Source organism: Bos mutus, chromosome 4 (genome assembly GCF_027580195.1).
Source record: "Bos mutus isolate GX-2022 chromosome 4, NWIPB_WYAK_1.1, whole genome shotgun sequence".
In the NCBI taxonomy this organism is placed as follows: Eukaryota; Metazoa; Chordata; class Mammalia; order Artiodactyla; family Bovidae; genus Bos; species Bos mutus.
In genome coordinates this window covers 104,568,045-104,712,223 of record NC_091620.1, presented here as the reverse complement: position 1 = coordinate 104,712,223, position 144,179 = coordinate 104,568,045, and the positions used below count along the sequence as shown (strand labels likewise).

Sequence of the window (144,179 nt, the reverse complement as noted above, 5' to 3'; positions counted from 1 at the left end):
AGTCTCTGCTTTCACTCTCACATGGCCTTCTGTCCTGTGTTTGTGTGTATATGTGTCTCTGCGTCCTCTCCTCTTCCTGTACAGAAACCAGCGATTGCCTTTAAGGCCCACCCTAATCCAATGTGACCTCATCTTAAATTGCATCTTAATTATATCTGCAAAGAGTTTGTTTCAAGTAAGGGCACTTTCTGAAGTTCCAAGTGGACATGAATTTTGGGCTGGGGGACATTTCAACTCAATACTGGCCCCTCACCTAATTAGAATATCCCTGAAGGCAAGATCCATATATTATGGAACTCCCATAAAGATTCTAGCATAGAATATGATGCCAGAAAAGAAAAATTCTTCAATGGATGAGTCTGTGTGTTCTCTTCTTCTAATTCACAGTCATCACAGCACAACAGATACAACACACTCTTAATTTATCTTAAAAGCTTGTTAAAATGAACTGCAGGTTCCAAGGACTTTAAAGTGTTTATCTGTATGACTAATTCAGCTCTAAATTAAAGACCTTTTTCCTTAAGCAATGGAAGATATTGAAGGTATTCCTTTGTAGAAAAACGCATGCTATTCCTCCCTACATTTTATAGGGAACATACCTATAAAGAGCCCAGATTACACACTTCTGAAAGCTTTTAATTGTAAGAAACAATGTTTTTGAACTTCCCATTATGAACTAGAAATGATATTCTCACATGAAGCAAAAATGCTAAATTATCAAACTGCATCCCTCAGGTTTTGAATTTTGTACAGTGGAAATTATTGTTTTTCATGAATTAAGACCACAGGGGTGTCTCCTCAGAATGCCTGTGATGCAAAGCAGGAGACAAGTTACTTGTTGCCTGAAGTCAGCATTGGGGGCTGTATTCACTGGGTTGGCGTGGGGACTGATGAACAACCAGGCCATAAGGCCAAGCAAAATGTGGTCACATGTTGGGAAAAGAGGAGTGTATTCTAAGAGTAACTGGAAGTCAGGGAGTGGGTAAGGTTTGCATTGGATGAAATGGCATCCGAGGATCACAGAGTTGTCCTGTGGCTCTGCGTTTACACTGGCTCTGTTACGCTGATATCAGGTATGGACGCTTATGCTGTGCTGTGCTTAGTCACTCAGTCACGTCCGACTCTTTACAACCCCACATGGTAGCCCGCCAGGCTCCTCTGTCCATGGGGATTCTCCTGGCAAGAATACTGGAGTGTGTTGCCATGCTCTTCTCCAGGGGATCTTCCCAACCCAGGAATCAAACCGGGATCTCCTGCATTGCAGGAGAAGAGGGGCAGAATGAGGAGGGAGATGGGAGGAGTGTTTCAGGAGGAAGGGGACATATGGACCTGTGACTGATTCATGTCAATATATGGCAGAAACCAACACAATATTGTAAAGCAATTATCCTCCACTTAAAAAAAATCAAATTAAAAAAAGAGAACGAGGAGGTCATTCACTTATTTTTGGAACTATTTTTTCATTAGTGTGTAACTGGTTTTAACACCCTTTGGGGCTTCCCAGTTGGCGTGAGTGGTAAAGAACCTGCCTGCCAATGCAGGAGATGAAAGAGACACAGGTTCGATCCCTGGGTCAGGAAGATTCCCTGGAGGAGGAAACGGCAACCCACTCCAATATTCTTGCCTGGGAAATCCCATGGACAGAGGAGCCTGGTGGGCTCTTTATGATAGAAAATTACTTCCTACATAAACTAGGAACATGATATGGTTCAGAAATTTTGAGAATATCCAAGTGTTTTTGTAACATTTATGGTGTTTTAAAAAATACTTAATCACACACTCAATAGTCATAATAATTTTTCACTTTCTTTTTTTAACCAGTGGTAGTGACAGCTCTCCAATAACACCCTATCTTACATCTCCCTTGAACCGTTTTCTCTGTTCTTGAACTCCACTGAGAGGGATTGAATCATTTGCCCATTCCTGAGCAGACTCTCAGTTTTCTGAAAACTTGAGAGTTCTACCTTAGTTCTCACATCTTAATACTCTGATTAGTTATAAAGATTTTTCAAGATAAAAATCAAACACCATCAAGTTTATGTGACAGATGTTCCTGGGATTTGGGCAGGAGACTTATACTGCAGGGATAGTGGTCAGTCAGAGCTGGCCTCGTGTTAACTGGTGCATTTTGTGTATTTTTAGTCTTTGCATAAGCCTAGCCCTTCTTTCGGAGAAGGCAATGGCACCCCACTCCAGTACTCTTGCCTAGAAAATCCCATGGACAGAGGAGCCTGGTGGGCTGCAGTCCATGGGGTAGCAAAGAGTCGGACACGACTGAGCAACTTCACTTTCGCTCTTCACTTTCATGCATTGGAGAAGGAAATGGCAACCCACTCCAGTGTTCTTGCCTGGAGAATCCCAAGGACAGTGGAGCCTAATGGGCTGCCGTCTCTGGGGTCACACAGAGTTGGACACGACTGAAGCGACTTAGCAGCAGCCCTTCTTTGCTTGCTGACAGCCACCCTATGTCATCTTTGAAGTTATTCTTTGTTTGATAAGAAAGATGTATAGTAATACACCCAAAGTCTAATTCTGCTGAGGGGAAAAAATTTCAAATTGTACAGTGGTTTTTTAACTGAAAAGGAAAATAATACTTATGGAACACCTACTAAGTGCTGAAGAGCTTTCTATACATTATTTCTTTTACTCTTCATTAATGTTCCCATTTTACAGCTAGTTCAGTGGCAGAGTCTAAATTTGAACCCAGGCATATAGTCTACTTAAATCTTTGAACACTTCTTTCATTAACATAATACTTCTTCCATACAGACTTCTCAGCATTTATATATTCTTTCCCTGCTGCTACTGCTGCTAAGTCGCTTCAGTCATGTCCGACTCTGTGTGACCCCATAGACGGCAGCCCACCAGGCTCCCCTGTCCCTGGGATTCTCCAGGCAAGAACACTGGAGTGGGTTGCCATTTCCTTCTCCAATGCATGAAAGTGAAAAGGGAAAGTGAAGTCATGCAGTCATGTCTGACTCTGCGACCCCATGGACTGCAGCCTACCAGGCTGCTCCGTCCATGGGATTTTCCGGGCAAGAGTACTGGAGTGGGGTGCCATTGCCTTCTCCATTCTTTCCCTAAGATACTGATTTTTAAAAATTCTGGTAACCTATGCATAACATGGGCTTCCTAGGGTGCGCTAGTGGTAAAGAACCCATCTGCAAATTTAGGAGACATAAGAGATGCGGGTTGGATCCCTGAGTCGGGAAGATTCCCGGGAGGAGGCATGCCAACTCACTCCAGTATTCTTGCTTGGAGAATCCCATGGACTGAGGAGCTTGGTGGGCTACAGTCCATAGCATCGCAAAGAGTTGGACATGACTGAAGCGACTGAGCATGCATACATAACATAACTTTGACCTTTTAACAATTTTCAATGTACAGTTCACTGGCGTTGCTGCTAAGTTGCGTCAGTCGTGTCCGCCTCTGTGCGACCCCATAGACGGCAGCCCACCAGGCTCCCCGTCCCTGGGATTCTCCAGGCAAGAACACTGGAGTGGGTTGCCATTTCCTTCTCACTGGCATTACATGCATTCAAATCATTGTGCAGCCATCACACTCTCCATCACCAACATCTTCATCCTCCCAAATTGAAACTCTGTACCCATTAAATAAAAACTCTCCATTCCTGTCTCCACCCAGCCCTCGATTATCACTATTTCACTTTATTAATCTATGAGTTTAACTATTCTAGGTACCTAATCTAAGTGAAATCATGCAATATTTCTCCTTTTGTATCTGTCATTTCATGTAGCATAAGGTCTTCAAGCGTCATTCATGTTGTACTGTGCATCAGAATGCCCTTCCTTTTTTCAGACTGAATAATATTCCATTGTACACATGTCATTTGGTCTCTTTGCCATTTATGTCCTCATATATTTAGTCTGTTATTAGCATTGTTCATTTCTTCAAAGTGTCCACAGATTGGGTTCCTCTCGTTAACTCTGCCATGACTGTCACTAGGGTCTGATCACTGTGGATTGCCTCAACAGCTGCCTGACAGAGCTTTGTGCTTTCAGACCATGCCCCCCACCAACCTCCAATATTATCACTGTCAGAGGGATGTTCCTAAAAGAAACAATTCCATTATGTCACTACTGAAGATCATACAGAGGCCTTAAATTCAGGCTGCTTGGTCGGTTTAAAGGCAGTAAATTACCTGACTTCCTCTTATCTGCTGCTGCTGCTGCTAAGTCGCTTCAGTCGTGTCCGACTCTGTGCGACCCCATAGACGGCAGCCCACCAGGCTCTCCCGTCCCTGGGATTCTCCAGGCAAGAACACTGGAGTGGGTTGCCATTTCCTTCTCCAATGCATGAAAGTGAAAAGTGGAAGTGAAGTCACGCAGTCGTGTACGACTCTTTGCGACCCCATGGACTGTAGCCTACCAGGCTCCTCCGTCCATGGGATTTTCCAAGCAAGAATACTGGAGTGGGGTGCCATTGCCTTCTCTGTCCTCTTATCTATGTAACACTATTTTATGCTTCTTCCCTGCTCCAAGGACTCTCATCAGTGCTCACAGTAAGGCCTCTTTTTCTTGTATAATTGCTCAGTTGTGTCCAACTCTTTGAGACCCCATGGACTGTAGCCCACCAGGCTCTTCTGCCCATGGGATTCTCCAGGCAAGAATACTGGAGTGACATTATCAGAGAAATGCAAATCAAAACCACAATGAGGTACCATCTCACACCAGTCAGAAGGGCTGCGATCCAAAAGTCTATAAATAATAAATGCTGGAGAGGGTGTGGAGAAAAGGGAACCCTCTTACACTGTTGGTGGGAATGCAAACTAGTACAGCCACTATGGAGAACAGTATGGAGATTCCTTAAAAAACTGGAAATAGAACTGCCTTATGATCCAGCAATCCCACTACTGGGTATACACACTGAGGAAAACCAGAAGGGAAAGAGACACGTGTACCCCCAATGTTCATCACAGCACTGTTTATAATAGCCAGGACATGGAAGCAACCTAGATGTCCATTAGCAGATGAATGGATAAGAAAGCTGTGGTACATATACACAATGGAGTATTACTCAGCCATTAAAAAGAATACATTTGAATCAGTTCTAATGAGGTGGATGAAACTGGAGCCTATTATACAGAGTGAAGTAAGCCAGAAAGAAAAACACCAATACGGTATACTAACGCATATATATGGAATTTAGAAAGATGGAAACAATAACCCTGTGTACGAGACAGCAAAAGAGACACTGATGTATAGAACAGTCTTATGGACTCTGTGGGAGAGAGAGAGGGTGGGAAGATTTGGGAGAATGGCATTGAAACATGTAAAATATCATGTATGAAACGAGTTGCCAGTCCAGGTTCAATGCATGATACTGGATGCTTGGGGCTGGTGAACTGGGATGACCCAGAGGGATGGTATGGGGAGGGAGGAGGGAGGAGGGTTCAGGATGGGGAACACATGTATACCTGTGGTGGATTCATTTTGATATTTGGCAAAACTAATACAATTATGTAAAGTTTAAAAATAAAATAAAATTAAAAAACAAAAAAACAAAAAAGAAAAAAAAAAGAAGAATACTGGAGTGAGTTGCCATTTCCTCTTCCAGGGGATTTTCCTGATCCAAGGATAGAACCTGAGTCTCCTACATTGGCAGATGAATTCTTTACCAATGAGCCACCAAAGGCTACTTTTTGAAAATAAAATCTTCTTTTTGTTTTATATTTTATCTCAGCTGGTAATAGTCACACATGATCAATGATCATACATTTGCTTTCTATGTTATGTGAATGGGCCAATATGCCCATTTAAAAGGGCCAATATGCCATTTGAGTCACTTTTCAGGTAAGATTTTTTTTTAGTGTTGTCAGGAAGTAGAGCTTCTATTTTAGTGGTGGTTGGAGTCAGTGAAGAAAAGGTGGCGCTACCTCACAGGAAATAGGAAAGTGTCTACCCGGGACCCTGTGAACACTTGTAAATATGTATTGATGGCTCTGCTAGAATCTGGAACTTCATCTGTGTTATTACGCATGCATCTATTTGTTTACAATTCATTTGTTCATTTATGATTCAGCTTTTACAAGGGCAAGAAAAATTATGAATAAATTAATTTGTCAATGATTAAAAACCATGTTAGCCTTACAAAGCACACTTTTTCTCCAATCTATGCCATTGCTTTTCGTTGATTTAATCCCTTACAAAGCCATTTCCTACTGCACTTCAAAGCATATATGGTCTCCATTTATTTCCAGTGTTTATTAGTTTTTGCTTCCCCCAACCACATGCTAACATTCTTGAATACAGGATCTTTGTCCTGTAATTCTGTGACAATCCCATGATTTAGGGCTGATAAATACTTGCTGGTTTATGAAATAAAGAGAAAGTAACAGGAACACACAAATTTCAAAATGTGGAGATAGACTTTTATCAGAACCCTTAGGAAGAAAATGCTTTGCACCCAGGAAGAAATCTCTTATAGAAGTTGTTAAATATCAGAATAGCAAGAACGGAGGTGTTTAAATAGTTCCTTATGTATTTTTTACACTGTGGTATGCAAACTCAGGCCAGTGAATTTCAGGGCAAATGCTATCCAGGTGAATCTGTTTCTCATTTTAAATAATTCTCAAAATATGTGAAATACTCACTAAGTGGTCCCTCTTCTCCTAAGGGTCCAGATGATGTCCAAACCCTAGATACACACTGGTCTAGGACATGTGAAATGTTCTTACTATTCCTAAGTTTAGGAGTTATTTTCAAAATGGGCTTTTAAATTTAGTTAATAAACAGAAAACTTTCCCTTTAGGAGGGCTTAAGAGGGACACTTTTCACCTTATAACAGTTCCAAAAATGGATAATTTGACACTGTGTTGGGAATGCAGATCATACTTCTGTAAGCAGGTATGACACCCAGAAGGTTGACCCAGCATCTAGTACGCCCTCCTATTGCATCAGGACATGAGTGTTAGAACCACTGCTAACAGTAACCAACGAAGGCTTCAGAACAGAATATGTCAAGGGCAGTAAACCAGAGAAAATGAGAGAGAGAGAGACAGAGAGAGGTAGAGAGATGGCGAGAGAGAGAACACAACATTGGAAGAAAATTGCCGTAATATCTCAGGCCACAGGAATGCTGAGACATTTTATAGATAGTACAAATATTAAAGGCAGCCAGGATTTTTTCATCATGAATAATGAATAAACAAAATCATACAGTCAAATTAGCTCATTTCCCTCTCTTATTTCCCTCCCCTATCTATAAATAAATAATTTATAGAATAAATTAAATTTTTTTAAATTTTAAATAAATTCTAAAAATAAATAAATTTATTTATTTATCTATAAATAAATAGTATTTTCTCACAAATAAATACTGAATTTGGAGTTAACATGGCCAAGTGCATCCCTACTTTCTATTCTTTTCATTTTCACCAACTTTAGGTGGTTAAATAGACATGCAGGACTTTTACTTTAAAATGATATTCCTCTAATTCCTGCTAAAGCAATTTGGAAGAGAGTTGTATTAAAGTATTTACAGAAATCCTGATAGTAATGTGCTATTGTACTTGCTGTTGCAGTAACGAAAGTTAAACTTAAAAATATTCACAACTGCACCAACATGTAATTAGCAATGCCACACCACTATTGGCACCAGAAAGCCCGGAATAAGCTGCTGTTGTGGGTTTGCTGATAGACAGCTTGTCAGGAAATGATCAGTATTGGCAATGATTTGGGGCTAATTTCATGGATGTTTTCCAGTTCCCGCGATCTTCCTTTCCCCTTTTCCAAACAAAAGTGCTTCTGAAAATTTCTGTTTAACATCTTTCACTTTGAATAAAGAAAACACAAAACATTCCCCTTTGCAGCTGGTATTGGTGAAATTACTTCTCTGGAGGGACCAGCAGATGAGGGGTCTTGTTTGAGAAGCACCAGGCAGAAGGTTGCGTTCTGTATCAGAGCCCACACTCAGACTTGCAACTTGAGATCTGTCCCTCACCCCCTTTCTACCTACACACACGCACACACACACAGCCCTAAATGAACACAGATGGCTGGCACCCAGAGTAAGCATCTAGAAAAACAGCCTCAGGTCTCTCTGCTTGCTGTCAGTTCATTCTACAAACAGAGAGCCTTCAAGACGCCTGTGTTGTTTCTTAATCTGAGATCACTCCCGTTTGCGTGTTTACCCACTTCCTTTTGGGAAATGTACTAGAAGTATCAGAAAGATACCCAGAGATTGATTTGACTAAAACAAAACATTCCTTTAAACTCACTGGTTGTATAGTATTATATTTAATGAAAGCCATATTATGATAAAAATATGCATCAGTTTCTAACAGACAATTTTTTTTCCTCCAGAGCTGTATAACATTACCTGATCTATTTGTTTCTCTGTTTGAAATAAATTAATTTTTCAAATGTAATACAAAAGAGGATAAAGTCAAACTTCATAAATGCTGAAAAACATCTAAAGCTTTATACCCACCCCCCAAATCAAATGGAACATATGTTTTTCTCCATTTTTTTCTGTATAAAGTATGTAAACAATTACCTGGATTTGGAGGGCATAATTATGAAGGGGTTGATATCTAAAAGGTTATTATTGATTTATAGAGTTCTCTAGTTTAATCGAAGACAGATTTACGAATAAGGGAAAAAAAATACTGCTTTCCCCAGGAACAATAAATGTCTCAAAGGGGAAATGTAAGATTTAAGGGTAATTTTTATAAGACACATATACTGCAGTTTGTGGATCTGGGAGGTGTTTCTCATTTGAACAACTTCTATATAATGAACATTTTGTAGAGCCATCTCACTCATTGTAGCATGTGTTATAAGCCTCAAAATGCAGTGGTTAAATTCCTAGGGTAAGTTTTGTTAAGTCTAAATTCCTCATTTTCCATTATGGATTTATAATCCTCAGTCTGCAGATTAAATACATACAACAAGTATAAAATATTTATTTAAACAATAAATTTAGCTTAATTCACTCCCCATCATGTATGAATGCTTTTTCTCTGTCTCCAGTGCATGTGTTCACACACACACCACAAATTCATTCATCTAACATTAGACAATGTGATACTACTTAATATTAGCACGTGGTTGTGTAATAAAAATTAAACCTTGCATGGGGAGGATTCCTATACTTTAGTTTTCTATGTATGTTTAGTTATCGTTGTAATCTATTTATGTAAGAGCAGTCTAATCATTGTGTGGTATCAATATTCAGAGTAAAATCAAAATTTTAAAAAAGACAAATTTATTCTTTCAGGGAAAAATTTAATTTATAGAGTCACTCACAGAAGCCTTAATCAGGACTTCCCTGATGGTACAGTGGATAAGAATCCGCCTGTCAATGCAGGGGACACAGGTTCAGTCCCTGGTCTGGGAAGATTCCACATGCTATGGAGCAACGAAAGCCATTGCAACCAACTACTGAGCCCATGTGCTGCCACGGCCAAAGCCTGGGCACCTGGAGCTGGTGCCAGCAACAAGAGAGGCCACGGCAATGAGAAGCCTGTGCATCACCACCAAGAGCAGAACCTGCTCGCCAGAACTAGAGGAGGTCCTCGCACAGCAATGAAGATCCAGTGCAAAAAAAAAAAAAAAAATACAAAGGCTTAATCATGCCTTAAACTGGATTTTCACTTATACAAAAGCTTCCTATTTTGTAGCTTTTACATAAAGACGGGGCCTTTGCCAATCATCCAAAAGCAAAATGTTAATAAGGAGTGAAAAAGAGAAACAAGATGTTGCAGACCTATATTTGTGCTGGGTGTTTAATAACATCCTGTAACCACATATATAAAGTTCTACATGTGCTACTCGTTGTAATCTGACTTGTACCTGAGGACTTTTTTATTCCTAAAACCAGCATTGGCAGAGATAACAGTAGTCAAGGACTTCTGGCCAAGATGGAGTAAGTTAGACTGGACTTAACCTCACACCTCAAGCAAGTTGAAAACTGGACAAAATATGTGAAACAATTTTCAGATACTGGACGACAGGCAGCACAGGACAGTTATTCCTGAGAGAAGAGAAACAAATAAGGTGAGTCCTATGACGGCTGCAACTTAATGGCTAAAGTCAGCTGCAGCACGGAAACCCAGCATCTGGTGATGTGGCTGCGTTGAAAGAGATGCAATGGACGTTCAGAGAGGTGAAAACATTTAAGAGTCTGTGGGACAGGGTATTGGAGAAAGAGAGCTACACAGGAGAAAAGGAGAGAGGAAGAGAGGAGAGAAGGCGAGGGGACAGGACAGGACAGCGAGAGGAGAGGGGAGGAAGGGAGGGCGCTCTGGAGATCTGCAGAGGGCTCCCCTTGAGTCTTTGGTTGAGAATTGATTTGTGCATGTGTAGGGTAAGCTGCCTGGCACCAAGGAAAGAACCACTAAAAAGGAATAAGGAATCCAATAGGAATGGGATTAGTTGTGTTCCCACCAGCCAAGTAGAAGGAACTCATAACACAGGAGATAGAATCCTTACAAAGGTATTGACTCAGTAGGAGACTAAATTAGCTGTAGACCAAAGTCTCAATGAACCACCCTAACAAAGTTTAAAAGCTAGCTTTGAAAAGACCGAACCTGTTCCAAGTAACCTAGCTGCATGCCAGCTTGAAACCTAACACTAATTAAGAAATACAACAGCCAGCAATCAAAAGCAAAATTTACAATGCCCAGCATGTAATAAAAACTTACCAGGTGTGCAATAAAGCAGGAAAATATGAACCATGACTAGGGAAAAAAAATCAATGGCTAGAAACAGACTTGGAAATGATAAAGAGGATGGAACTAGCAGACAAGGGCTTTAAGCAACTACTACGTTCTCTATATGCTGAAGAATTTGGAGGAAAACATAAGCATGATGAGAACAGAAATAGAGGTATAGAAAAAGACCAAATAGAACTTGTAGATATGAAAATACATGTCTATAATGAAAAGTAACAATAGCTAAACATAGTGAGCATTTCCTAGGTGCTAAACACTGGCTGACAGCTTCACATGCATTAACTCATTTAACTTCAGCTTCACCTCTACAGATGGAGAAGGCAATGGCACCCTACTCCAGTCCTCTTGCCTGGAAAATCCCATGGACGGAGGAGCCTGGTAGGCTTCAGTCCATGGGTCGCCAAGAGTCAGACACGACTGAGCAACTTCCCTTTCACTTTTCACTTTCATGCATTGGAGAAGGAAATGGCAACCCACTCCAGTGTTCTTGCCTGGAGAATCCCAGGGACGGGGGAGCCTGGTGGGCTGTCGTCTATGGGGTCGCACAGAGTTGGACATGACTGAAGTGACTTAGCAGCAGCACCTCTACAGAGCAGGTGTTAAAGATGAGGAAACTGAGGATTAGAAAAGGTAAATAATTGTACATGATCACAGAGCTGAAATTTGAAGCCACGCAGTCTACTCCAAGGTTCATGCTTTTAAGCAGCATTCCATATTGTTTATAGCATTATTTGCAATAAAATACAATTCGGTTTAAAGAACGAACCTTATCTGAGGAAGTTTAGTGAAATTAAAGGATCTCATTAAACATGACATTCTGTTTTGTGTGTGTGTGTGCACTTAGGGACACATATGCCTGCATGATTTAGGTGTAGATTTGTTGGAGATCAGACAGATTTTTTCCGAAAGTGCTATAAGATTTGAGATGGAGAATGACTGTATTTCCACCCTGTCATTTTCTCAAAAAGATAAGATAGAGAGGAGTTGAATGGAACTTGCAATTTAATAGAACTTATGTTAATGAGTGTTAAAATTGTTAAATAATGTTAAAATTGTTCATAGCTCTAAAGCATTTTACAATTGGTATTTCAATTAAAGTATGGCAATAATAAGGAAATGAATATAATCATATTACGTAGTTTATTGAAAGACTATCATGTGTCATGCTCTAGGCTAAAGTACATGTATTAACACATTTAATCCTTACAGCAATCCTTTGAGGTAGATTCTACTCTTTTTTATAGAGTTGAGGAGCAGAGAGAGGTTATCTGACTTGCCTAAGGTTATACGGACAAAGGTCATGCAAAGTATTTCTTGTATAGAATCATCTGTGTAAGGGAGTTAAATAATGGTTTCTCTTCCAGTACAACTTTGTGCATGACATTCACTTTAATTTTTTCCTTATAATATGATTTTATATAAAAGCTATCTAATAAGCTAGCCCTGACTGTAGACAATACACTATCCAACTGATAAAGAATGAAAGCATGTAGATTTTTTAAAATGTTCTAATATGCTGGTATGAATGCCATCAATTCAGTAATCATATTTATTCTCAAAAGTACATTAACGTAAATACATGGGTCAATCTACCATTAGATAAAAATGGTTGGGCTCCTCAATTCCTAGGGTCCATAATTATGTCAAGGAATTATTTTTTCCTGAATAATGCCCACATACTTAATTAACTCTAATGTCCTCATACCAAGACTATTAGGCAACAGAGACAATCTGACACTTTTTCACTCCTTGCAAGTAGAACAGAAAGTCCGCTTGGATGTCAAGGGATGTCAGGTCACAGAATAAGTAAGCCTGTAATAAAACCAGAACTGAGATTCTCATAAATGGGTCTCACTCAAATACCTTGCTGCTGCTGCTGCTGCTAAGTCGCTTCAGTTGTGTCCAACTCTGTGCAACCCCAGAGATGGCAGCCCACCAAGCTTCCCCGTCCCTGGGATTCTCCAGGCAAGAACACTGGAGTGGGTTGCCATTTCCTTCTCCAATGCATGAAAGTGAAAAGTGAAAGGGAAATCACTCGAATACCTTAGCCCCTCATATAAGCTACATTCTCCTCACAGGAGGTGAGTAGCCCTCTACTGGTTCGGCATGATTCACCATGCTCAGGAAGGAGCTGAGTGAGGACTTCTAAACCTTGGGCAGTTCAATCTAATTCCATTTTCACAATCGTTCACTGAGCACGCACAAAGTTCCAGATGCTATTCTAGTTTTCTAATCCAGATACCTACTCAACAAATAAACAAACCAGGCTGTAATGCCTACTTGAGTTGTAACTCTATTCTGGAAAACCAGTCAAATGAGTAGTCATGAGACACAGAGTAGAAAAAACAACCATCTGATCTGACGATAGTATTGACTTGCAGGCTAGATGCATTCCTGTTGAGTTGATCAGGAATTTGATTTCACTGGCTAGAAAATGTTAGGATTGTAACATAGATCAAGCAAAATAAAAATCAAGGAACAAACCAGCATCAACTATCACCATCAACAAACACACAAAATATAGGATCTGGCATCAAATAAGTAATAAGGACATAATCTTTTGTCCATATAAGAATAAAGGGTGGTCATTTAAATTGAATAAATTTAGCTCTGTGAAAGAAAATTCACTACATTTTTCCTGTTCTCATTCCAAGGTGGGCCAGTGAAAACCTTGTCAGACTGGTAGGTACCTCTTTAAAAATAAGTTTAAGAACCATTTCTGTGGGTATGTTTGGTATCACTGGTATGAACAACATTTCATTAGAAAAGAAAGGTTCAGCAACAACAGGGGGCAGTTTTGAAGGACACATAGCATTGCTCCTGTTACAGCATCACTGAATTCACCAGTGGCTCTCACTACCAGATGGGTCCTCTTTGGAAATGAAAATCAGCAGCATATAGAAGGGCTATGACTTCATTAGGCACCCAGTTCAGTTCAGTTCAGTCACTCAGTCGTGTCCGACTTTTTGCGACGCCATGGACTGCAGCATACCAGGCTTCCCTGTCCATCACCAACTCCCAGAGCTTGCTCAAACTCATGTCCACCGAGTCAGTGATGCCATCCAGCCATCTCATCCTCTGTCATCCCCTTCTCCTCCTTCCTCAATCTTTCCCAGCATCAGAGTCTTTTCAAATGAGCCAGCTCTTCGCATCAGGTGACCAAAGTATTGGAGCTTCAGCTTCAGCATCAGTCCTTCCGATGAATATTCAGAGTTGATTTCCTTTAGGGTTGACTGGTTTGATCTCCTTGCTGTCCAAGGGACTCTCAAGAGTAGTTCAAAAGTGTCAATTCTTTGGTGCTCAGCTTTTTTTTATAGGCCAACTCTCATCCATACATGACTACTAGAAAAACCATAGCTTTGACTAGATGGACCATTGTTGGCAAAGTAATGACTCTGCTTTTTTTTTTTTTTTAGTGGAGTGCAGTTTATTACACCGGCGGGCCCAAGGCAGAGTCTCCTCTTAGCCAAGGTACCTGACCAGTTTTTTGTGAAAACCTTGTATACCCTAAGTGAAGCAAAGTTGCTCAGTCATGTCCGACTCTTTGTGACCCCATGGACTGTAGCCTACCAGGCTTCTCAGTCCATGGAATGTTCCAGGCAAGAGTACTGGAGTGGGTTGCCTGACTCTGCTTTTTAATATGCTGTCTAGGTTGGTCATAACCTTTCTTCCAAGGAACAGGTGTCTTTTAATTTCATGGCTGCAGTCACCATCTGCAGTGATTTTAGAGCCCAAAAAACATAGTCTGTCACTGTTTCTACTGTTTTCCCATCTATTTGCCATGAAGTGATGGGACCAGATGCCGTGATCTTAGTTTTCTGAATGTTGAGCATTAAGCCACCTTTTAACTCTCCTCTTTCACTTTCATCAAAAGGCTCTTTAGTTCTTTGCTTTCTGCCATAAGGGTGGTGTCATCTGCATATCTGAGGTTATTGATATTTCTCCTGGTAATCTTGATTCTAGCCTGTGCTTCATCCAACCTGGCATTTCACATGATGTACTCTGCATATAAGTTAAATAAGCAGGGTGACAATATACAGCCTTGACGTACTCCTTTCCTGGTGTGGAACCAGTCTGTTGTTCCATGTCTAGTTCTAACTGTTGCTTCTTGACCATACAGATTTCTCGGCAGGCAGGTAAGGTAGTCTGGTATTTACATCTCTTTAAGAAGGCAATGGTACCCCACTCCAGTACTCTTGCCTGGAAAATCCCATGGATGGAGGAGCCTGGTGGGCTACAGTCCATGGGGTCGCTAAGAGTTGGACACGGCTGAGCAACTTCCCTTTCACTTTTCACTTTCATGCATTGGAGAAGGAAATGGCAACCCTCTCCAGTGTTCTTGCCTGGAGAATGCCAGGGACAAGGGAGCCTGGTGGGCTGCCGTCTATGAGGTCACACAGAGTCGGACACGACTGAAGCAACTTAGCAGCAGCAGCGGCAAGAATTTTCCAGTTTGTTGTGATCCACACAGTCAAAGGCTTTGGTGTGTCAATAAAGCAGAAGTAGATGCTTTTCTGGAATGTTCTTGCTTTTTTGATGATCCAATAGATGTAGGCAATTTGATCTGTGGTTCCTTTGCCTTTTCTAAATCCAGCTTGAACATCTGGAAGTTCATGGTTCACATACTGTTGAATCCTGGCTTGGAGAATTTTAAGCATTACTTTGCTAGCCTGTGAAATGAGTGCCATTGTGCGATAGTTTGGGCATTCTTTGGCATTGCCTTTCTGGGCTCCAAAATCACTGCAGATGGTGACTGCAGCCATGAAATTAAAAGACGCTTACTCTTTGGAAGGAAAGTTATGACCAACCTAGATAGCATATTCAAAAGCAGAGACGTTACTTTGCCAACAAAGGTCCGTCTAGTCAAGGCTATGGTTTTTCCTGTGGTCATGTGTGGATGTGAGAGTTGGACCGTGAAGAAGGCTGAGCGCCGAAGAATTGATGCTTTTGAACTGTGGTGTTGGAGAAGACTCTTGAGAGTCCCTTGGACTGCAAGGAGATCCAACCAGTCCATTCTGAAGGAGATCAGCCCTGGGATTTCTTTGGAAGGAATGATGCTGAAGCTGAAACTCCAGTACTTTGGCCACCTCATGCGAAGAGTTGATTCATTGGAAAAGACTCTGTTGCTGGGAGGGATTGGCGGCAGGAAGAGAAGGGGACGACAGAGGATGAGATGGCTGGATGACATCACTGACTCAATGGATGTGAGTCTGGGTGTACTCCGGGAGTTGGTGATGGACAGGGAGGCCTGGTGTGCTACAATTCATGGGTCGCAAAGAGTCGGACATAACTGAGCGACTGATCTGATCTGATCTGATTCTTTGGGGTTGGAATGAAAACTGACGTTTTTCCAGCCCCGTGGGCACTGCTGAGTTTTCCAAATTTGCTGGCATATTGAGTGCAGCACTTTCACAGCATCATCTTTTAGGATTTGAAATAGCTCAACTGGAATTCCATCACCTCCACTAGCTTTGTTTTTAGTGATGCTTCCTGAGGCCCACTTGACTTCACCTTCCAGGATGTCTGGCTCTAGGTGAGTGATCACACCATCATGGTTATCTGGGTCATGAAGATCCTTTTCGTATAGTTCTTCTGTATATTCTTGCCATCTCGTCTTAATATCTTCTGTTTCTGTTAGGTCCATACCATTTCTGTCTTTTATTGTGCCCATCTTTGCATGAAATATTCCCTTGGTATCTCTAATTTTCTTTACGAGATCTCTAGTCTTTCCCATTCTGTTGTTTTTCTCTATTTCTTTGCATTGATCACTGAGGAAGGCTTTCTTATCTCTCCTTGATATTCTTTGGAACTCTGCATTCATATGGGTGTATCTTTCCTTTTCTCCTTTGCCTTTAGCTTCTCTTCTTTTCTCAGCTATTTGTAAGGCCTCCTCAGACAACCATTTTCCCTTTTTGCATTTCTTTTTCTTGGGGATGGTCTTGATCACTGCAATGTCATGAACCTCTGTCATTAGTCACTACCCGTGTTATTTTTATTTGTGAGGTTAAAAAGAGGTAAATATGGGTAATTTTCCACCTTGTTACTGCAACTACCAAATTAGAATATCCATATGGACTTTACTCAAAGAAGTGGTTGTAAATGGTTTCTTGCTGCAGTCTTCCCTCATATCTCCCCAAACATGTTCCTGGACTGGAGATTTGATTTTTATCTTGGTTCCCAGTTTGCATGCCTTCCAGTTCCCTGCCCAGGCCTGGATGGTGTTTGGCTGGGGCCCTGACAACCTGTCTAGCTCCTTTTATCTTTTCCTCAATTTCTGCATCTTGCTCCTGTTCCCCTAACCATGGTTTATAGCCAACTGCAACAGGATGGTGTGAAAGAACAGTCTGCTTCTTACTATGAAACTCAAAAGTCCAAGATACTATCAACCGAGCTTTACACATTACTGCTGTCCAAGACTATTGCCATGGTGCTCCTACTCTGAGATCAGATTTCTTGCCTATCACTGCAAGCTGGAATTATACCTGAGGTCACCATTACTCCTGAGCATGTTCTAAGTTTAAGAACTGGCCAAGACTGTCAGGTGCTTGGTAGATACGGGCTTCCCAGGTGGCACTAATCGTAAAGAAGTCACCTACCCATGCAGGAGACGTAAGAGATATGGATTTGGTCCCTGGGTCTAAATGATCCCTTGGAGGAGGGCATGGGAACCCACTCTAGTATTCTTACCTGGAGAATCCCATGGTCAGAGGAGCCTGGAGGGCTATGGTCCATAGGGTCACAATGAGTCGGACACAACTGAAGCAACTTAGCATGTAGCCCTGACTTAAACCTTTTGATACCCTGCCTTGCCATAGAAGTACCGCATACCTGAGAGCTATGATATCATCAGAGTTGACATGTGGCCACATCTCTATGTGGAAAGAAATAGTCAATGAAGATCTTGAGATGTTTCCTCACTGGTCATTTAGCAATATTAACTCCTAGTCAATAGGCAGTGGGTTTGAGCAAAGTTTAATGGGCTAGCTTTCTTCAACTCTCTGATTAGGGTACCCTAGTAGCTTATAGACCTTTCACAGAAAGAATCATCATTTTAGATTAACCATTAGTTTGAGGTTACTGAGGATCATTCCATAAATTTGAATTCAATGATGATAAATGTACCCCAATTGTTAGAAAAGACTAAAAACCATCCAAACATGGTAGACATTGAGCTGTCATTGAGCACACTGAGCTATTTTAACTAAAATTTACTGGATGTTTAATAAGTGCATAGGAAATCTTCAATGAGTGTGAGTGAAGTTGCTCAGTCATATCCGACTCTTTGAGATCCCATGGACTGTAGCCTACCAGGCTCCTCTGTCCATGTCAATGAGTATAAGTCATATTATAATTATTACAATTATAATTTTGTGTGTGTCCCAAACATTGTAGTAAGGCCCTAATAGGGATTGTTTCATTTAGTCCTAATAAATGTTTCCCGCAATAAGCACTGTTACCTCTAGCTTAAAGTCAGTTTATAGAGGTCTCTCAGGGTCACTGGAAGAACCATAATTTAACCACTGTATAATATTGCATCTCTATCGCATAGAAAATTTTCCTTGAAATGACTTCAAAAATAAATGAAGATTTTTAACAAGGCTTTTGTTCCCTTACCATGAACAAGGAGAGGCAGTTTAGAATACTGGTTAAGACTGCAGATCCTGAAAAGACAGGCTGGGTTTGAATCCAGGCTCTGTCACTCACTACTATATGACTCTGAGTAAATAGCTTAAATTCTCTGTGCCTCAGTTTTCTATCTATAAAAATGGATCATAGACTTGTGAGATCCATTTAATATGTAAAATGAATTAATACATGTAAATACACATAAAGCCAAAATGTACAAACATATATTACACATGTAAAATGTTTAGAATAATACCTGGCTTACATCAAATATTCAAAAAAGAAACACAAGCTACTATTATTTGAAAGTGAAAGTGAAAGTCGTTCAGTTGTGTCTGACTCTTTGCGACCCCATGGACTATATAGCCAATGGAATTCTCCAGGCCAGAATACTGGAGTGGGTAGCCTTTCCCTTCTCCAGGGGATTTTCCCAACCCAGGGATCGAACCCAGGTTTTCCACATGGCAGGCAGATTCTTTACCAGCTGAGCCACAAGAGAAGCTGTATGCTTCCTTTACACAGCAAAGAAAATAATAAACAAAATGAAAAGACAACTTACAGACTGGGAGAAAATATTTGCAAATGATGCGATCAACAAGGGCTTACTGATGTATAGATCAGTGTTATGGACTCTGTGGGAGAGGGAGAGGGTGGGGAGATTTGGGAGAATGACAGTGAAACATGTATAATATCACGTATGAAACGAGTCGCCAGTCCAGGTTCGATGCACGATACTGGATGCTTGGGGCTGGTGCGCTGGGACGACCCAGAGGGAGGGTATGGGGAGGGAGGAGGGAGGAGGTTTCAGGATGGGCAACACAGGTATACCTGTGGCGGATTCATTTAGATATTTGGCAAAACTAAACAATATTGTAAAGTTTAAAAATAAAATTAAATTAAAAAAAATGATAATAGTACTACTCACCGGGTTGTTCTGACAATTAAATGAGTGACTATGTAGAAAGTGTACGTAACTGTATGTGGCACACATGAGTTTTATATGTGTGCTCTTATTTTGTGGTGGTGGTGCTTTAAGAAATCATATATCACTTTTTGTGTCACAAAGCAAAATAAAATGAAAATAATGTTAAAAATATATATCAGAAATCTTCTACTTTCAAAAAAAAAAGGCCTTAATTTCCAAAATATACAAACAGCTCATATAATTTAATAACATAAGAAAAAGACCTATAGAAAAATGGCAGAAGATCTAAATAGACATTTCTCCAAAGAAGACATGCAGATGGCTAATAAGTACACGGAAAGATGCTCATTCAGATCAGATCAGATCAGATCAGTCGCTCTAGTCGTGTCCGACTCTTTGCGACCCCATGAATCGCAGCGCGCAAGGCCTCCCTGTCCATCACCAACTCCCGGAGTTCACTGAGAGAGGCTTGCGAGCCGGGCGGGGCGAGGCCCCCGCACCGCTCTCGGAACCGACCGCGTTACTTTTACTTCCTCTAGACAGTCAAGTTCGACCGTCTTCTCAGCGCTCCCCCAGGGCCGTGGGCCGACCCCGGCGGGATGATCCGAGGGCCTCACTAAACCATCCAATCAGAAATGCAAATCAAAACTACAATGAAGTACCACCTCATACTAGTCAGAATGGCCATCATTAAAAATCTACCAACAATAAATGATGGAGAGGGTGTGGAGAAAAGGGAACCCTCTGGCATTGTTTGTGGCAATGTAAATTGATACAACCACAAGGGAGAACACTATTGAAGTTCCTTAAAAAACTAGAAATAAAACTACCACGTAACCCAGAAATCTCACTCCTGGGCGTATACTCTGAGAAAACCATAATTCAAAGAAACATATGTACTCCAGTATTCATTGCAGCACTATTTACAATAGCCAAAGCATGGAAGCAACCTGAATGTCCATCGACAGATGAATGGATAAAGAAAATGTATATAGATACATATATATATACATTTGTGTGTGTGTATATATATATATATACACACACACAATGGAATATTGCTCAATCATATAAAGGAACAAAACTGAGTCATTTGTAGTGATGTGGATGAACCTAGAGTCTGTCATACAGAGTGAAGTACGTCAGAAAGAGGAAAACAAATATTGTATACTAATGCACATACATGGAATCTAGAAAAATGGTACTGGTCAACCTATGTGCAGAGCAGGAACAGAGATGCAGGTGTAGTAAACAGACTTGTGCACACAAAGGAAGAAGGAGAGGGTGGGACGAACTGAGAGAGTAGCATTGATGTATGTCACTGCCATGAGTAAAATAGCTAGCTAGTGGGAAGCTGCTGCAGAGCACAAGGAGCTCGGCTCAGCGCCCTGCGGTGACCTAGAGGGGTGGGGTGGGGGCAGGGTGGGAGAGAGACTCAAGGGGGAGCGCATATATGGATATTTAGACAGCTGATTCACACTGTTGTACAGCAGAAACAAACACAACACTGTAAAGCAATTGTACTCCAACTAAGAGAGAGAGGGAGGAGGACAGGTGCTTGGGAGTGGAAAAAAGAACATTAAGGTAGAATCAACAGTAACTTAAAAAAATTATAAAATGTGTTATGTATTATTTATATAAAACAAAATTAATACACTTTAGCAAGAAATAGGGGAGGAGGAAAGAGAAAAGAAGCAGAAAGAAAAGGATGAGGGGCAGTAGTTGTAGAACAACTGAACACTGGAAAACACGTTTGGTGGTGGGGCAGGGTGGGAACCAGTTTGGGGTCAAGAGGAACAGTGCAATTACAACATTCTCCACTCGTGCATACATGGCCTAAGTGATGAAGCCAGGAATAAAGGCCAGATCTCCTGATTCCTGGCCCAGGGCCTTTTGTATTAAATCATGTTGCCTCTGTTGTCAGATAATCATCTTGCATCTGGAACATAAATACAGCCAATTCAAATATGCATCTTGATCTTATCATGTGGTTAGCAATCCATGCTGCTATTATTGTCTAAAGGGCCGCATCCCATTAATACCAGTTCATTTTTTGGCAACAAATCTCATGGCATAAGGTGCATAAATACAATATAGAATGTGGTTAAAGGAAATCATTCTCATTCCAAATACCACAAGACACGAAAGGAGGCTCCTAGGTAGTGCTACTGTGGAGAATCTTCAGGAAGTCAAAGGGAAAATGGGGAAAATTAAAGTTTTGTTCAGCTTTGGTAACTCTAAATCAGGTGGGATTTTTTTTAAAGTGTAATAATTTGATTACAAATATATTCTTTTTTAAATTTATTTTTTAATTGCAGGATAATTGCTTTACAGAATTTTCTTGTTTTCTGTCAAATCTCAACACAAATCAGCCATAGGTATACATATATGTCCTCCTTTTTCAAATCTATTCTTTTAATTAAATGACAATCTTTACTATAAGAGATAACCTTTACTATCTTCAATACACAAGTGAAGTCCACATGATTCCCATGTATACTGCTTACAGTTCCTTTTCACACTAATGGGCACTGCAAGCCACACACACTAGAGAACTGATGATCAGAATTAGCTATTTGATGCATGGTGAGTGATCAGCATCAATGCAAGTTTTGACACGAAATAATAAACTCTATGGCTTGTACTTCCCCTCCAAACACATTGAAACTCCATGGTCAAAATGCTAGATTGTCTTAAAAACCTAAATTAAAAATTGTATTACCCATGTTATAGCAGTGTTATTTACAATAGCCGCCCAGTGTCCATGTGGGATGAATGTGTAAATAACATGTAGCATATATAGACAATGAAATGGAAATTCTGATACATGTTCCATTAAGTGAAATAAGTCAGTCAGCAAAGGATAAAGATAATATGATTCCACACATGTGAGGTACCAGGTGTAATCAGATTCATAGAGACAGAAATTAGAATGATGCTTACCAGGGGACTGGGAAGAGAAGACTGGGGAGTTAGTGTTTAATGGGTACAGAGTTTCAGTTGGGAAAGATGAAAAAATAGATGGATGATGCTAATGGTTGCAGAACAACATGAATATACTTAATGTCACTAAACTGTACACTTAAAATTATTTAAAATGGTAAATTTTGTGGTATGCATAGGTTACTGCAATTAAAAAAAAACCTTAAAGTACATTTTATCAATCATTTTTAATTTAAATATATAAGCTCTTCAGTTGGCCACAGGAAATTTGACTTAGCAGTTTATTATATTGATATTCATGTTACAAATAGTTTCTCAATGGCCACATAGCCTTTGAGATGTTTTTTGTTTGTTTATTTATGCAAAGGAAACCAATACTTAATAAATCTCAAAAGAGAAGCTGGGAATTGGGTCAGAATTCAAATGACATAATCTGGGCCACCACATAGCATGCGAATATCAGGGAAGGTGAAATCACTATGATGCAATTTTGTAACATAAGTTCTGTTTCTGAGATTCTTGCCTGGAAATGGTATTTTTAAAGCTCAAATGAGAAATTTTGGAAGTGGTCATTGCACACAGTTAGGGTATTTCATTTTCTCTCTCTGCCTAGCAACATGCAATCCTCTTCCCCTCGGTGCTCCTTTGAGATCTTTTCTGAATTAAGAAGACTATTGTTTGGATGAATTTATGTTCTAAAAGCTGATTGGCCCATAGTAACTGGATGAGCTAAAAGGGCTCTCAGTACACAAATCATGCAAAGGTTGCCTTTGCCTTAGCCCTTGGAGCCACCATCAGTCTGAGGAAAATTGACATTATCTTGTGTTTTTGATTCAAGCAAGTGTCGTTGGTAGAGTCTCATTGCTGTTGAGAGTTTTATGTGAGAAGGAACAGAATATCAACACCTCAGGAATTAGTAAACAAGTAAGACTCATAGTTCTTAACTGGTCTCAAGGAATAATTTGCTGAGGCCCTGACTTCACAGATTCACTCAGTCAGTCAGTCACTCATTTGATTATTATTAATCACCTGGACACTGTGTTGGTGCAGCCTAGTGGGGAGACAATGGCAATAGTAAAGTCAAGATAAGCAGTTTAAGAGAGGTGTCACTTTTTATAAGAGTTCAGAGAGAGATCATGTTTGATTGGAAAATTATGAAGGAGCTTCATGGAAAGGGCAATTGCAATTAGGAGAGACAGTGAGAAGATTAAACCCAGGAAATCCAACAAGGAAGATTACATGGTGTTTGTCCAACTTGTCCAAGGAATATACCCATGGGCTGAAGTATACACTAAAATTTGGAAGAAGCAATACAGTTAGAAAAGTAAGTTGGGGGCGTAGAATGTCCAATTGAAGATTTTTTGGGAATACACAGGGTTTGTCAAAAAATGACTGACTATAGCCAAAGGCATAATCAGCTTTTTATATTAAGGAGCAAAGCTGGAAGAGAGGCTGTAACTGGACCATGGCCTGGGGAGTTAGTGGGTAAAATGGAAGCATTACTCTTTGATTGCCTTTTCTGGGTCTCACAGTCTGACCACTGACATGAGAATCACATGCTGAACAGACTGACCCTTGCTTTCACAAAACAAGGCTTCCTCTAAAACAGCGCTGGAGATCTTATTAAAATTCAGATTCTGATTCAATGGTCTGGGGCAAGATTCTGCATTTCTGGAAAGCTCCCAGGTAAGGCTGCTGTGCCTCGTGGGTGAACACATTGAGTAGCCAGGCTTTGAAATCATATCATCAGTCAAGTACTTAACAAACATCTCAGCCACATACTCCCTTATAAATTGTTGAAAAGACGCACCTTTTGGAGATTGCGCTCGTCGGTCACACACAGTCATTCCTCCTACACATACAACAGCTCCCTCTCCTCATTTCCAGCTTCAGATTCCTGTTTATTAGGGCATTCTGTGTTGAAAAAATGAATGGGGCTTTGGTAGAAGGGATTGGAGTAGGAAGGGCCTGACCACAGAGACTGCCCTTCTGGTTGGAGATGACAGAGCCCCTTGCTGAGGGATTGCAGAAACATGTACAACAGGGGATGCTTGGAAAAGGTGAGATCCACCTGACTCATGGTATGATCTATCTGAGATTTATAACAATTTTACATATCAAATTAGCTAGCAAACATCAACTACTATGCTAATGAGCTCTCACACCTGCCTCATTTCACCTCAGGCTGCAGGTAGCCTGTGAGAGCAGGCTTGGGTCAATTAGTCAATGTAATTGAAGCCAAATATAATTAATTATATAATTTAGGGCTGTTTGAGTTTAATTTCACTAAATCACATTATGAAACTGGGGCATTATGAAGGATTAGTGAGAAAAGGAAAACAGGCTTGAGTAAAGCTTTCCCGGGAGCTATAATACATGTATTATTTCTTGACCTGACACCATGAAAGAAGTGCAGATGCTCTAAATTCCCCCACTGTTATTGATAGAAATCCCTATGCCCTGCACACAGGAGTTTGTGGTCAAACAGTTGCTAGAGGGAAGACATAAATGGGCTGTTAAACCTGATGAGATGGGCAGCTGGTGGGTAGAAAGGGCAGAAGAAAGAGTTTGAGAGGGTACCTAGATTTTGATGCTGACTCACAAGGAGCCATCAACAGAAATACAGAAGGAAAATTAAGAAATCAGAGTGGAGGTGAAGAGCATAAAATGGATTTTCTTAATTGTTTTCACTACATAAACAGCACTATGGATGGAATTGTGTGTCCCCCTCCAAGAGAGGTCGAAGCCCTAACTCCCAGGACCTGTGAACATGACCTTGTATGGAAATAAGGTCTTTGTGGATGATCAAATTAAGACAAAGTCATTAGGTGCAACCTAATCCAATATGGCTTTCTCTCTCCAGGAAGGGTAGATTTGTACACGGAGACAGACAGACACATAGAGAAAAGGTGATGTGAAGACACAGGGAGAGTGCCATCAACAAGCCAAGCAATGCCTGTGGCTACCAAATGCCAGGAGAGGCATGAAACAGATTCTCCTTCACATCTGTCAGAAGAAACCACCCCAGAGGGATAAACTGGGAGTTTGGGGTTAATTACACACACTAGTACATGTACCAGATAACCAGCAAGGACCTACTGTATAGCACAGAGAACTATACCCAGTATTTTGTAATAACCTGTAAGAGAAAAGAATCTAAAAAAGAATAGTTATAGGTGGGAGGGAGGGAGGTTCAATGACTGATCCATGATGATGTATGGCAGAAACCAACACAATACTGTAAAGCAATTATCCTTCAATGAAAAGTAAATACATGTTAAAAAGCATAGATATATATGTATTTATTACTGATTCACTTTGCTGGACACCTAAAACAAATATAACATTGTAAATCAACTATACTTCAATAAAAAATAATTTCTTAAGAAGAAGCCAACCCTGTCAACACCTTGATTTTGAATTTATACCCTCCAGAACTGTGAGATGAAGATTTCAATGGTATCTGTGGTTTACTCCAATTTGTGGAATTTTGTTATGGTAGTCCTAGGAAGCTCGTACAAGCAATATATGTTACCATACAAAAAAAATCCAACACTACCGAGGTATGAAGCACAGAAATAAAAGGGAAACTCTTGTCATTATCAGATAGTTGGAAGGGGTTGGTGCTTCCTCCAAGACCTTTTTCTATGTACATAAAAATATGTTTGTTGTAAAAATGAGATTACACCATAGACATTAACTTTTTTTTTTTTTTAAATTCAGTAAATATACTGTGGACATTCTCCCACATCAGTCCACACAGATCTGCATCTTCACTTTAATGGCTACATGGAAGGCAGCTGTGCTCACCACTATGCCACCAACGCTGTACTAACAGCTACATGAATTTCATTTTATGAATGTATTGTGATTTATGATACACATTTAGGGAATTAGCTATTACAAACAATTTTGCAATTAATATATTTAAACTCTTCTGAGAGCTTTGTTTCAGGATGTATTATAGAAGTGGAATTGCCAAGTCAGAGCTTTTCACACTTAAGAACTTGAGAAGAATTGTCAAATGCTCTTTAAAAATGTTGCAGCTATTATCCAGTCATGGTATTAGATGCCCTTTCTCCACACCGTTTTCAACATATAATCAATAGTGAAAGTCACTCAGTTGTGTCCAACTCTTTGTGACCCCATACACCGTAGCCCACCAGGCTTCTCTGTCCATGGGATTTTCCAAGCAAGAATACTTGAGTGGGTTGCCATTTCCTCCTCCAGGCGATCTTCCAGACCCAGGGATAGAACCCAGATCTCCTGCATTGGCAGGCAGTCTCTTTACTTACCAATCTCTTGAAATTTTTGCCAGACTAAAAGAAAGAGAATCTCATTATTTTTAACAGTATATGTCCATGGACACTAATAAGATGGAGAAACTTTTCATATTTTTGGCCATTTGAAGTTCTTATTTTGAGAATTGCCTACTCACATCCTTTGTTCTTTTCTAATAGCTTTCTTTTTTTTTTCTATTAAGTATTTTTATGTTTGGGATAGTAACAAGTAGTCAAGATGAATATTCCTCCCATATTTATTAAGTTTAATCTGCTAAATATATGCAAGATATTTTCTTCCATCATAACGTTTTGTAAACTTTTGTTCAGTGTCTTCTGCCTCTAGTATATCTAATTTGACAGTAGTCACATCTGTCAATCAAATGAAAATATCACAATTAATTTGTGATATTTACATTCTATGTCATACTTAGGCTTTAAACAGATACATATAGAGGCAAAGGCATACTTGCATATTTCTTAAATGTGTAACTACTTGTACTATATTTAAGGAACTGGAGGCATTACTGTAGGTGGTACAGGGACAATGATCACAAAGGTTGGTGTTAGAAATTAGAGAAACTTAGTACAGGCTCGGAGAAGGCAATGGCACCCCACTCCAGTACTCTTGCCTGGAAAATCCCATGGGCGGAGGAGCCTGGTGGGCTGCAGTCCATGGGGTCGCGAAGAGTAGGACACGACTGAGCGACTTCCCTTTCACTTTTCACTTTCATGCACTGGAGAAGGAAATGGCAACCCACTCCAGTGTTCTTGCCTGGAGAATCCCAGGGACGGGGGAGCCTGGTGGGCTGCCGTCTATGGGGTCGCACAGAGTCGGACACGACTGAAGCAACTTAGCAGCAGCAGCAGCAGTAGTACAGGCTAGTGCCAGAAAGGTGATTTCTCTGGTTGAGGCAAATCACAGTTTACCTAACCTGTGTAAGTGTATATTAACAATCCATTCTCTAATGTCACTGAATACAGGTACTGAAGATATGTATTGAAAGGAACTCACCCCATATTCCTCTTACTCAAATGAGGGGCTGGGAATAAAGGGCCTACTACTGCCTGCTGTCACCAGTTAGCAACAGGCATAAAGTTTACCAGCCTGTATAGTAAACTGGGAGGTTATAAACTAAAGTAAGTAAAATCCATGGACATATTAAAATGAGGACGAGTGATAGAAGGACGAGTACAACAAAAGCGTAATGTTATTAAGTAAAAAACTAAAGAGGTTAAGCTGGCAGCCAATGCCACAACATCTGTGGCAGTTGCAGACACAACCAAGTGACTCCTGGGGCAACCATCTGGCCCACTGTCCGTCCCTCTCGCTACTGGAATTGCGACATCACCACTGCCAGTCAGAAAAACCAAGTTCCTTTGTGCTGAATTTATATTCATCACGCAACCTTCAGTTCAAAATTTTATTTCCTAAGTAGATTGCCCTACTGGGAAGGCAGTGCTCAAATTAACCAGTATCAATATTCTGATTAGCTTGGCAGGTATGTGTCTTTCTGTGAATTATTCAGTTCTTTAGTAAAGGAGGTGGTGCTGTGCACCATTGTTTTTTTTGTTTCCACAGATTTTCCCATAGTCGTGGATTTATTTGGCTGGGAAAGGTTTACAGGTTAACACATGCAATGTCCTGGATGGCCCATCTGTCTTGTGCCTCCATCATCCATATGTCTCTATCACCTATTATTCTGTCCTTATGCTAACAAACATTGAATAGCTTTTCTTTTTCTTACTTTTACACAGCATTCTGTGTAACACAGGTGCTGGAGATTATTGTGAAAGAAAGTAGAGAAGAGAGAAGGGTCATGAAGGACAGAGGATGTAAAGAATTTCATAGTTTATCAAGATATGAAACCTGACACCTAGTTTTTTGTGCACTGGAATTAATAATTCTTGGTCTCGTGATTGGGGGCCCCGTAAGCAGTTTTTCCAAGGCCTAAGAAAATGTAGCTCAATAAAAATTCCTACATCGACAGAACTGAGATACATTCTAGATCCTTGATCAGATCAGATCAGATCAGATCAGTCGCTCAGTCATGTCCAACTCTTTGCAACCCCATGAATCGCAGCACGCCATGCCTCCCTGTCCATCACCAACTCCTGGAGTTCACTCAGACTCATGTCCATTGAGTCAGTGATGCCATCCAGCCATCTCATCCTCTGTCGTCCCCTTCTCCTCTTGCCCCCAATCCCTCCCAGCATCAGAGTCTTTTCCAATGAGTCAACCCTTCTCATGAGGTGGCCAAAGTACTGGAGTTTCAGCTTTAGCATCATCCCTTCCAAAGAAATCCCAAGGCTGATCTCCTTCAGAATGGACTGGTTGGATCTCCTTGCAGTCCAAGGGACTCTCGAGAGTCTTCTCCAACACCACAGTTCAAAGGCATCAATTCTTCAGCACTCAGCCTTCTTCACAGTCCAACTCTCACATCCTTACATGACCACAGGAAAATCCATAGCCTTGACTAGACGAACCTTTGTTGGCAAAATAATGTCTCTGCTTTTGAATATGCTATCTAGGTTGGTCATAACTTTCCTTCCAAGGAGTAAGCGTCTTTTAATTTCATGGCTGCAGTCACCAACTGCAATGATTTTGGAGCCCAGAAAAATAAAGTCTGACACTGATTCCACTGTTTCCCCATCTATTTCCCATGAAGTGATGGGACCGAATGCCATGATCTTCGTTTTCTGAATGTTGAGCTTTAAGCCAACTTTTTCACTCTCCACTTTCACTTTCATCAAGAGGCTTTTGAGTTCCTCTTCACTTTCTGCCATAAGGGTGGTGTCATCTGCATATCTGAGGTTATTTATATTTCTCCCAGCAATCTTGATTCCAGCTTGTGCTTCTTCCAGTCCAACATTTCTCATGATGTACTCTGCATATAAGTTAAATAAGCAGAGTGACAATATACAGCCTTGACGTACTCCTTTTCCTATTTGGAACCAGTCTGTTGTTCCATGTCCAGTTCTAACTGTTGCTTCCTGACATAAATGCCCTACTTCACCTAAAAGGTACTGTGACTAATTGGCCTGGTAAAATATACATGCGAATGTTCCCAGGTGGAGGCACATCAGTGATTTGGGGTGATTTGGTGTAAAAAAAAATGAGTGATTGATGAAAACTGTAATGTGAACACAATCTGAAGGCTGAGAAAGGAGGGGTAAGATGGAAGGAAAGGAGGAAGGAAATTTCATTGTTTCAACAAACACTTTTTTGAGCACTTACTATGTGCCCGGTACTGCTTTAGGTGTTTGGATACAACAAAGAGCAATAAAAATCTAACTTCTTCCCCTCTTAGAACTTAATTCTCGCAAAGAGATGAACAATAAACAACATAAATATAAATCAGTAGATTATAGGAGGTGGTACATGCTATGCAAAAAAAAAAAAAGGTAGAGCAAGGCAGGTGGGATCAGGACTGTCAAGTGGGCATGGGTGGGTTGAGACTTCTAAGTGGTGGAGAAGAGAGGCCCGCTAAGAAGGTGACACGGGGGTGGCTACTTGATTGGAGTTGAGAGAGGGAGACATTTGGGAGGCAGAACATTCCAAGCGGGAGGGTCACCAGTACAAGACTGCTGCATATCTTGTGAGTGTGAAAGTGTTAAGAAACAAACAAACCATTCTGCAGAAATCCCCCAAGTTTCCCCGCGCTGGCCGAAAAGGTAAATGTATGTACAGGTGTACACTCATCCACCCTGGTAATAGATGGTTATTCCTCGCGTTTTAGATCACATGCAGAGACTAAAAAGAGCAAGGCTATTTGCTGACTGATAGTGAAAAGATCACCTGACCATTGTAGACTTGCAGGGAAAGGAGACGGGTGGGCAGGAAGGGGCCTCTTGACGGACTTTTAATGAACAATTTGACTTTTGTCAAAGTGAAACCCGCTCCAGTCCAACATGGTCTGCCAGGAAGATCCCGCTGGAAAGCATTCTGAGGTACTGCTAGGGGTGAGATGGTATGTTATAATCAGCCTAGGAGAAAGGGCCACAGTGGAAGTAGAGGTGACCAAGGATGCCATGGGTCACTCACATCTCCTGTTATTTTGCAGCCTGAGATGCGAATTTGGCAGAGGAGTAGGTGGAATGACAAGGTCCCCAGACTACACCTGCTCTGCCTTGTACTTCTGTGGTTTCCGGCTAGTTACAGAATCAGCTGGGGGCTCAGTTTCTTCATCTGTGGAATTGGGAAATACAACCTGGCCCACTTACTTCACAGGGCTTTTGTAAGACTCAAATGAAGTATTAGGGGGAACTGTCTCCAAAGTAATCAAACGCTTTTCAAACAGAAGATATTAGTATTCTCAAGGCTCTTACTCCCATCAAATACCGATTGAATATTTGATTCCTTTTAGTTCACACCTGGAAATAATCTGCACCTTCAGAACGACAGTAACTCAGTCCTGCTGGTTTGCTATCTAATCTACAAGAGTTGGTGATGGCCAAAGGTGGGGAGAAGGTTCAGGAGACAATGCAGTACCACTGTATAGTTCAGGAAGCAGCATGGGAAGAAAATCCATGCAGGTGGTGCTAGTGGTAAAGAACCCACCTGCCAATATAGGAGATGAAAGAGACACGGGTTCAATCCCTGGGTCAGAAAGGTTCCCCAGAGGAGGAAATGGCAACCCACTCCAGTGTTCTTGCCTGGAGAATCCCATGGACAGAGGAGCCTGGCGGGCCACAGTCCATAAGGTAGCAAAGAGTCGGACATGACTGAAGTGACTTAGCATGCACCTCTTTTTCTTCTAGAACAGAAATAAAAAGGTGCCGTGTCTTTGGGGGAAATCTTCCAGCATCTGCTCCTAGATTTTTATTTTTCTGTGGCTCAGGAGAAGACAGAGGCCCTTAGGCTGGGCTCACCTTTGCCCTGGCTCTCCTCTTCCGGGTTCTTATCAGATTTGAGCTTGGCCAGGTGATCTTGGCAACAGGTTTGCCCTTTTCCTGCACTGCTGATTTTCCTTAGAGCCCCAGCATACTCAAGGTGAGACCTTCCCATGTGATGCTGAAGCTGACAAACCTAATCTGTCAAGAAAATAGGTTATTTTCCTGCAAAACCTCACAAAGAAAGGGGAGGGGCATTACCCTTCGCTTAAAATTTTAAGCTACTTTGAGTCCAAGCTCACAGAGTCGCCATGATTTTCTTCAAGGGGGCCTAAAGGCAAAAAAAAAGGAGGGCTTTCTTTGTGTCTCTTATTGAATATCTCCATTTCTAGCCTCAGTCAGACCACTTGAAAAACACTCTCTCCAGCTTTTATCAGCTTAAACCTGGCACAGACATGTGCTGTGTGCAAGGATGTAGGTTGTTATTCAGTGCCTCTGGCATATCATGTTAAGATGAAAAACATAAGTTTGCTACTTAAAGGGGATCTGTCAGTCCAAGGTCATCATTCCCCAGCAGGCCACAGAAAGAGCCACACCACAAATAATGTTCTGGGTGTGGGACAAGCATCTGGTTAGTGTCTCCATTTGGGAGAAGCAAAGAGAACAGCATTTCCTCCAAATACCAGATCAATCATTTAGGGGCAATCCATCTTCTGCAAAAATGATCTCAAGTTCACGACTAATAAGACCACAGCTGCCTTTTTATGGTTGAGTTACCCACACACAACTCGGCACCATATTCTAGGTCAGGTCACAACTGCGTAATAGGCCTCAGACTTGGCAGTTTCATGTTCTTCGGTCTTTTCCTTGCCCAACCCACACTGAATTACACACTGACCAAAGCTCCCCTGGAGTCACATGGAATGAGGATTTGGCTCCTAATCTCCAAATTTACAGCCCAAAATGGAGGCCTCCCTGGGCCAGCTAAGTTTTTCCATTTCACTCTCAGAGCACTGCCACGCTCTTTCCAGAGCACTGCACAGATTCACTAGGCTGCATTTTCCTGTTGATGGTCCAGGTTATGCATACACAGACAGGAGAATCGCAGGTGGCCCTTAAGCTGTAAAGTTACCCCAAATTCAAAAGAAAAATGAGACCCATTTGTTTATAGAACAAACCTGAATGGCAAGGAGCATAGAGGGAAACAGATCTTAGGGAGAGAAAAGGAAAAGAGTAAATAAAATTTTGTCTTTGTTTCCCCTCTTTTCAAAATCAATTTTGCCAAATTGTTAATTATCCTTGAAAGGATGTGAAGTGTGGTAAGGAGGAAGTCAGTGTTAGCAGTTCAGATATCCTGGCATATGTCACACGCGGTCTCTGGGACATCCAAGATGGCATGGACTGACACGCTGCTCCAACCACATGCTCTACATTACCATCATATTTGCGTAATTGATCCATTCCTGGCATGTAAAGCCCTGACCTCTGGGTGCTGAGGGATTAAAATATCACTCACAGGGTTTCAACTGTTGTCTTTATGTGGGTGGATGTTAACTTCTATTTGCCTAAGTCCCTGGATTTTTAGTTTGCTGTAACAGTGTAGCACTGGAGCCAAATAGTGGGCACTGGTCATCGGGGATCACTGCTCTTTCCTGCCTCCTGCTTTTTGTCTCATATTTCTTTATTACGCCATTAGCACTCCACACTGGGACAACTACCATAGCCAGGCACACATGCAGAGCTAAGCACAGTGCCTTGCAGAAACAGATGCTGAGTGAAAGACACAGGGATGATTACATCTTTCTTCTTGGGTCCCATCTTTATCAAGAATCCATCTTGCATCCTTCCACTGTATTTCTTTTGCTTAAAAATCTATAATGATGTATAGTGGCTTCACTTTGTGCTATTTGCCTAAGGGTGAACGTGAAAAAGTGAAAGCATTAGTCGCTCAGTTGTGTCCGTATCTTTTCTGACCCTATGGACTGTAGCCTGCCAGGCTCTTCTGTCTGTGTGGTTCTCCAGGCAAGAATGCTGGAGCAGGTTGCCCTTCCCTCCTCCAGGGGATCTTCCCCACCCAGGGATCAAACCCAGGTCTCCTGCATTGCAGGCAATTCTTTACTGTCTGAGTCACCAGGGAAGCCCTTGTTTATAAGAATCTCAATCAAGATTAATTCAATGTGAATTTATTGATATTCAGAAACATGAATAAAAGAGGAAAACATTATTCTAAACATCAAAGGCCTTATAATCTGATGAGGGTATGTGTGTATGTGTGCATCAGGTAGAGATGGGAGTAAGGGCTAGGGGGAGGTGGGGAGGTGAGGGGCAGGGGAAGTGTTTAGATGAGTATCTGAACAGCCACAGTTTGCCAAAGAAGTGCGAAGTGCCTCAGTGTTCAAGAGAGGAGAAAGGTTACGTTTGATTGAAGAAAATCAGGGCAGCTTTATGAAACAACATATGCCATGCTTCCCACATCACTTCTGATCATCATTTCCAAGTCTTTTCTGCACAATTTTTTTTGGGTCCTGATCATTAACTTATTTCAGCCTTTCGCTTTCCTGACCACAGCACCTACCTGGCTTTTCTTCCACCTTCAGCACCTAGCAGGCCTCTCCCTCTTTACCAGCTATGCTCAAAAACTCTAACAATCATGTTGTTGACATTGTACTATGTTGGCTCCACCCCATATAATCAACTCCAAACTCAGTTATCCATTTGAAAAGTCATACCTTTGTCTACATCACCACTTGAAATTGTTCCACTCCAATAATGCAGACTTCAAAATTTTTCTGTTGTATGATATCTCTCACACTTCTCTCTCACATTTCTCTTATTTTATATTTAATAAAATTTTGCTCTTGTCCACACTGTCATCTTCATTCTGTCCTTTGTATCCATCACCATCTTCTACTGCCTCCACCTCAATTTTGGCATTACTTATTTTCTTCCTTAGCCTAGAGTTTCTGGCTAACCTATTAAACAATGCATTTGCTTGCCAGGTAGAATCCCTTGATCGGCTGCCATTATATCTCTATCAAACTTCAACTGCCTTGCTTCAGTGAGGGTTTCATAGCTACAACTCCAATTGTTTTTATTCATCTGTTGAAGACTTGGTGAAATATTTCCAGCATCTGCTGTTTCAGATCTTTAATCCTCTCCTCAAAACTCCTGGTATCATCTTTAAGAAAGAATCTTGCCTGTCCATTTATTGAAAACATGTAGATCAGAGCTGTTCAATAGAATCTCCTATGCTGTTATCAATATTCTATATTTGCACTGTCCAATATGGTAGCCACTGAGCATGTACAGCTATTGAACATGTGAATGTGGCTACTGAGACTGAGATACTGAATTTTAAATTTTATTTGATTTTAATAAAACTTTGAATAGCACCATGTAGCTAGTAGCTACTCTGTTGGACACCAGATAGACAAGAGTTATCCAACAGAAATATAACAGCCTCATAAATAATTTCAAATTGTCTAGTAGCTATGTTAAAAAGCTTTAAAAATTAGAAATTAATTTTAGATAACTAATAATATTATTTTCACATAATTTATGTATTTTATTCAACCAAATACTTGAAAAAATCTCATCATTTTAACATGTAATCAATATAAAAATTATAATGAGATATTTTAATATTGAAACCAAGCTTTCAATATTTGATATATATTTTTTGCTTCTAGCACATCTCAAGTCAAACATTAGATTTTCATGGAACATATTTGATCTGTATTAAATTTCATAAAATTTACAGCTGAAAACAGAGATTCACATACCAAGTTGTTACAAACATGTTTAAAAGCTTTCCATTAAGTATCAGCTTTTTGTTTTCAATTTTAATGAATTAAAATTAAATAAAATTTTAAAATTTATTTCCTCAGTCCTATGGGCTACATTTCAGGTGCTCAGTGGCCACGTGTGGCTAGCGACTGCCGTGTAGGATCTAGCAGAAAGGATGGTGACATGGTCTCCCCAGCCTTAAGGCTCTTAATATCTTCGATCTTGCTCTTTCTTCACCAGATTGTCTAAGGAAGTCACATCTTGCTCACCCAACCTCAACCCCACTGTTTCTCTAAACCTTCCCTACCAACCTCAGGACTTTATTTACATTTAATGGGGAGTCCCCATGGCCTCCTTCATATTGCCATCAGTGATTTCTCCTTGTCATGATTCCTTCTCCTTTTTGTAGCAGTGGCCCCAACAGGCCAACAGCATCATTATCCCCTGAAAACTTGTTAGAAGTACAATTCTCAGCCTCTCCCCACACTTATACTGAATCAGAAACTATGGGTGAGGCCTGACTGTCTCTGTTTTCACAAGCCCTGTAGGCAATGCTGATCCATGTTTGAAAACCACTGATTTATATAAAAGTACACTTGAAAGATACACAAAAACTAATCAAAGTGTATAGCATGGCAGCAGGGGATGAAATGGATGGAGGGAAGGCTAGAAGTGAGTTTTTTTATATTGTTATGATTTTGGAATCATTTAAATGTTCAACTAAAATTTTTTAAAAAGAGAATATTTACAATATACTGATGGGCTCTAACCCATGTTTTTGTTTGGTTTGGTTTGGGGTGGGGCTTTAACTTTAGTAAATTTTAAAAGCTCTCTAGGTGATTCTATAAAATACACAATTCAATAATTTTTAGTATTCTTACAGAGTTGACCAAACATCACCTCAATTTTATCACACTATCATCACCACAGAAATAAACCCCATAACTACTAGTAGTCACTTCCACTGCCCCCAAGCTCCCCCCAGCCTTCGATTATTTCTTAGATTTCTTAGACTATTTCTTATTTTGTAATTAGCAGTTTGAGAAATACTTTCATTCACCAGGATGTATTGAGGTAAAATATATTTTCAGACATTCACATTAATTTTGGAGATAATAAAATAAGTCTCTGGATCATAGGTATCTCTCTAGGCCTAAAACTTTTAAATTTTTCAAAGTATATAGAGTATGCAAAGTTTTTGCAAACAATAGACAAAGGCACTTTTGACTTGGAGGTGAACTGGGTCCCAAGTACAGAAAGAAAAGAATCTCCTTATTCCCGACTACTAGTAAAAGGCCCAAATTTACACAGAAGCAAGTGAGGGAGTGCTGAGTGAAAAGCCTCTACCCAAACCAAAAAAAGAAAAAAACGCGGGGGGCTGGGGAAGTGAAATGGACTCCAGAAACTTCCTTTGACTCAGCCTATGCTGAGAATCCTAGAAAAAGGCAGAGGAAAGCCACTAGGACAAACAAAAGACTGGAATATTTAACTCAGCCTTGACGGGAACTTTCCAAACAGCGCCTTCCTTGATCTCGTAGGACCGGAGGATGATAAAATGGTTTGTGGGCTCTGGCTGGTGCCACGAGGATGAGAGGCTGCACATGACCCCCCACCCCTCCCCACTCGTCTCTGAGGATGGCTTTGTTCTTCCCAGCCCTCGGGGCTTGTGTTCTGTGGGAGGCTAGGACAGTTTTTGTTATCGACTAGACATATCAGTTTCAATGACAATCATCCTCCTAAAACACACACACACACACACACACATGCAGATTATTTCTCATTATTTCCTCCCTAGCTCTGAAAATGTAAGGTTCAAAGGAAAAGGAAAATAAAGATGTGGGTAAGAGAAGAAAAAATTATACTATCAGAGAAGTTAAATGTTGACCCTACAACCATCTCTTAATCCTTGCCAGGGATTTTGCTTCCAAAACTGTATGTACAAAAAGAAATATACTTCTTCAGAGCACGTGCCAGGAAAGTTAACACATAAGGAAGTTGGGGCATAAGGAATCTTGAGAGGAAAGATATAATAGATATCTTGGGAGGGAAGGGAAATACCACATGCAATGAAATGCGATGAGAAAGGAGGGTGGTGGAGGGAGAAAAAAAAAATCCCTAGCTAATAACATGTTCTTTCCTTCCTTCCTAACACAATGACACACATGACTTAATGAAGCCAGTGAGTTTTGAGACTGATGTAAAAGGTCCAAAAAAAATACTCCTCAGCAAAGGCCCCTGGGTAAATGGTGTCATTTCTAATTTCTCCAGTTTCCGTGATTTAGAGCAGACCCAGGATCTGAAATTCACACCAGCTCTTTGTGCACCAGGGTCTGGGGCAGCCAGGGCCCAAGCCTGGGGAGCAGGAACGCAGACTTCCTATGTGATTTCACCACCGTGGCCCTGCTTTGTCTCACATTTAAAATAATTTGCCAGGTAAAAATAAACTTCTCAGAATCACAGGGTGAAAAATGTACTTAACAATTCAATCCCTGTAAGTTTGAGATTGACAGAGAAAGTACAGCCAAGGCTAATTAAATTACCCAACATGTATTTGAATGGTGGTTTCACTGGTGAGTTTATTAATTCACATCGTTATCATTGTTATTATTACTGCAACTCTGTAAATTACACTTTTCATGAGATAGCAAAATGTGCAGGCTCTTAACTCTTAGACATACCCTGCTTAGCTGTTGGTTTCTCCCCTGAGTACCAGTCTTAGAAAGCAAATTTCATTTGTCCTTGGTCCCATGTCCTCAGATGACATGTCTGGAGTTATTTTTGTTTATTACTTTTTGAAAATAATTAAAATCTACCAGTACTTTTCATTTTCCTTTTTTTTTTTTTCCAGTAACTCTCACAATAGAAATAAGTATGGTTCACGATGCCAGCTCCTTGTGGGGTAGTTTTCCTATACTTAGCTGATTTGCAAAACAGACTCTAGGTTTAAAACCAGTGCAATCAGAACTGCTCTTTAGCCCTTAGGGACAATTTATGATATATGTACAGGAGTTATAGTCATCCAGGTTACCAAAGATTAATTGGCAACTGTATATATGCTCATTTGCCCCAAAATTTGGGGCAAATTTGAGAAGACTTGACTGAAATGAGCAAAATTTAGCTATAAATATAACAGGCAAGCATGCCAAGTCTTCTTGATTCAGGAAGAATCTCTCCAAATTTGTGAAAGATGATTCTTAACTCTGAGATCAAACAATTTTGACTTCTGAGCCATGCTCCTCAAAGTGTGGTCTCTGGACCAACACCTTGGCATCATCTGGGAGCTTGTTCAAAATGCAGAAGCTTAAACCCATCCCAGACCGACTACAATTTATCAACACCCCCAGTAGATTCCCACGCACATTAAAGTTTGAAGAGTGCTGCTAGAGTGTGGAGCAGTAGAGAGTAGAGTGTGGGAGAGAGTGCGGAGCAGTAGAGAGTGGAGTGTGGGAGAGAGTGCGGAGCAGTAGAGAGTGGAGTGTGGGAGAGAGTGCGGAGCAGTAGAGAGTGGAGTGTGGGATAGAGTGTGGAGAAGTATTCCCATCCTGTTCCTCCCCACCAGAAGCATCCTGACATCATGATTTTCTACAGCAACCCTTGAAATATACTACATTGGCAAACTTAGAAATTATACTCTAATGTGTAGTTCCATAATCAAGAAATTCATGCAATCTACCCAGTATCTGGGCTTCCCTTATGGTTCAGTGGTAAAGAATCTGCCTGCAATGCAGGAGACCTGGGTTTGATCCCTGGGTTGGGAAGATCCCCTGGAGAAGGGAAAGGCTACCCACTCCAGTATTCTGGCCTGGAGAATTCCATGGACTGTATAGTCCACGAGGTTGTAAAGAGTTGGACAGACTGAGCAACTTTCACTTCACTTCACTTCTTCACCCAGTACCTATCTAAAAAAATTAACAACATAAATCAAACATCTATTGTCAAGATGGTTTGACTGGCAACTCATGCTGGGAAAAATGAATTATGTTGTATGATCATTAGATAACTGACCTCATACCCTATGATTCAATCCCCTTTATCTCCATGCCCAATAGATTACTAATGTTACATAATGAAAAAGCCATTAGGATATAGGTGCCTGCAAACACCACTTTCCTCCCCAAAAAACTTTTTTAGAAAACAAAGAAAAGAATCAGTCAATCAGTTAGTTCAGTTGCTCAGTCATGTCCGACTCTGCGCCCCATGAACCGCAGCACGCCAGGCCTCCCTGTCCATCACCAACTCCCAGAGTTCACCCAAACCCATGTCCATTGAGTCAGTGATGCCATCTAACCATCTCATCCTCTGTTGTCCCCTCCTCCTCCTGCCCTCAATCTTTCCCAGCATCAGGGTCTTTTCAAATGAGTCAGCTCTTCCCATCAGGCAGCCAAAGTAGTGGAGTTTCAGCTTCAACATCAGTCCTTCCAATGAACACCTAGGACTGATCTCCTTTAGGATGGACTGGTTGGATAGCCTTGCAGTCCAAGGGACTCCCAAGAGTCTTCTCCAACACCACGGTTCAAAAGCATCAATTCTTCATCACTCAGCTTTCCTTATAGTCCAACTCTCACATCCATACATGACCACTGGAAAAACCATAGCTTTGACTAGATGGACCTTTGTTGACAAAGTAATGTCTCTGCTTTTTAATATGCTGTCTAGGTTGATCATAACTTTCCTTCCAAGGAATAAAAGAGTACATAAAATAAACCTTAAAAAAGGTTTCTTCAAATATTTAAAATATTAATTTGCAAAGTGAAAATACTAATTTAAAATCTAGTTTCTTCTCTATCATTAATGCTTTGAATATCACATCATGCCAAAAGTAGCTTATTCCAGGATCCACTTCACTGAGAGCACCACTGTATATTTATTTGGTGGATCAGTTACAAGCCACTTTTGCATATGACAGTGACATTTCTCATCTACTTTTTATCTTAAATTAAGACAAATTAATTTTTTATCCCTCTCTCATAAAAATATTCATGTCAAATAATTAGACATTTCAATAATTATAAGTATGATTGAATGCTTTGCATTGTAAAGAACTCACTGTAGTCCTTAGCAAAAAAAAAAAAAACATATATAGTTCTTGGAGAAAGGTTCTCACTTAGAATTATTTTAAGCACAGAAAAGTAGCATTTCTAGAAAGGACCATCACTTTACAGAAATAGTTTTCCAGGTGTTTTACACTATCTTCAACCATCTTTGGGGAAATACAAATAAAATGTTTTATATGTATAGTAACTGTGATCCTCTTCTAAAAACAAATACACACTTTGAGTTTTAAAAAAATCTCTTGGTGACATGAACAGGATGAGCTTTCACTGTGGTCTTAATGCATTTTGAATCACTGTGGAGGAGCTCAGGGAATCCCTAGCTCCTAGCATAAAAATAGTTGTTCTGCTCCTCTCTGAAACACTTTACAGAAGACAGTACCTTACTAATGAAAAAACTCTCAATTAAGATGCATGAATATTTGTGGACATTATGTTTAGGTTTGTTTTAGAATTGTTTCTAGGATGGTTGCTCTTCATGGCTCCAGTTGATGATACAGATGCAATATGGCAGTGAGGAAAGACCAAGATCAGGGTGGGGTTAGTCTCTGGGCTCACAGCCAAGAAAGAACAAAACTGTGAGCAAAGGCTCTGCAAGACCAGGTTTGTCTGGATGGAGAGAAATAGGCTAGAATGGAAGGGAGGCGAGAATAGTGATTGGGTGACGGCAGGAGGATGAAAGTGAAAGGGAGGCAACCTGGAAGAAATTAGCAACAACTGAAGGGAATATAAGGAAAGAGTTGCCGTTCTGGTCAGGGTGGTGATGGTGGTTGTTTGGTCACTAAATCACGTCCTACTCTTTGCAATCCCACGGACTATATAGCCCCCAGGCTCCTCTGTCCATGGGATTTCCCAGGCAAGAATACTGGAGTGGATCACCATTTCCTTCTCAAGGGGATCTTCCCAATCCAGGGATCAAACCAGAGTCTCCTGAATTGGCAGGTGGGTTCTTTACCACTGAGCCACCAGGGAAACCCTTGGTCAGGGTTAGAGTAGTTATAAAACAGTGCCCAGAAAGTATCAGAGCACGTTCGTGCCCACCACAGTGAAAGCTTCGTGGAAGGTTCCTAGGGGACTGGGGAACAAAATCTAGGTCAAGGACTGCTGGATGGAGTCAGATGGGTTCTGAGAAGTCTGTCTGAGGAAACATGGGAGGTAGATGGATGTTTTCCTGGTTGGGAATGGGTTAGAATAAAAAGGATTTCAAACTCCAGAAGTTTGCTTAGGAGTCATAAGACATACCCTCCAGTATCAGAATCTAAACTGAGGGACAAACAATCCCATTCCCAGTGACCCCTTTTCTCCAGTGGCCAAAAGCCAGAAAATAATTCAGTGTAGCACTCCTAAGCAGGCACAACCCTCTTGAATTCCACCAGAACTCCTGATGGAGCTGGAGAAGTATTGGCCCATTACATACCCTGTAGAACACCTAAGAGTAGATTTGAAAAAGCTGAAATGGACTGGGAGTGGGCAAAAGCAGATGCAAAGAGGTCAAGCTGTGTAAACTTAAAAGAACAACCCATGAGGAATCAGATCAGATCAGATCAATTCAGTCGCTCAGTCATGTCCGACTCTTTGCAACCCCGTGAATTGCAGCACGCCAGGCCTCCCTGTCCATCACCAACTCCCGGAGTTCACTGAGACTCACATCCATCAAGTCAGTGATGCTATCCAGCCATCTCATCCTCTGTCGTCCCCTTCTCCTCTTGCTCCCAATCCCTCCCAGCATCAGAGTGTTTTCCAATGAGTCAACTCTTCGCATGAGGTGGCCAAAGTACTGGAGTTTCAGCTTTAGCATCATTCCTTCCAAAGAAATCCCAGGGCTGATCTCCTTCAGAATGGACTGGTTGGATCTCCTTGCAGTCCAAGGGACTCTCAAGAGTCTTCTCCAACACCACAGTTCAAAAGCATCAATTCTTCGGCACTCAGCCTTCTTCACAGTCCAACTCTCACATCCATACATGACCACAGGTAAAACCATAGCCTTGACTAGACGAACCTTTGTTGGCAAAGTAATGTCTCTGCTTTTGAATATGCTATCTAGGGAGTAGGGTAAAACTATTCCTAGTCCTGCTAAGCTGTGTTTGGTCTTCAGAAATGTGATAATCATTGGAGGAAGGAAAAAGAAGCATTTATTTAGCACACAGATGGTTCTTAAGAACCATGATGGATGCTCATAATAAGCAAAACTGTTGTAATATTCTGGATTCTGTATCATAAAATTTAGCTGAGAGGGTAGGGAGGAAGCCTATATCCTAGAGATATTAGTGTCTTAGAGCTGAAAGACATGTTGGAGATACTATTGTGGTTAAAATGGTCGTAAGGGATAAAAGGGCTTCCCAGGTAAAGAACCCACCTGCCCATGCAGGAGACACAGGAGATGCAGGTTCGATTGCTGGGCTGGTAAGATCCCCTGGAAGAGGAAATGGCAGCCCAGTCCAGTGTTCTTGCCTGAGGATTCCCATGGACAGCAGAGCCTGGCTACAGTCCGTGGGTTACAAAGAGTCAGACATGACTGAGCAACTGAGCACAAAGGGGATAAAAAGATGACCAAGTACTACAACATGAAAACACCTTGAAAATTATAACTATGGGATACACACGTGAACATTCACCCTGTGACAGGAAAGACAGAAGTGAAGATTCTTTGCATGAGATCCAGTCTAATGGCTTTGCTTTGAAAATGCATAATTGCTCATGTGTCTATCAATCCTCGAAAGAAAACTTCCTGAGAGTTGGAATAAGAGTACGTGACAGGGATCAGAACTCATAGATGCTCAGTGTTAAAGAAATTTTAACATTTATCCTATTATTACTGATAGTTAATAATACGGCAAGAATGTAGACATTTCAGCATTTCTGTGTGCATTTCTAGAAAACATTATTAATGGCAGTCCTAAACTTTCTGTGTCTATAAGAATCAAGGCATAATTTGATTCCCAATATTTTTATCTCTTTGGATTTTTATCCCTATTAAGTGTTTTTACAGATATAATTGAAATGCCATCCTCTCCTCTGTGACGACTGCTAACTTCTGGGAATTGTCTCCTCTTTCTCAGGGTCCCATGACCTCTGCTCAGCCTTCTCTTGGAGCACTAGAAGTTAGTTACTCACTGCCTGCATCACCCATTAGGATTTGAGCAACTTGTTACAGGGCCTACGTTAATACACCGTTATACCCTGGCAATGTGTAGCACACACTGTGAGGTCAATAAATACTTGCTAAATACACGAATAAAAAGGCAAGTTAGTGTGAGACGTGTGTAGCTAATTGAAACCAATTGCATAGACTCAAAGCCTGAATCACTTGGAAAGTTTCAAATACTATGATTACTGGGGAAGATATTTCATGGGTTAAATCCCTCCTCCTGCCAGCTAAGTGTCATCACCCCATTCTCTTGACCACCCTCACTAAGACTGAACTCCCTACCCCAGCCCAGCACTCACATTCCTCTCCTAACCTGTTCTATCTGCCCAACAGTATGTATTATGCTTGCTTATTGTTTTTCTTCCTCAATGGAATAAATCTACGAGAACAAGAGGGTTGCTTTATTTATTTATTTATTTATTTTTCTGTTTTCTTCACTTCTCCATCCTGAATACCTAAAACAAGAAAGATCAGGAACATAAGTAGAGGCTCAATACATATTTGTTGAATGAAGGTATTAATGAATAAAAGCCTGGTTAGAGGCATTTGTTTCTTGTTTTGTTGACTAGGAGAGTAGTTGCAAAGATTTAGGTAAGTTTATAGATTTGCACATTATGGGTTGTGAAGAGATGGATAGGATTATCTTATGACCTTCAAAGTGAGCATGAGGTGTCAGAATATATGACACGTACATAATGAAACATTATAACTCTAATGCAGTGTATACTGATAAAGATGTTTCATAGGCCAGAGCCAGTTCTAATAAGACTTTAAGAAAACAATAATAGTTACTTCTGATGAATAATTTTTAGGGTGACACCCTGGGGTGCTCTATTTTCTCTTGTAAGGGTGTTTTTGCACCAACTATTTTAGTCGAAGGCTTTAATACAAGTATAATATAATCATTATTTAGTATTTGCTGTTTTATAGCCATTATTGAGGCTAAATCCATCAAAGCAAAGAGATGTGGCACGCATTTATACTGCCTAAACTTTTGTGAAATTTTGGTTCACCATGTCAGAAATAATTTTCATGTCCCTGAGCCAATTCTACAGACATGCACTCCCTTCTCTTATCTCATTATTGCATATATACACTATTGTAGATAATGGTGCTAGCCATTAAGAATTTCAAAAGAGATCAACTGTGGTCTCTGCTCTAGCCTGTTGGGGAGATAGAAACTGCCCATACACAGCACTGGGGTGCCAGGAAGAGGATGATAGGAGTAGTGCATATAAGAGCATAGAGTTTCAGAGGAAGAAGTGAGAATGAGAGTGGGTAGAGGTTATGTTGGAAGAGTTAAAATTTGATCTAAACTTTGAAAGAATTTTACAAAGTGAAAATGAAAGTTTTTCTTCTAGGCCAGCTGTATCTTCTAACGACTGTGCTGATTTATTGGGGTAAAAATCTTCATTCTCATACTTCTTGATTTTTTTCCCCTACAAAATAGCATGAGTACAATCTGCCTTCAATGTGCCAACTCCCTAAACTGTTTTACATGACACAAATTTCTAACTTAGGAAAGTTTGAATTTTTTCTCACATCATTTTAATAAAAAGTAGAATTGAGCCTCTTGATGAGGGTGCCAGAGAAGAGTGAAAAAGCTGGCTTAAAACATTAAAAAAACTAAGATTATGGCATCTGGTCCCATCACTTTGTGGCAAATAGGTGGGGAAAAAGTGGAACCTGTGACAGACTTTATTTTCTTGGGCTCTAAAATCACTGTGGACAGTGACTGCAGCCATGAAATTAAAAGACATTTGCTCCTTGAAAAAAAAGCTATGACAAACCTAGACAGTATATTAAAAAGTAGAGACTTCACTTTGTTGACAAAGATCCTTATAGTCAAAGTTAATGGTTTTCCAAGTAGTCATGTACAGATGTAACAGTTAGACAAGAAAGAAGGCTGAGTGCCAAAGAATTGATGCTTTACAAATGTGGTGCTGGAGAAGACTCTTGAGAGTCCCTTGGACTGCAAGGACATCAAATCAGTCAGTCCTAAAGGAGATCAACCCTGAATATTCATTGCAAGGACTGATGCTGAAGCTGAAAGTCCAATACTATGGCCATCTGATGCGAAGACCCGACTCATTGGAAAGGGCCCTGATGTTGGGAAAGATTGAGGGCAGGAGGAGAAGGGGCAACAGGGTATGAGGTGGTTGGATGGCATCCCCACTCAATGTACATGAATTTGAGCAAACTCCAAGAGATAGCAAAGGACAAGGAAGCCTGGCATGCTGCAGTCCACAGAATTGCAAAGAGTTGAACACAATTTAGTGATTGAACAACAAATACAATTTGTTTTTATGGGTTCCACATGACCATACAAATGTGAGAGGATTTTATTTTCCCAAATACAAATAGACTGAGGCATATTTAAAAGGATAATTCATTAATAGTTAAAAATCTTTTCTAGCAGTGACCCTACAAGACACTGACCCAACTTTCCCATGAGTGTCCAACAGTCACTGGCAGAAGCTTGGGTGGATAGTGGCCTGCTGCAGGGTTGGGAGCACTTTTGAAGGAGGTTGCCATTATCTTCATTACCTCCACCATAGTTTGGCCTCAAGTCAAACAACAGGGAGGGAACATAGCCCTACCCATCAATAGAAAACCGGATTAAAGATTTATGGAGGCCCTTCCCATCAGAACAAGACCCAGATTCCCCCTCAGTCAATCTATCCCATCAGGATAGAGCTTCCATAAGCCTCTTATCCTTTACCATCAGAGGGCAGACAGACTGAAAACCACAATCACAGGAAACTAACCAATATGATCACATGGACCACAGCCTTGTCTAACTCATGAAACTATGAGCCATGCCATGTAGGGCCATGCAAGACAGACGGGTCATGGTGGAGAGTTCTGGCAAAACGTGGTCCACTGGAGAAGGGACTGGCAAACCACTGCAGTATTCTAACCTTGAGAACCCCATGAATAGTATGAAAAGGCAAAAGCATAGGCCAATGAAAGATAAGCTCCCCAGGTCGGTAGGTGCCCAATATGCTACTGGAGATCAGTGGAGAAATAACTCCAGAAAGAATGAAGGGATGGAGGCAAAGCAAAAACAACACCCAGTTGTGGATGGGACTGGTGATGGAAGTAAAGTCCAATGCTGTAAGAGCAATATTGCATAGGAACCTGGAATGTTAGGTCCATGAATCATGGCAAATTGGAAGTGGTCAAAGAAGAGATGGCAAGAGTGAACATTGACATTTCAGGGATCAGTGAACTAAGGTGGACTGGAATGATGAATTTAACTCAGATGATCATTATATCCACTACTGTAGCCAAGAATCCCTTAGAAGATATGAAGTGGCCATTATAGTCAATAAAAGAGTCCTAAATGCAACACTTGGATGCGATCTCAAAAATGACAGAATGATCTCTGTTCATGTCCAAAGCAAATCATTCAATATCACAGTAATCCAAGTCTATGCCCCAACCAGTAATGTTGAAAAGCTGAAATTGAACAGTTCTATGAAGACCTACAAGACCTTCTAGAACTAACACCCCCAAAAGATGTCTTTTCATTATAGGGGACTGGAAAGCAAAAGTAGGAAGTCAAGAGATACCTGGAGTAACAGGCACATTTGGCCTTGGAGTACAGAATGAAGCAGAGCAAAGGCTAAGAGTTTTGCCAAGAGAACACACTGGTCATAGCAAACACACTCTTCCAACAACACAAGAGAAGACTCTACACGTGGACATCACCAGATGGTCAATACCAAAATCAGATTGATTATATTCTTTGTAGCCAAAAATGGAGAAGCTCTATACAGTCAGCAAAAACAAGACCGGGAGCTGACTGTGGCTCAGATCATGAACTCCTTATTGCCAAATTCAGACTTAAATTGAAGAAAGTTAGGAAAACCACTAGACCATTCAGGTATGACCTAAATCAAATCCCTTATGATTATACACTGGAAGAGAGAAATAGATTCAAGGCATTAGATCTGATAGACAGAGTGCCTGAAGAACTATGGACAGAGGTTCATGACATTGTACAGGAGGAAGGGATCAAGACCATCCCCAAGAAAAAGAAATGTAAAAAGGCAAAATGGTTGTCTGAGGAGGCTTTTAAAAAGCTGTGAAAAGAAGAGAAGCAAAAGGCAAAGGAGAAAAGTTATGCCTATTTGAATGCAGAATTCCAAAGAATAGCAAAGAGAGAGAAGAAAGCCTTCCTCAGTGATCCATGCAAAGAAATAGAGGAAAACAATAGAATGGGAAAGACTAGAGATTTCTTCAAGAAAATTAGAAATAGCAAGGGAACATTTCATGCAAAGATGGGCTCAATAAAGGACAGAAATGGTGTGGACCTAACAGAAGCAGAAGATATTAAGAACAGGTGGCAAGAATACACAGAAGAACTATACAAAAAAGATGTTCATGACCCAGTTAACCATGATGGTGTGATCACTCACCTTGAACCAGACATCCCATTCCTGGCATGTGAAGTCAAGTGGGCCTTAGGAAGCATCACTTAAGAACAAAGCTAATGGAGGTGATGGAATTACAGTTGAGCTGCTTCAAATCCTAAAAGATGATGCTCTGAAAGTGCTACACCCAATATACCAGCAAATTTGGAAAACTCGGCAGTGGCCACAGGATTGGAAAAGGTCAGTTTTTCATTCCAATCCCAAAGAAAGGCAATGCCAAAGAATGTTCAAACTACCGCAAAATTGCACTCATCTCACATGTTAGCAGAGTAAAGCTCAAAATTCTCCAAGCCAGGCTTCAACAGTATATAAACCACAAATTTCCAGATCTTCAAACTGGATTTAGAAAAGGCAGAGGAACCAGAGATCAAATTGCCAACATTCTCTGGATCATTGAAAAAGCGAGAGCATTCCAGAAAAGCATCTACTTCTGCTTCATTGACTACGCCAAAGCCTGGACTGTGTAGATCGCAACAAACTATTGAAAATTCAAGAGATGGGAGTAGCAGACCACCTGACCTGCCTCTTGAGAGACCTGTATGCAGGTCAAGAAGCAATAGTTAGAACTGGACATGGAACAACAGACTGGTTCTTAATCGGGAAATGAGTACGTCAAGGCGGTACATTGTCACCCTGCTTATTTAATTTATATGCAGAGTACATCATGAGAAACGCTGGGCTGGAAGAAGCACAAGCTGGAATCAAGATTGCTGGGAGAAATATCAATAACCTCAGATATGCAGATGACACCACCCTTATGGCAGAAAGCAAAGAGGAACTAAAGAGCCTCTTGATAAAAGTGAAGGACGAGAGTGAAAAAGTTGGCTTAAAACTCAACATTCAGAAAACTAGATCATGGCATCTGGTGCCATCACTTCATGGCAAATAGATGGGAAAGAGTAGAAATAGTGACAGACTATTTTGGGGGGCTCCAAAAATCACTGCAGATGGTGACTGCAGCCATGAAATTAAAAGACACTTGCTTCTTGGAAGAAAAGTTATGACCAACCTAGATAGCGTATTAAAGGCAGAGACATTACCTTGCCAGCAAAGGTTCATCTAGTAAAGCCATGGTTTTTTCAGTAGTCATGTATGGGTGTGAGAGTTGGACTATAAAGAAAGCTGAGCACTGAAGAATTGATGCTTTTGAACTGTGGTGTTGGAGAAGACTCTTGAGAATCCCTTGGACTGCAAGGATATCAAACCAGCCCATCCTAAAGGAAATCAGTCCTGAATATTCATTGGAAGGGCTGATGTTAAAGCTGAAACTCCAATACTTTGTGCACCTGATGCAAAGAACCAACTCATTGGAAAATAGTCTGATGTTGGGAAAGATTGAAGGAACTTCAATCTTTGAAGGAGAAAGAGAAAGGAATGACAGAGGATGAGATGGTTGGATGGCATCACTGACGTGATGGACATGAGTTTGAGTATGCTCCGGGAGTTGGTGATGGACACAGAAGCCTGGCGTGCTGCAGTCCATGGGATCGCAAGGAGTTGGACATGACTGAGCGACTGCACTGACTGACTGAGGATGAGCTCAAAATTTTGCTTTTACTCGCTTTTTCAAATAATCTTAATATTTTTATGCATATTAAAGGAAGTATGAGTAAACTATGAAAATACAGAAATGCTTTAAAAAAGTCTTTGATCCCACTTCACACTCACTGATAATATTTTGGTAAGAGTAACCAGCAGTTATTGAGTGTATGCTTGGACCCTAAATAACACATAAGTCTGTCTTTGTGGGAGTTTTACGAAGTAAGCATTAATGTTTACTTTGAGAATCTGAGTGCTGCTCCCAACTTTTCCTTCTTAATTCCTCAGATGAACTATTTCCTAACCTTCCTTATAGAGGAGCCTTTAAAAATGGTGCATGTTCATTGTCGCCAGCATTCCTGACTGCTGAGCAGATAAATGGATCATCCTGCCATCCTTGCACCTGCAGGAGATGGTCCTCTCTAACGTGCTTTGCCAGAGTGTAGTGGCTGCATCTGCTTTACAAGTTAACCGGCAGAATTTGTTTATAAACCCGCTGAAGAGCTAAATGAAGCAAACTGCATTATCGTGGTTGCTAATTACATTTCATTTCAGCTGAAAGCTTATTACAGATCCAGCCTGAAAACCTGACTTTTTAATTTTGTTTACATCCACTTCTGCTTTTACTTCAGACCCTGGAAGATGTTTTCTTTCTCAAAGGAAAAAAAAACTGAAAAGGAGAATTAAAGCAGTTAACCGGAGGAGGCTGTGGTTACTGATTCATTTCCTCTCAACCATGTTTGTGAATAAGAAAAGGCCTTTATTCCTGCAATAGATTGGTATTATTATTACTGTTTGTATTAATGGACTACTCAGACATCCAGAATGCACAGATATATTTCACTTCCTTTAACTCATCATTTCTGGAGCAAAGATTATGTCTCTTATAGATGTAGCAACATGACTGTTAAGGGCAAAACAAATTGGTAACCCCAAACCACATATATCTGAACAAGCCACGTTTTTAACACTGTCATGTCAGCTGAGGTGTGCTCTCTTTTTTTCATCAAAATGAAATTTTGCCAACATTCCATTAACTGCTAGCTTGCTATATATTCAGGAATGGCAGGACCTGTGCTAGTCTCAGCTCCATTGCTAGTTCATCTTTCCATATTTCCCCTAAAAAAGCAGTTTCTCCCTCCACTATCTCCACTGATCCACAAAATGAAAGATTATCATTACCCACTACCTTCTAGAACAGCCACCTACAATATCACCATACTTACAATGACCCTGAATCTCTAGGCTATTTAGATTACTACAGGCATATCTCCTTTAATTGTGTTTCACTTTACTGTACATGACAGATAATTGTGTTTTTTAAAATAAAGGATTGTGGTAACCCTGCATTGAGCAAGTCTGTTGGCAGCATTTTCTCCAACAGCATTTGCTCACTCTGTGTCTCATTTTGGTAATTCTCATAATATTTCAAACATTTTCGTTAATATTATATTTGCTATGGTGACCTGTGATCCGTGATTGCAAAAAGATTATGACTTGCTAAAGGCTAGGAATGGTTAGCATTGTTTAGCAATAAACTATTTTTAATTAAGGTATACACATTTCTTAGACATGATACAATTGCACACTCAATAGACTATAGTGTGGTGTAAATATAACTTTTGTAAGTACTAGGAAACCAAAAAATGTGTGTGGTTTGCTTTATTGTAATATCTGCTTTATTGCAGTGGTCTGAAACTGAATCTGCAATTATCTCAGAGGTATGCCTGTAAACTCATTAACAATTTTCTGCCTAATAAAATTAGACTTCCCCACGTTTGTGCATTTTGGTTACTTCCTCCTTAGCTTCTCCACTGCACCCTGCCTATAGATGCTACCTCGGATTATCACGTCTTTACAGTGGCACTGAATTTGGGGGATATGAATGACAAAGGCCTTTTAAAATTTTCTTCATATATCTCCCTTGACAGCATTTTTAACAGTCTGTGAGGTTCACTTCCAGAGGCCCATAGGGTCAAAATTATTTTCCTAAAAATACTAAGGCATCTTCTGCCTTTTTTACATTGCTGACCTTTGAACCAATGTGGTGGATATAAGTGCCGTGCCCTAGTCCACGTAGAAGCAATGGCACCAAATTGCTAGTAGTTCTATTTTTCATCACCATGCACTTGCAGGAAAAAAAAGCCAGTGTCATTAAGAATATCTTTGACGAGGTAGTAAAAATAATTTTATTAGATCTCCATCCTTGAATTTGCTTCTTTTCAGTGTGACCAAATGGTAAGCACATATACAGCTCTTTCTTCTGTATACTGAAGTACACGTGTATCTGTGAAGATATTTGAGTTGAGAGCTAAACTAACTGTTTTTTCCCTCGTAGAATGGCACTTTTTCTTGAGAGAATGACTGACAAACCATGGTTATTCAGACTTGGGTATTTGGCAGACACTGTCAGAAATGAACAAAGTGAGCTTGTCACTTCAAGGAAAACAACTGACAGTATTTGTTGCCCACAATAAAAATCGAGCTATCCAGCAAAAATTAGAATTTTGGAAAATGTGTATGTGCCTCTGTGAGCTTGACAGCTTCCCCATACTTAACAGCTTTTTTTTTTTTTTTTTTTTTTTAGGAGACTGGAATGATATTAATGAATGTGATTTGTTGATACTATATTATAAAATGTATCAACATTTAGAAAATCTGTATAACTCAGTAAAGCAACATTTTCCAAATGACCAATGCATGTTACAAAGTCAAACTTGAGAAAAAAATCCATTCAAGGTGCAAAATGTCTGTTAAGTCCATCTGATTCAATATTGTTCAAGGTTAAAGTTTCCTTGATGTTTTCCTGCTCTGATGAGCTATCCACTGACGCAAATGTGGTATTAGAGTCCCTTACTAGGATTGTTTATTTCTCCCTCTGTATGCTCACTCAGTTGTGTCCGATTCTTTGAGGCCCCATGGACTGTAGCCCATCAGGCTCCTCTACCCATGACATTTTCCTGGCAAGAATACTGGAATGGGTTGCCATTTCCTACTCCAAGGTATCTTCCTGACCCAGGAATAAAACCCATGTCTTTTGTGTCTCCTGCATATTCTGCAGGCAGGCAGATTCTTTACCACTAGTACCACCTGGGAAGCCTATTTCTCCCTTTAGTCTGTTAATATTTGCTTTATATGTTTAGACACTCAAGTGTTGGATGCATGAATATTTACAAATGTTAAATCTTCTTGTTGAATTAATGCCTTTATCACTATGTAAGGCCTTCTTTGTCTCTTAATTACAGTCTTTATTTTAAAGGCTATTTTGATTGAAAAAAATACAGCCACTCCAGCTTTCTTTTGGTTTCTATTTTCATGGAATATCTTTTTTCATCCCATTACTTTCTGTCTTTGAGTGTCCTTTCATCTAAAGTGAGTCTTTTGTAGGTAGCAAACAAATTTTTAAAAATACGTTTACATGTCTTTTGATTGGAGAATTTAGTCCATTTACATTTAAAGTAACTGCTGATAATTATGTGACATTTTGTTGTTTTCTTGCTATTTTTGCAGTTCCTCTCCATTTCTTTTTTCTTCTCTTGCTCTCTTTCTTTGTGATTTGATTACTTCCTTTAGTGGTATGCTTACATTCTTTTCTATTTGCCTTTTGTGTATTTAATATACATTTTTGGTTTGTAGTTATCACAAGGCTTACATATAACAATTATTATCTATAACAGTCTATTTTAAGTCAATAACAACTTAAGCTTGAGCCCACTGTTAAACTCAATATTATTCTCTCCCTTCTTCTATGTTTTTGATGTCATATTTTTAAATCTTGTATATCCCCAACTAATTATTAAAATTATGCTTATCTTTTTTTTTTTTTTTTACCAATTTTGTCTTTTAACTTTCACACTATCTTAAAAGTGATTAATCTACTACCTTTACTCTGTATTTACCATTCCAGTAAGATTTATTCTTTCATGTGTTCCTATAACTAACTCTCTTTTCAGCTTAAACAAGTCTCTTGAATATTTTTTTGTAAAACCAATTTAGTGATGATGAACTCCTTTAGCTTTGCCATGTCTGGAGACATCTTTATCTCCCTTTACTTCTGAATGATTACTTTGCCAAGTAGTGTGTTTTTCATTGGCAATTTTTTTTTCTTTCAGTATTTTTACTATATTGTGCCACTTTATTCCAGCCAAAGTTTCTGCTCAAAATCTACTGATAGTCCTATATAGGTTCCCTTGTATATAACGTTTGTTTTTTTTTTTTTGCTGCTTTTAAGATTCTCTCCTTGTCTTTGCCTTAGTGTGGGTCTATTTGGGTTCATCTTAGTTGGAACTCCCTGGGATTCCTGGATCTGGGTGTCTGTTTCCTTCCTCAGGTTAGGGAACTTTTTAGCCATTATTTCTTCAAATAATGGACTTTCTTCAAATATTTCTCCACAATTTCTTTCAAATTTTCTTTCTTTCTTCAAATAATGGCCATTCAAAAAATAATGGCGTTTCTCTCTGTCTCTCTTCCCCTCTAGAGCCCTATGATGTGAATATTAGTTCATTTGATGTCCCATAACTATGTTAGCTTTTCCCTGGTGGCTCAGAGGGTATCTGCCTGCAATGCAGGAGACCCGGGTTCGATCCCTGGGTCGGGAAGATCCCCTGGAGAAGGAAATGGCAACCCACTCCAGTATTCTCGCCTGGAGAATCCCATGGACAGAGGAGCCTGGTGGGCTACAGTCCACGGGGTCGCAAAGAGTCGGACATGACTGAGCAACTTCACTTCACTTCATAACTGTGTTAACTTATCTTCACTTTTATTCATCATTTTATCTGTGTGCCACTCAATTAGGTAAGTTCCACTGGCCTCTATTCACGTTAACCAGTTCTTTCTTCTGCCTCGTGTCCTCTGCTCTTGACCCCTGTAGTGTATTCTTCAGTTCTGTAACTTCTGTGTTGTACTTGCTCATATTTTACACTTCTGTGTCAGAGCTCTCACTGTGTTTACCACTCCTCTCTCCAGTTTGGTAAGCATCTTAATGACTATTACTTTTAACTTTTTATCAGGTAAATTACTTATTTCTATTTCATTAAGGTTTGCGTTCTGAGATTGTATGTTGTTCTTTTCATTTGGAACATGTCCCTCTATTTCTTCATTATGCTTGACTCTCTGAGTTGGTTTCTATACAATAGATGAAACAGCCTCTCCTAGTCTGGAAGGAGTGGTTTTGTGTAGGAGATAAACCTTGTCTTTCAACCCTCAGATCTTGGTTGTCTGTCAAATCTCTGTACTTATCCAAGCAGGCTGTATCTTAAATAGCTCTCAGCAGTTAAGGATGTGCAAAGACCTGTCAGTGTCCCAGCGAGGAGGATCTCAGCACCTAGATTCAGGCTGACCAGAAGCTAGATATTTAGATATCAGTTTTTAAAAGCATGCAAATATATACAGTCCTGTGACACCACAAGCATAAATCCCACTGACCACCAGAGCCAGATAAAATGCAAGTATCCCTTGGGTTGCAGTCAGAGATCAGGGCTCCAAACAGGTGGATAAGCTCTTTTCTGGGTGATACAGTGAGCTGGAGTGCCCAGATGACAGCTATAGCCTATCTTCCTTGAAAGCAGCTCTGTAGGCTACTGAATGTATGCTAAAAGCCTGCCCCTCAGGCCAAAGCTTCAAGACAAGCAAAGAGGTCCCTTCACAGAAAGATTGGGGAATGTGCTCCAGTCTACTATTTGTGTAGTGCCCTGGGGTGGTAGCCTGCAAAGAACTATCTTTCATATTGCCACAGTCCCGTGGAACCCAGGAATGAAAGCCCTCCCTTACTACCTGTCACCAGAGCCAAGTGATAAGGGAACATTCCTTGGACAACAACCACAAAAACCAGGATACCAAATATAAAAACTAAGGCCCCAAAGATATTTAATCTCCCCTCCAGTAGACACTGGTGCTCTGTAATGTGACAGAGGATGAGTGCAAAGCTAAACCCACCTTCCAAGATCTCTGGTAATGATTGTTCGACCCCAAGATATGTATTTAATTAGAAGCCTGTCTCTCAGGCCACAGTCATAATAACTAGCTAACAGATCTCCTTCACAGAATAATCAAGTTCCTCAATCTGTTGTCTCTTGCAATGCCCTGGGAGTGGTGGCTCTCAGTCACTCTTTCTCCTTTGGTTTTAGTCCTGTGAGACCCATGAGTATAAGCCCCACTGGCACCAGAGCCATTCAATGTAGAGATGTCTCCTGGCAGCAGTCACAAAATTCAGAGCACCAGCCAGGGGTAAAAGGTCTTTTCTGGGTGATAGCAATTATTACAGTCCCATGGGACCAGGAATGCAAGATCCCTTGGCTTCCAGAGCCAGGAGATCAAGAGGCATTCCCCTAGGTGTCAGCTACAAAAATCAGACATGTATAAACCCCCTCATCTAGTAGACACTGGAGCATAGCAAAGGGAGAGAAAAGATGATGCTCATCAGATATTTACAAAACATTCCATTCAAAAGTAGCAGAATACACAGTCTCCTCCAGTGCACATGGAACAATTTCGAAAATACATCATATGTTAGGCCACTAAACAAGTCTTAAAATATTTAAGAGAAGTGAAATTATATACAACCAACTTTCATAACCACAATGACATTAGGTATGACACTAGAAATTAATTACACAAAGAAAACTGGAAAATTCACAAATTATGTGGAGATTAAACAACATGCTACTGAACAACCAATAGATCAAATAAGAAATCTAAAGAGAAATTAAAAAGCACCTTGAGACAAATGAAAATGGAAACATAACACGACAAAGTCTATGGGATACTGCAAGAGGAGCTCTAAGACGGAAGTTCCTAGTGCTAAATGCCTACCTCAAGAAACAAGAAAAGTGTCTAACAACCTAACTTTATATATCTCAAAGAACTAAGAAAAAGAACAAACTAAATCCAAATTTAGTAGAAGGAAGGAAATAAAAGTTAGAGCAGAAATAAATGAAATTGAGACTGAGACAACAGAAAAGATTGATATAACTAAGAGGTTCTTTGAAAAGATGAAAAAATGTACAAACCTTTAGCTAGATCCACCAAGGAAAAAAAGAGGTCTCAAATAAAATCAGAAAAGAAATAGATGTTACAATTGATACCATGGAAAGACAAAGGATAATAAGAGACTATTATGGCCAAATTATGCGCTAACAAAATGGACAACCTAGAAGAAATGGATAAATTCCAAGAAACATACAACCTACCAAGAGTGAATCATGAGGAAATAGAAAATCTGAACAGATCAATGACTAGTAAGGAGATTTAGTCAGTAAGCAAAAACCTCCCAGAAAGCAGAAGTTCAGGACCAGATGGCTTCCCTAGTGAAAGTGGAAGTGAAGTCGCTCAGTCGTGTCTGACTCTTTGTGACCCCATGGACTGTAGCCTACCTGGCTCCTCCGTCCATGGGATTTTCCAGGCAAGAATACTGAGTGGGTTGCCATTTCCTTCTCCAGTAAATTCTACTAAACCTTCAAAGAAGAAATAATACCTATCCTTCTCAAACTCTTCCAGAAAATAGAAGAGAAGTGAACTCTTCCAAACCCATCATCACCGTAATACCAAAACCAAATGAGGATGCCTCAAGAAAAGAAAAGGACAGGACAATATTTCTGATGAACATATATGCAAAAATCTCAACAAAATACTAGAAAACAACCAAATTCAACAGGCATTAAAAGGATTATACACAATGATCAAATAGGACATATTCCAGGATGCAAGGATGATGCAATATCTGTAAATCAGCTAACGTGATTCATCACATTTATAAAGTGAAAGATATAAATTATACTAACATTTCAATAGATTCAGAAAAGCATTTGACAGATTTCAATATCAATTTATAATAAAAAATAAAGCATGTATAGAGGAAACATAGCTCAACACAATAAAGGTCACATATGACAAGCCCACAGCTAATAGCATACTCAATAGTGAAAGCTAGAAGCTTTTCCTGGAAGATAAGGGACAAGTAAGAATGTCCACTTCTGCCACTTTTATTCAACATAGCACTGAATTGCTCAGAGCAATTAGGCAAGAAAAAGAAACTGAAGGCATGTGGATTGGAGGAACAAGTAAAACTGTGACTATTTGTAATAGACATGATATTTTATGTAGAAAACCCTAATAACTCCATCAGAACACTGTTAGAACAAATAAATTTGGTCAAGTTGCAGGATATAATATCAATATATACAAATCTGTTGCATTTCTATACACTAATAATGAACTATCAAAAGAGTATAGTAATTAAGAAAACAACTTCATTTAAAATTGTATCAAAGAGAATAAAATATCCAGGAGTGTATTTAACCAAGAAGTGAGACCTGTACATTGAAAACTACCAGACATTAATCAAAGAAATTAAAGAAGGCACAGAAAAATGGAAATATATTCCATGTTTATGGATTGGAAGAATTAATACTGTTAAAAGTGTCCATACTACCCAAAGCAATATACAGACTTGATGCAATCTCTATCAAAATTCCAAAGGCGTTTCTCCCAAAAATAAAGCAGAAATCCTAAAATTTGCATGAAACCATAAAATATCCCATATGACCAAAGTAATCTTGAGAAAGAACAAAAATGGAGATATAAAATTCCCTGATTTCAAACTATGCTACAAAGCAGTAGTAATGAAAAATGTGATATTAGCATTCAAAAAGACACATAAATCAATGGAATGGAATAGAGAACCCAGAAATAAATCCACACATATACGATCAATTAACCTATGACAAAGGAGCCAAGAATACATAATGGGGAAAGAACAGTCTCTTCAATAAATTATGTAAGGAAAATTGGACACCCACATGTAGAAGAATGAAACTGGATCACTATTAATCCATACACAAAAATTAACTCAAAATGGATTAAAGGCTTGAATGTAAGACATGAAACCATAAAACTCCTCGAAGAGAACATAAGCGGTAAGCTCCTTTATGCAAGTCATGACAAATGATTCTTTGAATCTGACACCAAAAGCAACAAAAGCAAAAATAAACAAGTGGGACTACATCAAACTAAAAAGCTTTTCCACAGTGAAGGAAATAATCAACAGTATGAAAAAGAAACCCACTGAATGGCAGAAAATATTTGCAAATCATATATCTGATAAGGTGTTAATATCCAAATACATAAATAACTCATTCAATAGAAAACCCCCCCAAATAATCTGATTTAAAGGGCAGAGGAACTAAATAACCATTTTCCAAAGAAGAAAATAGATGACCAAAAGGTACAAGGGTATCACTTCACATCTGTTGGAACAGCTATTATTATAAGATAAGAGGAAATGTTGGTGAGCATGTTGATAAAAGGGGAATTTTGTACACTGTTGGTGGCAATATAAATTGGTGTAACTACTATGAAAAACAGTATGGAGACTGCTCAAAAAATTAAAAATAGAATTACCATATGATCCAGCAATTCTACATCTGGGTATTTAGCCAAAGACAACTAACTTAAAAAATATATTTACAGTAACAAAGATATGGAATCAAGCTAAATCATCAATGGATGAATGAACAAATATGCATACATATATATGTGTAGATAAACATGTATATAATATATATACACATACATACAATATATTTATATCAGTTCTGTCAGTTCAGTCATAAGTCATGTCTGACTCTTTGCAACCCCATAGTCTGCAGCATGCCAGGCTTCCCTGTCCATCACCAGTTCACAGAACTTGCTCAAACTCATGTCCATCACGTTGGTGATGCCATCCAACCATCTCATCCTCTGTCGTCCCCTTCTCCTCCTGCCTTCAATCTTTCCCAGCATCAGGGTCTTTTCCACATGGGTCCACTCTTCACATGAGGTGACCAAAATATTGGAGTTTCAGCTTCAGCATCAGCCCTTCCAATGAATATTCAGCACTTATTTCCTTTAGGATGGACTGGTTGGATCTCCTTGCAGTCCAAGGGATTCTCAAGAGTCTTATCCAACACCACAGTTCAAAAGGATCAATTCTTCAGTGCTCAGCTTTCTTCATAGTCCAACTCTCACACCCATACATGACTACTGGAAAAACCATAGCTTTGACTAGACAGACCTTTGCTGGAAAAGTAATGTCTCTGCTTCTTAATATGCTGTCTAGGTTTGTTATAGCTTTTCTTCCAAGGATCAAGTGTCTTTTAATTTCATGGCTGAAGTCACCATCTGCAGTGATTTTGGAGCCCAAAAAAAGAGTCTGTCATTGTTTCTACTGTTTCCCCATCTGTTTGCCATGAAGTGATGGGACCAGATGCCATGATCTTAGTTTTCTGAATGTTGAGCTTTAAGCCAACTTTTTCACTCTCCTCTTTCATTTTCATCAAGAAGCTTTTTAGTTCCTCTTCACTTTCTGTTAAAAGAGTGGTGTCATCTGCATATCTGAGGTTATTGATATTTCTCCCAGCAATCTTGATTCCAGCTTGTGCTTCATCCCACTCAGCGTTTCTCATGATGTACTCTGCATATAAGTTAAATAAGCAGGGTGACAATATACAGCCTTGACATACTCCTTTCCTGATTAGGAAAGAGTCTGTTCCTCAATGTCCAGTTCTAACTATTGTTTTCTGACCTGCATACAGGTTTCTCAAGAGACATGTCACGTGGTCTGGTATTCCCATCACTTAAAGAATTTTCCACAGTTTGTTGTGATCCACACAGTCAAGGCTTTGGCATAGTCAATGAAGCAGAAGTAGATGCTTTTCTGAAATGCTCTTGCTTTTTTGATGATCCAGTGGATGTTGGCAATTTGATCTTTGGTTCCTCTGCCTTTTCTAAATCCAATTTGAACATCTGGAAGTTAGTGGTTTATATACTGTTGAAGCCTGGCTTGGAGAATTTTGAGCATTACTTTGTTAGTGTCTGAGATGAGTGCAATTTTGCAGTAGTTTGAACATTCTTTGGCATTGCCTTTCTTTGGGATTGGAATGAAAACTGACCTTTGCCAGTCCTGTGGCCACTGCTGAGTTTTCCAAATTTGCTGGCATATTGAGTGTAGCACTTTCAGATCATCATCTTTTAGGATTTGAAATAGTTCAACTGTAATTCCATCACCTTCATTAGCTTTGTTCTTAGTGATGCTTCCTAAGGACCACTTGACTTCACATTCCAGGATGTCTGGCTCTAGATGAGTGATCACACCATCATGATTATCTGGGTCATGAAAATCTTTTTTGTATAGTTCTTCTGTGTATTCTTGCTACCGGTTCTTAATATCTTCTGCTTCTGTTAGATCCATACCATTTCTGTCCTTTATTGTGCCCATTATTGCATGAAATATTCCCTTGCTATCTCTAATTTTCTTGAAGAGATCTCTAGTCTTTCTCATTCTATTGTTTTCCTCTATTTCTGTGCCTGGATCACTGAGGAAAGCTTTCTTATCTTGCCTTGCTATTCTTTGGAACTCTGTATTCAAATGGGTGTATCTTTCCTTTTCTCCTTTGCCTTTTGCTTCTCTTCTTTTCACAGCTATTTGTAAGGCCTCCTCAGACAACCATTTTGCCTTTTTGCATTTCTTTTTCTTGGGGATGGTCTTGATCCCTTCCTCCTGTACAATGTCATGAACCTCTGTCCACAGTTCTTCGGGGACTCTATCAGTATTTCCCATTTCCACTGTATAATCATAAGGAATTTGATTTAGGTCATACCTGAATGGTCTAGTGGTTTTCCCTACTTTCTTCAATTTAAGTCTGAATTTGGCAATAAGGAGTTCATGATCTGAGCCACAGTCAGCTCCTGGTCTTGTTTTTGCTGACTGTATAGAGCTTCTCCATCTTTGTCTGCAAAGAATATAATCAGTCTGATTTCAGTATTGACCATTTGCTGATGTCCATGTGTAGAGTCTTCTCTTGTGTTGTTGGAAGAGGGTGTTTGCTATGACCAGTGCATTCTTTTGGTAGAACTCTAGCAGTCTTTGCCCTGCTTCATTCTGTACTCCAAGGCCAAATGTGCCTGTTACTCCAGGTATCTCTTGACTTCCTACTTTTGCATTCCAGCTCCCTAAAATGAAAAGGAAATCATTTTTGGGTGTTAGTTATAGAAGGTCTTGTAGGTCTTCATAGAACTGTTCAACTTCAGCTTTTCAGCATTACTGACTTAGATTACTGTGATATTGAATGATTTGCCTTGGCAACGAACAGAGATCATTCTGTCATTTTTGAGATTGCATCCAAGTACTTCAATTCAGATTCTTTTGTTGACTATGATGGCTACTCTATATCTTCTAAGGAATTTTTGCCCACAGTAGTGGATATAATGATCATCTGAGTTAAATTCACCCATTCCAGTCCATTTTAGTTTGCTGATTCCTAAAATGTCAACGTTCATTTTTGCCATCTGCTGTTTGACCACTTCCAACTTGCCTTGAGGGGAAGGCAATGGCATCCCACTCCAGTACTCTTGCTTGGAAAATCCCATGGGCGGAGGAGCCTGGTAGGCTGCACTCCATGGGGTCGCTAAGAGTCAGACACGACTGAGCGACTTCACTTTCATGTATTGGAGAAGGAAATGGTAACCCACTCCAGTGTTCTTGCCTGGAGAGTCCCAGGGATGGGGAGCCTGGTGGGCTGCCATCTATGGGGTCGCACAGAGTTGGACACGACTGAAGCAACTCAGCAGCAGCAGCAACTTGCCTTGATTCATGGACTTAACATTCCATGTTCCTACGCAATATTGCTCTTTATAGCATTGGACTTTACTTCCATCACCAGTCACATCCACAACTAGGTGTTGTTTTTGCTTTGGCTCCATCTCTTCATTCCTTCTGGAGTTATTTCTCCACTGATCTCCAGTAGCATATTGGGCACCTACTGACCTGGGGAGTTCCTCTTTCGGTGTCCTATGTTTTTGCCTTTTCATACTGTTCATGGGGTTCTCAAGGCAGGAATACTGAAGCAGTTTGCCACTCCCTTCTCCAGTGGACCCTGGGTTTTGTCAGAACCCTCCACCATGACCCGTCCATCTTGGGTGGCCCTACCTGGCATGGCTCATACTTTCATTGATTAGACAAGGCTGTGGTCTGGTTAGTTTCCTGTGATTGTGGTTTTCAGTCTGTCTGCCCTCTGATGGAGAAGGATAAGAGGCTTATGGAAGGTTCCTGATGGGAGAGACTGACTGAGGGGGAAACTGGGTCTTGTTCTGATGGGTGCAGCCATGCTCAGTAAATCTTTCATCCAATTTTCTGTTGGTGGGTGGGGTTGTGTTCCCTCCCTGTTAGGCTAAGTGAAATAAGTCAAAGTCAGATCTCTTATATATATGAAATCTAAACATGTGTGTTATGTGTGTGTGAATTTTATATAACCAACCTCATAGATACAGACAACAGGATAGATTAGCACTTGTCTGAGGAAGGTGGTAGGGGTTAGGAGAAATGTGTGATTTTTTTTTCAGTTTCAATAAATTGAATTTAAAACCACATACATCTACAGTGTCACCAGAAATGTATAAGTATGTACATATATTTGAATTCATATTTTAAACGTATTAGGATGGGTCTCTATAAGAAGAAAAGAGTGAAGTAGCAACAAGGAAGCAAAGATGAACAAAACAACCGTGACATCAAAAAAGAAAAGGTAAGTCATGGATTGATAATAGACTAAACTTCAAAATTTTTGTTCTGTATCCTAAAAAGTGCACTTTGAAAAGCTGAATTTGTGAAATCCTCTTTTATTTAATGCAGGAACACATGTCCTAGACCATTCTAGTTTTTAATATATTAAAAATAATTAGTCTTATAAACAAGATCACATGGAATATTCACTAGAAGAAAAAGAAAAGCATCATATGATGCGACTTATCTGTGGAGTCTAAAAAATGATACAAATGAACTTATTTACAAAACTGAAAGAGACTTACAGACTTAGAAAAAAAACTTATGGTTCCCAAAGGGGAAATGTGTGGGAGGGATAAATTAGGGGGTGAGAATTAGCATATGTACATACTAATACATATATAAAATAGACAATCAACAAGGACCTACTGGATAGCACAGGGAACAGTACTCAATATTCCGTAATAACCTATATGGAGAACGAATCTAAAAAAAGAATAGATATATGTATATGTACAACTAAACCACTTTGCTGAACACCTGAAACTAACACAATACTGTAAATCAACTGGACTCCAATACAGATAAAATTTTAAACATAATAAATAAATGGAATCATTCAGCATGTTAAAGAATCCATGAAATATCTTTAATGTTTAATCTTAGTATTAATGACAGTTTGAAAGCTTGTTCATGATCCTTTACCCTTGACTACTTCCCTGTAATGTCCTAATTACTCAACCTCACCAAGGTGTTTTCAAGACTTGAATTTCACAGACTGGACAGAACTGCCTATTAGTCCTGTTACTGACATGGGCTACTTGCTTGACAAGAGGGAACATAAATTTCTTTCTATTTATCATTCTGGAATCTATACAACCAAGGTCTTTTCATTTCCATTTCTTAATATTTTCTATCTACCAGATGCTTCATAAATTTTCTATGTTACATTTATATTATAGTCTACATGGACTGTCCCCATGCAAGGCAAACATTCCACTTGGAATAGTAAACATTTTGTTCTTTTTCCCTCTCTTTCCCAATACATCACTCTCTTCCTTTCCTTGCCCTGTTCAACTTCATTCTGTCCTTCTTAACTATTACTCATACTTCAAATGTATTTGAAAGTAAATTAACTTTGGGGAAATTTTATTCAATTTCTTTATCCTTTTCTCAGATTTTTAATGATTTACTGCAAAAATATTTAAGATGTCGTAATAGTTATTACAAAGAATGCATTTGAGTTGGTTCTAATGAGGTGGATGTAATTGGAGCCTATTATACAGAGTGAAGTAAGTCAGAAAGAAAAACATCAATACAGTATATTAATACATATATATGGAATTTAGGAAGCTGGTAACGACAATGCTATGTACAAGACAGCAAAAGAGACACAGATATAAAGAACAGACTTTTGGACTCTGTGGGAGAAGCTGAGGGTGGGGTGATTTGAGACAATAGCTTTGAAACATGTATATTACCATATATGAAATAGATGACAAGTCCAAGTTCAATGCATGAAACAGGGCTCAAAGCCAGTGCACTGGAACAACCCAGAGGGATGGGATGGGGAGGATGGTGGGAGGGGGATTCAGGATGGGGAACACATGTACACCCTTGGCTGATTCATGTCAATGTGTGGCAAAAACCACCACAATATTGTAAACTAATTAGACTACAATTAAAATAAATTAATAAAAAATTAAAAAATAAATAAAATTCAAAAAAAGATACCATAATAAAAATAAAGAGGTTTCCCTGGTGGTTCAGTGGCAAAGAATCCAGCTGCCAATGCAGGAGACACAGGGTCAATCCCTGGATTGGGAATATCCCCTAGAGAAGGAAATGGCAACTCACTCCAGTATTCTTGCCTGGGAAATCCCATGGACAGAGGAGCCTGGTGGGCTACAGTGCATGGGGCTGCAAACAGTCAGACATGACTTAGCGACTAAACAACAATAAAAATAAATACATTAATAAACAGCAAATTTTGAAAACTCAGCAGTGGCCACAGGACTGGAAAGGTCACTTTTCATTCCAATCCCAAAGAAAAGCAATGCCAAAGAATGCTCAAAGTACCGCACAATTGCAATCTCACACGCTAGTAAAGTAATGCTCAAAATTCTCCAAGCCAGGCTTCAGCAATATGTGAACCGTGAACTTCCAGATGTTCAAGCTGGTTTTAGAAAAGGCAGAGGAACCAGAGATCAAATTGACAACATCTACTGGATCACCGAAAAAGCAAGAGAGTTCCAGAAAAACATCTATTTCTGCTTTATTGACCACGCCAAAGCCTTTGACTGTGTGGATCACAACAAACTGTGGAAAATTCTGAAAGAGATGGGAATACCAGACCACCTGACCTGCCTCTTGAGAAACCTATATGCAGGTCAGGAAGCAACAGTTAGAACTGGACATGGAACACCAGACTGGTTCCAAATAGGAAAAGGAGTACGTCAAGGCTGTATATTGTCATCCTGCTTATTTAACTTCATGAGAAACTCTGGGCTGGAAGAAGCACAAGCTGGAATCAAGATTGCTGGGAGAAATATCAATAACCTCAGATATGCAGATGACACCACCCTTATGGCAGAAAGTAAAGAGGAACTTCACTTCACTAAAACTTTAACTTCACTAAAAAGCCTCTTGATGAAAGTGAAAGAGGAGAGTGAAAAAGTCGGCTTAAAGCTCAACATTCAGAAAATGAAGGTCATGGCATCCGGTCCCATCACTTCATGGGAAACAGATGGGGAAACAGCGGAAACAGTGTCAGACTTTATTTTTGGGGGCTCCAAAATCACTGCTGATGGTGATTGCAGCCATGAAATTAAAAGACGCTTACTCCTTGGAAGGAAAGTTATGACCAACCTAGATAGCATATTTAAAAGCAGAGACATTACTTTGCCAACAAAGGTCTGTCTAATCAAGGCTATGGTTTTTCCAGTAGTCATGTATGGATGTGAGAGAAAGCTGGAGTGTGAAGAAAGCTGAGTGCCGAAGAATTGATGCTTTTGAACTGTGGTGTTGGAGAAGACTCTTGAGAATCCCTTAGACTGCAAGGAGATCCAACCAGTCCATCCTAAAGGAGATCAGTCCTGGGTGTTCATTGGAAGCACTGATGCTAAAGCTGAAACTCCAATACTTTGGCCACCTCAGGGGAAGAGTTGACTCATTGGAAAAGACTCTGATGCTGGGAAGGATTGAGGGCAGGAAGAGAAGGGGACGACAGAGGATGAAATGGCTGGATGGCATCACCGACTCGATGGACGTGAGTCTGAGTGAACTCAGGGAGTTGGTGATGGACAGGGAGGCCTGGCATGCTGCGATTCATGGGGTCGCAAAGAGTCGGACACGACTGAGCGACTAAAGTGAACTGAAGTGAAACATTAATAACAAGGGCCAAATAATGAAGATGAAGGGCTAAAAATGGTTCAGTTAAACAAGAAAATCTTGAAGAAATGAAATTTAATATGATTGAGCCAAGAATTTAGCTGAGTTTCAAGGCAGCCAGATTAAAAAGATACTGCATTACACACTTTGCATTGGTTTTAAAGGAAATGTAAGTTTTATTTTCTAATGTGAGGCTTGGCCTAGGAGTCTCTATAACCTATAGCATGGCATGAAATTATTCCTTTAGATGGTGGATCCTCATAGAGTTACTCTAGGACTTATAAGTTGATTTAAACATGCATGAAGTTGTTCCTTTATGCCAGGCACTGTAATAGGCTGGGGATGTATAGAAACAGAAAAAACCTGCCTACAAAGTCCTCCAGAATCTTTTTGGCCACCTGATGTGAAGAGCTGACTCATTGGAAAAGACACTGGTGCTGGGAAAGATTGAGGGCAAGAGGAGAAGGCAGCAGCAGAGGATGAGATGGCTAGGTAGCATCACTGACTCAATGAATTTGGACAAACTCTGAAAGATGGTCAATGACAGGAAAGCCTGGTGTGCTTCAGTCCATGGGGCTGCAAAGAGTTAGACACAAGTTAGCAACTAGAAAGCAACAACCTTTGTTGTGCAGAAGCTTTTAATTTTAATTAGGTCCCATTTGTTTATTTTTGCTTTTATTTCCCATATTCTGGGAGGTGGGTCATAGAGGATCCTGCTGTGATTTATGTCGGAGAGTGTTTTGCCTATGTTCTCCTCTACGAGTTTTATAGTTTCTGGTCTTACATTTAGATCTTTAATCCATTTTGAGTTTATTTTTGTGTATGGTGTTAGAAAGTGTTCTAGTTTCATTCTTTTACAGTTGGTTGACTAGATTTCCCAGCACCACTTGTTAAAGAGATTGTCTTTTCTCCATTGTATATTCTTGCCTCCTTTGTCAAAGATAAGGTGTCCATAGGTGCGTGGATTTATCTCTGGGCTTTCTGTTTTGTTCCATTGACTTATATTTCTGTCTTTGTGCCAGTACCATACTGTCTTGATGACTATAAGCAAGGTGAAAGGAGAGCCTTCAGAGTGGGAGAAAATAATAGCAAATGAAGCAACTGACAAACAACTAATCTCAAAAATATACAAGCAACTCCTACAGCTCAATTCCAGAAAAATAAATGACCCAATCAAAAAATGGGCCAAAGAACTAAACAGACATTTCTCCAAAGAAGACATACAGATGGCTAACAAACACATGAAAAGATGCTCAACATCACTCATTATCAGAGAAATGCAAATCAAAACCACAATGAGGTACCATTTCACGCCAGTCAGAATGGCTGCTATCCAAAAGTCTACACGCAATAAATGCTGGAGAGGGTGTGGAGAAAAGGGAACCCCCTTACACTGTTGGTGGGAATGCAAACTAGTACAGCCACTATAGAGAACAGTGTGGAGATTCCTTAAAAAACTGGAACTAGAACTGCCTTATGACCCAGCATCCCACTACTGGGCATACACACCAAGGAAACCAGAATTGAAAGAGACACGTGTACCCCAATGTTCATCACAGCACTGTTTATAATAGCCAGGACATGGAAGCAACCTAGATGTCCATCAGCAGATGAATGGATAAGAAAGCTGTGGTACATATACACAACGGAGTATTACTCAGCCATTAAAAAGAATACATTTGAATCAGTTCTAATGAGGTGGATGAACCTGGAGCCTATTATATAGAGTGAAGTAAACCAGAAAGAAAAACACCAATACAGTATACTAATGCATATATATGGAATTTAGAAAGATGGTAATGATAACCCTGTATGTGAGACAGCAAAAGAAACACAGATGTATAGAACAGTCTTTTGGAATCTGTGGGAGAGGGAGAGGGTGGGATGATTTGGGGGAATGTCATGGAAACATGTATAATATCATATATGAAATGAATCGCCAGTCCAGGTTTGATGCATGATACAGGATGCTTGGGGCTGGTGAACTGGGATGACCCAGAGGGATGGTACGGGGAGGGAGGTAGGAGGGGGGTTCAGGATGGGGAACATGTGTACACCCGTGGTGGATTCATGTTGATGTATGGCAAAACCAATACAATATTGTAAAGTAATTAGCCTCCAATTAAAATAAATAAATTTATATTTTTAAAAAAAAAGAAAAAAATAAAGTCGGAATGGTGATAAAAAAAAAAAAAGAAAACAACAACCTACTAATAACATAGTAGTAAGACAGTGCAACAGTTAAAGCTTTTCCCAGATAGAAATATACAAAGGTGGAGTTTAGTTAGGTGGGTGAGGGAAGAGGAGTGGGGGCATAGGGAAGGGGGTGTGTCTCAGCAAGAACGTCCCAGATGAGGTGATTTCTGAGGAAAGACTTTCACAGCAGAGGAAACAGCATTGAGAAGCCATAAGGACGGAATTGCAAGATACTCTGTGGGGCAGGCTGCAGGCCTTCACTGCCAAAGCACAAAAGCCCTGGGCAATGCGGGAAAGGGGAGGCCTGGACCAACTCTGCACTATGCTCAGAAGCTTGGAGTTCCCTTTTGGTGATGAGGAGCCATGGAGGAACTTTTTTGTTTGTTTTAAGCCAGAAAGACACATGGCCAGACTTTTTAGACTGTTTTGGTGGCATAGTAGACGATAGAGGCAGGGAAATGGGATAGAAGCATCTCGTCACTCATGTGGAGCAGCCATGGCAGGAATGGGTACAGAGGGCAGATATGGGAAACTCGGCTGAGCGGGCTGCGTGGTTAGGCTCATCCTCAGCTCCACCCAAGCCCTGGGTGTGGCTTGTGCCACATAACTTACATGGGGTCATTCTCTTGTCGGGCCTTGGCTGGTCCCCCCAGAACCTCCAGGATGAAGGAGTGTTAGGAAGTGGATATGCACCCAGTGGCACTAGTGGTAAAGAACCTGCCTGTCAGTGCAGGAGGCTTAGGAGGCAGGTTCCATCACTGGGTCGGGAAGATCCCCTGGAGAAGGGAATGGCTACCTGCTCCAGGATTCCTGCCTGGAGAATCCCATGGACAGAGGAGCCTGATGGGCTACAGTCCATAGTGTTGCAAAGAGTCAGACACTACTGAAGCAACTTAGCATGCATGCATGCCCCTTTCTAGACTCTTCAACTTACAGCTTTTATTTAAGATTCAAAAGGAAATCCAGCTCCCAGATCCTGGGGTGGCAGAGGCACTATTTTTTTTATTATTATTATTACATTGGTATTTCAAAAATTTAGCCCAATGTTTTCTAATTTCCTTACTGATTTTATTTAAAGAATAGTAACAGTTTTTTTTTTTTTTTTTGAGAAACATTAAATGAAGGAAATCACAAGCTGCTCAGAGTTCCCGATGCTTTGGAAGTAGCAGTTCCTCAAGCTAAAGTAGTAAAACTCAACAGCTTGCTAAAATACTGCCATATGAAAGAGAAAAAAAAATTTTAAGACCAAGGAATTAGTGTGCTGCCAGCAATAAAAGACTATTTGTTAGCACTTGGCTAGCACCAAGTTTTATGTTATTGCTAACAAGAAGCTGATAACATGATTTCTGAAAGATTTTCAATGCTTGGCAAGTACATTCACTCCTTACTATTTCGTACTTCAATGCTAAATATTTCCAGAAAAACTAGGCTTCTTAAACACTTATCTTAGATATTTTAGAGCCATGCGCACTACCCTGAACTTTCACTATTTAATACTTACACATTCTAAAGGCAAGCCACATTTGGCCCACGAGATAAATGCAAACAATAGAATGAATGTTTCTATTCTCTGCTCTAAATCCTACAGCTTAATATCTGCAACAACTGATAAAGTTGAAAAAAGGTTTGGGATCCAAATTGTCATTGCTTACACTTCAGCGATTGGTCTAGCGATGCTGTGGACTAATGAGCCACTTTGGCCAAATAGATCCTCTTCCTGCCTCCTTCAGAAACAGCCCCTGAAGAATGAGACCTGAGAATCTAATTAGCATGTACATTTTTGCCTCATCCTTTGAATCAGCTTGTGGGATGCGCAGCTGCTCTGCAGACTTCTCTGTTCCTTTGCAAAGCCGTTTGCTCTTGAGCAGGGAGTTGCTCATCAGCCAAGCCTGTCAATCATATTGAACTTGAGAGGGATCAATGAGGCAAATTCAGATAAGGAATACCCTTAAATGTCAAAATTGATTGTACCCACTGCTAAATGCAGGGATTCAATGATGTATAATATGGGGAATAAAATGGATAAGATGGCAAAATGGGTGAAGGTGGGCCAAGAGTGCAAATTTCCAGTTATAAGATAAATAGGTTCCGAGGATGTAATGTGCATCATGGTGGTTACAGTTAGTAACACAGTACTGTGCATTTGAAAGGTGCTGAATGAGTAGATCTTAACAGATCTCATCACAAGGAAAAAATTTGTAACTATATGAGGTGATGGGTACTAAATTCATTGTGGTGAATGATCATCTCATATATGTAGCAATCAAATCATTTATGTTTTATACCAAAAACTAATGTAATGCTATGTCAATTGTATGCCAATAAAAAATAAAGATAAGAAGTTGGATGTGGCAATGGGAGGTGAAGGGAAATGTTTTACAGATCAGAGAACATCAGTGGGAAAGATTATTCAATTGTAAGCTTCTTAAAGGCACAGAACTATATTTCACTCATCTTTATCTCTCGTATAGGGCCTATTTCAGTGCTCTTCAAATTAAGAAAGAAACAAAAAAGATGAGTAACATGGTTCCTGTCTTCAAGGAACTCATTATTTGAGAGGAAGAAAACAAGTAAACAATTGCAATACAAATTACAAATGCTACACACAGGTTCCTCATCTAGAACTGTATACGCACTCCTTGCACTCTCAAACCAATTAGCACATTCCTCCTTTTGCTTACACAAGCATCTCTAGAACTTGTGAAGTAATACGACCTTTGAAAAATATTTATGTAGTTCTCTACCATCTTCCACATGAAGAAAATGCTGATCGTTTTTAGTCCCCACCTCTTAAGTGCCGACAAGAGCCAGCAGAATTCTCTCAAGTGTTTCTGGATTTATGTTTAGGTTTGACTAATTAACTGAGCAGGAGAAAGAAAGATTAGTCACTATATAGTTTTACAACTCATCAGCAACTCCAAGACTCCACTAGTAAAAGCTGGAACATTCCACAGGCAGGATCTCCACAAGGATACTGAACAGATTTCATTCTGTGACCTGTTTCAGAATGAAATTCTACCTGCCCTTCTTTGCTGATAAATGTTATCCAACACAACTGGAAAACTTTAGAACATCAGATGAGGAGGTAAGCTGTTGTTTAAGATAAACTGCCATGCCCTAGCTCAAAGCACATTTCCGCAGTGCTCACAACCCTCCACCTTGTTGGTCAGAAACCAAGGAGTGTGTTTGCTGTCACCAGTGACCATCTATCCATCGTGAGTGAACATCCTTTCCATTGTCCCAAGCATGAAGTATATATGCACCACGTGGGGAAGCTGCAAATTCTCTAAAGCAAGTTGTGGTGGAGGAGGCAGAACTGTGAGTTTAGTCTGCAGGAACTGATGAAGTCTTCTCTGAACATCTGGTTTTTATTGAGACAGCAATTACTTCCCCGGGAAGCCAGAGAAGACACCCCAACTCACTAAAGCTTGAATGTTAAAGCTCAGTCACACAGTCATACGCATTTTAGAATTGAGGTTTCTTACATCTCCATGTTAGTTTTTCTTTGATTGACAGTCCAGAAGACATCAAGGAATCCTGTCAACAAAACTGATCCCTTAATACTGCTAAGTTAAAGACAGTCTTTTATGTAAGAAAAGGGGCTTGGAGACTTTGGTTATGCTTTCATTCAGCTGCTAAGATTCCTAGGGATGAAGGGTATTGTGGTCAGTTTTGTCCCATGCCATTCAAGGTCCCAAGGAAAAAACATGGCATTTTCACATTTGAAAACTGGCATATGTTCTCCTAGTAATTACATCTTATATGTTTACTATTCAAAAATGCAGGTGTGAGTTTTTGAACAGTGGCCAATGACAATGTGCCTGACTGGCAGCAGTTCCTAAGTGAGTCATGTTTCACTGTCTGTCGGTTTTTATAACTGTTTTCACTACTAATTTAGTTCTGTGATGCAGTGTGCAATTAGTTCTATTATGGAAGCAGCTGTCTTCAGTTTTACAATGACGCTTTCCCCTTTGGCTTGCACAGAGTGTGTTGTGGTTCTGCTGATGTGATGATGGGAGTTGTAAAGAGGTACCTCGATGAGCCACAGTGGGCCCGGATGTTCCACACACATAGGATTCTTGCTTACTGACTCATTGCTATTCTAATGCTGTTTCTCACAGTTCAGTTAAAAGGGGTATTGCAAAGGAACTTGTTCCTTGAAAGACATGTTCTGTGGAGACTGGTGGCCATCTCACTTGTATGCCCTCCAATCCTGTTGTTTATAAGTGAGGTATTAGGTCAAAGTTGAGGTGGGGACATCCAGTGGGCAGAACAAGAGAGTTATATCTGGTTCCCTTTCTAACTGGTAGCTCAGATGGTAAAGTGTCTGCCTACAATGCGGGAGACCCGGGTTCAATCCCTGGGTCAGGAAGATCCCCTGGAGAAGGAAACGGCAACCCACTCCAGTATTCATGCCCGGAAAATCCCATGGAACGAGGAGCCTGGTAGGCTATAATCCATGGGGTCGCAAAGAGTTGGACACGACTGAGCGACTTCTGTCTGTCTGTCTGTCTGTCTATCTTTCTAACTTTGAGCTGTGGTTTTGAAGAACCTAAGTGAAGTCGCTCGGTTGTGTCCGACTCTTTGCAACCTCGTGGACTGTAGCCCACCAGGCTCCTCCGTCCATGGGATTCTCCAGGCAAGAATACTGGAGTGGGTTGCCATTTCCTTCTCCAGGGGATCTTCCCGACCCAGGGATCGAACCCAGGTCTCCTGCATTGCAGGCAGATGCTTTAACCTCTGAGCCACCAGGCCTAAATGGAGCAAATGCCATTATATGAGCAATAGAAGAACAGAAAAAGAGGCTTAATGTTTATAGCTAGAGGGGATTCTATGGCTTTCACTGCTTTCTGGAAAAGCATCCTATCATCTCAAGAGTTTCTGTGTTTTTAATTTGCAGTCCCAGGTCCTTTCTGTCACCCAGAATTCTCCAGGAAACCCAGAGCAATGCTCATTCTGAGCCTATCTGCTCTAAGTAGGGTCCATAGTTTGAGCATTCCCTTCTAGGTCTAACTCGAAGCATAATTTTCTAGTATATCTTTAGAACCTTAAGTATCCTTTGCAAACTGGGAGTATTAACTTCACAAGAAGCCTGTTAGAAACACAGGCCCTCCAGCCTCACTTCTGACCTACCTAGTCAGAATCTGCACTTTAACAATATCCTCAGGCAATTTGTATGCACATTAAGGTTTGAGAAGCTCTGCTTTAGAACTTTATTATTTGGCTGCTACTTGTTAGTGGCTGCTAATGAGCAGGACTGAATTTTATTGAATTCAGAATACTTATGATCACCTGAAGTATCTGCTTCCTTTATTTGTCTCTATTTTTTATTGACCACACCTCCCTCTCTAAAACAAGCTCTTTGAGCACAAGTACTTTCTCTGAACTGCCCCCACATATTAACATTCAACAAATATTTGTTGAGTGAAACAAATGAACAAATGACCCATTGTAGACAAAATGTGTGTGTAGTAACAGAGGCCTGGCAGATCAAATTCCATAATCCCCTGGTGTTGCCTCAGGACCTCAGCACATCATGCCTGGGGCAGGCAGATGAGAGGGAAATTGAGACAGGCAGTTCAGAGACCATACTGCTATGATAGCCCCAGAGAAAATCTTGGTTGTCTAGGATAGGATTGGTGGCTCCAAGTTTCTTCCTTTGATTTTTTGAGAATGGGAGTTATCAGTCCTGCTGCAAGATGTCATGCATTCCAGCAAACCAAAACAGCCCTTTAAAATCCTACTCCACAGTGGGTGGTGATTTAGTCACTAAGTCATGTCCGACTCTTCCGACCCCATGGACTGTAGCCTGCCAGGCTCCTCTGTCCATGGGATTCTCCAGGCAAGAGTACTGGAGTGGGTTGCCATTTCCTCCTCCAGGATATCTTCCCAACCCAGGAATCGAACCCAGGTCTCCTGCACTGCAGGCAGATTCTTTACCAACTGAGCTATGAGGGAGCACAGGGATTGCTAGAAAAGCAGCCAATGAGGTACAAGAGCCTGAGGCTTGGTGGGCTGACGAACTGGTTTGTTGGAGACTGTTTTGGTTTCAGAACTGGAAGTCCCATGTCTCAGAAAACCCCTCAAGTCCTGGGGAAACTGGAACCACTGGTCACTCCACCTGACTGCTTGCTGAAGTGCCATATCTACTGACAGTCTTTGCTAAAGGTGAAGGACTTGGAGTCTCTGACAGACATTTATGTTTTTAGGGCACTTTTGCAACCTAACCAAGAATGTACAACAGCAAAAACGTACCTAGAGGCAGGTGGACTCTTAAGTCCACCCACGGGATAGTGGCTTAACTCCCACTAATTTCACACAGGAATCCTTTATTTTTGTCTTTTTTTATAAATATGGAGAGGGACAGGCTTTTTTTTTTTTCCTCACAAAAGGATGGCTCACTTAAAAGCACCATCTTAGAAATCTTAGGTTTTTTTCCCATCAGGTACTGACCCAAAGGTGCTAATATTTGAATTATCTTGGAAGTATATGGCCCCAGGACCAGAGCAAAACCTTGCCAGAAATGCTTTCATATGGGAAAGGCACAGGGGTTTTCCTAAATTAAAGTCACTTCCAGACATAATTTTTATGACTGCCATTTCCAAATAAGCTCATTTAGTTCTTTTCTAAAAAAAAAATAATAATAATAAATACAGATGGTATTGGATGGGATTGGACTGTGGTGTTATAAATCCAGGACCAGATGATTTCATTATAAAGCACTATAATTAAATTGGAATGCTTATATATATATATAGCATTATTCAGCTATGTAACTAAATAATATTACCTAATAATTTAATCTATAAATGGTCTGAGTGTCCCCTTTTGTCATGATGCTGTTGCCATGGTGGGCAGTGGTCACCATTCAAAAAACACAGGACTGTTCAAAGCTGGACTTTCTTGAATTCAAAAATGGGTTTTTTTCAACATCCTGGGTTTAAATATTTTAATTTATTCCTTAAAATGTGTCCCACAATATAGTATATAAAGTTTAAGAAATGGATAGGGAAAATTATTTAAAACTGTCCTGTTACAAGTGTTGTGAGAAAGTCATTATTTTATATATTCCCAACATTCTTCTTTAAAATACTATTGTATCACAGACTTTATATAGAAAACACTGAACATAATACATGGTTCTATAATTGAAAAAGACTAAATAAAACTATTCCCCAAACTCTTATTTAATTGTTTAACATACCTGAGTGACTTTAGAATAGCTAAGTGCTACCTTACAGAGCACTTGATCATGACAAATGCGATTACCAATTGAACTGCATTTATTACTTTGATTGCAAAACAGTTTATGTTTCCATTTACAAAGCATGACCTTATTCTTCCTCACTCACTCATCTGTTGGACACTTGTATACTGTTGGCTTGTGATTACAGCAATATTCTTAACTGTGATGTTGCAGCATACCGGTTCGTCAGGATCGATTATGAAGCGTGCTTAAAGAAGTTGGTACTAATTAGAGGAAATGGGGTCCAAAGCTTACAAATTATTTACTTTAAAAAATAGATTAGAGTAGCTCCAGATTATCCAAGTCATTGTATCATGTGGTGCTTTCATAAGAGAGAGAAAAGGAACGGGTTTTGAGCTAGCTGGCCATAGCTTGCTCTCTACATTTCTGAACAGCAGTTTGGGGAGTATGACATATGGGAAGGTAGCTAAAAGAAACTGAATAGGAAAAACTGTTAAGAATTACTGGTCTACACTATCAAAAAGAAAGAATTAGGAAACAGAAAAATTAGGATGTTGTATGAAAAATCCAATTTGCTCCTGCACTGAAGTTCAATGGAAAAAAAGAAATTCTTGCACCAGTGTTCATTCAGAAATAGTTACGAATCTATCAGAAACTATGTGTGCCAGTTCAGGTCCTACACGGAGAATTCACCTTAGGAGAGGCATGGTTCAGTTCAGTTCAGTTCAGTCGCTCAGTCGTGTCTGACTCTTTGCGACCCCATGGACCACAGCATGCCAGGCCTCCCTGTCCATCACCAACTCCCGGAGTTTACTCAAACTCATGTCCATTGAGTCAGTGATGCCATCCAACCATCTCATCCTCTGTCATCCCCTTCTCCTCCTGCCTTCAATCTTTCCCAACATCAGGGTCTTTCCCAATGAGTCAGTTCTTTGTATCAAGTGGTCAAACTATTGGTGTTTCAGCTCTTTGTATCAAGTGGCCAAAATATTGGCGTTTCAGTTTCAGCATCAGTGCTTCCAATGAGTATTCAGGACTGATCTCCTTTAGGATGGACTGATCGGATCTCCATTCAGTCCAGGGGACTCTCAAGAGTCTTCTCCAACACCACAGCTCAAAAGCATCAATTCTTCTGTGCTCAGCTTTCTTTATCGTCCAACTCTCACATCCATACATGGCTACTGGAAAAACAATAGCTTTGACTAGACAGCCCTTTGTTGGCAAAGTAACGTCTCTGCTTTTTAATATGCTGTCTAGATTGGTCATAACTTTTCTTCCAATGAGCAAGCATCTTTTACTCCTGCTGTTTATATTTGCTTCCTTGAATTTCTTCACTTTGACATTCACAGCACTGTTATTGTTGTTGTTTTTAGTTTAAATAAATTGAAAAAATATTTTTTTAAAGGACCATTCACCAAGATGGTCTTTAGAAAAGACCCTGATGCTGGGAAAAATTGAAGGCAGGAGGAAAAGGGGACGACAGAGTATGAGATGATTGGATAGTATCAAGATTCAATGGACATGAGTTTGAGCAAGCTCCAGGAGATGGTGAAGGACAGGAAACCCTGATGTGCTGCAGTCCATGGGGTCACAAAGAGTCAGAAATGACTGGGCAACTGAATAACAACACCACCACCAAGGTGGAATAGACATGCAAGAGATTTGTTGGGGGACATGTTTCTGAAGGATGAATGGTAAGGGAGTAGGTGTAGCTAGGAGAGCCTTCAGAACAATGCTGCTATGACACATGTAGAAGGAAAGAAGTAAACATTGCATTAGGTGTAAAGGTCTCTGACCACACTGCAGCTCTGAGAAAGTTTCAGCCGAGTCAGCTGAGAGTCTCTGAGTGTAGTGGGTTGAATGCTGCCTAATCCCTGCCCCAGATGGGTATGTCTTCCTGGAACCTGTATGCTGCTGCTACTGCTGCTAAGTCGCTTCAGTCGTGTCTGACTCTGTGTGACCCCATAGACAGCAGCCCACCCAGGCTCCCCCGTCCCTGGGATTCTCCAGGCAAGAACACTGGAGTGGGTTGCCATTTCCTTCTCCAGTGCATGAAAGTGGAAAGTGAAAAATGAAAGTGAAGTCGCTCAGTCGTGTCTGACTCTAGCGACCCCATGGACTGCAGCCCACCAGGCTCCTCCATTCATGGGATTTTCCAGGCAAGAGTACTGGAGTGGGGTGCCATTGCCTTCTCCATGGAACCTGTATATGTGACCTTATTTAGAAGAGGAGTCTTTACAAATATAATCAAGAATATCAGGGACTTCCTTGGCGGTCCAGTGGTTAAGGTTTCACCTGCCCATGCAAGGGACACGGGTTCAATCCCTGGGCTGGGAAGATCCCACATGCCACGGGGCAACTAAGCCCATGTGCCACAACCACTGAAGCCCGCATGCTCTAGAGACCATGCTTTGCAAAAAGAGAAGCCACAGCAATGAGAAGCCTGAGCACCGCAACTAGAGAGTAGCCCTTGCTTGCCACAACTAGGGAAAAGCCTATGCACAGCAACACTCAGCACAACCAAAAATGAATAAATTAAAAAAAAATTTTTTTTAAGGGAATCAAGATGAGATAATTCTGGACTATCCATGTAGTCCCTAGATCGCATAACGAGGGTCCTAACAACAACAGAAAACACGGATATGCAGAGGAGAAAGTCATGTGGAAATAGAGACAGATACTGGAATTACATAATCTACAAGCCAAGGAACACACAGACTGCCAGCAGCTACCAAAAGCTAGGAAAGACGAATGAAGTGGATTCTTCCACAGCCTCTGGAAGGAACCAATCCTGCCAGTACACTGATTTCAGACCCTGGGCCACCAAACTGTGAGATAATGTATTTCTGTTGTTTTAAGCCATCCAGTTTGTAGCCACTTGTTATGGAAGCCACAGGAAACTAGTATACTAGGTCAAAGTTGCTCACTAGAGAAGCCCTGCATCTCACAGGACTGGGACAGCACTGAGCTATGTCATGTCATTAGCTAGAAGAGGCCCAGGAGAAGCGTGGCTTCCCCATGAACACACAGTAAATCCAAAGGAGTGGCGACTGGGGCTATCATTCAACTATGAAGAAGATCTGGGTGATGCAGTTCCATGACTGCCAGGTCATGAAAGAGCAAAGAAGCAAAGACTAGAGACTACAGTCTTTCCTTTCAGAAATTAAATTGGTCAAGCAGTAGATGCTGCACACATGGAGATACAAGTATGTATGTGACAAAGCAGAACTACTTTATGCATACATTTGAGGGAATCCAAAACCCTGGAAGGGTCAGCCGAAATGAATTGAATCTGGGAAGGCTCCCTAAGTGAAGAAAGTGGTGCACTGAGATGAATGAATGGGAAGCAGGACAAATGCAATGAGTGCAGGCATAAAGCAGAGGGCCAGCGGTAAGGATATAGCTGGAAGGAAAGAGTCTGGCCTAGTCGTTTCTTACAAAACTACCTGCAAAAAAAAAGAGATCCAAGAGGAAGAGATTTCACAAGGCAGAGAGTAGATCAGAAGGGAAAGGTGAGCAGAAACATAAAGAAGCAATAAGGCCTTCTTGAATCCCATATGTATTTATTTTACTTAAAAAAAAATAAAATTTCCCAGGTAACTTCAGACCTGGGAGAAGAGGGCAGCAGAGGATGAGATGGTTAGATAGCATTACTGGCTCAATGAACATGAATTTGAGCAAACCTTGGGAGATAGTGGAGGACAGGGAAGCCTGGCGTGCTGCAGTCCATGGGGTTGCAAAGAGTCAGAGATGACTTAGCAACTGAGCGACAGAAACAGCAACAGCAACTTCCAACCTACATAGCAAGAATCTTGGAAGGTCTAGTTTGCTGGAATGACAAAGATTTAATCAGGCTCAAAAAGAAATTATTGCACTTATTAAAAAATAAACAGATCAGATCACATCAGATCAGTCGCTCAGTCGTGTCCGACTCTTTGCGACCCCATGAATCGCAGCACGCCAGGCCTCCCTGTCCATCACCAACTCCCGGAGTTCACTCAGACTCACGTCCATCGAGTCAGTGATGCCATCCAGCCATCTCATCCTCTGTCGTCCAGGAGGATAATATTTAGAACTGGTAATCCTCGCAACCCTATTTATTGAATGATATGGGGTAAGGTGCTTATATTCTGAAGTAGGTTTTCATATGTCAGACAGAGATAATAAAATCTTTATGTCACAGTTATTGAGAGGATTAAATGAACCAGAGAATGTTAATGCAGTGTTAAGTTACTATGCTTGATGGCGACCCATGCTATCATCTAAATTTGAGTTAAATACACATCAGATCAGATCAGATCAGTCGCTCAGTCGTGTCTGACTCTTTGCGACCCCATGAATCGCAGCACGCCAGGCCTCCCTGTTCATCACCAATACCATCACTCAAAAACAATTACCATTAACTTTTAGTATGTAAATCCTCCCATGTTTTCTCAATTTGTATGTGGAGATATATATTTACATATTTTTCCTACTTGTATAGATTGCCACTTACCCATAACCCACACACAAATGAATTATTCAGAACGTGTTTTTCCTTGTACATAATGTATTGTGGTGGAGAAGGGAATGGCAACCCACTCCAGTATTCTTGCCTGGAAAAACCCCATGGACAGAGGAACCTGGCAGGCTATAGTCCACGGGGTCGCGAAGTGTTGGACATGATCGAGGGACTAACAAAACAATGTATTGTGGACATCCTTTTGTGTTAGCAAATAAAGATCTAAAGCATTTTTGATGGCCAAATATGGTAGAGATTGCTAGAACTCAGCCATGTCTTGCTTCTGTCTTCTTCTGGATACCCAGAAAAATACACAGCCCACTTGCCTTTAAGTTGGGCAGAAACATAGTACAGATTCTGGCCAATGAGCTCTAAGCGGAAATGAGGTGTGTCACATACAGGCTGAAGTGCTTGAAGAACCTTTGCATTGCCCTCCAGTCCTTCCAAAGTGGCATTTCAAAGAAATCATGGAGCTGTAGAATGGAGACAGACTTTTTAAAAAGCTGTCTTTTCTCTCAATGGATTTTGTGTGAACAAGGAAAAAAATTAGGTGTAAAGCCTCCATGATCTCAGAATTTGCTTGGTATAGCAATGTTCTCTAGCTTGTCCTAACGTGCAAGGTAATATTCCATTGTATGAGTGTGTGTGCATGCTCAATCTCTCAGTTGTAGCCAACTCTTTGTGACCCCATGGACTGTAGCCCGCCAGGCTCCTCTGTCTGTGAGATTTTCCAGACAATAATACTGGAGTGGGTTGCCATTTCCTATTCCAGGGGATCTTCCCAAGCCAGGGATCAAACCTTGAGTCTCCTGCATTGGCAGGCGGATTCTTTACCACCAGCACCACTGTTACCCATTACTATATGTGAGCACATAGGTTGGTTCAAATTCCTCATTATTAAAAGAAATTCTACAATGAATATTTATATATAAATATATATTTTTGTAAATTAATCTGATTATATCCTTAGAATAAACTCCTAGAAATAGAATTTCTGGGTCAAAGATATGTACACTTTAACTTTTGATAGATACTGACTGACTGCTCCCTCACAGGGATTGTACCCAAATTGCAAAGCCGTATACATGTTTGGCAAAACTATGTGTTATCAACTAAATTTTAAAAATAAATGTCTTTGATTACTAATGAGGTTTAATTTTTTTTGTATTTTTAATATTTATTGGCCATTAAAATTTTTTAGTGAAGTATACAATTTTTAATATCATATATTTTTTCCATTTGGCTGTTTGTTTTATAGTAGTAATAGTGCTTGACATCTCAAGAATATCTAACCTCTACCTATATATTCCAAATATATTCCTGGTTTGTTGTCTGTCTTTTAATCTTACTTTTAATGTTTTGCCGTAAGGGTATCTTTACTTTTTACATAGGTAAAGTTAAGAGATTCCTTTATGGTTTCTGATTTGGGTGTCTTGATTAGCTTTCTAAACTTTTCTATATCAGGTTGAAAATATATTCACCTATATTTTATTCAAGCACTTATAGGATTTTCTTTTTCATAGTTATTTTATTAACCCACCTAGCAACTGTATGATAGGGCTTCTATATCATATATTAAATAGTCTATCATTTTGCATTTGATTTGAAATAGCACCTTTCATATAAAAATTCCTATACATGTTTATGTTTATGTACTTCTTATTTAGTCGATCTAACTGTCTATTCCTAAGCCAATATATGCTATTTTATTTATTATGGACTTAGAATTTACTAAGCTTAGTGCAAATCTTCCTCCCAATTACTCTTTTCTTAAAAATTAGGACTTTCTAGATATAGTTCTACTTTAATTCTTCAAGACGAATTAGAATAAATTTGTAAAGTTCCATGCAACAATCTATTTACTATGCAATAAAATCTTCTGCAGAACAGCTCAGGTTGAAGCAATGGAGATGGCAAAAATGGGCTAAAGTCCTATCTACTTGTCCACCAACTGGGTCCCTGCTGCAACTTCTGAGGAGCAATCTGAGAAATCACCACTCTGGGATATTCTAATGAACTAAAGGACATCCTGTCCTATCAGAAAATGCCATGGGGCAACCAAAAACAAAGGAGACTCATGGTCTTGTTTTCAATACTGATGACCTTGTGTTGGTTGCTCAGTCATGTCCGACTCTTTGCAACTCCATGGATCCTCTGTCCATGGAATTCTCTGGGCAAGAATTCTGGAGTAGGTTGCCACTCCCTTCTCTGGGGGAATCTTCCTGACCCAGGGATCAAACCCAGGTTTCCTGCATTGCAGGTGGATTCTTTACTGTCTGAGCCACCAGGGAAGCCTCTTGGTCCCTTCACAAAACAGCAGAGGCTCCCATACCTTGGGATGCCAGTAGCCTTCTGCTGCTTCTTCCTGCAGTTTCTTTGGCTGCAGGTGCTCATCCATCATGAGTTGATCTCCTCCACCCTTTTATCTGCTCCTCAGCTGCCCAAAATAATATCTTTATAACCCTAATATTTGAACATCTGTTCCACGTTTAAGATTTTCACTTAATGGTAGCTTTGGAACCATTTAAGTAACTATTTCCATACTCAGCTGAAGGGAATATAAAATGTGAAACATTAAAGATGTGCTATAGCTGGAAAGGTGACAAGTATGTGAGCCTCACTTCCCCTGAGTAAAAGCAGAAAGCTCTGCAATGGTCTGATTTTCTTAAGTTACTATGTCCCTGACACCTAAGGTGGAAAAGTAAGGAACCCATCTGGTACATTTGTATTATCATTATTCACTAAAAAAGGTAGAACACTTACCACTGGTTTCTTTTTACATCTATAGCATGAAATAAGGAAGGCCCAGTTAGTCACTTTTTAGTGAACACATTCTAGACCTAGTAATGATCAAATGTAAACCCAAGTCATTAATTATGACTCCTTTTCCAGACGGTGCTAGCAGTAAAAAAAACATGCTTGCTAATGCTGGAGACTTAAGAGATACGGGTTCGATCTCTAGGTTGGGCAGATACACTGGAGGAGGTCATGACAATCCCCTCCAATATTCTTGCCTGGAGAATCCCATGGACAGAGGAGTCTAGTGGGCTATAGTCCATAGGGTCACAGAGTCGGCATGACTAAAGCAACGGAGCACACAGGCACATGGACCACATGTAATTCCTTTAGTCAAATTCAAGTTTAGAGAAAGTTAAATAGAAAGTCATTTTCCCTTGTTGTAATGATTTTAAAGTACACACAGTACAAATTAAAGTTCACACTAAGGGCTTCCCTGCTGGCTCAGTGCTAAAGTATCCACCTGCCAATATAGTAGACGTGGGTTTGGTCCCTGATCCGGGAAGATTCCACCATCCAGGAAGATCCCACATGCCATGGAGCAACTACACTGTGTGCCACAACTGTGCTCTAGAGCTGGGGAACTGCAACTACTGAGCCCATGCACACAACTAGTGATGCCCAGGTGCCCTAGAGCCTGTGCTCCACAAGAGAAGCCACCAATGCAAAGCCTGCACACCACAACTACAGAGCAGCCCCTGCTCATCAGAACTGTATAAAAGCCAGCACAGTAACAAAGACCCAGCACAACCAAAAATAAATAAATAAATAAAATTATTATGATGATTTTAAAAGACCACATTAATTTGTTAAAGCGAGGTAATGGAACATGTCTTACTGGAAGGTTGACTTACTTTCATTGGAATTTTTTAGAAGTTAGAAGACCCCTCATTCATTCATTCATATTTATTAAATGTCTAATATAAAGCCCTGTTCTATGTGCTAAGGATATACTGCCTGGTATCTATAGCAGGGGAAAAGTTCATACTGTAGTAGAGCTAACTATTTAGTGGGAGAAATTTTTTAAATTGTTAAGCAATACATAAGAAAAATATCACATACTGAATGATAACTGCTATAACTAAAATTAAAACAGAGTAGTATAATAGACATTGCCTCCTTCGAACTGGATGATCATGGGAATTTCTCTGTGAACATGACTTTAAGGAAGACACCTATACGAGTACCAAAGAAAGAATCTTACAGATAGATAGAAAAATAGGAGCAAAGCCATAGAATCAGGAGAATTTTGGTGAGTTTTATAAGGTCCAGTGTGACTGAAATACAGTGAACAAGAGTAACCATAGTACACAATGAATTTTAATAGGTACAGGCCAGATCACAGAGGGCTTTGCAAACTTGGCTAAAGGGCTTGAATTTTAGCCAATGTATGAAGGGAAACCATTGAAAGATTATAAGCAGATGAGTGAAATGTTCTAGTTTTACACTCGTAGTAGTCTGGCTGCTAAATAGAGAATTGATTAAGAGAGGCAAGACTAAAAAGATAGAGTAGTAAAGGGGAGAAATAACAATGCTGGGGAGAGGGAAATTTGTTAGAAGGATGCTCCTGAGTAGACAAGACATGAAATGCAAAAGGATGTCATTAGAACATACTGTTCATTCAGGACATGAAGAAAAACAGACTAGTCTAGATACACGTAAATGAATAGAGTAGCATTGGAGGAGTTTAGAAGATTGCTTGGAAGAATCATTCTGCTTCTCCTATTTTCTTAGTGAACTAGGAAGCAAAGTCAGCCCTGAAGGTAAGGATGGTGAGGATATGCTGGAAGTATGAAAAAGGGGAGAGCATGTAAAAGGGTAATACAGCAGAATGGGATTATAAATGGTCATAGGGAATGCAATATGATTGCCAGACAGCACCAAAAAAAATCTTCTTAATGTTAATGGTCATAAACTTAGAATAAGACCAGTCAATATGGTTCTGTTTTTTTCTTCAAGTTCAGCTATACAGTGGAACATGGGGAATACAGAAAAGTTGGAATGTACCAAGACTGACATTTGTCAAAGCCAGAGAAGAACAAAGGAGTTGAGGATTTATGTAAGAGGGAGTTTTAATATTAGACCATGGAATATCTGCTGTTGGTATTGGCAAAGACTCTTGAGAGATATCAGTACTGAGTGTTCATTGGAAGGACTAATGTTGAAGCTGAAATTCCAATACTTTGGCCACCTGATGCTAAGAAAAGACCCTGATGCTGGGAAAAATTGAGGGCAGGAGGAGAAGGGGATGACAGAGGATGAGATGGCTGGATGGCATCACTGACTCGATGGAGATGAGTTTGGGTAAACTCTGGGAGTTGGTGATGGACAGGGAGGCCTGGCATGCTGCGGCCCATGGGGTCGCAAAGAGTTGGACACAACTGAGCGACTGAACTGAACTGAACTGAACTATCTGCTTTAAAGGTGGGAGTAAGGAAACAGTGGAAGGGTGGGCATAAGAGACAGTGAAAAGGTTGTATGATTGATAGCTTTTAGCTTCCAGAGGAATAGAATAATAGCATTAGAATACTAGAAGGAGTAAGCTACAAAGATAGGTGATGGGCAAAACAGAAATGCTGAAATTGAGATTATGGAGTAACTTCAGTTAGTGGTAGTGAAAAGGACTAAGATATAACTATGGGAGTGGCTGACTGAGGGAGAGGAGAATAGGAGAGGAAAGTAAGGAATTGAGAGTCTAGGTACTAGAAGGATCCGCTAATTGCTATTAAAATTGCCAAGAATTATGATAGGAGTAATGGGACAGCATAAACAGCGATAATAAAATGTAGCAGAGAGCAAAGAAAAACAATGAAAATAAAATGAGTGTTAAGGAGGTAGAGGATAGCAATCGAGCATATACAGGGGTAGTTAGTATTCCTGATAGGGAAAAGCATAATTAAAACAGAAGAATTAAGTAAAAACATAACAGAATTGAACTTTCATTTCCAGAAATATGGCAGATTAGACCTCAAGAGGGGAAGCTAAAAGGCTGGGGAACATTCTCCCAAAATACTTATAAATCAATTACTGAACTAATATGAAAATAAGGAATCTATATATTCCCAAAGAAATAAAAGCAGAAACCTTTGGAGATGAATGAATTTCACAGTTGCCTCTTCCTTGAGGAATACTGACATGCCCCGGATACTTCATCCCTCCACTTTGTCAGGTAAAAGGATGCAGGAGATGAAGGCGCAAAGCTAAGGCCAGTCCTAAGTGAGAGATCCACTTGGGCTTCTTCACAAAAAGATGCTCTCTTAAGGCCATACTCTCAGTGTAAGGGTACATGACAAACAAAATCCCACCGTACATTAAGGGCAAGAAAATATGCCTTGAATCTGGCATTAGGAGGAAAGGAAAAAAATAATAACCTCTCTGGAGAATTCCTAGCCATAAATCAGCCTTTACTTGGATTTTTATTATGAATTGATACCACAAGAAAATGTCTGGTCCAAATGAAAAACTTACAAATTACATGAAATCACAACAAACAAACTAATCTCCAAACCCACAAACAATAACTAAAGCTAAGAAGTTAAATTTTAGGTGGTTATGTCAGAAACAGGTGCAAATCCTCTCTGGAGGGAGTCAATTTCAACTCTAGTTTAAGGAATTTCCATTCTAATTTCAAAGGAAAATAAATTACTTGTGGTAAAAATTACAAGACATTCAAGAAATCACTGTTCTATGGGTTTGCTAGTAGGAAAAATAAAACAGAAGAAATAGATGCAGAAAGACTTTAGATGTTACTTATCACCAGACATAAAATATAAAATAACTATGCTTAATACTTTCCAAAATATTTTAAGTATACTGAAAATGTGACAGGGAACATACTACCTTCTAGAATAATCAAGACGATGAGAAAAAAAGAAGTAAACAGAACTCCTAGAAATGAAAAATACTATACCTATTTAAAAATTGAGCTAAAGTATTAGACAGCTGAGGAGAGACTCAATAACCTAGAAATCAATTTCAAAAAATTATCAAAATACAATCAATTCAGAGATATGATGAAAAACAGATTACAAGATATGGAGAATTTACTGTGAAGATATAGCATACATTGAATCAGAATTTCAGAAAGCAAAAGAAGGGATTATTTGATGAGTTAATGGCTGTGAATTTTCTATTATTGTGAAAAAAAAACAGAAGTTCAGTAAATTCCAAACACTATTAATAAAATCATACCCACACCTAAACACACAGTAGATAAACTTTAAATTATAAAAATAGCAACAAAAACAAAAAGAATGAGACATAAAATATGAAAACAGCCTGGGAAAAAAGACAGACAACATAGACATAAAAACAGCATTTAGATTGAGAGCTGACATTCTCAACAAAAATGGTAGAAGCAAAGCATAATAGAATAATATATTAAGTAAGCAAATACTCCAGTGGTCATGTATGGATGTGAGAGTTGGACTGTGAAGAAAGCTGAGTGCCAAAGAGTTGATGCTTTTGAACTGTGGTGTTGGAGAAGACTCTTGAGAGTCCCTTGGACTGCAAGGAGATCCAACCAGTCCATTCTGAAGGAGATCAGCCCTGGGATTTCTTTGGAAGGAATGATGCTAAAGCGGAAACTCCAGTACTTTGGCCACCTGATGCAAAGAGCTGGCTCACTGGAAAAGACTCTGATGCTGGAAGGGATTGGGGGCAGGAGGAGAAGGGGACGAGAGAGGATGAGATGGCTGGATGGCATCACTGACTCGATGAACATGAGTCTGAGTGAACTCAGGGAGTTGATGATGGACAGAGAGGCCTGGCGTGCTGCGATTCATGGGGTTGCAGAGTTGGATGTGACTGAGCGACTGAACTGAACTGATACCGACCTAAAATTTTATACCCAACAAAACTATTTTTCAATAAGATGAATAAGAAAATTTTGCCTAGTCCCTGTACTAACATTAGGCTTTGTGAAGTATCTATATTAAAACACCAAGTGTAACTATTGAATGTATACTTATTAAGTGTAAGAGCCAACTCATTAGAAAAGACCATGATGCTAGGAAAGATTGAAGGCAGGAGGAGAAGAGGACAGCAGAGGATAAGATGGTTGGATGGCATCACCAACTCAATGGACATGAATTTGAGCAAGCTCTGGGAGCTGGTGAAGGACTGGGAAGCCTGGCGTCCTGCAGTCCATGGAGTTGCAAAGAATTGGACATGACTGAGTAACTGAATAACAAGTATTAAATGAATAGACATAACAATGTTTAAATTTCAAAACAATAGAAGATTAAAAAAGGAATGAGAAAAATTCAAACCTGTCAATAATCCCTTCCCTAAAAATAAACAGAAACTCACCTACATCATCTACACATTCAATATAAATCCAGTAAACATTTCACATTTTTTCTGACACTTCATAAGCTAAATCCATAACTGCATTTCAATTCTGATTTTATTTTGTTGTGCTCTCAATACACTCTGATATGGAGCTTTTACTAGCCTCATAAAATAATTGGCGTATCTTTTGTCTTTTTCTAGTCTATAAGACAGTTTTTACAAAATGGAGGTATCTAAAATCTGAGAATTTTGTCAAATTACCTATTTGGTATGAATGTCTTTTCTTGAATGTATAAAGGTTGGTGATAGACAGGTAATGATAAATTCTATTTTTAGAAGTTGTTTATATCCTATTTCATCTTGAGTCAATTTTGAATAATTTATGTAATTCTCAATTTTTAAAATTATATGTTTGTTTTACTGTCTTAAAGGTCACCTTCACCTCCTGATTTTATGCATCAAAGTGAATAAAGTTCTCAAAATGCATTTCCCATGTTAGGAGTGGTGGAAGAGTAAGTACCATTTAAAAGAAGCAATGGGAGTTAGTAGGCAGGAAACCTGTCCTGGGACTTCTAGCTGGCTGTGGCCATCCAGAAAAAAGTATTATATTGTCCAGCCCTCCTTGCAAAGGGATGTATAGTCATGTGATGGCTCTGAACATTAGCCAGTGAATGGAAGTGTAATGTTCAGCTTTACAAATTCCTGTTTTGTAAAAGGAAGAGGTATGTTCTTTCCTTTAAAACCCTTCCTCCATCCTGCTGGCTAGAACATGAATGTGATAGCTGGATTATTAAATGACCTTGGGAATGGAGCCATGCATGGAGGAACAGGTAGAAGAGGCCAGTTCCCTGAGGACTTTATAAAACAGAGATGCAATCCAGCCTTGGATTCTCTGTCTGGATTTTAATATGGGAGAGAAAAACCTTCTATCCTTTCTATATCACTGCTATTAGACATTTTTTAATTACTTGCTAATAAACCTAATCATAATATGGGTGTATATATATATATATGTGTGTGTGTGTGTGTATATATATATATATATATCAGAAAAAATGATAGGATAATATACAGATGTTGATTCTTTTTTTCATCCTTTTTCATGTTTTGTATTTTTCAAATTTTACAATAGATGCTGCACTTAAACTGTAAGCATAATATTTATTGATTTAGATGTTAACATATAAACAAAAATTACTGATAGTTTCACTACTTAATTATTTTGAATTTTGACATATATTTCTACAAAGAAATACAAATTAAACAAAACAAACACTAGCCCTCTCTCCCCTATAAATTCAGTTAGAAAATTTAGGAATCCTGATCAGCATAGGAGGTTTGACTTGGTGGTCTTTAGGGTTTTAGTCAAACCTATTATCCAAGGATAACATACTTAAAAAAAAAAAAAAAAACTTTTCTACTAAAAGATAAACTTGATTTTTAATAATGTCATTTCAAACATGAAAAGTACCCACAGTGGGCTAATGGTTTTGGCTTTTGGTTGGGAAAGTGAATTTACAAGTAAAGAGTTAGGTACTTTGTGCTCTAAAACTTTGTAACCTTTACTTGTGGGTTGAAGGATTGGAAGGCATTTGCCCTATAAATCGTAATAGCCCCAAGAAAGCCATTATAGTCTAAAGGTCAATGCTCTGTGAAACACAATTTTAGTAAGTGGAGTTTGTGATTAAAAAGAGAAGAAGAAAGAAAAGAAGTAAATTCTCCCAGTTCAATCCATACAGGGTGCTCTATAATGTTCCCAAAATAAATTCCTTCAGAGTCCCTTAGCTCATTTAACTAGGACACCATGATGTGTTTTTATTCTCAATCTAGGTTTTGCAATTTAATAATCTAAAGTTTAAGTAATGATTACACACACACATTCACAAACACACACACACACACACAACACTAACTTTGCCATTGAAGAAAGGCTTTAAAAAGAAGACTTTAAAAATCCCAGAGTTTTAGATATGTTTGTTAAAAACAAAAATGTCACAAGTTGTTTCATATCTCTAGTAAGTAAAAATATAAAAGAAAATAGTGAAAAGAGAGTAAGAACATCAGCCTCCTAAAAAATGTTCATATGGTTCTTCCTTAAGAGATAGTTCATATACACAGTATCCTTGTCATGTTGGATAAGTTGCCAAAAAGTTTAGAAATAATAATGCAAATTAATGTCACAATAGACCTGTGTGGTTTAGTCAAAATCATGTTGCCTTGGGCTTGAATGAAACATCTGCTGTTTATTAACTGTATGACAATAATTAATGTACTTATTTTCTCTGGCTTCAATTTATATTTTGAGGTAATTATATTACAAATGCTAAAGGATCTTCTCTAGACAGGAAACACAAAAAGAGTGTATAAACTCGAACCCAAAACAATAAAGTAAATGGCAACGGGATCATCAGTTCAGTTCAGTCACTCAGTCGTGTCCAACTCTTTGTGACCCCATGAATCGCTGCACGCCAGGCCTCCCTGTCCATCACCAACTCCCGGAGTTCACTCAAACTCACGTCCACCAAGTCGGTGGTGCCATCCAGCCATCTCATCCTCTGTCATCCCCTTTTCCTTCTGCCCCCAATCCCTCCCAACATCAGAGTCTTTTCCAATGATTCAACTCTTCTTATCAATAATTACCTTAAATGTAAATGGATTGAATGCCCCAACCAAAAGACAAAGACTGGCTGAATGGATACAAAAACAAGACCCCTATATATGTTGTCTACAAGAGACCCATCTCAAAACAAGGGACACATACAGACTGAAAGTGAAGGGCTGGAAAAAGATATCCCATGCAAATAGACACCAAAAGAAAGCAGGAGTAGCAATACTCATATCAGATAAAATAGACTTAAAACAAAGGCTGTGAAAAGAGACAAAGAAGGACACTATATAATGATCAAAGGATCAATTCAAGAAGAAGATATAACAATTATAAATACATACGCACCCAACATAAGATACCGCAATATGTAAGACAAATGCTAACAAGTATGAAAGGGGAAATTAACAATAACACAATAATAGTGGGAGACTTTAATACCCTACTCACACCTATGGATAGATCAACTAAACAGAAATTAACAAGGAAACACAAACTTTAAATGATACAATAGACCAGTTAGACCTAATTGATATCTATAGGACATTTCACCCCAAAACAATGAATTTCACCTTTTTCTCAAGCGCACATGAACCTTCTCCAGGATAGATCACATCCTGGGCCATAAATCTAGCCTTGGAAATTCAAAAAAATTGAAATCATCTTTTCTGACCACAATGCAGTAAGATTAGATCTCAATTACAGGAGAAAAACTATTAAAAATTCCAACATATGGAGGCTGAAAAATACACTGCTGAATAACCAACAAATCACAGAAGAAATAAAAAAATAAATCAAAATATGCATAGAAACAAATGAAAATGAAAATACAACAACCCAAAACCTGTGGGACACTGTAAAAGCAGTATTAAGGGAAATGTTCATAGCAATACAGGCATACCTCAAGAAACAAGAAAAAAGTCAAATAAATAACCTAACTCTACACCTAAAGCAACTAGAAAAGGAAGAAATGAAGAATACCAGGGTTAGTAGAAGGAAAGAAATCTTAAAAATTAGGGCAGAAATAAATGCAAAAGAAACAAAAGAGACCATAGCAAAAATCAACAAAGGCAAAAGCTGGTTCTTTGAGAGGATAAATAAAATTGACAAACCATTAGCCAGACTCATCAAGAAACAAAGGGGGAAAAATCAAATCAATAAAATTAGAAATGAAAATGGAGAGATCACAACAGACAACACAGAAATACAAAGGATCATAAGAGACTACTATCAGCAATTATATGCCAATAAAATGGACAACTTGGAAGAAATGGATGAATTCTTAGAAAAGTACAACTTTCCAAAATTGAACCAGGAAGAAATAGAAAATCTTAACAGACTCATCACAAGCATAGAAATTGAAACAGTAATCAGAAATCTTCTAGCAAACAAAAGCCCAGGTCCAGTGGCTTCACAGCTGAATTCTACCAAAAATTTAGAAAAGAGCTAACACCTATCCTACTCAAACTCTTCCAGAAAATTGCAGAGGAAGGTAAACTCCCAAACTCATTCTATGAGGACACCATCACCCTAATACCAAAACCTAACAAAGATGCCATAAGAAAAGAAAACTACAGTTCAATATCACTGATGAACATAGATGCAAAAATCCTTAATAAAATTCTAGCAATCAGAATCCAACAGCACATTTAAAAGATCATACACCATGACCAAGTGGGCTTTATCCCAGGGATGCAAGGATTCTTCAATATCCATAAATCAATCAATGTAATACACCACATTAACAAATGGAAAAATAAAAGCCATATGAATATCTCAATAGATGCAGAGTAAGCCTTTGACAAAATTCAACATCCATTTATGATAAAAACTCTCCAGAAAGCAGGAATAGAAGGAACATACCTCAACATAATAAAAGCTATATATGACAAATCCACAGCAAACATTATCCTCAATGGTGAAAAATTGAAAGCATTTCCCCTAAAGTCAGGAGCAAGACAAGGGTGCCCACTTTCACCATTACTATTCAACATAGTTTTGGGAGTTTTGGCCACAGCAATCAGAGCAGAAAAAGAAATAAAAGGAATCCAAATTGAAAAAGAAGTAGTAAAACTCTCACTGTTTGCAGATGACATGATCCTCTACATAGAAAACCCTAAAGACTCCACCAGAAAATTAATAGAGCTAATCAATGAATATAGTAAATTTGCAGGATATACAGTCAACACACAGAAATCCCTTGCATTCCTATACACTAATAATGAGAAAATAGAAAGAGAAATTAAGGAAACAATTCCATTCACCATTGCAACAAAAAAGAATAAAATACTTAGGAACATATCTACCCAAAGAAACAAAAGACCTATATATAGAAAACTATAAAACACTGGTGAAAGAAATCAAAGAGGACACTAATAAATGGAGAAATATACAGTGTTCATTCATTGGAAGAATCAATAGTGAAAATGAGTATACTACCCAAACCAATCTATAGATTCAATGCAATCCCTATCAAGCTACCAACAGTATTTTTCACAGAGCTAGAACAAATAATTTCACAATTTGCATGGAAATAAAAAAAACCTTAAATAGCCAAAGCAATCTTGAGAAAGAAAAATGGAACTGGAGGAATCAACCTGCCTGACTTCAGGCTCTACTACAAAGCCACAGTCATCAAGACAGTATGGTACTGGCACAAAGACAGAAATATAAATCAATGGAACAAGATAGAAAGCCCAGAGATAAATCCATGTACCGATGGACACCTTATCTTTGACAAAGGAGGCAAGAATATACAATGGATTAAAGACAATCTCTTTAACAAGTGGTGCTGGGAAAACTGGTCAACCACTTGTAAAAGAATGAAACTAGAACACTTTCTAACACCATACACAAAAATAAACTCAAAATGGATTAAAGATCTAAACGTAAAAAAAAAAAAAATAAAAATAAAGATCTAAACGTAAGACCAGAAACTATAAAACTCCTAGAGGAGAACATAGGCAAAACACTCTCCAACATACATCACAGCAGGATCCTCTATGACCCACCTCCCAGAATATTGGAAATAAAAGCAAAAATAAACAAATGGGACCTAATTAAACTAAAAAAACTTCTGCACAACAAAGGAAACTATAAGCAAGGTGAAAAGACAGCCTTCAAAATGGGAGAAAATAATAGCAAACCAAGCAATGGACTAAGAATTAATCTAAAAAATATATAAGCAGCTCACACAGCTCAATTCCAGAAAAATAAATGACCCAATCAAAAAACGGGCCAAAGAACTAAACAGACATTTCTCCAAAGAAGACATACAGATGGATAACAAACACATGAAAAGATGCTCAACATCACTCATTATCAGAGAAATGCAAATCAAAACCACAATGAGGTACCATTTCACACCAGTCAGAATGGCTGCTATCCAAAAGTCTACACGCAATAAATGCTGGAGAGGGTGTGGAGAAAAGGGAACCCTCTTACACTGTTGGTGGGAATGCAAACTAGTACAGCCACTATGGAGAACAGCATGGAGATTCCTTAAAAAACTGGAAATAGAGCTGCCATACAACCCAGCATCCCACTACTGGGCATACACACCAAAGAAACCAGAATGGAAAGAGACACGTGTACTCCAATGTTCATCACAGCACTGTTTATAATAGCCAGGACATGGAAGCAACCTCTTTGTCCATCAGCAAATGAATGGATAAGAAAGCTGTGATACATATACACAATGGAGTATTATGCAGCCATTAAAAAGAATACATTTGAATCAGTTCTAATGAGGTGGATGAAACTGGAGCCTATTATACAGAGTGAAGTAAGCCAGAAAGAAAAACACCAATACAGTACACTAACGCATATATATAGAATTTAAAAAGATGGTAACAATAACCCTGTGAGACAGCAAAGCGACACAGATGTATAGAACAGTCTTTTGGACTCTGTGGGAGAGGGCAAGGGTGGGATGATTTGGGAGAATGGCATTGAAACCTGTATAATATCATATGTTAAATGAATCGCCAGTTCAGGTTCAATGCAGGATACAGGATGCTTGGGGCTGGTGCACTGGGATGACCCAGAGGGATGGTATGGGGGGGAAGGTGGGTGGGGGTTCAAAATGGGGAACATGTGTACACCTGTGGTGGATTCATGTTGATGTATGGCAAAACCAAGACAATATTGTAAAGTAATTAGCCTCCAATTAAAATAAATAAATTTATATTAAAAAAAAATAAAAGTAATACACACTAGTCAATCTAATCAAACTAGGACCACAGCCTTGTCTAACTCTATGAAACTAAGCCATGCCCATGGGGCAACCCAAGATGGGTGGGTCATGGTGGAGAGATTTGACAGAATGTGGTCCACTGGAGAAGGGAATGGTAAACCACTTCAGTATTCTTGCCTTGAGAACCCCATGAACAGTATGAAAAGGCAAAATGATAGGATACTGAAAGAGAAACTCCCCAGGTCAGTAGGTGCCCCATATACTACTGGAGATCAGTGGAGAAATAACTCCAGAAAGAATGAAGGGATGGAGCCAAAGCAAAAACAATATCCAGCTGCAGATGTGACTGGTGATATAAGCAAGGTCTGATGCTGTAAGAGCAATATTGCATAGGAACCTGGAATGTCAGGTCCATGAATCAAGGCAAATTGGAAGTGGTCAAACAAGAGATGGCAAGAGTGAATGTCGACATTCTAGCAATCAGCGAACAGAAATGGACTGGAACGAGTGAATTTAATGATGACCATTATATCTACTACTGCGGGCAGGAATCCCTCGGAAGAAATGGAGTGGCCATCATGGTCAACAAAAGAGTTCGAAATGCAGGACTTGGATGCAATCTCAAAAACGACAGAATGATCTCTGTTCGTTTCCAAGGCAAACCATTCAATATCACAGTAATCCAAGTCTATGCCCCAACCAGTAATGCTGAAGAAGCTGAAGTTCAACGGTTCTATGAAGACGTACAAGACCTTTTAGAACTAACACCCAAAAAAGATGTCCTTTTCACTATAGGGGACTGGAATGCAAAAGTAGGAAGTCAAGAAACACCTAGAGTAACAGGCAAATTTGGCCTTGGAATACGGAATGAAGCAGGGCAAAGACTAATAGAGTTTTGCCAAGAAAATGCACTGGTCATAACAAACACCCTCTTCCAACAAAACAAGAGAAGACTCTATACATGGACATCACCAGATGGTCAACAGCAAAATCAGATTGATTATATTCTTTGCAGCCAAAGATGGAGAAGCTCTATACAGTCAGCAAAAACAAGACCAGGAGCTGACTGTGGCTCAGACCATGAACTTATTGCCAAATTCAGACTTAAATTGAAGAAAGTAGGGAAAACCACTAGACCATTCAGGTATGACCTAAATCAAATCCCTTATGATTATACAGTGGAAGTGAGAAATAGATTTAAGGGCCTAGATCTGATAGATAGAGTGCCTGATGAACTATGGAATGAGGTTCGTGACATTGTACAGGAGACAGGGATCAAGACCATTCCCATAGAAAAGAAATGCAAAAAAGCAAAATGGCTGTCTGGGGAGGCCTTACAAATAACTGAAAAGAAGAGAAGCGAAAAGCAAAGGAGAAAAGGAAAGATATAAACATCTGAATGCAGAGTTCCAAAGAATAGCAAGAAGAGATAAGAAAGCCTTCTTCAGCGATTAATGCAAAGAAAGACGAAAACAACAGAATGAGAACAACTAGAGATCTCTTCAAGAAAATCAGAGATTCCAAAGGAACATTTCATGCAAAGATGAGCTCGATAAAGGACAGAAATGGTATGGACCTAACAGAAGCAGAAGATATTAAGAAGAGATGGCAAGAATACACAGAAGAACTATACAAAAAAGATCTTCACCACCCAGATAATCACGATGGTGTGATCACTGACCTAGAGCCAGACATCCTGGAATGTGAAGTCAAGTGGGCCTTAGAAAGCATCACTACGAACAAAGCTAGTGGAGGTGATGGAATTCCAGTTGAACTATTCCAAATCCTGAAAGATGATGCTGTGAAAGTGCTGCAGTCAATATGCCAGCAAATTTGGAAAACTCAGCAGTGGCCACAGGACTGGAAAAGGTCAGTTTTCACTCCAATCCCAAAGAAAGGCAATGCCAAAGAATGCTCAAACTACCGCACAATTGCGCTCATTTCACATGCTAGTAGAGTAATGCTCAAAATTCTCCAAGCCAGGCTTCAGCAATATGTGAACAGTGAACTTCCTGATGTTCAAGCTGGTTTTAGAAAAGGCAGAGGAACCAGAGATCAAATTGCCAGCATCTGCTGGATCATCGAAAAAGGCAAGAGAGTTCCAGAAAAACATCTATTTCTGCTTTATTGACTATGCCAAAGCCTTTGATTATGTGGATCACAATAAACTGTGGAAAATTCTGAAAGAGATGGGAATACCAGACCACCTGATCTGCCTCTTGAGAATTTGTATGCAGGTCAGGAAGCAACAGTTAGAACTGGACATGGAACAACAGACTGGTTCCAAATAGGAAAAGGAGTACGTCAAGGCTGTATATTGTCACCCTGTTTATTTAACTTATATGCAGAGTATATCATGAGAAATGTTGGACTGGAAGAAGCACAAGCTGGAATCAAGGTTGCTGGGAGAAATATCAATAACCTCAGATATGCAGATGACACCACCCTTATGGCAGAAAGTGAAGAGGAACTCAAAAGCCTCTTGATGAAAGTGAAAGTGGAGAGGGAAAAAGTTGGCTTAAAGCTCAGCATTCAGAAAACGAAGATTATGGCATCCGGTCCCACCACTTCATGGGAAATAGATGGGGAAACAGTGGAAACAGTGTCAGACTTTATTTTTCTAGGCTCCAAAATCACTACAGATGGTGACTGCAGCCATGAAATTAAAAGACGCTTACTCCTTGGAAGGAAAGTTTTGACCAACCTAGATAGCATATTCAAAAGCAGAGACATTACTTTGCCAACAAAGGTTCGTCTAGTCAAGGCTATGGTTTTTCCAGTGGTCATGTATGGATGTGAGAGTTGGACTGTGAAGAAAGCTGAGCGCCGAAGAATTGATGCCTTTGAACTGTGGTGTTGGAGAAGACTCTTGAGAGTCCCTTGGACTGCAAGGAGATCCAACCAGTCCATTCTGAAGGAGATCAGCCCTGGGATGTCTTTGGAAGGAATGATGCTAAAGCTGAAACTCCAGTACTTTGGCCACCTCATGCGAAGAGTTGACTCATTGGAAAAGACTCTGATGCTGGGAGGGATTGGGGGCAGGAGGAGAAGGGGACGAGAGAGGATGAGATGGCTGGATGGCATCACTGACTCGATGGATGTGAGTCTCAGTGAACTCCGGGAAGTTGGTGATGGACAGGGAGGCCTGGTGTGCTGCAGTTCATGGGGTCGCAAAGAGTCGGACACAACTGAGTGACTGATCTGATCTGAATACACACATGGTAAAAATTTAAACATACAATATAGTGTGCTATAATAAAAGTATGTGTTCATCTCACTTTGGCCCCTGGTTGCCCTCCATAGAGACAAATTCTCTTAATATCTTGAGATGATTCACTCCAGAGAATTCATATATGCATACAAGCATACAGGCATACATATTTTAGTATAACTCAATCTGATAGGTATAAAATGATATATTATTATTTTAATAAACATTTCTTTTGATAAAACTGGACATATCTTAATTCAATTAAAACTGTTTGAATTTACTTTTCTATATACTGGCTACTAATGTTCTCTCCTCATTTTCCTCTTGGTTTTAAAATTTTTTTCTAATTGACTCCTAAGAACACTTAATATATTTTAAAACATAGCCCTTTATTATATATAGTATGCTACAAATATTCTTCCCAGCTTGTCATCGATTTTATTTATAAGATTCTAAGGCAGGAATGTTTAATTTTTATGTACACATATTCATCATCTTTCATGACTCCATTTTGTGTCATATTTAAAAATGCTCATCTCATTCCAAGGTTAATTTTTAAATTCTCATATATTTTCCTTACTAACTTTAGAGTTCCCTTTTGTGAAGCTAAATCTCTGATCCTAATGGATTTCATTTTGGTATAAGCCTGGGGTAGGAATAAATTTATTATTTTCCAGAAGGCCAGGCAATTGTCATCATTAGTTATTGAATAAATCATTTTTGGCAGGGGTTTGGAGGGAATAAAATTGAAATGTTTCTTTTACAATAAGCCACATTACAATGAGGCTTTTGATATATATCTCAGTTCTTCATACTTCTCTTTCCACTAGTTGATTATCACTTTTAGTTCTTCTAATAGTTTTCTTTACATCTTTAAATGATATTCTGAATTCTGTTTCAAGTAATGTGGCAAATAAACTATTATGAAAGATAGTACAAAAAAACTGTCTCTAGTACAGAACAATTAGAAATGTTGGATGCACTCTTTAGCCCTTAAGTGAATAACTAAACTGGCAAGAAATTGTGCCCCAACCATGAGAAAATTTATCCCTAGAGAGTATACATCACACTATCATTGGAAGCAACTGCAAGAGCATCCAGTATTTGAGGATGGCCTGGAGCTTTAATGGGTTACTTCAGGTTAGGGATTGAAAGCTAAAGAATAAGTTTTGGTGGAGAGACTCCTACATGAATCCAGAACCTCCCACAGTGACCTTTTTGATGAAAAGGTAAAGATATTGTTTTATTACATTGTAATTAATTAGTGATGTGTTTAATTAACTGAGACACAAAACAACCAGCAGAGGGAAAGAAATGTTTTGCTATCTTAGACTTGGTTCTGGATAAAGGGGTTTGGGAAATTTTTTCCCTGAGAATTTAAACCATAAGCAAGTCTTTACAAGGGTTTGGGAATGGATTTCAAAGAATTCAGTGACCTGAAAAACCCAGAGCTAAGAATTTAATTTGAACTAGTCCTGGCTAGGCAATGCCCTTAGGTGACTGTCAGAAACAAAAATAAATCATATATAAAGGAAAACACTTTAAACTTGAGTCTCAAAATGTTCCTATGGCCAAAATTCCAAAGAACATACGTTCATGAAAAATATATTAAGTGAGGAAATAAACCACCATGAGCAAAAGTCAATAGAAAGGAAAAAAAAAAAACAACCCACTATATATTAAACTCACTAAGACCACTGGACTTTGAAATTATTACATACAGAATATAAAATAGGTATGTTTGAAATCCTTAAAGAAATACGAGACTCAAGTATAACTAAGAAACAAAAGACTATGAAAAATGACCAGGTAAGATTTAAAAAAAAAGTTCCAAAGAGCTTTTGGAAATCAAATTAGAAACTCAGCGGACTAAACAGATTGGATTCTAACAGCTGATTGAAAATAGTGAAGATAAAATCAGTGAACACGGAAGGCAGAGTAAGGAGGTCTAACAAACGCCTAATCAGGCTTCTTGAGGAAAATAACAGAATTAAGGAAAGACAACATTCAAGACATTGGCAATTAGGAGATTGGGATTGACATATAGAAACTAATATATATAAAGTAGATAACTAGTAAGAACCTACTCTATAGCAGAGAACTCTATTCAGTATTCTGTAATGGCCTATATGGGATAAGAATCTAAGAAAAAAGAGTGGATAAATGTATATATATAACTGATCTACTTTGCTGTAACCTAAAGCTAACATTGTAAATCAACTATACCCCAATTAAAAAAAAAATTTTTTTTAATAATATTGGCTGAGAATTCTGCAGAATGACAAAAACACAAACCCTCTGATTCACAATCCCAATGAAACTCAAATCCCAAAGAAGCTAGAGGGAAAAAGAAGACACCTAAATACACAATGAAAGTTCAGTTTGCCAAAGACAAAGAGAAGTTCTTAAAAGAAGCTAGAGAGTAAAATACAAACAAAACCCAGATAACTTAAGCGGAATGATAATTTAGTTGAGACCATCAGAAGATGGGGATATCTTCAAACTGCTAAGAGTTTTCAATTGTCAACCTGGAGTCACAGAGTGAAACATCTTCCAGTGTCAAATTAGCACATCTTACAAACTTAAAGATCTCTCTTCTAAAGAAATTTCTAAAATTTTGAGACACACACACACAAATGATTCCAAAATGAAGGGCTGAGATGCAAATACTAAGGATAGACATTGGTAAACATGTAGAAAAATCTATTGAAAACAACCACGTCTTGGTTGTGATGTAAAAAATGGAATTTTTTTCATAAAGCATCTTAGAAGACTATTCTACTTAATGAAACACACTCAGGGAAATATTGCTAATTAATGCTAAGTGCAGTGCCAGAACCAGCCTCTTGGCTGGTGTGGTTAGTGACTACAGGTGCCCACCCACTTAGTCTGAAGTACTTGTTTTATGGATAAAATTATTGGTCATAATAGTGTTCTTCAGTCTGGAGATCAATTTGTTGAACTATGAATGTCATGGGTATGCCTTTTAACAAGCTAGGAGCCACAGTCATACAAAACTGTGAGAATTGGTCTCAAATTTTGACATATCTGTCTTAATATTAAAGGCCAGAGGAGAACATGGCAAAGCCATGGCAAAGAATATAGGATAAAATCAGTTATATTATCATTGAACTTTTACTTCCTCAACTACTAGGATGAAATTCTAAGCTTCCTTCATTTTTTTAAAAATAAGAAAAGTCATTATAATGCCATCATTAGATCATTTCTAGCCCAGTGGTGTCAGTCATTGCTGCTGCTGCTGCTAAGTCACTTCAGTCGTATCCGACTCTGTGCGACCTCATAGATGGCAGCCCACCAGGCTCTGCCATCCCTGGGATTCTCCAGGCAAGAACACTGGAGTGGGTTGCCATTTCCTTCTCCAGTGCATGAAAGTGAAAAGTAAAAGTGAAGTCGCTCAGTCATATCTGACTCTTCGCGACCCCATGGACTGCAGCCTACCAGGCTCCTCCGTCCATGGGATTTTCCAGGCAAGAGTACTGGAGTGGGGTGCCATTGCCTTCTCCCAGTCATTGCTACCAGTTGAAATACAGTTATGCCTTTCAGCTGTGGCTTAGTAATGACATTAAGTCTGAATTTTCTTGCAAAAGCAATTTATTCATGTCACCACTTACTGCTGTAAGCTTGTTTATGGCCTTTTAAAATGGGATCGGTTTCACCATTTGGTTCTTTCTTCAGCACTTTTTGCTTTCTGTGAAACACATACATTTCCCCAATGCAATCACAAATGATGACAAAGGAGAACTGAATTAGAATGTAGTTACTTCCCAAAGTATTTACATATGATGACCAGATTTAGAAAGAGGAAAGGGGAAGAACATTGCAACCATAAATGTTCAGAATCCTATGAAAACCCTGAACTGTGATATCAAAACCCTCAAAAATAACTACTTTTTTGCTATTGTCTACTTCTAGTTGTGAAAGTTGAAATATAAGTACAAAAGTTAACACATACTAATGTGAACTGTTTTTATTTTGCCTCTTAAAAAGGAAAAGTTGGATAAAATAAAATCTCAAGTTCCCTATCTTGATTGTGGAGGTGAATGTGATAAAATGATGCAGAACTATACACATCCTTTATACCAATTTCAGTTTCCTGTTTTTGATATCACAGTACTGTTACCTAAAATGTAACCAGTGGGGGAAATTGCTTACAGGTATACACGATTTCTCTGTTTCATCCCAGAAACATCCTGTGTATCTATAATTATTATTTCTGTAAGATCTTACAGAAAAACATGAATGAACTTTCTGACCAATCCAAATATTTCTAAATAAAAGGTTTTGTTTTTTTTTAATCTATTTCCTCACCTCTCCATTTTAAAAAGGATGAAGGCAGGGATTTTTCTGTAACCCTGGGTAAAATGCAATGCAGGCCTTGGCCTTCTGATCCTCATTCTGAGGGTTCACCACCTCTCCCAGTGGTTTCATCTTTTTTTCAAAATGCCAACTGCCAGTGTAAGAAGGATTCTTCCCACCTGAGTTCACAGGTACACAAATCCAAGAGCCCATACATGTCTCAGCAAAGACTGTGAACAGAGCAATGTTAGGGGCGAAGAAACCCTACTTATCACATTTATGTTCGATAATATAAATTATCTAATTTAGTTAGTTCATCTTTGCCACAGTTAGTTAAAAACCCTGCTGCTGCCTATCGAATCATTAACCCTTTATGCATATAATCTCACTAAATCCTCTCTATTCACCATGAGACCGCTAAAGTCATATTTCATTTGGCCAAAGCCTAGGTACCATGTTGCTTGGCTAGATATTCATAATTCATTTAAGCTCTAATCTCCAAAAAAACATTTGAGTAGATCTCTGGGTTGGGAAGATCCCCTGGAGAAGGGAAAAGGCCACCCACTTCAGTATCCTGGCCTGGAGAATTCCATGGACTGTATAGTCTGTGGGGTCACAAAGAGTCGGACACAACTGAGCGACTTTCACTTCCACAGCCAGATACAAATCGTGCTCAGAGAACTCACAGAGGAGGAGATGCAAGCACAGGATTTATATTACTAAGATTTTTTGTTTCCTAAAGGAAATAAGGCCATTTGCAGCAACATGAATGGACCCATAGGTTATCGCACTTAGTGATAAATCAGAGACAGTAAGGCCGCTATCGTATGTGGAATGATATGTGGAATCTAAAAAAAAAAAGTGATACAAATGAACTTATTTACAAAACAGAAACAAACTCACAGACATAGAAAACAAAAATATGGTTACCAAAGGGGAAAAGAGTTAAGGGAGGGATAAATTAGGAGTTTGGGATTAACAGATATATACCACTATATATAAAATAGATAAATAACAAAGTCTTACTGTATAGCCCACTTAATGTATATTCAGTATCATGTAATAACCCATTGTGGAAAATAATCTGAAAAGGAATCTGGATCACTATGCTGTCCACCTGAAGGTAACACAACATTCTAAATCAACTACACTTCAAAAAATTACATTTTTTGTTTACCATGTGCTGAGCATTACGTTATATATTTTATAAGGAATATCTCATCTGATTCCCTCAATAAGCTATGAAATACATCCTGTATTCATTGTTAGTTCTTTCCTGTTTGACAGAGAAGGAAATTGAGGCTTAAAGAAGTCAAGGACCCTGCTGAAGGAAGTAGAAGTCCTAGGATTTGAACCCAGGGATTCTCAATTCATGGGCTTCCCTGGTATCTCAGACGGTAAAGAATGTGCCTGCAATGCAGGAGAGCTGGGTTTGACCCCTGGGTTGGGAAGATCCCCTGGAGAAGGGAATGGCTACCCACACCAGTATTCTTGCCTGGAGAATGCCATGAACACTGGGGTCCCAAAGAGTCGGACATGACCAAGCGACTAAGCACACACACACACAGACACACACTCTCAATTCGACGTCATGGATGTGATAAAGTGAAGCCTTCAGATACCATCAAGGTGTAAACAGTATCCAGATCTAAGTTTCCAAGTAACCAATAACTGCAGAATACTAGAGTTCATTGGGCTTCCCAGGTGGTTCTGGGGTAAAGAATCCGCCTGCCAATGCAGGAGACATGAGAACACAGGTTCGATCCCTGGGTTGAGAAGATCCCCCGGAGGAGAGCACGGCAACCCACTCCAGTATTCTTGTCTGGAGAACTCCATGGACAGAGGAACCTGGAGGGCTGCAGTTCATAGGGTCGCACAGAGTTGGAGGCAGTTGAAACAACTTAGCACTCACTGCACACACTAGAGTTCATTGCTTCATCCACTCATAGGATAGAAAATGTTACTAGAGGGTCTGAAAAAATAATCCCATAGGTATATAAGTTGCATTAATACCACATATTAATACCAATATTGTTTGTTAATATTTATCAATATTTAACATGTATTCAGTTCAGTCGCTCAGTTGTGTCCGAATCTTTGTGACTCCACGAATCACAGCATGCCAGGCCTCCGTGTCCATCACCAACTCCCAGAGTTCACTCAAACTCATGTCCATCAAATTGGTGATGCCATCCAACCATCTCATCCTCTGTCGTCCCCTTCTCCTCCTGCCCCCAATCCCTCCCAGCATCAGGGTCTTTTCCAGTAAGTCAACTCTTCGCATGAGGTGGCCAAAGTATTGGAGTTTCAGCTTCAGCATCAGTCCTTCCAATGAGCACCCAGGACAGACCTCCATTAGGATGGACTGGTTGGATCTCCTTGAAACATGTATGCTGCTGCAACTGCTGCTAAGTTGCTTCAGTCCTGTCTGACTCTGTGCCTGTCTGACTCTGTGCGACCCCATAGACGGCAGCCCACCAGGCTCCCCCATCCCTGGGATTCTCCAGGCAAGAACGCTGGAGTGGGTTGCCATTTCCTTCTCCAATGCATGAAAGTGAAAAGTGAAAGTGAAGTCACTCAGTCCTGTCCAACTCTTTGTGACCCCATGGACTGCAGTCTACCAGGCTCCTCCATCCATGGGATTTTCCAGGCAAGAGTACTGGAGTCGGGTGCCGCAACATGTATATATATTTATAAAATTTAAGCTTTTAGACACAGGACCTCTCAGAAATTTTAGTATTCAGTTATGTGCTGTATATCTTCAAGTAGGAATATATACATTTCCCAAGCAAATTCAGTCATGGAAAATTCCCCACCCCCTTTCATGGCACACCTTTTATACTTTTGGACACTAATTTCCATAGAATTTTGCTAGAGAAATAACACCTTCCCTCTATTCTGAATTATGCTTTTGTTATTTTCTCCCAGAGAAGTCTTAATTTTGTGCCCTCACTGCTTCTGATCCATTACTATCCTTGTATTCCACTGTCTTCTCTGAGCTTTTATTTCTTTGTATTTCTTATTCCTTTTTTCTCCCTTTTTGGGAATCTCTCTCGGAGTGGCAGCTTTATCAAGAATGGGCTTGAATCCTCAGCCTTCACAAGCACTGAGTGTAGTACACCTTGTTTCTGGTTGGTCCAGAGAGATCTGTCCTCACACTGCAACTGGGACTTTTTCTGGCTCTTTTTTGCTATTGCTTTAGAACCAAGACCTTTTTCCCCAGAAAAATGACATTCTGAACTCTTTTAAAGCAACTGATGCTATTTAACTGGTGTTGATAAAACAAGAGAACTGGATAGCGTATGATAAATTAACAGATCCTTTATGTATGTTAGATTATGGATGTGAGAGTTGGACAATCAGTTCAGTTCAGTCACTCAGTCGTGTCTGACTCTTCGCGACCCCATGAATCGCAGCATGCCAGGCCTCCCTGTCCATCACCAGCTCCCGGAGTTCACTCAAACTCACGTCCATCGAGTCGGTGATGCCATCCAGCCATCTCATCCTCTGTCGTCCCCTTCTCCTCCTGCCCCCAATCCCTCCCAGCATCAGAGTCTTTTCCAATGAGTCAACTCTTCCCATGAGGTGGCCAAAGTACTGGAGTTTCAGCTTTAGCATCATACCTTCCAAAGAAATCCCAGGGCTGATCTTCTTCAGAATGGACTGGTTGGATCTCCTTGCAGTCCAAGGGACTCTCAAGAGTCTTCTCCAACACCACATTTCAAAACCATCAATTCTTCAGCACTCAGCTTTCTTCACAGTCCAACTCTCACATCCATACATGACCACTGGAAAAACCATAGCCTTGACTAGACGGACCTTTGTTGGCAAAATAATGTCTCTGCTTTTGAATATGCTATCTAGGTTGGTCATAACTTTCCTTCCAAGGAGTAAGTGTCTTTTAATTTCATGGCTGCAAGTTGGACAATAAAGGCTAAACACTGAAGAATTGATGCTTTTGAACTGTGGTGTTGGAGAAGACTCTTGAGAATCCCTTGGACTCCAAGGAGACCAAACCAGTCAATTCTAAAAGAAATCAATCCTGAATATTCATTAGAAGGACTGATGCTGAAGCTGAAGCTCCAATACTTTGGCCGCCTGATGCAAAGAGCTGACTCATTAGAAAAGACCCTGATGCTGGGAAAGATTGAAGGCAGGGGGCGAAGGGGATGACAGAGGACAAGATGGTTGAATGGCATCACTGACTCAGTGGACATGAGTTTGAGAAAGCTCCAGGAGATGGTGAAGGACAGGGAAGCCTTGTATGCTGCAGTCCATGGGGACACGACTGACTCAGTAACAGCAACAACAATACATATTTACTTATATTAGAATCTTGCATGATAAATTTGACATTTTCCTACAGACACTGAGGAGACAATAAACATGTAACATTAAACATTGTGGGAAGCTAGATAAAAAAATTTAGAGGAAACATTTATACCAGTATATCTAGTACCTATATTTTGTCATGTGAACTAAAAACTTCACCCCTTAAAGCACCAAAAAGAAACACTTGTAATTGGCTTCCATTTCATCAAGTCAATTAAAAAGAGTCATTTCATTTGGGGAAGTTGAAATTATAATAACAAGATTAGACTAAACAAGATAGGTATATTATTTGATAATAAAAGTCCATTTCCTTATAATAATAGAAATACCAAGCTTTCCCTTTCCATTTTGAACTCTATTTATTTTAGGAGTAAGGAAGGAAAGTGGGAATTATTAATACTAGACTGAGGGGAAAGATAACATTAAGAAAAATAAAAGTAATTTTAAGATTTGACATATTTCAATTCATACACAGGGTGGATAATAGCATACATTAGAAACCTTGAAATATGTAAAATTCTAATATTACTGAAAATAATTTATAGCACATTCCTTAACTTTATTAGTGAATATTTTTATTTGGCTTATAGTATTTAATTTGTGAGGAAAGAAACCATAAGGAATTCATGAAGCTCACATTCAATTGATTTTGTGACCATTTTGCTAAAATCATGAGCCATCAAAAATAAAAATTAAAAAAAATTTTTTTAATTAAAATAAAGTACAAAAAAAATTAGAACATTCCACTACTATAATCATGATTTTGAAAAGAAAATTGTCTTTATTACATTTTTCTTGGAATCTGAAAGATACCTGAAGTATCTGTTTCCTAATATTTTGCTTATGACAGTTAATTTAAAGCAGAGTTCCTTCTTCCTTGAAATAAGCTAATTTTAATCAGACTTCTATTCCTCCATTTGCTGTTCTTGTAAGGCTTTACCAGTTTTAAATGAATGCTGATGACTTGAGTAATGGAAAGTGTTTCAGAGGGTCATGAAGAAAAATAACAAATGCAAATTAAGGCATAAAATGGAATTTCCTAAACAGGGAGAAATTTTATATTTTATTAGAATGTGAAAAAAGTCATGAAGACACTCAGGTTAATATTTCTTGTCAATAGTATTCTTACCTATTATTTAAATCGATCTTCCCATATTTTACCAATACCAAACTTGAAATATAATTCATTCCTTTGCTCCCAATAAAATGTGATTCATAGAAAACATACATATATAAATCATTTTGGTTTTACTCAACTCTTGATTGCCAGGTAAAACGCAGGACACCTGGTTAAGTTTGAGTTTCAGATAAACAAGTAATTTTCAAAGTATAATTAAATCCCAAATATTGCATGGGACATACATTAAAAAATGATTCATTATTTATCTGAAATTCAGATTTGACTAGGGATGTTGAATTCTAATTTGCTAAATTTGGTTCTATACTGTTATTTCCACAGGTCATAGAAAACTCCATAAACTAGCACTTTTTTTGGTTACTTAAAAATCCAGATACAGGAAACTAGTTTCATACACAGTATATGTGGAAGGGGTCCAAAGTAGCAGGAATTTTTAGCTGTTTCTAACTGGGTCATGAATGATAGTAAAATTCTAGAAAACAAAATGACATTGCTTCAGACAATCAGGATTCAATAATTAATAAAAGTCTGGTACTTCATTCTAATTTAAATTAGAGTGCTTGAGAAAACTAGCACATAATTTGTCAAGATCTAAGGCAATTACTTAAAAAGAGGAGCAGGTGTAATTGAGCATGCAATCTTGTCATCTTGTCGTTCCAAGAGCAGGTAGATTCTGCCATTGAGGAAGTGTGAGATGCCAAAAGCATTTGTTGAAACCCTGTTTGTGGATGCCCTGGGGAAGGAGGAGATTGTCAGAGGGAGGGTCCAGATTGCAAACACAGGAATGTGCCCTCCAAAGTCAATTAATATTAGAAAGTACCCTGGCCAGAGCTGAAAAGTAGGACTTTACTTGATGAAACTATCCACACTAAATGAATATCAGAACCAGGAGTTAAAAGAAGACACATTACTTGTTTAGAGAAGTGATCAAGATTTTTAAAAATAGAATGGCAATTTAATTGTAACTATTTGTCAGGGGTTCTTGTTAAGTCTACCGTTTCCCCATTTTTTTTTCATGGGGGTTTTTTAATATCATAATTTTCTTTTTAACTATACAAGATTTATAAAATTAAGCTATCTGATAGGACTGCGGCATTTATTTTGCTTGATTCCCTTTCTGATCATTTCTTAACATGAACAGCAAACATCTTTACCACCACCTAAAAAGAATTACCTATACTTCATGATAAAAGACTTTCAATTAACTGCTGAAGTTTAAAATAAAGAACTGTCAACTGCCAGAACAGTGAACTCTGAACCTCACATAAACTGAAGATCAAGTTAGCACATCAGCCTCCATCTAACAGAATTCAAAATGCTTTCCCAGAGTTAATATATGCATTATATATTTTCAAGGAGACTCAAATGACAGATTCTACAAAGGTTGCCTTAACCAGAGTACTGAAAAAGTTATTCAGCAAGAATATAGCTCAGAACATGCACCCATACAAAACTGACAAGATTTCACGGGGTGTTATTTCGTTGATTTCACCTCAAAATGCTGATGCTGGGGTCAGTTTTGCTCAACACCTTCCTCACCCCAAATAAACAATTTACAGCTTTCTTGGGCCTTCTCCTTTTCCCTTTAAATGCCATTTTAATTCAAATCCTTCCTTCACTGAGACAGCCTGAAAGGACCCTCCAGGCCATGGTGACGATTTTTCTCCTTTCAATACAACAGGCATTTGCTAAGTTTCAGGGAAGCACCTGTATTAATTGTATTTCCTGCTCATGTGCTGCTTTTGTTTGCAATAAAAGAATTCATCTCAGGTGAGTTAACCTTGCTTTTTAGAAAGGGCACCTGTAGTTATCTTGGTGTGGATTGTAAATCAAAACATGTTGAGCCTTTAAAGAGGGAAATAAAGAGGTGCTGATAAGAGGGTATGCGTAGGATTAGGCGACTTTCTCACCACTTGTATTATCAGGACAGAGAACAACTGAGTCACATTAAATTACAGGGGGAGAAAGAGTCCCAGAAATTCCACAGCCGGGAGGTTGACTGGCATCTTGCGTAAGCCTGGGAAGAGGAGGGGTCTAGGAGGTCTGAAAACCCTCCTTAGCCTCAGGCTTCTATAATTGACCAAGATTTTTCAGCTTGTGATTTGATCCAGCTATACCCTGTTAGAGGCACTTGCCCCCAACTGAGACCAAGGCTGGAGTGAATAAGAATTAGGTGACTCACTGGTATGTACAATACACGCGTTCATATCTATTAGGATAAATGACACATCGCTCACTTTAAGCACAGGCAGCTGGAGATTGTCATATTTTGAAAATGACAACTGTTATTTATTTATTGAGAATATTTATACAGCTTCTTCCTGGGCATGGAGAAGGCATTTTTCAGCATCACTGTGACACTGGGCTGTCACGTGTCTAGAGCAGAAGGTAGAAAACCATTAGCACCAGCAGAGACAAAGCGCATGCACTCAGCAGCGATCTGTGTCGATTGAGAGGGTTAGACGTGGCAGGTTTTTAAGTGAGGCCCAAGTCATTATCTTAACAGGGTTTCAAGCTACTCCGAGGGAAAAAGATTTGTTGTTTTTTTTTCCCCCCACACAGTGTGGTTTCATTAACTGCAGAGGGCTAGTATTGAGGCATTGAATAATTTGGTCAAAGGGTTCATGTTTTGTAGCTCAGGGGGCATGCTGGTCAGCTGGTAAAGGAGAGATAGAGAAAGATTCAGGAGCATAAGCAATGTTTCTCATTTCTGTCTCACACATCACAGTCCTTGTGCGTGCCTCCTAAGTTGCTTCAGTTGTGTCTGACTCTGCGACCCTATGGACTACATAGTTCCTCTGTCCATGGGGATTCTCCAAGCAAGAATACTAGAGTGAGTAGCCACTTCTTTCACCAGGGGATCTTCCAACCCAGGGATCCAACCTGCATCTTTTATGTCTCCTGCATTAGCAAGCGGGTTCCCTGGTGGCTCAGATGGTAAAGCGTCTGCTTACAATGCGGGAGACCCAGGTTCGATCCCTGGGTTGGGAAGATCCTCTGGAGAAGGAAATGGCAACCCACTCAGGTACTCTTGCCTGGATAATCCCATGGATGGAGGAGCGTTGTAGGCTACAGTCCATGGGGTCCCAAGAGTTGGACATGACTGAGCAACTTCACTTTCACTTTCTTTTTTTTTTTCACTTTCACTTTCTTCCCCACTAGCCACCTGGGAAGCCTTTACAGTCCTTGCTGCTGCTGCTAAGTCACTTCACTCATGTCCGACTCTGTGCGACCCCAGAGATGGTAGCCCACCAGGCTCCCCCGTCCCTGGGATTCTCCAGGCAAGAACACTGGAGTGGGTTGCCATTTCCTTCTCCAATGAGTGAAAGTGAAAAGTGAAAGTGAAGTCGCTCAGTCATGTCCGACTCCTAGCGACCCCATAGACTGCAGCCCTTAGGTAGTCTCTTTTTTGAACCTCTCACAGTAAGTCAAGTGACTTACTTCTTTGTTGTTGTTCAGTCACTCAGTCGTGTCCGACTATTTGTGACCCCATGGACTTCAGCACATCAGATGTCCCTGTCCTTCACATCTCCTGGAGTTTGCTCAAACTCATGTCCACTGAGTCAATGATGCCATCCAACCATTGCATCTCTGTCATTCCCTTCTCCTCCTGCCCTCAGTCTTTCCCAACATCAGGGTCTTTTCCAGTGAGTTGCTGCTTTCAAAGTAAGTCAAACTTTTTTTGTGCTTTGCTATAATTTCCCCATTATTAAAAGAAGCACAGTTTCTTAAAATGGTGTTTCTCCAAGTATGAGCCCCAGTTCAAATTGCTCATTCCTGGGTCCGATCTCAGGTCTACTTAAACAGAATATCTGAGAGTGAGGTTTTGGGATCTGCGTTTTACCAAGTTTCCTCATGTGTTTCTTTTGCATACCAAGGACTGAGAACTTGCAAGGATCTTGGAAGAATAGAGTAAGGTTATGGAAACAAATGTGTTCTGAGCTTTGCATATTCTAAGTGGTGGATCACATTGCATTTACAACAATAAATATTGCTTGAGGCAACTCAGATTAATGCATTTTATCTATGTACACCCCAAGTTTCTGAAGGGCCACTATACTTTCCTATATTTTAAATATGAAGGAATAAACATAGTCTTTTCCAGGTAATACTTTAAATAATATATATATATATGCATTTTAGAAAAATTTGATTAAGTATAAAACATTTCTCTTATAATCCCCTTTTGGAACTAGTTTTAGGGACCCTGGCCTTTCCCCAGTTACAGGAATGAAATTTGCAGATCCCACAGTATGCTGTAGGGGAGATTGACGTGTCTCATATTGCTACAGTAAGTCCTAGAGAGTAATCCTTATTAGAAATAGGTTAATGTCTCTTAGAAACGAAATTTTAGCATGAATACTGAAACTGCATGTATAAGTTTTAATTTCAGGCCATTATTTTATTTGAAGGGACTAAAATCCAATGTCACAGTACTATTTTCTCTTTTTTTCCAATAAAAATATTTTTTATTACCAAAATAAAAAATGCTTATCAGTAAAATTTTAATGATACAAATAACTATTTTTAATAAAAACAAAAATCTTACAATTACATCTGTTCAAGGACAACTATTGGCAATACCTTAATACATATACATCCATAACTACATATGTAAAGATTCTTTTTTTTTAAAGAAAAACTAGGATTTTTACCATTTATATATTGCTTGTTTCATGTAAAAACATATAATAACCAACTTTCAAATCAATAAATATACTGTTATGAAACATTTTTACATGTTGCATGCATCTGTTGTATGGATATGTAATGATGTGTTTAACCAACACCTGACTTTTAAATATTTGGGTTATTTCCAACTTTGCCATTATAATGAAAGAGATAATGTCAGCCAAAAAGAATTTGCTGAATGGTTTATCTCTTGTGTGAAAAGTATTCATACAACTGTAACAACCAGATGCTCTTAGAAATAGGTTGTAAATGAGCTTATCGGTCCTGACATCATGCTGAAAGAGGGACAGTTCTCGAGTCATTCCTTCTCATTTCCCTGCCTCCCAGCCAAGGGCTTCTTTCCACTCCATTCCCCACCCCTGAGACTTCTGGGGAGAGACATCCCTCCTCCTCCTTCCCCAGTGTTAGCTTGAAGCTTTAGTTATGTATTTAGTTGCACGCTGCACTGAGCAGAGAAGCACTGAGGAGTGAGGCACGACTTATCTCCAACTGCACGTTGACTTACACCTATTGAGTCATCGCCCAGAAGTCCAAAGGCAGATTCTTCATGACTTTAATGAGACTTAAGTTTCACTGGCTTTTTATTTGCATAGCACCTTTCAAATAGTTTGCCTTTTTTTTAAAGTTGTGAAATTATTCTAACATGGAGAAACAAATTTGGAAAGATGTTTTGGGATGCTTCAATGAAACAAGTGAAAATTTATCTCCAGTATACTCCTGAAGTGAATGTTTATGAAAGGTACCATTTTTGTCCTTCGTTGTTATGTTTAGTTGCTAAGCCATGTCCGACTCTTTGCGACCCTATGGACTATGTAGCCTGCCAGGCTCCTCTGTCCATGGGATTTCCTAGGCAAGAATACTGGAGTAGGTTGCCATTTCCTTCTCTAGGGGATCTTCAGGACCCAGGGATTGAAGAAATGCATCTCCTGCATTGCCAGGCAGATTCTTTACCACTGAGCACCAGGGAAGCCCTTTGTTCTTTATAAATGTATTTAAAAACTAAAAGAAAGTTAAGGGGAAAAAAAATGAAAGGAATACAAAATTAAATGCAATAAAGAGGAGTGATGACATCAGTAGAAATTCTGATACAAAGAGCAGTATATATAAAAAAAAAAAAACTTTGAGATTAAAACAAAAGCAGTAATTGATTAAGAAGGGGATAAAATTCAATGGTATTATCTAATATAAGCTAGTTAATGAATATATTTCAAGTGTATTCAAGATTAGTCATTGCAAAATAAAACTTGAAATACCCTGAAATCTTACAGCTCATGTACAAAAAAGCTTTTTTTCCCCTAAATTTAGTAAGAATTCTAAAAAATTTGATTGACATTACCAAAAACAAGATATGAAGCTGAAAGAAACTTCACTAAACTATATTAGTAATAAAAGATTTTTCAGTGTTGCTAGAGGAAAGACTTGAGTTTCTTTTTTCACTATAAAACAATTATAAAACTATTGGCTAATGAAGAGGCAATCAAAGAGCCTGCTGCTACCCCTGCCAAAAACAAGAAAAAAGTTCAGAAAAGAGTCAGGCAACTGACTTTAAGGTCTTTATTGTTCTTGGTGGTGGTGGTGGTGTAGATTTTGTGATGTTTGTAAGATTTGCCAACTTTCTAAATTTTGAAGTTTGTTTCTCACTCCAAATATTAATTTTTGTATCTAATTTTATATTCAGAAAGTGTCTCATTCTTTTTGTTAAAAAGGGCCTCCCCCAAATTTGTATCAGCTTCAGACCCTAGGTACCTGAATTCAGCCCTGATGTCCAAACCCATAAAGCTCAGTTGCATCAACATTCATTTACACCAAGAAGGTGTTTGTGGCCAGCGAAGAAGTGTGTGGGCCAATTGAAGATCAAAGAATGCGGAACAGCATCACAGCCTTTGGAGGGATGGGGGAGGTAGAGTGTGTGGTATTGGGAAGGAGCCATGCAGAAAAAGTGCACAGGATGCAATGGACTTGAGAATCTCTTTGTAAATAGGTAAAGTAACTTTCCTAAGCAGCATGTTAGGTCCCTAAGTGGTGCTTAAACATAGCACAAAGGTAGCAGATGAAGGATCAGATTGTTAAGGAACAACTTGCTTGTAAAACCTGAAGAGCTGTGGTTGATCTGATAACTCGAGGATTCTTAATAGCTCAACATAAATAAACCACTTGTAAATGCCCTTGGGCTGGCCTGCCTCACAGCCCTTTTCACATGGCAGTAATATATGGCCAGTAATTACCATAATGAGCCACCAGAAGGCATCTATTTGTTAGCCCTGGAAGAGCTTGCATCTGGCTTTTAGGTGTGAAGCTAGGAGAGGCAAATGACAAAGAGCATTTGAATATACATTTCCTCGGGCAGCTACTTATTTGAACAGCTGCTTAGGAGGTCCACAGCAACATTAAGAGTTAGTCCAATTCAGGAGGCTGTGTGCATCTTGATTTCTATTTTTTTTCTTTGAAGTACAGGACCAGCCTATTTTCTCTCTGGGTAATAATTTCTCCAAATTAAAAGTAGTTACCCGACTTAAAACCTGTGACAAGTCTATTGTGTTGACCTCTGCAGCTGGGAGAGAGTGGAAGTTGCCAGGGAAATGGGCTCTAGAAATGAAACATGGAACATGTTCAGAAGTCACATGCCAAATTGTTTGGTTTTAGATTAAGTTTCTTAGGAAAAATGATCAGAACTTTCTTTCTCTATTTTTTTTTTTTTTGTCCAAACAAAGAATGTATAATAAAGGCAACATCTGCTGAAAATACAAGAATATTTTCATCAAAACAACAAATTGGTGGTTTGTTGTGTCACCTTGTACTTTTAATAATTCCAATGATATTCATTCCCCAGATACTAGATAGAGACAAGTTTGCCATCCGAAGAAAAGAAAGGAATCTAAGTACCGAAGAAATGAGCTTAGAATGATACCAGAGAGTGGGGAATGTTCTGGGGAAAAGTCTGTGAATCTCTGGAACTGTATGGCTAGGAATCAAAACAGATGTGTACCCTCCTTTATCACTGAACACACTGTTACAGGGCTGGATTGTTCAGAGCCTTCACCTCTCTGTGAAAAGGTATTAGAAAAGCTGTGCAGTTCACTAGCTAGTGGGAAGATGTGTGAAATAATGCCTCTAAAACACTCTTGAACATGAAACAAGGGCCGCAGGTATTTCTTATTTGGCCCCAAGTTTACCTTAGATGAAGAGATTTATATGGAACCTGGAAGAGGCATATCAGAGTTTTGCCTTGACATTCATGGATCACTGAGCAGTCCCAAATGCTTCTAAGAAGATTATCAGGTGGTTGTGTTTTTTGAAGTTTCCTGATCTCCAGTCGAACTGTTTAGGTATTTGATAGCTTATCCTTGAGATATTAGCAAGACACAAGATGACAGAGCCTAAAAATAAAACATAGATCCCTATACATTCATCACCCTGCAATTTTCTTCTAACTACTGCATTTTGTTTCATTTTTTGGTATAATAAAGGACTTTAAAATTATACATGTATAGCTAATATGGGCTTCCCTGGTGGTTTATACGGTATCGAGTCTGCCTGCAATACAGGAGACTGGGGTTTGATCCCTGGATGGGGAAGATCCCCTGGAGAAGGCAATCCTCATTCTGTGGACAAAGGAGTCTTGCAGGCTACAGTCCAGGGTGCTGCAAAGAGCCAGACACAACTGAGCAGCTAACACTGTCATTTTCACTACCATTTAATAGATTTACTGTATTACTGTATTATTTTGTAGCTAATATAGTCACATAGTTCAAGGATCTAATATTACAAAAGCTGTCTATAGTAAAATGCCTTCTTACCCTTACTCCCAATCAGCCCAGTTACCCTCTGCTCTTAAATATTGACTGTTGTTAATTACTCATGTATTCTTCCTATACTTTGATTTTATATCTGAGTAAATACATACATATATATTGTTCTCACCTATTTTTACGCAAAAGTCATACACTCTGCATACTGTTCTGTATCTTACCTTTCCTCCTAATATTATACTTTGGAGATTTTTTTTTTTTTTGTATTTCAGTACATGATTTCCCCATTCATTTTTACAGCTACATAGTATCTCATTGTTTTAATCGATAATTTATTTAATCCAAACTGCAGCATTTTAAAGTTTTAGTCACTCTTAGAAACACCCTAAAAAAAATGGTCTAGGAAGCTCCATGTACTTTCATTTGTATTAAACTTTGAATTAGATTTTTATTTGCCTGTGGCCTGAACTTTTAAGATGTCAGAAAACATAGAGGGCTTGTGGTATCAGGGATAATTTGAAAGAATAACTTGATTTGTGAGTTTGAGGTAGATAAAATGCATGGAATTAGAACATACAGTCAGCTAAAAACATTTAAGATGTTACTAGTCCTCCATAGGCTTTTGTCTTGGGTTGCCTATATTCTATGGAGTGTTTGTCATGCCCACCTTATTTTCTTTAAATAATGTATAAACACCCAGACTGACTTTGATTTTTCCCAAACATGGCAACAGCTGCGCTATAGGGCTTTGTCTCTCAGACCACAGAACTAGTTTCTCTCTAAGGTCTTTCTGCCTCTCTGATCCTACTTTTACATTTAATTAAGGTAATCCTTCAATCTACATCCTCTTCCAGACCCCATTCTCCTTTCTTTCTAAGTTGTTATCCGTGTTCCACCTGAAGCAGGAGCTCATATTGCAGTTTTGGTCCTAAGCTCATTAAAGAAGAATGCATCTGGCATTTCTCTGGGAGGGAAATGGGCTTTCAAGTTCTAATTGGAAAGATCTGAAGAGTGTAGAACGACCATGCCTTTCTGACCACTGAGTTTATATGTTCACTACGTAGAAAATCTAGGGTCTATGATCCTACCGCTATTTGCCTGTTAAAAAAATTAGGGTTTTTTTTTGTTTTGTTTTTTGTTTGTAGAAAAAAAAAACACACACACAAAACTTCATCCTGATGTGGGCAAAACTGTGTGGGCATGTGTGGTCTCTAATTGAGATTAATATAATTTGTCTCTCTTTAAAGAAATTGTATGAGGTTTGTGGATAACCCTGGAGTATTAGAAAAGTTCAGACAAAGAGGAATACAACCAAGAGTGAAGCTGTGCCATCAGAGAGCAAGAAAAACAGAAAAGGAAGGGAGGAAAAAAGGAAGGGAGGAAGGAAGGAAGGAATCTCTTAGAACTAAGGTTGCCGTCTTTGTCTTTGCCTCCCATCAAGATAAAAGATTTAGACCTTTATCAGGGGTAAAGAGCTGAAACAGAAGCATTTGGTTTTGCCTGCAGGGAAAAGCTAATGAGTAATGTTCCCCTTTTTCCACAAAGGTATTGGTGGCTTAAAGACTTTTTACTGCAGAAACTGAAAGGAAAGAGGACAAGGAAAAAAAAAATCCGAGTAATAACAGATTCTGCTTACATATCTATCTAAACATGTGGGGGTCCCTCCAGCACTCCCTTATGTGTTCATACACTCAACTGCTGCCTGTGTCACCCCCAAGGGTATGTAATAAATATTTGTTGATCTTATTGGTAACAGGTGATATGATTTTCCCGGCTGGTTCTATACATTACTTCATGATAATACATTGTATGCATTAAAAGTATTAAGTTAAATTTCTTACACTTCCTTTCCCAGGTCTCCTTTAAAAAGTGACATGTATTTTGCTCCTACAAGATGTTAAAAGAGAACAAGAGGACCAGCAGGTCCCCTTCCTGCCCTCCTGACCCACACCCAACCTGAGGTCAGCCCCTTGGCCTGTCTTTATATAGTCACTAGAAAATAGGTGCCAGATCCCTTCCTCTCCATTTAAACCCCAGCTCTGCAGGCATTTATTTTCACCTGTTGAGAATGTAGTTCCACTGACATACAGAACCAAACATACAGATCCCTACTGAAATAATCATAAAAGGATTTATTTCCCTAAGAACTTGTTAGCTTATCTAAACATTTGCTACTCAAAAGTGATTACTTGGGAATTTCCAGGTCACAAAAGAGCATGCAAGTCTGTTGCTACTGGATGCATTCAGACAAAAACCAGTCACCAAACATTTTGAAGTGAGGCAGAGAATGTTTTAAAAATTAGTCCATGTTTAAGGAACACCCAACCCCAACAGAAATGTGAATTGACACACTTTTAAATGCCATCCCTACTTTTGTTTTATTCTAATCAATCTATGTAATTGATTTTTCTGCTAAAGTCCTGGGTAGCAAATATATAAGACACCATGAAAAGTCTTTGAAAGTAAAGATCAAAAGATTAACTCTCATGTAGCAACATCAACAATTTAAGTGTGAGAGAAAAACACAGAATAAAGAGTGTTTTGCAGATAAAAGTTTAAGGAGAGACTTTAAAACCTAGGAAATACAGTATGCGGGTGATACAAGAGACTTAAGTTTGATCCCTGGGTCAGGAAGATCCCCTGGAGAAGAAAATGGCAATCCACTCCAATATTCTTGCCTGGAGAATTCCATGGACAGAGGAGCCCGGTGGGCTACAGTCCATGAGATCGCAAAGAGTTGGACACGACTGAAGCAACTTAGCATGCGTGCATGCACACACGCACAGTATGCATAGTAGGTTGAAAAAAATCACAATATTTTGAAGATAATATGTTCAAAAAGAGTAAAGGTAATGTGATTTAAGAGAAAGGGAGGAAACAAATTCCCTAGAATGGTTACAGCAAACCATTTCCCTTGGGAGAAGGAAAGGAAGCAGTCATCAATTGAATACCTACTATACATGCCAAGCATTTGGTATCTACTATTCTGCTGAATCTTCAGACAAATAAGATGACTCCCATTTGACAGACTAGGAATCTACAACTGAGCAAGATTGAGTAAGCTGCCCAAGGTAAGTGGCATAGCCAGGATTTCAATTCTGCCTGCTCGGGAGCTCCCTGTGCCCTATCGTATCTGCTTTCCTACAGTTACTATAAAACATGACTTAAGCAACAGTGATGTGTTCTGTCATGTGAGTGCTATGGCTCCTGGTGATTTGTTCTGGCCTCAGCTACTCCAGGAGGCAGGTACCCAGGTATCACCGTGGGTGTGTAGCATTCTTCTTGGATTTCTCCATAGGCCATTTGTCTGCAAGTTGGAGTCAGCAGTGCTATATCCCCTGCAGAGAGCAAGGAAGGAGTAAGTGGAGAGGACGTAGAGAACAGACATGCGGAATGCGGAGGGGTAGGACAAATTGAGAGAATAGAACTGACGTATGTACACTACCGTGTGTAAACTAGCTAGCTAGTGGGAACCTGCTGTCACAGGGAACTCAGCTCAGTGCTCTGTGATGACCCAGAGGGCTGGGATGGTGGGGACAGGAAGGAGGGGAGAGAGATTTATATGTATAGCTGATGCACACTGTTGTATGACAGAAACCAACACAACATTGTAAAGTAATTATCCTCCAATTAAAGAAAAGTAAAAAGGAAGCCAAGGATATGCCTAGAAGAAACACCCTCCATACACAAACCTCAGTAAGTTTTAGTTGCATTTTGCTTGCTGTTGCTGTCCTCCTTGGGAACTGATACTTGAGCAGTTGGTAAATGGTTCCTATAGCAACAGTCACAAAGTGAACTCTCTCCCAACAACTCTCCTCCCTCCCTCTAACCCCACCTTAGTAGTTTTTTTTAATCTTTTCAGTTTTTTATATCAACATGTTTGGGTAAGTAGAGATGTTAAAACCTATTCACCAAACTACATGTGAAATTGTAAGATCATTGAACTTGATAATATTAAATACTTGTTAAAGAAAACTTCTGTGAAATAGATTTTACTGTTTTAATTTTGATTGTGAAATATTCAATAGATGACAAACGGGGTTTAAAGACCAAGACATGAGCAAATACCTATTTCACTTAGCAAAGAGGCAAAGCAGCAGGAGGATGCCCCGCATGAATACAAGGATGTGAAAGCCACTGAGATCAGGTCTATTGACTCTTCAACATTTTTCATCAGCAGCAATGGGAGTGGCCAGCTGCACAAGGACCCTTAAAGATCTTTAAAATATTCTTTCTGTAGCTATTACGACATAACAATAGGAACATGAGGCTTTTTATACTAGATTCTCCCAGACTTCCACACCTTTCTCTGGTCCATCCGGAACAGGGTCTCTTAGGCAGAGTTTGCGGACATCACGGTTGTCTCCAGTTCATCAGTAACATATGGGTTGATACCCTCCAGTTTCCCCAATGTCCATTCATGTTACATTATGGATTTAACATTCTTAAACTTAGTAATCGTGCCTGCTTATGTTTACAGCCACTGCTATATCATGATATAAAGAGTTCTATCAGTTTTATAAGTTTACAAGTTTTGTAAGTATTCAAACAGTTGAGTTTAATTCAACATACATCAGAGGCCATCTAGTAGGTAATTAAGATCATAAACCATAGTGCTAGACTGACTGGAATGAAATCCCAACTTTGCCACTATGAGACCTTAGGCAAATTACTTTACCTCCCATATGTGAATTAGGAATAATATTTTCTTACAGTAAATAAGCTAATATCTATAAATTATATGTCATTGATTACATATAATACATACCATTAATTTATTTGTTTTATTAATAACGCCTTTCAACCTTTGCCTTTTCATGTTACAACTCTACTTTAAAATAAAATTAACCAGTGTGTGTGACCATCAGTTCTCTGGTTATCCTGATTGTTCTTCTGTTTTCAGTTCTACATAGTCGTTTATGAGGTGCAGAGACCAGAATTAAATTAAAGTGAACTATGGTGTTTTGACATTTTTTTCGAAGTAAATATGTACCAGTGAAACTGTGATGGTTGGGATTTCTGTATGGCATCAAGGGATGCCAGCTGGTTAAACATTCTTTCTGGGTATGTCTCTGAAGATGTTTCTAGAAGCGATCGGTATTTGAGATGGTGGACTGAATAAAGAGGATGGCCCTCTCCAGTGTGGGTGGGTATCATCTAAAACATTGAGGGCCTCAACAGAATTAAAAGGAGAAGCAAAGTGGAATTCATTCTCTGCCTGACTGCTGAAGTGGGACCTAAATCTTTTCTTGTCTATGAACTTGGACAGTGACTTTCCATGAGCCCTCTCTGCTCCTGTTTCTCGGGGCTTCAGACATGCACTGGGATCTGCACCATCAGCTCTCTGGCTCTCAGGCCTCTGAACTACATCACCGGCTTTGCTAGGTGTCTAGCCTGCAAATGGCCAATTGTAGGACTTTGTAACCTCCGTAAAAATCATATGAGCCAATGCCTTACAGTAAGTCTCTTTGGATAGACAGACAGATGTATAGATATATCCTATTTGTTCTGTTTCTATGGAGAACGCTAATATAAAAACTAACAATAGGAAAACAACAGTAAGATCACACAGAGGACTGGATTAGCAAATGGTAGTCTGCTGATACAAAAGTAACTCTACTTTCTACACTGGGAATTAAATAGTAATGCCTGGGGAGCTGGCCAGGAGTTGCCCTCAAACCTCACCACATCAGAGATATAGAACAAGGGATATTTAAGGTAGGACTTTCCAACCTGGGGAGACTATTCAGTCCTTTCCAGAATCTACTTCCAAGCCTCTTTACCAGTCAAATTGATTTGCACTGAGCTTTTTGCAAGATGGGATAGGGGAATTTTTTTCCTATTGAAATATTTTACCTATTGCTATCTGGGATTTCTTTGATTGCAATAACTAAAAACCTACTCAAACCAACTTTAAGTAGGAAAACTTATACATGGCATATGGGTTAAAAAAAAAAAAAGACATGGACAGTAAATGGTGCTCTGACTCTAGTTAGATGTAACCAGAAGGGTTATGGGTCCAACTTATTCAGAACAGCTGACGCCACCATAGCCAGTGCTCTGAAAGTCCTCCCTGCAGAGCAGGCACCCTAACTGTGTCACCTGCGCTGCTTTTCTGGTAAGAAGAAACAAGCCCACATCCACAGACAACAGACTAGAATGCAGAGAAGCAGAGAGAAAATTGTGACACAGCCACTGCAGAAGGATTTATTTATCTTCCACAGTCATTTTTCACCCAAGGCCTGAGATGTGTAATTAATGTAGGACTTATTCCTGACACCACAGCGATGCTGGAGAGTCACCCCTGGCATAAAGTAGGGGGCATTCAACAACTTTTTGGAGTCTCTCCTGGTTCAGATCTGATAGTTAGAAATCATTATCTTACAGGCACATTTGTACCATTTTCCCATAATGTGTTATCATCTTACATAAGTCTACATGGAGCTTATTTGCCATTTTTCTACCCACTCATTTGGCCAAGTTATTTCCTTTTACAGTTTATACTTATTGCCTCAGTATGTCACTACACAGAGAGCTCTGCAGAAAATGTTATTCTAGCAGACATTTTTCCAAATCACTTATAACAACGTTAAGTAAGGTTGATCCAGCACTAATTCCTGGTATTTATACATTTCCATACATAACCGTCTTCTTTCCCTCAGCCCCTCACTTGTTCCTTTCCTGTCTCTCTTTACCAGCAAATATTTATTAAATACCCATTATGTGCCAGAAAGTGTTCAAATGATACCTCAGTGAACCAAACAGATAGAAGTCTTGGCTCTCACAGAGCGTACTTATTGGTGTGGAATGATAGCCTATAACAAATAACAAATAAATGAATGATATGTCATGTTGCTACAATGATAGGCACTGTTTTTCCCTTCACTTAGTTTCACAATTTGAATTAATTCTTCAGTGATGTTTTCCCCCAGACCCACAGTATCTCTCTCAAATTGAAAGAGAGTCACTTTTCTGTATTTTGGATTTCATTTCTGAAAGAGTTAGAATGAAGGAATCAGCAAAAAGGAAACAGAATTTTCACTCTTTTTCAGAAGATGTTTAGGGTGAAAGGAGTTCATTTAACAAACATTTGTGCATTATCCATGAGGCATAGAAAAGAAGAATTTATAGCCTTGACCTTAAAGACTTTATAATTTAACTGAAAAGAGTAACAAGTAGGTAATAACAGAAGCCAGCAGCCCCCACCTCAAATGCCATCTCCAGCTGCCCAAAAGGGAACCCACTGGACTACGGCAGTGCTGGTCACAGGAGTCCTTTCATATTTCCTGTTGCTCAGTTACTACATAGCCAATGCATTGACAGTGGGCTTCCCATGCAGTAATTTTTCACAGTGGGATTTTGGCCTTAGATTTTGTTTCTGAGTCCCTTATCTAAATCTATCTAGTGTATCAGGCTATTTCATGGACACTTGCCCTTTTTCTACATTTAGCAAATTGCGTGCAGGCCTGTGGGCTAAGTTGCTTCAGTTGTGTCCAGCTCTTTGCAATGCTATGGACTGTAGCCCACCAGGCTTCTGTGCCCATGGGATTCTCCAGGCAAGAAAACTGGAGTGGGTTACCATGCCCTGCTCCAAAGGATCTTCCTGCCCCAGGGATCGAACCTGCATCTCCTGTGGCTCCTGTGTTGTAGGTGGATTCTTTACCGTTGAGGCACTGGGGAAGCCCTAGCAAACATACATTGAGCATCTATTAATCATCATGTCAAGTGCTTGAGATATTAAAATAATAAAGAAATTGCCTCTGGCCTTGAGGACATACCATTGTTAGGATCAGTTCAGTTCAGTTGCTCAGTCGTGTCCGACTCTTTTCGACCCCATGAATCGCAGCACCCCAGGCCTCCCTGTCCATCACCAACTCCTGGAGTTCACTCAGACTCAGGTCCATTGAGTTGGTGATGCCATCCAGCCATCTCATCCTCTGTCATCCCGTTTTCCTCCTGCCCCCAATCCCTCCCAGCATCAGAGTCTTTTCCCATGAGTCAACTCTTCCCATGAGGTGTCAAAGTATTGGAGTTTCAGCTTTAGTATCAGTCCTTCCAATGAACACCAAGGACTGATCTCCTTTAGGATGGACTGGTTGGATCTCCTTGCAGTCCAAGGGACTCTCAAGAGTCTTCTCCGACACCACAGTTCAAAAGCATCAATTCTTCAGCACTCAGCTTTCTTCACAGTCCAACTCTCACATCCATACATGACCAGTGGAAAAACCACAGCCTTGACTAGATGGACCTTTGTTGGCAAAGTAATATCTCTGCTTTTTAATATGCTATCTAGGTTAGTCATAACTTTCCTTCCAAGGAGTAAGCGTCTTTCAATTTCATGGCTGCAGTCACCATCTACAGTGATTTTGGAGCCCAGAAAAATAAAGTCTGACACTGTTTTCCCATCTATTTCCCATGAAGTGCTGGGACCAGATGCCATGATCTTTGTTTTCTGAATGTTGAGCTTTAAGCCAACTTTTTCACTCTCCTCTTTCACTTTCATCAAGAGGCTTTTTAGTTCCTCTTCACTTTCTGCCATAAGGGTGGTATCATTTGCATATCTAAGGTTATTGATATTTCTCCCGGCAATCTTGATTCCAGCTTGTGTTTCTTCCAGTCCAGCGTTTCTCATGATGTACTCTGCATATAAGTTAAATAAGCTGGGTGACAATATATAGCCTTGACGTACTCCTTTTCCTATTTGGAACCAGTCTGTTGTTCCATATCCAGTTCTAACTCTTGCTTCCTGACCTGCATATAGGTTTCTCAAAAGGCAGGTCAGGTGGTCTGGTATTCCCATCTCTTGAAGAATTTTCCACAGTTTATTGTGATTCACACAGTCAAAGGCTTTGGCATAGTCAATAAAGCAGAAATAGATGTTTTTCTGGAACTCTCTTGCTTTTTCGATGATCCAGCAGATGTTGGCAATTTGCTCTGTGGTTCCTCTGCCTTTTCTAAAACCAGCTTGAACATCTGGAAGTTCACGGTTCAAGTATTGCTGAAGCCTGCCTTGGAGAATTTTGAGCATTACTTTACTAGCGTGTGAGATGAGTGCATTTGTGCGGTAGTTTGAGCATTCTTTGACATGGCCTTTCTTTGGGATTGGAAGCATTACTTTACTAGCGTGTGAGATGAGTGCATTTGTGCGGTAGTTTGAGCATTCTTTGACATGGCCTTTCTTTGGGATTGGAATGAAAAGTGACCTTTTCCAGTCCTGTGGCCACTGCTGAGTTTTCCAAATTTGCTGGCATATTGAGTGCAGGACTTTCATAGCATCATCTTCCAGGATTTAGGTACCCATAAAAGTCATGGATGAGCAAGGTCAACACTCTAACAATGCTATGTATGTGGCACTATGGGAAAGAAAGATGATGAAGCCACTGCCTTTGTCCAGAAGAGGTCGTAGGAAAGAATTCAAAGTGTATACCTAGACGAATCTCAAAAGAATAAGAATTCACTAGGTGGGGAGGAGGGAAAGACACGTTAAACTGAGCAGAATATGTTAGCAAAGAAATGAAAATGTGTGAAAGAGCTCTTGCCAACACCCAAATGGGGAGACTGGAGCTTCTAACTCTAGTTCTTAAACTCCAGAAATTGAGTATGTTGCCTGGGAGCATATTCGCTTCTGATCATTACTGTTCTCCCTACCTGTTGGCACAGGCACTTCTTCCACTATGTTTTTAATTCTTTTGAAAACTTAATCTTTTTGCATTTTAAAAAGTTTCATTGAGATGATTTTCATATCATTGGCCACCCGATTTTAAATGTGCAATGCAATGGTTTTTAGAATATTTACACAATTAGTGCAACCATTACCATGATTTAATTTTAGAACATCTTCATCATTCCAAAAAGAAACCTCATACCCACCAAGAGTTACTCCCCATCTCCATCCCACGTACACAGTCCTAGACAACCATTAATCTACTTTCTGTCTCTAAAGATTTGGACCTTTTATATAAAGGGAATCATACCATATGTAGACTGGTTTCTTTCACTTGGTATAATGTTTTCAAAGTTTGTCCCTGTTGTAGCATGTATCAGTCCCTCATTCTTTTTTACTGCAGAATAGTATTCCATTGCCCCACTCCAGTACTCTTGCCTGGAAAATCCCATGGACAGAGGAGCCTGGTGGGCCGCAGTCCATGGGGTCGCTAAGAGTCGGACACGACTGAGCGACTTCACTTTCACTTTTCACTTTCATGCATTGGAGAAGGAAATGGCAACCCACTCCAGTGTTCTTACCTGGAGAATCCCAGGGACGGGGGAGCCTAGTGGGCTGCCATCTCGGGTCACACAGAGTCGGACACGACTGAAGCGACTTAGCAGCAGCAGCAGCAGTATTCCACTGTATGACTATAACACTTTCCTTCATCTGTTCATCAGTCTCTATTGACGGGTTGCTTCTACTTTTCACTTATTGTGACTAATGCTGTATGAACACTGGTGTACAAGTTTTTGTGCATTTTCACGTCCCTTGGGTACACACATAGGCGTAGAACTGCTGGTTCATATGGCAGCTCTGTTTAACTGTTTTGGATAACTGCCAAAGTATCTGTGAAAGTGACCACACCGTTTTACATTTCCATTAGCAATATACAAAGGTTCCTTTTCTTGACATCCTTGTTGGCACCTGTTGTTGTTGTTTTAGTTATAGTCATCATGCTGCTGCTAAGTCGCTTCAGTTGTGCCCAACTCTTCGTGACCCATGGACTGCAGCCCACCAGGCTCCTCCGTCCATGGGATTTTCCAGGCAAGAGTACTGGAATAGGTTGCCATTGCCTTCTCCAAATAGTCATCCTAGTGAATGTAAAATGGCATATCATTGTCATTTTTATGTTTCCTTAATGGCTGATGAATTATTGGAAGTACAGTACCACAGCATTATGATATAGCATTTAAATTTGAGTTAAATGCTATATCATAATTATATTTTTGTACAATTATAATTATATTTTTGTACAAATATAACTGATAGCATAGGATGGAGGCAGGGGAGATCTTCTTGGAAGAGGGGACTCAAAACAGGAGGATAGAGTTGGAAGAAAGGATAGAGGCAGAAAGCAGTAAGGATTGTGAAGAAGCAATAAGGAGGTTTTAACGGTGAGAGTGAAAGTATGGTTGAAACCTGTTATTTTGTCTTTTGAAAAACAATATCCTCCACCATTCTGTTGGGAATTTTTCTCCTTCCCCCCATTCCAATGCTTTCCACGGTTCAGATGGAAAAATCCATGTTTTAATGTGACTTCACCTTCACTCCTGACTAAAGTAGATTGGTCTAGGCATGATCACCTGCCCCAGGCTGGACCAACTAAACACTTTTTCCCAGTAGTTGTGAACTTGATAAAGAAAAAAACCATGTCAATCCCTTCTCACTGTGATAACCTTAAGTTAAAAATTCCAGCAGCATTTGGCAATCAGTTATTTCACAATGTGAAAGTTAAACTATAAAGAAAGCTGAGTGCCAAATAATTGATGCTTTTGAACTGTAGTGTTGGAGAAGACTCATTTGAAAGTCCCTTGGATTGCAAGGAGATCCAACCGGTCCATCCTAAAGGAGATCAGTCCTTGGTGTTCATTGGAAAGACTGATGTTGAAGTTGAAACTCCAATATTTTGGCCACCTGATGCAAAGAGCTGACTCATTGGAAAAGACCCTGATGCTGGGAAAGATTGAAGGCAGGAGGAGAAGGGGAGGACAGAGAATAAGATGGTTGGATGTCATCACTGACTCAATGGACATGGATTTGGGTGAACTCCAGGAGTTGGTGATGGACAGGGAGGCCTGGCGTGCTGCAGTTCATGGGGTCGCCAAGAGTCAGACATGACTGAGCGACTGGACTGAACTGAACTGATTTCACAATGTGGAGAACTGTCTGCTATGAAGGTGAATAATATGGATACCAAAGACAAGCTAGATCAGAGAGTACTGGTTGTGTTCAAATTTCTGGCTTAAACTGTTTTAAAGATTCAGCAACTTTTAGTGACAAGATTTTTTTTTAATATAAAAGATTATGTGAATTCCTAAAATTATGCCATAAACCTTGCAAAAATCATGTGTCTCATTGTCTTCCAGTGTAGGATTGGACTTTTTGAGTCTTGGTCAATGGTTCACATAATTTAGAGAGGTTGCCAGAGTCTGTTATCCTTTGTGTAAGATACTAGACTGGGAAACCCTAAGATGTATATGGCACTGCTGTTGCTTTAGGTTGCTTATTAACTGAGAAGGAAGAGACAAAATAGGTAAAAAGGACTGGCCAGTCATCTACAATAATCAGGTTATGGAATATGAGCCAAAAACCATTTAAGTGATGGAAACCAGGAGTACTGCTTGGAGTTCAGAAGAGGCAGAAAGATTTGGGAGCTATAGCAGGAAGTTAAAGGCAGATTCACAGAGGAATAAAGTGGGTCTGGAAATTGAATAGGATTCAGATAACCAAGGTAGAAGAAAATGAGAAGCCATAGAGATGAGTTCAGTGAGTACTGTTTTTTAAGGATTTTCCTTGTTTATTCTCATAAGAGCTTTTGGGTCAGCCTAACCTGCAAAGCAATCACAGATTCTCCTGTTTAAATAATTTCATCCCATTCTACTCTTGAACAACTCCTATCAAGTGCGGAGATTTTCCATCCAGTGCTAGCTGATCCCAGTTCTATTTCTACAGAAATTACTACCTTGTTTACATTATTGGGCTCCTAAATTGATCAGACATACTACCTAAAGGTCAATTTATGACTCAGAGATTTCATTAGATTTTTTCAAATACAACAGTTCCTCCCTATCTGTATCGTGTAAGTTTTAAGACCCCTAGGTAATGCCTGAAACCATAGATACTACCAGACTCTATACATACTATGTTTTTTCCTACATATACATCATTTGATAAAGTTTAATTTATTAATTACGCAGAGTAATACATTAACAACACCTAAAAATTAAACAGACCAATTATAGCAATATAATGTAATAAAAGGTATGTGAATGTCTCTCACTCTAAAAATGTCTCCTTGTACAAATTTAATGCCTTTTCCATCTTAACTAAGCATTTATCATGACCAATGGTCATAATTTTTGCAGTCTGAGGTAAGAAAATAAAATAAGCACAAATTTCTTTTTCCCTCCCCACAATTTCAAGGACAGAAGATTCTTACTGTAGATCTTACCAACCTCAGCATACAATTTTTTTCTTTCCTTATTAAGTCAAGAACGTTTCTCTTTTCATTTATAGGAAGTAGTATATGGCTTCTCTCTGTCATATCTGAATTGCCAGCATCACTGCCCTTGTGTTTTGTGTCCATTATAAATAGAGGTTACCTGAACACAGGCACTGCAATACCACAACAGTCGATCTGAGCAACAAGGTAGCTACTAAGTGACTAAATGAAGGGATGCAAGGGACAAAGGGATGATTCACATCCCGGATGGGACAGAGCAGGACAGTGCAAAGATTTCATCATGCTACTCAGAACAGCACACGATTTAAAATTTATGAATTGCCCCCAAACCAAGAAACAAGGGCACAATATATAAATCTCAGAGTTGGAAGGAATGTTACCATCAAGTGAGAGGTGCCCAAACATGGCTGCACATCACAATAACCTGGGTTAGTTTTAAAAAATTTACAAAACCCCAGATCCATCTCCAGACCTATAGACTCAAAATCTTTTGAATTTTGGGCTGTGGACTAGGGAGTTGTAGGGAGCAGTGGCGAGGATATGGTCTTTTAACTTAAAAAAAATTGAACTGCTTTTAAATCAAGAAGAGTACAGAAAATAATATGAAAACTAAAATGAGATGATGTTAACAATTATGGCTGTGTAGAGAAAAAGTTATAATTTGATAGAAAACTTTGCATTGGCTAGACTCTATAGAGGAGACCTCTCAGAGTTATCACATGCTGATTCTACAGAAGTTACTATACAACTCTGTGTATTGCAGATAACTGATAGCAATGCAAAATAGTTCTTGTCTATAGACATACAAATTCTGTATCTTCTTTTACCTTGGATAAACAATTTTAATACATACTTCAATTTTCCTGATGTATAGATGTGTCTGTTCACGGAGTGTCTTTTGAATGCGTTATAACATCTGCCTAGTACACTCATTAAGTTAAAGAAAATCTATAATGTATTCATTTTATATCAATAGGAGAGTCAGGATTTTATAATCATCTTTTAATAGTTTCTTCAAAAAATTTTTAAAAGATTGATTAATCCTTACAGAAAATGTTAATATACACTAAATTTCCCCTTTTGGTCTCATTTCATTTCTCTCTTCCTTCTCTCCTCAGAGGCAGCTCCTTTCATGTATTTAGTGTAAATACAAGTCATGCCTTTATACTTTTCTTAAAAAAATAATATTCAAAAATAATGTATGGTATTAATTAATTTAAAAACATACTCTATATGACATTCTGCAAACTTTTTAACTTAGCAATAAATATCTGAGATATTTTCATGCCCATCTATGTAATTATGTCTTTAATGGCTAGTAGTGTACTTGGCTTTTTGACCACTTTTTGAGACTAACTTGATAATTTGTTTTTGTAGAAAAATATCTATTCATTTGCTTCCCAATTTTCTAGCCTCAGGGTTTTCATTTGTCTATACTCATTTTTCTTTACTATATATTATGCCCACATTTTTTATTCCTTAAAGTGTTTACTTTTGCTTTTTTCTGTTTTTACTTGCTTATTTCTTTGTTTGCCTCGAAATAAATACTTGATTTTACTAATTGTTTCTGTTATTTCTGTTTTGGTGACTTGCTTTTTAAAGTTATTAACTTCTGTTATTATCTTGATTATTTCCTTCCTTCTACTCTTTCCTTGTTTACATACAACATGTTAATTACGCCTTCACATTCCAAAATGTATTGCTTCATTGTTGTTCAATTGTAATATTTTGCAATTGTTTTCTTTTAATTTCTTACTTAACCCCTTACATTCTTTAAGAGTTTATTTTTTAGTTTTCAGATATGTCAGTTGGGCTTTGTACTATTTTGTATTAGAGTTCTAGTTTAACTGCATTATTGTTAGGAAATGTAATCCACATAAGATATTGATCTTTGGAATGCATAAGACATGAGTTTTAAGAATTTTTAATAAGTGTTTCATTTCATAAAAAGAATATATATTCTCTATGGACAAAATGTAGGCAGAAATATTTCTGTTTGCTTTGTACATTTGCTACAGAAGTAGTAAAATCTCTCACTATGGTTATGTTTTTTTGTGTAATTTTGTCAGTTTTCTGAGCTATGTTGTTAAATGTATACACTTTCATGATTATATTTTCTATTGGTGTACTGTTCTTTCTTGTTATATAATGTTTCTCTTTAATTAATACTATTATATGGATTGGTGCTTTTTCCTTAAATTCCATTGTGCCTAATATCATTATTTCTCTACTAGCTAGCTTTCTTTTGTTTAGTGTTTGAATACTTCTTTCTATGGTTTTATTTTCAATCTATGTCACTTTAAGTATAACTTTTGCAAATAGAACATAGATGGCTTTTTGTAAAATCCATATAGTCCTTCTTTTTTGATGCATTTAATCCATTTACATTCACTATAATTCATAATATTTTTACTTACTAACACTAATTCATCTTGTGGTTTCTTCTATTATATTTTATCTTTGTGTCTCATTTCTTACCTTCTGTGGTATTTGTAAATATTCTTTATTTCACTTTTTCTCGGCTGGTTTTGAAGTTGTCAATTGTATTTCTATTGATTTGGCAATTACTCTTAAATTTTTCTAATGACTATGATATTGAGCATCTCTATTTTACTCTATAAAACTATCCATTAAATAGTCCCTTTTTCTCTACCACCCACACTGTTCCATCTTCCTTGTTACTCTTGTCTAGACCAGGCTTCAGCCAAATCTTGCCTGACACCTGATTTTGTATAGCTCATGAGTTAAGAATGGTTTTCACATTAAACAGTTTTTTAAATCAAAAGAATATAGTTCATGACATCAACATTATATAAAATCCAAAATTCAGTGTCCACAATAAAGTTATATTGGAACACAGCCACCCTCATTTGTTTACATATTATCTAGGGCTGCTAAACTGATACAATGGCAAAGTTGAGTAGTTACAACAAAGATCAAATGCCCACAGAGTCTGAAATACTCTTTATATGGCCCTGTATGGAAAGCTCTCTCATTCCTAGTCTAGACATTAGAGTGTCATTTTACTTCAAAACTTTTACCTTAACAAATATAAGCCAAAAATTATGGTTATTTCTCTCTTGTATAGATTAAAGTTAATAATATATAAAATATTATAAATATATATACATCCAACATAGGAGCACCGCAATATGTAAGACAAATGCTAACAAGTATGAAAGGGGAAATTAACAATAGCACAATAATAGTGGGAGACTTTGGAGAAGGCAATGGCAAGCCACTCCAGTACTCTTGCCTAGAAAATCCCATGGACGGAGAAGTCTGGTAGGCTGTAGTCCATGGGGTTGAGAAGAGTCGGACACGACTGAGCGACTTCACTTTCACTTTTCACTTTCATGCATTGGAGAAGGAAATGGCAACCCACTTCAGTGTTCTTGCCTGGAGAATCCCAGGGACGGGGAAGCCTGGTGGGCTGCCGTCTATGGGGTCGCACAAAGTCGGACACAACTGAAGTGACTTAGCAGCAGCAGCAGTAGCAGTGGGAGACTTTAATACCCCACTGATACCTATGGATAGATCAACTAAACAGAAAATTAACAAGGAAACACAAATTTTAAATGATACAATAGACCAGTTAGATCTAATTGATATCTATAGGACATTTCACCCCAAAACAATGAATTTCACCTTTTTCTCAAGCGCACACGGAAACTTCTCCAGGATAGATCACATCCTGGGCCATAAATCTAGCCTTGGTAAATTTAAAAAAAAATTGAAATCATTCCATGCATCTTTTCTGATCACAATGCAGTAAGATTAGATCTCAATTACAGGAGAAAAACTATTAAAAATCCCAACATATGGAGGTTGAACAACATGCTGCTGAATAACCAACAAATCACAGAAGAAATCAAAAAAGAAATCAAAATTTGCATAGAAACAAGTGAAAATGAAAACACAACAACCCAAAACCTGTGGGACACTGTAAAAGCAGTCCTAAGGGGAAAGTTCATAGCAATACAGGCATACCTCAAGAAACAAGAAAAAAGTCAAATAAATAACCTAACTCTACACCTAAAGCAACTAGAAAAGGAAGAAATGAAGAACCCCAGGGTTAGTAGAAGGAAAGAAATCTTAAAAATTAGGGAAGAAATAAATGCAAAAGAAACAAAAGAGACCATAGCAAAAATCAACAAAGGCAAAAGCTGGTTCTTTGAAAGGATAAATAAAATTGACAAACCATTAGCCAGACTTATCAAGAAACAGGAGAAAAATCAAATCAATAAAATTAGAAATGAAAATGGAGAGATCACAACAGACAACACAGAAATACGAAGGATCATAAGAGACTACTATCAGTGATTATATGCCAATAAAATGGACAACGTGGAAGAAATGGACAAATTCTTAGAAAAGTACAGTTTTCCAAAACTGGACCAGCAAGAAATAGAAAATCTTAACAGACCCATCACAAGCACGGAAATTGAAACTGTAATCAGAAATCTTCCAGCAAACAAAAGCCCAGATCCAGACGGCTTCACAGCTGGATTCTACCAAAAATTTAGAGAAGAGCTAACACCTATCCTACTCAAACTGTTCCAGAAAACTGCAGAGGAAGGTAAACTTCCAAACTCACTCTATGAGGCCACCATCACCCTAATACCAAAACCTGACAAAGATGCCACAAAAAAAGAAAACTACAGGCCAATATCACTGATGAACATCGATGCAAAAATCCTTAACAAAATTCTAGTAATCAGAATCCAACAACACATTAAAAAGATCATACACCATGACCAAGTGGGCTTTATCCCAGGGATGCAAGGGTTCTTCAATATCTGCAATAAATCAATGTAATACACCACATTAAAAGTTGAAAAATAAAAACCATATGATTATCTCAATAGATGCAGAGAAAGCCTTTGACAAAATTCAACATCCATTTATGATAAAAACTCTCCAGAAAGCAGGAATAGAAGGAACATACCTCGACACAATAAAAGCTATATATGACAAACCCACAGCAAACATTATCCTCAATGGTGAAAAATTGAAAGCATTTCCCCTAAAGTCAGGAACAAGACAAGGGTGCCCACTTTCACCACTACTGTTCAACATAGTTTTGGAAGTTTTGACCACAGCAATCAGAGCAGAAAAAGAAATAAAAGGAATCCAAATTGGAAAAGAAGAAGTAAAACTCTCATTGTTTGTAGATGACATGATCCTCTACATAGAAAACCCTAAAGACTCCACCAGAAAATTACTAGAACTAATCAATGAATACAGTAAAGTTGCTGGATATAAAATCAACACACAGAAATCCCTCACATTCCTATACACTAATAATGAGAAAATAGAAAGAGAAATTAAGGAAACAATTCCATTCACCATTGCAACGAAAAGAATAAAATACTTCAGAATATATCTACCTAAAGAAACTAAAGACCAGTCCAGGTTCAATGCACGATACTGGATGCTTGGGGCTAGTGCACTGGGACGACCCGGAGGGATGGTATGGGGAGGGAGGAGGGAGGAGGGTTCAGGATGGGGAGCACATGTATACCTGTGATGGATTCATTTTGATATTTGGCAAAACTAATACAAGTATGTAAAGTTTAAAAATAAAATAAAATTTAAAAAAAAAAAAAAATAAAATAAAATAAACAAACAAACAAAAAAGAAACTAAAGACCTATATATAGAAAACTGTAAAACACTGGGGAAAGAAATCAAAGAGGACACTAATAGATGGAGAAATATACCATGTTCATGGATTGGAAGAATCAATATAGTGAAAATGAGTATACTACCCAAAGCCATTTATAGATTCAATGCAATCCCTATCAAGCTACCAACGGTATTCTTCACAGAGCTAGAAAAAATAATTTCACAATTTGTATGGAAATACAAAAAACCTCGAATAGCCAAAGCAATCTTGAGAAAGAAGAATGGAACTGGAGGAATCAACCTGCCTGACTTCAGGCTCTACTACAAAGCCACAGTCATCAAGACAGTATGGTACTGGCACAAAGACAGAAATATAGATCAACGGAACAAAATAGAAAGCCCAGAGATAAACCCATGCACCTATGGACACCTTATCTTTGACAAAGGAGGCAAGAATATACAATGGATTAAAGACAATCTCTTTAACAAGTGGTGCTGGGAAAATTGGTCAACCACTTGTAAAAGAATGAAACTAGAACACTTTCTAACACCATACACAAAAATAAACTCAAAATGGATTAAAGATCTAAATGTAAGACCAGAAACTATAAAATTCCTAGAGGAGAATATAGGCAAAACACTCTCTGACATACATCACAGCAGGATCCTCTATGACCCACCTCCCAGAATATTGAAGCAAAAATAAACAAATGGGACCTAATTAAAATTAAAAGCTTCTGCATAACAAAGGAAACTATAAGCAAGGTGAAAAGACAGCCTTCAGAATGGGAGAAAATAATAGCAAATGAAGCAACTGACAAACGACTAATCTCAAAAATATACAAGCAACTCCTACAGCTCAATTCCAGAAAAATAAATGACCCAATCAAAAAATGGGCCAAAGAACTAAACAGACATTTCTCCAAAGAAGACATACAGATGGCTAACAAACACATGAAAAGATGCTCAACATCACTCATTATCAGGGAAATGCAAATCAAAACCACAATGAGGTACCATTTCACACCAGTCAGAATGGCTGCGATCCAAAAGTCTACAAGCAATAAATGCTGGAGAGGGTGTGGAGAAAAGGAAACCCTCTTACACTGTTGCTGGGAATGCAAACTAGTACAGCCACTATGGAGAACAGCGTGGAATCTGGAAATAGAACTGCCTCATGACCCAGCAATCCCTCTGCTGGGCATACACACTGAGGAAACCAGAATTGAAAGAGACATGTGTACCCCAATGTTCATCGCAGCACTGTTTACAATAGCCAGGGCATGGAAGCAACCCTAGATGTCCATCAGCAGATGAATGGATAAGAAAGCTGTGGTACATATACACAATGGAGTATTACTCAGCCATTAAAAAGAATACATTTGAATCAGTTCTAATGCGGTGGATGAAACTGGAGCCTATTATACAGAGTGAAGTAAGCCAGAAAGAAAAATACCAATACAGTATACTAACGCATATATATGGAATTTAGAAAGATGGTAACAATAACTCTGTGTACGAGACAGCAAAAGAGACACTGATGTATAGAACAGTCTTTTGGACTCTGTGGGAGAGGGAGAGGGTGGGATGATTTGGGAGAATGGCATTGAAATATGTATAATATCATATATGAAACAAGTCGCCAGTCCAGGTTCGATGCACGATTCTGGATACTTGGGGCTGGTGCACTGGGATGACCCAGAGGGATGGTACGGGGAGGGAGGAGGGAGGAGGGTTCAGGATGGGGAACTTGTGTATACCTGTGGTGGATTCATGTTGATATATGGCAAAACCAATACAATATTGTAAAGTTAAAAAAATAAAATAATAAAAAAAATTAAAAAAATTTTTTAATATATAAAATATATTTTATCAACTTATGTGTTTCCCATTGTTTCTTATATCACATTATATCTTATTCTTTCTAAGTTCACTTTTCTTTCTGCCAAAAAAAAAAAATGTCCCTTCTCTTATCAAGAGTTGCTGGATAGTAAATTCTGTTAGTCTTTGTATTTCTGAAAATATCTTTAGTTTGCTTTCACTTCTGAAAGCAAATTTAGCTGGATATATAATTTCAGGTTAGTATTTTCCCTAAGCACTTTGGAGATATTACTCCATTGTCTCAAGTACTTGTTATTCTCATGAGAAATCTGCTTGTTGTCCAGTTGCCTTTCTTTGAAGTTTTGAACATTGTTTTACATCATTAGCTTTTGAGATTTTCTTCTTAAATATGTGAGATATCAGTACTTCTGTATAATAAATCAAGTTGGGTTTATTTTTGTTTTTAACCTCTGTCAGCATTTGGTGTGTACTTTTAATCTGAAAACTCATCCTTTTCTCACTGTTAGAACCCTTTTACCTGTGATATTTCAAATATTATTTCTCAATCATTCTCTCTTTTCTCTGTCCCTGAGATACCTACTATATATACATAGCATATATATACATATATATATATGTGTTGAAATCTTTCAGTGATTGTCTTTCAATGTATTTTTCATGTTTTTCATACTTTTATTTCTCTATGTTTAACTTCAGGTGATTTTCTCTATACTATTTTTCAATTCCCTAATTCATTCTTTAACTAAGTCCAGTCTGGAAATCACTCTGCTTAGTGAGATTTTTGTGGGCTTCCCTGGTAGCTCAGTTGGTAAAAAAATCTACCTGCAATGCAGGAGACCCCAGTTTGATTCCTGGATTAGGAAGATCCCCTGGAGAAGGAAACAGCTACTCATTCCAGTATTCTGGTCTGGAGAATTCCATGGACAGAGGAGCCTGGTAGGCTACAGTCCATGGGGTTACATTTATTCCAATAACTATATTCTGCATTTTGAGAATTTCTAATTGGTTTTTTTGGCTCGTATCAATTTATTTTACTGCCATAATCTTCTCCCTGGGTAAAATTGTCTATAACTATTTGAGAATCTTAAACATATTTAAAGTCAAATTGAGTATTCTATTGTTTATATTTTGTCATGTATTTAACTCCTCTGTATTTTGTTTTGACTTCAAACTTGATGTTCAATTTTCTAACTCTGAAAATTTAATTTGCATGTTCACTTTGAATGGAAAATGTTTTCATTGTTTTACATTCCTGGTCTGTGGTCTGACGGAGAAGGCAATGGCACCCCACTCCAGTGCAATGGTAACCCACTCCAGTACTCTTGCCTGGAAAATCCCATGGACAGAGGAGACTGGTGGGCTACAGTCCATGGGGTTGCTAGGAGTCAAACACGACTGAGTGACTTCACTTTCACTTTTCATTTTCATGCATTGGAGAAGGAAATGGCAACCCACTCCAGTACTCTTGCCTGGAGAATCCCAGGGACAGAGGAGCCTGGTGGGCTGCCGTCGATGGGGTTGCACAGAGTCGGACACGTCTAAAGCGACTTAGCAGCAGCAGCAGCCAGTACTCTTGCCTGGAAAATCCCATGGACGGAGGAGCCTGGTGGGCTACAGTCCATGGGGTCACTAGGAGTCGGACACTACTGAGCGACTTCACTTTCACTTTTCACTTTCATGCACTGGAGAAGGAAACGGCAACCCACTCCAGTGTTCTTGCCTGGAGAATCCCATGGACGGGGAAGCCTGGTGGGCTGCCGTCTCTGGGGTTGCACAGAGTCGGCACGACTGAAGCGACTCAGCAGCAGCAGCTGTGGTCTGACTCTGTAACATGTAGTTTTTATACTAAAGTTCTCTAGCCCAGTACCAGAACCAGGTCTTAAATAAATAGCTTGAAGCTCCAGTTTCAAGATGCACTATGAATATCAAGATCCATCCACTCAGATAGCAGGGAGTTCTGTCCAGACCCTAAATTTTCTGAATGACATTTTCTCTTTTTTCTTGACATAGCTCATATTTTATGCAAACAGTAGCCAAAGACAGTAGTATTGGTTTTCTCACCCTTTCTTTCTTTCCACCTTCTCTGCCTAGCTGGTTTCAGGCAATGAAACCCAGCTCAGGTCTCTCATAATGCATGGGGAGCTTTGGGCTTTCTACAATCTCATGACTACAGAACTTTGTCTCTCTCTTTCTGCACATAGGACCTAGTATATGGGCCTCAGCTCAACTTACAGCTCTAGGCTTCTGTTCCTCTTCTGGTCCACAGAGATATTCAACTTGTCTTTTATACAAGTATATGGCATACAAATACACACATACACACACACAACTGTTTCATTTAGAAAGGAAGATAATTTAAGGTATAAGCTCAAGATTTAATTGTTCCTTCTTATAAGCCTATATGATTCTGACCTCTAACACAAGGGTGAGCAAACTACAGCTCATAGACCAAATTTGGCCTGTTCGTGTTTCCATAAATAAAGTTTTATTGGAATATAGTCACATCCATTTCTTTTCATATTGCATATTGCTGTTTTCACTATAAATAGAGTCGACTAATTATGACAAAGACCATACACCCTACAAAGCCTAAAATTTTTACAGAAAATGATTGCTGATCCTGATGTACCAACAGAAAGTCTCTTCCCTTCTTTATCTACTCTTCCCCACATGGCTTGAAATATCAAGTACATGATGACAAGTCCCTGAACTTCCTCATTTACTTAGCTGAATATTTCAGTTTGGAGATATACAATAGGCTTCTTAAACTTAACATGTTCAAAACCAAATCCCTGACATTTGCTCTGTACCCTCCCTCCTCTGCATGAAAGGCTTTCTTCAAGTAGTCTACTCCATGCAGCAAAAAAACTTAATCCTTCCCTTTGCTCAAGTCAAAAGTTTTAGAAACATCTTTGACTTCTCTCCTTCTCTCACACTCCATATCTTTTCTACCAAAAACCTAAAAAAAAAAAAAAAAAAAGCACTGAAAATCCATGAGTAAGTCATGGAATATGACCAGTTCCCTCCTCAGGGAATTAATTACGTGTCTCACTTGTGAACCAGGTACCAGGAGAAGAAAGCCAGCAAATGTTGAAGTCAGTCTCACTGGGAAGTTTGATATGGAATCTGTTCCATAACTCAGGCTCAGACAGTCTGCCTGTTGACGTTTTCTTATCTTTATGAGAAAAGGAAATATGCTAGCCTTCTAGTAAAGGCCTTTGGATTAAACTCTCAGAAGGAAACTGGCCTCACCTAATAAACTCACCAGAACATAAAAGGACATGGAAGAGAATAATAAAACTAATGTGCTAATCAGTTCAATAAATGCCTAAAGCAGACCTTAAATCAAATAATAGACAGGAAAGGATGCCTTATTTCAGTGCCTTGAGACACACAGTGATGAGAAAACATTGCCTCAGCTTTGAATTTCTGCAGGGAAAATAGTAATCGATTCAGGAGAAGTAGCCTGACTATCATGAGACACCAGTGGCAGTTTCTAAACAGAATCATTTTCCTTTCTGTCTTCTTCCGCAACTGATGGAAGATCTCATATGCCAAGAGGGTACCTTAGGCTTCCATCCCACTAGCTGCATGAGCAATGTGAAGCCTGTGTCCTTGGAATGAGCAATTCTCTCCAGTCCTCCAGTTCTAGACATCTAGCCATAGGCAAAACTAGAACATAGGTGAAGATTTTCTCTGTCAACCATCCATCAGCCTCAAATATCCCTTGACCACCTGATCAGTAGGAAAGCCATGTGTATAAAACCAATTCATACCACTGTGTTAGCAACAGAATTCATTTTCCTGACTAGGAATGTGGTATTTTCAAAGGGAATAGGCAACATTCACATAATTGTAAGCATCTCAGAAGGTGGAATTCCAGCCTCGGTGTGCCCTATGTGGAATACAAATGCTTTGGGGTCAGTTCCAGTCGCGAAATTCTGAAAATGAAACTTCCTACTTCTCCTACTTTTTCTAGGCTGCCACAAATCAATTCCAGTTTAGTGGGAAAGAACCCTATTTCACCTTTCTCCAGCTGGAGCATCAACTTAGTATCTACTACAGAAAGGTTCTTAGCAGGTTAGAAGGGTCACTGTTAGCTAAGAGAAACACTATGAGGAAGGAGATGCAGAGGGCCCACAGTGTGTGTGTGTGTGTGTGTGTGTGTGTGTGTGTGTGTGTGTATGTGTGTGTGTTTGGGAGTGGAGCAGGAAGGGATACAGGGAGTAAGGTACTTGAACAGGGCAGAGGACACGCCTGGGAGAAAAGTGAGGCATTGATTCTGAAAACAAGGACAACTCCTGGACACTCTTAGGCAATTCCCTAATAGCCATTGCTCAGGGCCTGATTTCTTAGCCTTGATGCTGAAGGACCTAATGCAAATTCTCAAAATACTAAGTGTATATAGGAAGCTGCTTCATGCTAAGTGACTATGACTCAACCTAAGTGGAAATGTTATTTCTCAATCCATGCTAAAACATTTATTTAAGACCAACTCTTTCTGTCTCACAAGGAGGTTGCTACTTGTGGACTTTGGAGGAGGCTCAGGTGTGGCCATGCGATTAGGAAACCACATTGTTCCAAATGGGAGTGGAGCTCACCCCACTCGAGTGGAGTGCTGAGGCTGCCACCTTCTCCTCCCACATCTCAGGGTGTCTGTGCATCTCAAGGCAATTCACACTTCACATTCAGGGTGTCAGTTCATTTTTAGAGCAAGAGCATGAAGAGTTTTTCCTCTGTTACTTCTCACTTAGCATCATGCTTTCCCTCAACCTCTTGCAATCATCAAATACATGCAAGACTATATATTAGGAACAACAGAAATAAAGGAATTATACCAAAAACTTTAAGATAAAACCAGCTAGAGCAACAGGGATTAAATGCCAAGGAGACAGGGAGCTCCCTAAAAACGTCCAGGTGTTTTTTGAAACAACTCTTTGGAACGACTCCACTGTGTTGTTACTTTCTACTCCCAACTCAGTTCAGATCAGTTCAGTCGCTCAGTCGTGTCCGACTCTTTGCAACCCCATGAACTGCAGCACGCCAGGCCTCCCTGTCCATCACCAATTCCTGGAGTTCACTCAAACTCACGTCCATCGAGTCGGTGATGCCATCCAGCCATCTCATCTTCTGTCATCCCTTTCTCCTCCTGCCCCCAATCCCTCCCAGCATCAGAGTCTTTTCCAATGAGTCAACTCTTCACATGAGGTGGCCAAAGTACTGGATTTTCAGCCTTAGTATCATTCCTTCCAAAGAACAGCCAGGACTGATCTCCTTTAGAATGGACTGGTTGGATCTCCTTGCAGGCCAGATCAGATCAGATCAGATCAGTCTCTCAGTTGTGTCCGACTCTTTGTGACCCCATGAATTGCAGCACGCCAGGCCTTCCTGTCCATCACCAACTCCCGGAGTTCAAGGGACTCTCAAGAATCTTCTCCAACACCACAGTTCAAAAGCATCAATTCTTCAGTGCTCAGCTGTCCTCACAGTCCAACTCTCACATCCATACATGACTATTGGAAAAACCATAGCCTTGACTAGATGGACCTTTGTTAGCAAAGTAATGTCTCTGCTTTTGAATATGCTGTCTACGTTGGTCATAACTTTCCTTCCAAGGAGTAAGCGTCTCTTAATTTCATGGCTGCAATCACCATCTGCAGTGATTTTGGAGCCCCCCAAAATAAAGTCTGACACTGTTTCCACTGTTTCCCCCACAGATGAGTCAAAATGATGAACAAACTCACAAGTCTCAAAGTTTAGGTTCTAAGATGCAAGGCTGAAACCCTTGTCTAGAGAGTGCCACTAAAACTCTCACGTGACAAAAATCATCTACAGATACGGTAGACCTGAGACCCAACGTTACTAACAAGCTCCCAGGTGATGCCAAAGTTTTTGGACTACAAGCCACACTTTGAGTTGCAACAGTATAGAGCACGCTGGTTCTCGAATTTGACTACACTTTGGACTTAACTTGGGGAGTATAAAACAAGACTAATGCCCCACAAATTCTTATTTGTTCTTGAGTGTGACCTGGAAATTTGAACTTTTAAAAGCTCCCCAGTGTTTCTAGCCTTCAGCAAAGTGTGAGAACCAGCGGAATGGAGGTTGTTGATTTTCTTGAGGTCATGGAGGGCAAGACTCAAAGTGCTTTGCTCAACACCAAGTGATTCTACTGGTTCAACATTAATGTTTTCTGGAGAGCTTTTAAATAATACTGTTTGAGACCCATGCCTGGAAGTCCAGATTTAATTGGTTTAAAGAAGGGCCTAGACAGCAGAATATTTCAAGTCTCAGCTACATGCACCCAGGTTAAGAATCTGTGTCATAGATGTTATAAGAATGAACTAAAAAACATCTTTAGTTGTCATAGAATGAGCAGACATAGTTTAGAAGGAGAATGTATGTCAGTTATGAGTACACATATATGTATATTACAGCAACTACTTGCTTTGTTATTTTGTAATAATAAATCTAACTTTTTAGTAGATAATAATGAGGTTAGAGAAGCATTAAACATGGGTTTAGATTCGTACATCAATATTGAAACCCTTATTTAATCTGCTTATTTGCAGAGTTCAATATTGAAACCCTCATTTAATCTGGCTTATTTGCAGAGTTAAAAACAGTACAATGGTTTACACATTAGTGGGTATAAAGTTAATATTTAATGGCCTATTAGAAGATAGGCAATATTATTACATTTTCTTGGGTGAATTCCATACTAAAACAATAAAAATACAGCAGTAATAAGGGTACATTATGCTGCCAAGCTATGAGGGGAAATCACAAGACAGGCTAGAAAATATTAAATGACATTGGGAGGCTTCAAAACTAGGTTTAGGCTGCAAAACTAGGTTTTGATCAGTATCCACATTCAGACTGGCAGAGTTCATCATGGGGATGAGCTGTGGATATGAGGTTTGGATAGGAGACATTACAGCTTCTGGCCTAAGTGCTCTTTGAATACATGTGGAAAAGACATATCCTGGACTTGGCTCTAAAACATGGACAGGAATGAGTGCAGGCAGAATTCCTGTCTAAACCACTTTCTAATCATGATCATTACATAATTAAGACCATAAGCACCAAATTCTAATGAGGCGAAAGCTTGAAACTT

General features: G+C 39.3%; 1 non-coding gene across 1 annotated transcript; it reads left to right on the top strand.

The window, feature by feature from the left end:
• Positions 1–110,899: 110,899 nt before the first annotated feature.
• TRNAC-ACA (transfer RNA cysteine (anticodon ACA)) lies at positions 110,900–110,971 on the top strand. The gene has a single exon. It is a non-coding gene; the product is annotated as a tRNA-Cys (tRNA).
• The last annotated feature ends 33,208 nt before the right edge of the window (positions 110,972–144,179 follow it).